Here is a 144,179-nt window from a genome sequence, read left to right on the forward strand (position 1 = left end):
TGTGAGCAGCCCAAGTGTGAAATCATTACAATAGCACTGCCACCAGACCGAGTGTGAACCCATTACAACAGCACTGTCACCAGAACGAGTGTGAACTCATAACAATAGCACTGTCAGCAGACCGAGTGTGAACTCATTACAATAGCACTGTCACCAAACCGAGTGTGAACCCATTACAATAGCACTGTCACCAGACCGGGAGTGAATTCATTACAACAGCACTGTCAGCAGACCGAGTGTGAACTCATTACAATAGCACTGTCACCAGACCGAGTGTGAACTCATTACAACAGCACACTCACCCGACCAAGTGTTAACCCATTAAAGTAACACTGACAGCAGACCGAGTGTGAACTCATTACAATAGCACTGTCAGCAGAACAAATTTGAACTCATTACAATAGAACAGTCAGCAGACCGAGTGTGAACCCATTACAATAGCACTGTCACCAGACCGAGTGTGAACCCATTACAACAGCACTGTCACCAGACCATGTGTGAACACATTACAATAGCACTGTCAGCAGACCGAGAGTGAACCTATTACAACAGCACTGTCACCAGACCGAGTGTGAAGCCATTACAATAGCACTGAAACCAGACCGAGTGTGACCCAATTACAATAGCACTGTCAGCAGACCGAGTGTGAACTCATTACAGTAGCGCTGTCACCAGACAGAGTGTGAACTCATTACAATAGCACTGTCACCAGACCGAGTGTGAACTCATTACAATAGCACTGTCAGCAGACCGAGTGTGAACCCATCACAACAGCACTGTCACCAGACCGAGTGTGAACTCATTACAGTAGCACTATCACCAGACTGAGTGACAACCCATTACAATAGCACTGTCACTAGACCGAGTGTGAACCCATTACAATAGCACTATCAGCAGACCGAGTGTGAACTCATTACAATAGCACTGTCACCAGACCGGGTGTGAACGCATAACAATAGCACGGTCAGCAGACAGAGTGTGAACCCATTACAATAGTACTGTCACCAGACCAAGTGTGAACTCATTGCAATCGCACTGTCACCAGACCATGTGTGAACTCATTACAATAGCACTGTCAGCAGACCGAGTGTGAACTCATTACAGTAGCACTGTCAAAAGACTAAGTGAGAACCTACTACAACAGCACTGTCACTAGACCGAGTGTGAACCCATTACAATAGCACTGTCACCAGACCGAGTGTGAACCCATTACAATAGCACTGTCACCAGACCTGGTGTGAACCCATTACAACAGCACTGTCAGCAGACCGAGTGTGAACTCATTACAATAGCACTGTCAGCAGACAGAGTGTGAACTCATTACAACAGCACTGTCACCAGACCTGGTGTGAACCCATTACAACAGCACTGTCAGCAGACCGAGTGTGAACTCATTACAATAGCACTGTCAGCAGACCGAGTGTGAACCCATTACAACAGCACTGACACCAGACTGAGTGAGAACCCATTACAACAGCACTGTCACTGCACCGAGTGTGAACCCATTACAATAGCACGATCAGCAGACCGAGTGTGAACTCATGACAATAGCACTGTCACCAGACCGAGTGTGAACTCATTACAATAGCACTGTCACCAGACCGGGTGTGAACTCATTACAACAGCACTGTCAGCAGACCGAGTGTGAACTCATTACAATAGCACTGTCACCAGTCCGAGTGTGAACCCATTACAATAGCACTGTCATCAGACAGAGTGTGAACTGATTACAATAGCACTGTCAGCAGACCGAGTGTGAACTCATTACAATAGCACTGTCAACAGACCGAGTGTGAACTCATTACAATAGCACTGTCAGCAGACCGAGTGTGAACCCATTACAACAGCACTGTCACCAGACCGAGTGTGAACTCATTACAATAGCACAGTCAGCAGACCGAGTGTGAACCCATTACAATAGCACTGAAACCAGAACGAGTGTCAACCCATTACAATAGCACTGTGAGCAGCCCAAGTGTGAAATCATTACAATAGCACTGCCACCAGACCGAGTGTGAACCCATTACAACAGCACTGTCACCAGACCGAGTGTGAACTCATTACAATAGCACTGTCAGCAGACCGAGTGTGAACCCACTACAACAGCACTGTCAGCAGACCGAGTGTGAACTCATTACAATAGCACTGTCACCAAACCGAGTGTGAACCCATTAGAACAGCACTGTCAGCAGACCGAGTGTGAACTGATTACAATAGCACTGTCACCAGACCGAGTGTAAACTCATTACAATAGCACTGTCAGCAGACCGAGTGTGAACCCACTACAACAGCACAGTCACCAGACCGGGTGTGAACGCATAACAATAGTACGATCACCAGACAGATTGTGAACCCATTACAATAGCACTGTCACCAGACCGAGTGTGAACCCATTAGAACAGCACTGTCAGCAGACCATGTGCGAACTCATTACAATAGCACTGTCAGCAGACCGAGTGTGAACTCATTACAGTAGCACTGTCACCAGACTAAGAGAGAACCCATTACAACAGCACTGTCACAAGACCGAGTGTGAACTCATTACAATAGCACTGTCACCAGACCGAGTGTGAACCCATTATAATAGCACTGTCACCAGACCGGGTGTGAACTCATTACAACAGCACTGTCACCAGACCGAGTGTGAACTCATTACAACAGCACTGTCACCAGACCGAGTGTGAACCCATTACAATAGCACTGTCAACAGACTGAGTGTGAACCCATTACAATAGCGCTGTCACCAGACCGAGTATGAACTCATTACAGTAGCACTGTCACCAGACTGAGTGAGAACCCATTACAACAGCACTGTCACTAGACCGAGTGTGAACCCATTACAATAGCAATATCAGCAGACCAAGTGTGAACTGATTGCATTAGCACCGTCACCAAACCGAGTGTGAACCCATTACAATAGCACTGTCACCAGACCGGGAGTGAATTCATTCCAACAGCACTGTCAGCAGACCGAGTGTGAACTCATTACAATAGCACTGTCACCAGACCGAGTGTGAACTCATTACAACAGCACACTCACCCGACCAAGTGTTAACCCATTACAGTAACACTGACAGCAGACCGAGTGTGAACTCATTACAATAGCACTGTCAGCAGAACAAGTTTGAACTCATTACAATAGAACAGGCAGCAGACCGAGTGTGAACCCATTACAATAGCACTGTCACCAGACCGAGTGTGAACCCATTACAACAGCACTGTCACCAGACCATGTGTGAACACATTACAATAGCACTGTCAGCAGACCGAGAGTGAACCTATGACAACAGCACTGTCACCAGACCGAGTGTGAAGCCATTACAATAGCACTGAAACCAGACCGAGTGTGACCCAATTACAATAGCACTGTCAGCAGACCGAGTGTGAACTCATTACAGTAGCGGTGTCACCAGACAGAGTGTGAACTCATTACAATAGCACTGTCACCAGACCGAGTGTGAACTCATTACAATAGCACTGTCAGCAGAACGAGTGTGAAGCCATCACAACAGCACTGTCACCAGACCGAGTGTGAACTCATTACAATAGCACTGTCACCAGACCGAGTGTGAACCCATTACAATAGCACTGTCATCAGACAGAGTGTGAACTGATTACAGTAGCACTGTCAGCAGACCGAGTGTGAACTCATTACAATAGCACTGTCAGCAGACCGAGTGTGAACTCATTACAATAGCACTGTCAACAGACCGAGTGTGAACTCATTACAATAGCACAGTCAGCAGACCGAGTGTGAACCCATTACAACAGCACTGTCACCAGACCGAGTGTGAACTCATTACAATAGCACAGTCAGCAGACCGAGTGTGAACCCATTACAATAGCACTGAAACCAGAACGAGTGTCAACCCATTACAATAGCACTGTGAGCAGCCCAAGTGTGAAATCATTACAATAGCACTGCCACCAGACCGAGTGTGAACCCATTAGAACAGCACTGTCACCAGACCGAGTGTGAACTCATTACAATAGCACTGTCAGCAGACCGAGTGTGAACTCATTACAATAGCGCTGTCACCAGACCGAGTATGAACTCATTACAGTAGCACTGTCACCAGACTGAGTGAGAACCCATTACAACAGCACTGTCACTAGACCGAGTGTGAACCCATTACAATAGCACTATCAGCAGACCAAGTGTGAACTGATTGCAATAGCACCATCACCAAACCGAGTGTGAACCCATTACAATAGCACTGTCACCAGACCGGGAGTGAATTCATTCCAACAGCACTGTCAGCAGACCGAGTGTGAACTCATTACAATAGCACTGTCACCAGACCGAGTGTGAACTCATTACAACAGCACACTCACCCGACCAACTGTTAACCCATTACAGTAACACTGACAGCAGACCGAGTGTGAACTCATTACAATAGCACTGTCAGCAGAACAAGTTTGAACTCATTACAATAGAACAGTCAGCAGACCGAGTGTGAACCCATTACAATAGCACTGTCACGAGACCGAGTGTGAACCCATTACAACAGTACTGTCACCAGACCATGTGTGAACACATTACAATAGCACTGAAACCAGACCGAGTGTGACCCAATTACAATAGCACTGTCAGCAGAACGAGTGTGAACTCATTACAGTAGCGGTGTCACCAGACAGAGTGTGAACTCATTACAATAGCACTGTCACCAGACCGAGTGTGAACTCATTACAATAGCACTGTCAGCAGAACGAGTGTGAAGCCATCACAACAGCACTGTCACCAGACCGAGTGTGAACTCATTACAATAGCACTGTCACCAGACCGAGTGTGAACCCATTACAATAGCACTGTCATCAGACAGAGTGTGAACTGATTACAGTAGCACTGTCAGCAGACCGAGTGTGAACTCATTACAATAGCACTGTCAGCAGACCGAGTGTGAACTCATTACAATAGCACTGTCAACAGACCGAGTGTGAACTCATTACAATAGCACAGTCAGCAGACCGAGTGTGAACCCATTACAACAGCACTGTCACCAGACCGAGTGTGAACTCATTACAATAGCACAGTCAGCAGACCGAGTGTGAACCCATTACAATAGCACTGAAACCAGAACGAGTGTCAACCCATTACAATAGCACTGTGAGCAGCCCAAGTGTGAAATCATTACAATAGCACTGCCACCAGACCGAGTGTGAACCCATTAGAACAGCACTGTCACCAGACCGAGTGTGAACTCATTACAATAGCACTGTCAGCAGACCGAGTGTGAACTCATTACAATAGCGCTGTCACCAGACCGAGTATGAACTCATTACAGTAGCACTGTCACCAGACTGAGTGAGAACCCATTACAACAGCACTGTCACTAGACCGAGTGTGAACCCATTACAATAGCACTATCAGCAGACCAAGTGTGAACTGATTGCAATAGCACCATCACCAAACCGAGTGTGAACCCATTACAATAGCACTGTCACCAGACCGGGAGTGAATTCATTCCAACAGCACTGTCAGCAGACCGAGTGTGAACTCATTACAATAGCACTGTCACCAGACCGAGTGTGAACTCATTACAACAGCACACTGACCCGACCAACTGTTAACGCATTACAGTAACACTGACAGCAGACCGAGTGTGAACTCATTACAATAGCACTGTCAGCAGAACAAGTTTGAACCCATTACAATAGAACAGTCAGCAGACCGAGTGTGAACCCATTACAATAGCACTGTCACGAGACCGAGTGTGAACCCATTACAACAGTACTGTCACCAGACCATGTGTGAACACATTACAATAGCACTGTCCGCAGACCGAGAGTGAACCTATTACAACAGCACTGTCACCAGACCGAGTGTGAAGCCATTACAATAGCACTGAAACCAGACCGAGTGTGACCCAATTACAATAGCACTGTCAGCAGAACGAGTGTGAACTCATTACAGTAGCGGTGTCACCAGACAGAGTGTGAACTCATTACAATAGCACTGTCACCAGACCGAGTGTGAACTCATTACAATAGCACTGTCAGCAGACCGAGTGTGAAACCATCACAACAGCACTGTCACCAGACCGAGTGTGAACTCATTACAGTAGCACTGTCACCAGACTGAGTGACAACCCATTACAACAGCACTGTCACTAGACCGAGTGTGAACTCATTACAATAGCACTATCAGCAGACCGAGTGTGAACTCATTACAATAGCACTGTCACCAGACCGGGTGTGAACGCATAACAATAGCACGGTCAGCAGACCGAGTGTGAACCCATTACAATAGTACTGTCACCAAGCCATGTGTGAACTCATTACAATAGCACTGTCAGCAGACCGAGTGTGAACTCATTACAGTAGCACTGTCAAAAGACTAAGTGAGAACACACGACAACAGCACTGTCACTAGACCGAGTGTGAACCCATTACAATAGCACTGTCACCAGACCGAGTGTGAACCCATCACAATAGCACTGTCACCAGACCGGGTGTGAACCCATTACAACAGCACTGTCAGCAGACCGAGTGTGAACTCATTACAATAGCACAGTCACCAGACCGAGTGTGAACTGATTACAGTGGCACTGTCAGCAGACCGAGTGTGAACTCATTACAATAGCACTGTCAGCAGACAGAGTGTGAACTCATTACAATAGCACGGTCAACAGACTGAGTGTGAACTCATTACAATAGCACTGTCAGCAGACCGAGTGTGAACCCATTACAACAGCACTGTCACCAGACCGAGTGTGAACTCATTACTATAGCACAGTCAGCAGACCGAGTGTGAACCCATTACAATAGCACTGAAACCAGAACGAGTGTCAGCGCATTACAATAGCACTGTGAGCAGCCCAAGTGTGAAATCATTACAATAGCACTGCCACCAGACCGAGTGTGAACCCATTACAACAGCACTGTCACCAGACCGAGTGTGAACTCATTACAATAGCACTGTCAGCAGACCGAGTGTGAACTCATTACAATAGCACTGTCACCAGACCGAGTATGAACTCATTACAATAGCACTGTCACCAGACCGTGTGTGAACTCATTACAATAGCACTGTCAGCAGACCGAGCGTGAACTCATTACAGTAGCACTGACACCAGAGTGAGTGAAAACCCATTACAACAGCACTGTCACTGCACCGAGTGTGAACCCATTACAATAGCACGATCAGCAGACCGAGAGTGAACCCATTACAATAGCACTGTCATCAGACCGGGTGTGAACTCATTACAACAGCACTGTCAGCAGACCGAGTGTGAACTCATTACAATAGCACTGTCACCAGTCCGAGTGTGAACCCATTACAGTAGCACTGTCATCAGACAGAGTGTGAACTAATTACAGTAGCACTGTCAGCAGACCGAGTGTGAACTCATTACAATAGCACTGTCAGCAGACCGAGTGTGAACTCATTACAACAGCACTGTCAACAGACCGAGTGTGAACTCATTACAATAGCACTGTCAGCAGACCGAGTGTGAACCCATTACAACAGCACTGTAACCAGACCGAGTGTGAACTCATTACAATAGCACAGTCAGCAGACCGAGTGTGAACCCATTACAATAGCACTGAAACCAGAACGAGTGTCAACCCATTACAATAGCACTGTGAGCAGCCCAAGTGTGAAATCATTACAATAGCACTGCCACCAGACCGAGTGTGAACACATTAGAACAGCTCTGTCACCAGACCGAGTGTGAACTCATTACAATAGCACTGTCAGCAGACCGAGTGCGAACTCATTACATTAGCGCTGTCACCAGACCGAGTGTGAACTCATTACAGTAGCACTGTCACCAGACTGAGTGACAACCCATTACAACAGCACTGTCACTAGACCGAGTGTGAACCCATTACAATAGCACTATCAGCAGACCGAGTGTGAACTCATTACAATAGCACTGTCACCAGACCGGGTGTGAACGCATAACAATAGCACGGTCAGCAGACCGAGTGTGAACCCATTACAATAGTACTGTCACCAGACCAAGTGTGAACTCATTGCAATCGCACTGTCACCAGACCATGTGTGAACTCATTACAATAGCACTGTCAGCAGACCGAGTGTGAACTCATTACAGTAGCAATGTCAAAAGACTAAGTGAGAACCCACGACAACAGCACTGTCACTAGACCGAGTGTGAACCCATTACAATAGCACTGTCACCAGACCGAGTGTGAACCCATCACAATAGCCCTGTCACCAGACCGGGTGTGAACCCATTACAACAGCACTGTCAGCAGACCGAGTGTGAACTCATTACAGTGGCACTGTCAGCAGACCGAGTGTGAACTCATTACAATAGCACTGTCAGCAGACAGAGTGTGAACTCATTACAATAGCACGGTCAACAGACCGAGTGTGAACTCATTACAATAGCACTGACAGCAGACCGAGTGTGAACCCATTACAACAGCACTGTCACCAGATCGAGTGTGAACTCATTACTATAGCACAGTCAGCAGACCGAGTGTGAACCCATTACAATAGCACTGAAACCAGAACGAGTGTCAACGCATTACAATAGCACTGTGAGCAGCCCAAGTGTGAAATCATTACAATAGCACTGCCACCAGACCGAGTGTGAACCCATTACAACAGCACTGTCACCAGACCGAGTGTGAACTCATTACAATAGCACTGTCAGCAGACCGAGTGTGAACTCATTACAATAGCACTGTCACCAGACCGAGTATGAACTCATTACAATAGCACTGTCACCAGACCGTGTGTGAACTCATTACAATAGCATTGTCAGCAGACCGAGCGTGAACTCATTACAGTAGCACTGACACCAGACTGAGTGAGAACCCATTACAACAGCACTGTCACTGCACCGAGTGTGAACCCATTACAATAGCACGATCAGCAGACCGAGTGTGAACCCATTACAATAGCACTGTCACCAGACCGGGTGTGAACTCATTACAACAGCACTGTCAGCAGACCGAGTGTGAACTCATTACAATAGCACTGTCACCAGTCCGAGTGTGAACCCATTATAATAGCACTGTCATCAGACAGAGTGTGAACTAATTACAGTAGCACTGTCAGCAGACCGAGTGTGAACTCATTACAATAGCACTGTCAGCAGACCGAGTGTGAACTCATTACAATAGCACTGTCAACAGACCGAGTGTGAACTCATTACAATAGCACTGTCAGCAGACCGAGTGTGAACCCATTACAGCAGCACTGTCACCAGACCGAGTGTGAACTCATTACAATAGCACAGTCAGCAGACCGAGTGTGAACCCATTACAATAGCACTGAAACCACAACGAGTGTCAACCCATTACAATAGCACTGTGAGCAGCCCAAGTGTGAAATCATTACAATAGCACTGCCACCAGACCGAGTGTGAACCCATTAGAACAGCACTGTCACCAGACCGAGTGTGAACTCATTACAATAGCACTGTCAGCAGACCGAGTGCGAACTCATTACAATAGCGCTGTCACCAGACCGAGTATGAACTCATTACAGTAGCACTGTCACCAGACTGAGTGAGAACCCATTACAACAGCACTGTCACTAGACCGAGTGTGAACCCATTACAATAGCACTATCAGCAGACCAAGTGTGAACTGATTGCAATAGCACCGTCACCAAACCGAGTGTGAACCCATTACAATAGCACTGTCACCAGACCGGGAGTGAATTCATTACAACAGCACTGTCAGCAGACCGAGTGTGAACTCATTACAATAGCACTGTCACCAGACCGAGTGTGAACTCATTACAACAGCACACTCACCCGACCAAGTGTTAACCCATTACAGTAACACTGACAGCAGACCGAGTGTGAACTCATTACAATAGCACTGTCAGCAGAACAAGTTTGAACTCATTACAATAGAACAGTCAGCAGACCGAGTGTGAACCCATTACAACAGCACTGTCACCAGACCGAGTGTGAACTCATTACAATAGCACTGTCAGCAGACCGAGTGTGAACTCATTACAATAGCACTGTCACCAGACCGAGTATGAACTCATTACAATAGCACTGTCACCAGACCGTGTGTGAACTCATTACAATAGCATTGTCAGCAGACCGAGCGTGAACTCATTACAGTAGCACTGACACCAGACTGAGTGAGAACCCATTACAACAGCACTGTCACTGCACCGAGTGTGAACCCATTACAATAGCACGATCAGCAGACCGAGTGTGAACCCATTACAATAGCACTGTCACCAGACCGGGTGTGAACTCATTACAACAGCACTGTCAGCAGACCGAGTGTGAACTCATTACAATAGCACTGTCACCAGTCCGAGTGTGAACCCATTATAATAGCACTGTCATCAGACAGAGTGTGAACTAATTACAGTAGCACTGTCAGCAGACCGAGTGTGAACTCATTACAATAGCACTGTCAGCAGACCGAGTGTGAACTCATTACAATAGCACTGTCAACAGACCGAGTGTGAACTCATTACAATAGCACTGTCAGCAGACCGAGTGTGAACCCATTACAGCAGCACTGTCACCAGACCGAGTGTGAACTCATTACAATAGCACAGTCAGCAGACCGAGTGTGAACCCATTACAATAGCACTGAAACCACAACGAGTGTCAACCCATTACAATAGCACTGTGAGCAGCCCAAGTGTGAAATCATTACAATAGCACTGCCACCAGACCGAGTGTGAACCCATTAGAACAGCACTGTCACCAGACCGAGTGTGAACTCATTACAATAGCACTGTCAGCAGACCGAGTGCGAACTCATTACAATAGCGCTGTCACCAGACCGAGTATGAACTCATTACAGTAGCACTGTCACCAGACTGAGTGAGAACCCATTACAACAGCACTGTCACTAGACCGAGTGTGAACCCATTACAATAGCACTATCAGCAGACCAAGTGTGAACTGATTGCAATAGCACCGTCACCAAACCGAGTGTGAACCCATTACAATAGCACTGTCACCAGACCGGGAGTGAATTCATTACAACAGCACTGTCAGCAGACCGAGTGTGAACTCATTACAATAGCACTGTCACCAGACCGAGTGTGAACTCATTACAACAGCACACTCACCCGACCAAGTGTTAACCCATTACAGTAACACTGACAGCAGACCGAGTGTGAACTCATTACAATAGCACTGTCAGCAGAACAAGTTTGAACTCATTACAATAGAACAGTCAGCAGACCGAGTGTGAACCCATTACAATAGCACTGTCACCAGACCGAGTGTGAACCCATTACAACAGCACTGTCACCAGACCATGTGTGAACACATTACAATAGCACTGTCAGCAGACCGAGAGTGAACCTATTACAACAGCACAGTCACCAGACCGAGTGTGAAGCCATTACAATAGCACTGAAACCAGACCGAGTGTGACCCAATTACAATAGCACTGTCAGCAGACCGAGTGTGAACCCATTACAATAGCACTGTCACCAGACCGAGTGTGAACCCATTACAACAGCACTGTCACCAGACCGAGTGTGAACTCATTACTATAGCACAGTCAGCAGACCGAGTGTGAACCCATTACAATAGCACTGAAACCAGAACGACTGTCAACGCATTACAATAGCACTGTGAGCAGCCCAAGTGTGAAATCATTACAATAGCACTGCCACCAGACCGAGTGTGAACCCATTACAACAGCACTGTCACCAGAACGAGTGTGAACTCATAACAATAGCACTGTCAGCAGACCGAGTGTGAACTCATTACAATAGCACTGTCACCAAACCGAGTGTGAACCCATTACAATAGCACTGTCACCAGACCGGGAGTGAATTCATTACAACAGCACTGTCAGCAGACCGAGTGTGAACTCATTACAATAGCACTGTCACCAGACCGAGTGTGAACTCATTACAACAGCACACTCACCCGACCAAGTGTTAACCCATTAAAGTAACACTGACAGCAGACCGAGTGTGAACTCATTACAATAGCACTGTCAGCAGAACAAATTTGAACTCATTACAATAGAACAGTCAGCAGACCGAGTGTGAACCCATTACAATAGCACTGTCACCAGACCGAGTGTGAACCCATTACAACAGCACTGTCACCAGACCATGTGTGAACACATTACAATAACACTGTCAGCAGACCGAGAGTGAACCTATTACAACAGCACTGTCACCAGACCGAGTGTGAAGCCATTACAATAGCACTGAAACCAGACCGAGTGTGACCCAATTACAATAGCACTGTCAGCAGACCGAGTGTGAACTCATTACAGTAGCGCTGTCACCAGACAGAGTGTGAACTCATTACAATAGCACTGTCACCAGACCGAGTGTGAACTCATTACAATAGCACTGTCAGCAGACCGAGTGTGAACCCATCACAACAGCACTGTCACCAGACCGAGTGTGAACTCATTACAGTAGCACTGTCACCAGACTGAGTGACAACCCATTACAACAGCACTGTCACTAGACCGAGTGTGAACCCATTACAATAGCACTATCAGCAGACCGAGTGTGAACTCATTACAATAGCACTGTCACCAGACCGGGTGTGAACGCATAACAATAGCACGGTCAGCAGACCGAGTGTGAACCCATTACAATAGTACTGTCACCAGACCAAGTGTGAACTCATTGCAATCGCACTGTCACCAGACCATGTGTGAACTCATTACAATAGCACTGTCAGCAGACCGAGTGTGAACTCATTACAGTAGCACTGTCAAAAGACTAAGTGAGAACCTACTACAACAGCACTGTCACTAGACCGAGTGTGAACCCATTACAATAGCACTGTCACCAGACCGAGTGTGAACCCATTACAATAGCACTGTCACCAGACCTGGTGTGAACCCATTACAACAGCACTGTCAGCAGACCGAGTGTGAACTCATTACAATAGCACTGTCAGCAGACAGAGTGTGAACTCATTACAACAGCACTGTCACCAGACCTGGTGTGAACCCATTACAACAGCACTGTCAGCAGACCGAGTGTGAACTCATTACAATAGCACTGTCAGAAGACCGAGTGTGAACCCATTACAACAGCACTGACACCAGACTGAGTGAGAACCCATTACAACAGCACTGTCACTGCACCGAGTGTGAACCCATTACAATAGCACGATCAGCAGACCGAGTGTGAACTCATGACAATAGCACTGTCACCAGACCGAGTGTGAACTCATTACAATAGCACTGTCACCAGACCGGGTGTGAACTCATTACAACAGCACTGTCAGCAGACCGAGTGTGAACTCATTACAATAGCACTGTCACCAGTCCGAGTGTGAACCCATTACAATAGCACTGTCATCAGACAGAGTGTGAACTGATTACAATAGCACTGTCAGCAGACCGAGTGTGAACTCATTACAATAGCACTGTCAACAGACCGAGTGTGAACTCATTACAATAGCACTGTCAGCAGACCGAGTGTGAACCCATTACAACAGCACTGTCACCAGACCGAGTGTGAACTCATTACAATAGCACAGTCAGCAGACCGAGTGTGAACCCATTACAATAGCACTGAAACCAGAACGAGTGTCAACCCATTACAATAGCACTGTGAGCAGCCCAAGTGTGAAATCATTACAATAGCACTGCCACCAGACCGAGTGTGAACCCATTACAACAGCACTGTCACCAGACCGAGTGTGAACTCATTACAATAGCACTGTCAGCAGACCGAGTGTGAACCCACTACAACAGCACTGTCAGCAGACCGAGTGTGAACTCATTACAATAGCACTGTCACCAAACCGAGTGTGAACACATTAGAACAGCACTGTCAGCAGACCGAGTGTGAACTGATTACAATAGCACTGTCACCTGACCGAGTGTAAACTCATTACAATAGCACTGTCAGCAGACCGAGTGTGAACCCACTACAACAGCACTGTCACCAGACCGGGTGTGAACGCATAACAATAGTACGATCACCAGACAGATTGTGAACCCATTACAATAGCACTGTCACCAGACCGAGTGTGAACCCATTAGAACAGCACTGTCAGCAGACCATGTGCGAACTCATTACAATAGCACTGTCAGCAGACCGAGTGTGAACTCATTACAGTAGCACTGTCACCAGACTATGAGAGAACCCATTACAACAGCACTGTCACAAGACCGAGTGTGAACTCATTACAATAGCACTGTCACCAGACCGAGTGTGAACCCATTACAATAGCACTGTCACCAGACCGGGTGTGAACTCATTACAACAGCACTGTCAGCAGACCGAGTGTGAACTCATTACAACAGCACTGTCACCAGACCGAGTGTGAACCCATTACAATAGCACTGTCAACAGACTGAGTGTGAACTCATTACGACAGCACTGTCAGCAGACAGAGTGTGAAACCATTACAATAGCACTGTCACCAGACCGAGTGTGAAGTCATTACAATAGCACTGTCACCAGACCGAGTGTGAACTCATTACAGTAGCACTGTCAGCAGACCGAGTGTGAACTCATTACAGTAGCACTGTCACCAGACTGAGTGAGAATCCATTACAACAGCACTGTCACTAGACCGATTGTGAACCCATTACAATAGCACTATCAGCAGACCGAGTGTGAACTCATTACAATAGCACAGTCACCAGACCGAGTTTGAACCCATTACAATAGCACTGTCACCAGACCGGGTGTGAACGCATTACAACAGCACTGTCAGCAGACCGAGTGTGAACTCATTACAATAGCACTGTCACCAGACCGAGTGTGAACCCATTACAATAGCACTGTCAGCAGACCGCGTGTGAACTCATTCCAACAGCACTGTCAGCAGACAGAGTGTGAACTCATTACAATAGCACTGTCACCAGACCGAGTGTGAACTCATTACAACAGCACTGTCACCAGACCGAGTGTGAACTCATTACAGTAGCACTGTCACCAGACTGAGTGAGAACCCATTACAACAGCACTGTCACTAGACCGAGTGTGAACCCATTACAATAGCACTATCAGCAGACCAAGTGTGAACCCATTACAACAGCACTATCACCAGACCGAGTGTGAACTCATTGCAACAGCAGTGTCACCAGACCGAGTATGAACTCATTACAATAGCACTGTGAGCAGACCGAGAGTGAACCAATTGCAACAGCACTGCCACCAGACCGAATGTGAACTCATTACAATCGCACTGTCTGCAGACCGAGTGTGAACCCATTACAATAGCACTGAAACCACAACGAGTGTCAACCCATTACAAAAGCACTGTCAGCAGCCCGAGTGTGAAATCATTACAATAGCACTGCCACCAGACCGAGTGTGAACCCATTACAACAGCACTGTCACCTGACCGAGTGTGAACTCATTACAATAGCACTGTCAGCAGACCGAATGTTAGCTCATTACAGTAGCACTGTCACCAGACCGAGTGTGAAACCATTACAACAGCACTGTCACTAGACCGAGTGTGAACTCATTACAATAGCACTGTCACCAGACCGCGTGTGAACCCATTACAATAGCACTGTCAGCAGACCGAGTGTGAACTCATTACAACAGCACTGTCAGCAGACAGAGTGTGCACCCATTACAATAGCACTGTCACCAGACCGAGTGTGAACTGATTACAGCAGCACTGTCAGCAGACCGAGTGTGAACTCATTACAATAGCACTGTCAACAGACCGAGTGTGAACTCATTACAGCAGCACTGTCACCAGACTGAGTGAGAACCCATTACAACAGCACTGTCACTCGACCGAGTGTGAACCCATGACAATAGCACTATCAGCAGACCGAGTGTGAACTCATTACAATAGCACTGTCACCAGACCGGGTGTGAACTCATAACAATAGCACGGTCAGCAGACAGAGTGTGAACTCATTACAATAGCACTATCAGCAGACCGAGTGTGAACTCATTACAATAGTACTGTCAGCAGACCAAGCGTGAACTTATTGCAATCGCACAGTCACCAGACCATGTGTGAACACATTACAATAGCACTGACTCCAGACCGAGTGTGAACCCATTACAACAGCACTATCACCAGACTGAGTGTGAACTGATTACAACAGCACTGTCACCAGACCGAGTATGAACTCATTACAATAGCATGTCAGCAGACCGAGTGTGAACTCATTACAATAGCACTGTCACCAGACCGAGTGTGAACTCATTACAATAGCACTGTCACCCGACCGAGTGTGAACTCATGACAATAGCAATGTCACCAGAACGAGTGTGAACCCATTATAATAGCACTGAAACCAGACTGACTGTGAACCCATTACAGCAGCACTGTCACCAGACCGAGTGTGAACCCATGGCAACAGCACAGTCACCAGACCGAGTGTGAACCCATTACAACAGCACTGTCACCCGACCAGCTGTGAACCAATTACAACTGCACTGTCACCCGACAGAGTATGAACTCATTAGAATAGCATGTCAGCAGACCAAGTGTGAACTCATTACAAGAGCACTGTCACAAGACAGAGTGTGAACTCATTACAATAGCACTGTCACCCGACCGAGTGTGATCTCATTACAATAGCAATGTCACCAGAACGAGTGTGAACCCATTACAATAGCACTGAAACCAGACTGACTGTGAACCCATTACAGCAGCACTGTCACCAGACCGAGTGTGAACCCATGGCAACAGCACAGTCACCAGACCGAGTGTGAACCCATTACAACAGCACTGTCACCCGACCAGCTGTGAACCAATTACAACTGCACTGTCACCAGACTGGGTGTGAACCCATTACAAAAGCACTGTCACCAGACCAAGTGTGAACTCATTGCAACAGAAATGTCACCAGACCGGGTTTGAACCCATTACAATAGCACTGTCACCAGCACGAGAGTGAACCCATTACAACAGCACTGTCACTAGAATGAGTGTGAACTCATTACAATAGCACTGTCACCAGACCGAGTGTGAACCCATTACAATAGCACTGTCAGCAAACCGAGTGTGAACTCATTACAGTAACACTGTCACCAGACCAAGTGTGAACTCATTACAATAGCACTGTCAGCAGACCGAGTGTGAACTCATTACAATAGCACTGTCACCAGACCGAGTGTGAACTCATTACAACAGCCCTGTCAGCAGACCGATTGTGAACCCATTACAATAGCACTGAAACCAGATCGAGTGTGAACCCATTACAACAGCACTGTCACCAGACCAAGTGTGAACCTATTACAATAGCACTGTGAGCAGACCAAGTGTGAACTCATTACAATAGCACACTCACCCGACCAAGTGTTAAACCATTACAGTAACACTGTCAGCAGACCGATTGTGAACACATTACAATAGCACGGTCAGCAGACCGAGTGTGAACCCATTACAATAGCACTGTCACCAGACCGAGTGTAAACCCATTACAACAGCACTGACACCAGACCATGTGTGAACACATTACAATAGCACTGTCAGCAGACCGACTGTTAACTCATTACAATAGCACTGTCAGCAGACCGAGTGTGAACCCATTACAACAGCACTGTCACCAGACCGAGTGTGAACTCATTACAATAGCACTGTCACCAGACCGAGTATGAACTCATTACAATAGCATGTCAGCAGACCAAGTGTGAACTCATTACAAGAGCACTGTCACCAGACCGAGTGTGAACCCATTACAACAGTACTGTCACCAGACCGAGTGTGAACTCATTACAATAGCATTGTCAGCAGGCCGGGTGTGAACTTATTACAATAGCACTGACACCTGATCGAGTGTGAACTCATTACAATACCACTGTCACCAGACCGAGTGTGAACTCATTACAATAGCACTGTCAGCAGACCGAGTGTAAACTCATTACAATAGCACTGTCAGCAGACCGAGTGTGAACCCACTACAACAGCACTGTCAGCAGACCGAGTGTGAACCCATTAGAACAGCACTGTCAGCAGACCGAGTGTGAACTGATTACAATAGCACTGTCACCAGACCGAGTGTAAACTCATTACAATAGCACTGTCAGCAGACCGAGTGTGAACTCCTCACAATAGCACTGTCAGCAGACCGAGTGTGAACCCATTGCAACAGCACTGTCACAAGACCGAGTGTGAACTCATTACAATAGCACTGTCACCCGACCGAGTGCGAACTCATTACAATAGCAATGTCACCAGAACGAGTGTGAACCCATTACAATAGCACTGAAACCAGACTGACTGTGAACCCATTACAGCAGCACTGTCACCAGACCGAGTGTGAACCCATGGCAACAGCACAGTCACCAGACCGAGTGTGAACCCATTACAACAGCACTGTCACCCGACCAGCTGTGAACCAATTACAACTGCACTGTCACCAGACTGGGTGTGAACCCATTACAAAAGCACTGTCACCAGACCAAGTGTGAACCCATTGCAACAGCACTGTCACAAGACCGGGTTTGAACCCATTACAATAGCACTGTCACCAGCACGAGAGTGAACCCATTACAACAGCACTGTCACTAGACTGAGTGTGAACTCATTACAATAGCACTGTCACCAGACCGAGTGTGAACCCATTACAATAGCACTGTCAGCAAACCGAGTGTGAACTCATTACAGTAGCACTGTCACCAGACCAAGTGTGAACTCATTACAATAGCACTGTCAGCAGACCGAGTGTGAACTCATTACAACAGCCCTGTCAGCAGACCGATTGTGAACCCATTACAATAGCACTGTCACCAGACCAAGTGTGAACCTATTACAATAGCACTGTGAGCAGACCAAGTGTGAACTCATTACAATAGCACACTCACCCGACCAAGTGTTAAACCATTACAGTAACACTGTCAGCAGACCGATTGTGAACACATTACAATAGCACGGTCAGCAGACCGAGTGTGAACCCATTACAATAGCACTGTCACCCGTCCGCGTGTGAACTCATTACAATAGCACTGTCAGCAGACTGAGTATGAACTCATTACAATAGCACTGCCACTAGACCAAGTGTGAACCCTTTACAATAGCACTGCCACCAGACCGAGTGTGAACTCATTACAGCAGCAATGTCACCAGACTGAGTGAGAACCAAGTACAACAGCACTGTCACTAGACCGAGTGTGAACCCATGACAATAGCACTATCAGCAGACCGAGTGTGAACTCATTACAATAGCACTATCAGCAGACCGAGTGTGAACTCATTACAATAGTACTGTCAGCAGACCAAGTGTGAACTCATTGCAATCGCACTGTCACCAGACCATGTGTGAACTCATTACAACAGCACTGTCACCAGACCGAGTATGAACTCATTACAATAGCATGTCAGCAGACCGAATGTGAACTCATTACAATAGCATTGTCACCAGACCGAGTGTGAACTCATTACAATAGCACTGTCACCTGACCGAGTGTGAACTCATTACAATAGAAATGTCACCAGACGGAATGTGAACCCATTACAATAGCACTGATTCCAGACCGACTGTGAACCCATTACAGCAGCACTGTCACCAGACCGAGTGTGAACCCATGGCAACAGCACAGTCACCAGACCGAGTGTGAACCCATTACAACAGCACTGTCACACGACCAGCTGTGAACCAATTACAACAGCACTGTCACCAGACTGGGTGTGAACCCATTGCAATAGCACTGTCACCAGACCAAGTGTGAACCCATTACAACAGCACTGTCACCAGACCAGGTGTGAACCCATTACAACAGCACTGTCACCAGACCGGGTTTGAACCCATTACAATAGCACTGTCACCAGCACGAGAGTGAACCCATTACAACAGCACTGTCACCAGACTGAGTGTGAACTCATTACAATAGCACTGTCACCAGACCGAGTGTGAACTCATTACAATAGCACTGTCAGCAGACCGAGTGTGAACTCATTACAATAGCACTGTCACCAGACCAAGTGTGAACTCATTACAATAGCACTGTCACCAGACCGAGGGTGAACCCATTACAACAGCCCTGTCAGCAGACCGATTGTGAACCCACTACAATAGCACTGTCACCAGACCGATTGTGAACCCATTAGAACTGCACTGTCACCAGACCGAGTGTAAACTCATTACAATAGCTCTGTCAGCAGAACGAGTGTGAACCCACTACAACAGCACTGTCAGCAGACCGAGTGTGAACCCATTAGAACAGCACTGTCAGCAGACCGAGTGTGAACTCATTACAATAGCACTGTCACTAGACCGAGTGTGAACTCATTGCAACAGCACTGTCACCAGACCGAGTGTGTACCCATTACAATAGCACTGTCAGCAGATCAAGCGTGAAATCATTACAATAGCACTGTCACCAGACCGAGTGTGAACCCATTACAACAGGACTGTCACCCGACCGAGTGTGAACTCATTACAGTAGCACTGTCAGCAGACCGAGTGTGAACTCATTACAGTAGCACTGTCACCAGACCGAGTGTGAACCCACTACAACAGCACTGTCAGTAGACCGAGTATGAACTCATTACAATAGCATTTCAGCAGACCGAGTGTGAACCATTACAATAGCACTGTCAGCAGACCGAGTGTGACCTCATTACAACAGCACTGTCAGCAGACAGAGTGTGAACCCATTACAATAGCACAGTCACCAGACCGAGTGTGAGCTCATTACAATAGTACTGTCAGCAGACCAAGTGTCAACTCATTGCAATCGCACTGTCACCAGACCATGTGTGAACACATTACAATAGCACTGAAACCAGACCGAGTGTGAACCCATTACAACAGCACTGTCACCAGACTGAGTGTGAACTCATTACAACAGCACTGTCACCAGACCGAGTATGAACTCATTACAATAGCATGTCAGCAGACCGAGTGTGAACTCATTACAATAGCACTGTGAGCAGACCGAGTGTGAACTCATTACAATAGCGCTGCCACAAGACTGAGTGTGAACCCATGGCAACAGCACTGTCACCAGACCGAGTGTGAACCCATTACAGCAGCACTGTCACCCGAACGGCTGTGAACCAATTACAACAGCACTGTCACCAGACTGGGTGTGAACCCATTACAATAGCACTGTCACCAGACCAAGTGTGAACCCATTACAACAGCACTGTCAGCAGACCGGGTGTGAACCCATTGCAACAGCACTGTCACCAGACCGGGTTTGAACCCATTACAATAGCACTGTCACCAGCACGAGAGTGAACCCATTACAACAGCACTGTCACCAGACTGAGTGTGAACGCATTACAATAGCACTGTCACCAGACCGAGTGTGAACTCATTACAATAGCACTGTCAGCAGACCGAGTGTGAACTCATTACAATAGCATTGTCACCAGACCGAGAGTGAACCCATTACAATAGCACTGCCACCAGACCGAGGGTGAACTCATTACAACAGCACTGTCACCAGACCAAGTGTGAACCTATTACAATAGCACTGTGAGCAGAACGAGTGTGAACTCATTGCAATAGCACCGCCACCAGACCGAGTTTGAACCCATTACAACAGCACTGTCAGCAGACCGAGTGTAAACTCATTACAATAGCACTGCCACCAGACCGAGTGTGAACTCATTACAATAGCACACTCACCCGAGCAAGTGTTAACCCATTACAGTAACACTGTCAGCAGACCGAGTGTGAACACATTACAATAGCACTGTCAGCAGACCGAGTGTGAACCCATTACAATAGCACCGTCACCAGACCGAGTGTAAACCCATTACAACAGCACTGACACCAGACCATGTGTGAACTCATTACAATAGCACTGTCAGCAGACCGAGTGTGAACTCATTACAATAGCACTGTCAGCAGACCGAGTGTGAACCCATTACAACAGCACTGTCACCAGACCGAGTGTGAACTCATTACAATAGCACTGTCACCAGACCGAGTATGAACTCATTACAATAGCATGTCAGCAGACCAAGTGTGAACTCATTACAAGAGCACTGTCACCAGACCGAGTGTGAACTCATTACAATAGCACTGACATCTGATCGAGTGTGAACTCATTACAATAGCACTGTCTCCAGACCGAGTGTGAACTCATTACAATAGCACTGTCAGCAGACCGAGTGTAAACTCATTACAATAGCACTGTCAGCAGACCGAGTGTGAACCCACTACAACAGCACTGTCAGCAGACCGAGTGTGAAATCATTACAATAGCACTGTCACCAGACCGAGTGTGAACCCATTAGAACAGCACTGTCAGCAGACCGAGTGTGAACTGATTACAATAGCACTCTCACCAGACCGAGTGTGAACCCGTTAGAACTGCACTGTCAGCAGACCGAGTGTGAACTCATTACAATAGCACTGTCACCAGACCGAGTGTGAACCCATTACAATAGCACTGTCACAAGACCGAGTGTGAACTCATAACAATAGCACTGTTAGCAGACCGAGTGTGAACTCAGCACAACAGCACTGTCACCAGAATGAGTGTGAACTCATTACAATAGCACTGTCACCAGACTGAGTGTGAACTCATTACAACTGCACTGTCAGCAGACCGACTCTGAACTCATTACAATAGCACTGTCAGCAGACCGAATGTGAACTCATTACAATAGCACTGTCACCAGACCGACTGTGAACGCATTACAATCGCACTGTCAGCAGAACGAGTGTGAACCTTTTACAACAGCACTGTCACCAGACCGAGTGTGAACCCATTACAATAGCACTGTGAGCAGACCGAATGTGAACTCATTACAATAGCACTGTCACCAGACCGAGTGTGAACTCATTACAATAGAACCATCACCAGACCGAGTGTGATCTCATTACAATACAACTGTCACCAGACCGAGTGTGAACCCATTACAATAGCACTGTCACTAGACCGAGAGTGAACTCATTACAATAGCACTGTCAGCAGACCGAGTGTGAACTCATCACAATAGCACTGTCACCAGATCAAGTGTGAACTCATTACAATAGCACTGTCACCAGACCGAGTGTGAACCCATTACAACAGCACTGTCACCAGACCGAGTGTGAACTCACTACAATAGCACTGTCAGCAGACTGAGTGTGAACTCATTACAATAGCACTGTCAGCAGACCGAGTGTGAACTCATTACAATAGCACTGTCAGCAGACCGAGTGTGAACTCATTACAATAGCACTGTCAGCAGACCGACTGTGAACTCATTACAATAGCACTGTGAGAAGACCGAATGTGAACTCATTACAATAGCACTGTCACCAGACCGACTGTCAACTCATTACAACAGAACTGTCAGCAGACCGAGTGTGAACCCATTACAACAGCACTGTCAGCAGACCGCGTGTGAACTCATTACAATAGCACTGTCACCAGACCGAGTGTGAACTCATTACAATAGCACTGTCACCAGACCGAGTATGAACCCATTACAACAGCACTGTCACCAGACTGAGTGTGAAATCATTACAATAGCACTGTCACCAGACTGAGTGTGAACTCATTACAACAGCACTGTCACCAGACCGAGTGTGAACTCATTACAACAGCACTGTCAGCAGACCGACTGTGAACGCATTACAATAGCACTGTCAGCAGAACGAGTGTGAACCTTTTACAACAGCACTGTCACCAGACCGAGTTTGAACCCATTACAATAGCACTGTGAGCAGACCGAATGTGAACTCATTACAACAGCACTGTCACCAGACTGAGTGTGAACTCATTACAATAGAACTGTCACCAGACCGAGTGTGAACTCATTACAATAGCACTGTCAGCAGACCGAGTGTGAACTCATTACAATAGAACTGTCACCAGACCGAGTGTGAACACATTACAATAGCACTGTCAGCAGACCGAGTGTGAACCCATTACAATAGCACCGTCACCAGACCGAGTGTAAACCCATTACAACAGCACTGACACCAGACCATGTGTGAACTCATTACAATAGCACTGTCAGCAGACCGAGTGTGAACTCATTACAATAGCACTGTCAGCAGACCGAGTGTGAACCCATTACAACAGCACTGTCACCAGACCGAGTGTGAACTCATTACAATAGCACTGTCACCAGACCGAGTATGAACTCATTACAATAGCATGTCAGCAGACCAAGTGTGAACTCATTACAAGAGCACTGTCACCAGACCGAGTGTGAACTCATTACAATAGCACTGACATCTGATCGAGTGTGAACTCATTACAATAGCACTGTCTCCAGACCGAGTGTGAACTCATTACAATAGCACTGTCAGCAGACCGAGTGTAAACTCATTACAATAGCACTGTCAGCAGACCGAGTGTGAACCCACTACAACAGCACTGTCAGCAGACCGAGTGTGAAATCATTACAATAGCACTGTCACCAGACCGAGTGTGAACCCATTAGAACAGCACTGTCAGCAGACCGAGTGTGAACTGATTACAATAGCACTCTCACCAGACCGAGTGTGAACCCGTTAGAACTGCACTGTCAGCAGACCGAGTGTGAACTCATTACAATAGCACTGTCACCAGACCGAGTGTGAACCCATTACAATAGCACTGTCACAAGACCGAGTGTGAACTCATAACAATAGCACTGTTAGCAGACCGAGTGTGAACTCAGCACAACAGCACTGTCACCAGAATGAGTGTGAACTCATTACAATAGCACTGTCACCAGACTGAGTGTGAACTCATTACAACTGCACTGTCAGCAGACCGACTCTGAACTCATTACAATAGCACTGTCAGCAGACCGAATGTGAACTCATTACAATAGCACTGTCACCAGACCGACTGTGAACGCATTACAATCGCACTGTCAGCAGAACGAGTGTGAACCTTTTACAACAGCACTGTCACCAGACCGAGTGTGAACCCATTACAATAGCACTGTGAGCAGACCGAATGTGAACTCATTACAATAGCACTGTCACCAGACCGAGTGTGAACTCATTACAATAGAACCATCACCAGACCGAGTGTGATCTCATTACAATACAACTGTCACCAGACCGAGTGTGAACCCATTACAATAGCACTGTCACTAGACCGAGAGTGAACTCATTACAATAGCACTGTCAGCAGACCGAGTGTGAACTCATCACAATAGCACTGTCACCAGATCAAGTGTGAACTCATTACAATAGCACTGTCACCAGACCGAGTGTGAACCCATTACAACAGCACTGTCACCAGACCGAGTGTGAACTCACTACAATAGCACTGTCAGCAGACTGAGTGTGAACTCATTACAATAGCACTGTCAGCAGACCGAGTGTGAACTCATTACAATAGCACTGTCAGCAGACCGAGTGTGAACTCATTACAATAGCACTGTCAGCAGACCGACTGTGAACTCATTACAATAGCACTGTGAGAAGACCGAATGTGAACTCATTACAATAGCACTGTCACCAGACCGACTGTCAACTCATTACAACAGAACTGTCAGCAGACCGAGTGTGAACCCATTACAACAGCACTGTCAGCAGACCGCGTGTGAACTCATTACAATAGCACTGTCACCAGACCGAGTGTGAACTCATTACAATAGCACTGTCACCAGACCGAGTATGAACCCATTACAACAGCACTGTCACCAGACTGAGTGTGAACTCATTACAATAGCACTGTCACCAGACTGAGTGTGAACTCATTACAACAGCACTGTCACCAGACCGAGTGTGAACTCATTACAACAGCACTGTCAGCAGACCGACTGTGAACGCATTACAATAGCACTGTCAGCAGAACGAGTGTGAACCTTTTACAACAGCACTGTCACCAGACCGAGTTTGAACCCATTACAATAGCACTGTGAGCAGACCGAATGTGAACTCATTACAACAGCACTGTCACCAGACTGAGTGTGAACTCATTACAATAGAACTGTCACCAGACCGAGTGTGAACTCATTACAATAGCACTGTCAGCAGACCGAGTGTGAACTCATTACAATAGCACTGTTATCAGACCGAGTGTGAACTCATTACAATAGCACTGCCACCAGACCAAGTGTGAACCCACTACAACAGCACTGTCAGCAGACCGAGTGTGAACCCATTACAATAGCACTGTCACCAGACCGAGTGTGAACCCGTTAGAACTGCACTGTCAGCAGACCGAGTGTGAACTCATTACAACAGCACTGTCACCAGACCGAGTTTGAACCCATTACAATAGCACTGTGAGCAGACCGAATGTGAACTCATTACAACAGCACTGTCACCAGACTGAGTGTGAACTCATTACAATAGAACTGTCACCAGACCGAGTGTGAACTCATTACAATAGCACTGTCAGCAGACCGAGTGTGAACTCATTACAATAGCACTGTTATCAGACCGAGTGTGAACTCATTACAATAGCACTGCCACCAGACCAAGTGTGAACCCACTACAACAGCACTGTCAGCAGACCGAGTGTGAACCCATTACAATAGCACTGTCACCAGACCGAGTGTGAACCCGTTAGAACTGCACTGTCAGCAGACCGAGTGTGAACTCATGGCAATGGCACTGTCACCAGACCGAGTGTGAACCCATTACAATAGCACTGTCACAAGACCGAGTGTGAACTCATAACTATAGCACTGTTAGCAGACCGAGTGTGAACTCAGCACAACAGCACTGTCACCAGAATGAGTATGAACTCATTACAATAGCACTGTCACCAGACTGAGTGTGAACTCATTACAACTGCACTGTCAGCAGACCGACTCTGAACTCATTACAATAGCACTGTCAGCAGACCGAATGTGAACTCATGACAATAGCACTGTCACCAGACCGACTGTGAACGCATTACAATAGCACTGTCACCAGACCGAGTGTGAACTCATTACAATAGCACTGTCACCAGACCGAGTATGAACCCATTGCAACAGCACTGTCACCAGACCGAGAGTGAACCCATTACAACAGCGCTGTCACCAGACTGAGTGTGAACTCATTACAATAGCACTGTCACCAGACCGAGTGTGAACTCATTACAACAGCACTGTCACCAGACCGACTGTGAACTCATTACAACAGCACTGTCAGCAGACCGACTGTGAACTCATTACAATAGCACTGTCAGCAGACCGAATGTGAACTCATTACAACAGCACTGTCACCAGACTGAGTGTGAACTCATTACAATAGCACTGTCACCAGACTGAGTGTGAACTCATTACAACAGCACTGTCACCAGAACGAGTGTGAACTCATTACAACAGCACTGTCAGCAGACCGACTGTGAACGCATTACAATAGCACTGTCAGCAGAACGAGTGTGAACCTTTTACAACAGCACTGTCACCAGACCGAGTGTGAACCCATTACAATAGCACTGTGAGCAGACCGAATGTGAACTCATTACAACAGCACTGTCACCAGACTGAGTGTGAACTCATTACAATAGAACTGTCACCAGACCGAGTGTGAACTCATTACAATAGCACTGTCAGCAGACCGAGTGTGAACTCATTACAATAGCACTGTTATCAGACCGAGGGTGAACCCATTACAACAGTACTGTCACCAGACCGAGTGTGAACTCATTCAAATCGCATTGTCAGCAGGCCGAGTGCGAACACATTACAACAGTCCTGTCACCAGACCGAGTGTGAACTCATTCAAATAGCATTGTCAGCAGGCCGAGTGTGAACTTATTACAATAGCACTGACACCTGATCGAGTGTGAACTCATTACAATAGCACTGTCACCAGACCGAGTGTGAACTCATTACAATACCACTGTCACCAGACCGAGTGTGAACCCATTACAATAGCACTGTCACTGGACCGAGTGTGAACTTATTACAATAGCACTGTCACCAGACCGAGTGTGAACCCATTACAACAGGACTGTCACCAGACCGAGTGTGTACCCATTACAATAGCACTGTCAGCAGATCGAGTGTGAACTCATTACAATAGCACTGTCACCAGACCGAGTGTGAACCCATTACAACAGGACTGTCACCAGACCGAGTGTGTACCCATTACAATAGCACTGTCAGCAGATCGAGTGTGAACTCATTACAATAGCACTGTCACCAGACCGAGTGTGAACCCATTACAACAGCACTGTCACCAGACCGAGTGTGAACTCATTACAATAGCACTGTCAGCAGAACGAGTGTGAACTCATTACAATAGCACTGTCAGCAGACTGAGTGTGAACTCATTACAATAGCACTGTCAGCAGACCGACTGTGAACTCATTACAGTGGCACTGTCAGCAGAACGAGTGTGAACCCATTACAACAGCACTGTCACCAGACCGTGTGTGAACCCCTTACAATAGCACTGTGAGCAGACCGAATGTGAACTCATTACCATGGAACTGTCAGCAGACTGAGTGTGAACCCATTACAATAGCACTGTCACCAGACTGAGAGTGAACCCATTACAACAGCACTGTCACCAGTCTGAGTGGGAACTCATTACAATAGCACTGTCACCAGACCGAGTGTGAACTCATTACAATAGCACTGTCAGCAGACCGAGTGTGAACTCATTACAATAGCACTGTCACCAGACCGAGGGTGAACTCATTACAACAGCACTGTCAACAGACCGAGTGTGAACCCAACACAATACCAAAGAAACCAGATCGTGTGTGAACCCATTACAACAACACTGTCACCAGACAAAGTGTGAACCGATTACAAAAGCACTGTGAGCAGACCGAGTGTGAACTCATTGCAATAGCACTGCCAAAAGACCGAGTTTGAACCCATTACAACAGCACTGTCAGCAGACCGAGTGTGAACTCATTACAATAGCACTGTCAGCAGACCGAGTGTGAACTCATTACAACAGCACTGTCACCAGACAGAGTATGAACTCATTACAATAGCATTGTCAGCAGACCGAGTGTGAACTCATTACAATAGCACTGTCAGCAGACCGAGTGTGAACTCATTACGACAGCACTGTCACCAGACAGAGTATGAACTCATTACAATAGCATTGTCATCAGACTGTGTGTGAACTCATTACAGTAGCACTGTCACCAGACCGAATGTGAACCCTTTACAACAGCACAGAAACCAGACCGAGTGTGAACCCATTGCAGCAGCACTGTCACCAGACCGAGTGTGAACCCATTACAATAGCACTGAAACCAGACCGAGTGTGAATTCATTACAGTAGCACTGTCACCAGACCGAGTGTGAACTCATTACAATAGCAATGCCAGCAGACCGAGTGTGAACTGATTACAACAGCACTGCCAGCAGACCGAGTGTGAACCCAACACAATGCCACTGAAACCAGATCGAGTGTGAACCCATTACAACAACACTGTCACCAGACAAAGTGTGAACCGATTACAATAGCACTGTCACCAGTCCGAGTGTGAACTCATTACAATAGCACTGTCAGCAGACCGAGTGTGAACTCATTACAATAGCACTGTCAGCAGACCGAGTGTGAACTCATTACAATAGCACTGCCACCAGACCGAGTGTTAACTCATTACAATAGCACACTCACCCGGCCAAGTGTTAACCCATTACAGTAACACTATCAGCAGACCGAGTGTGAACCGATTACAATAGCACTGTCACCAGACCAAGTGTGAACCCATTGCAACTGCACTGTCACCAGACCGATTGTGAACTCATTACAACAGCACTGTCACCAGACCGAGTATGAACTCATTACACTAGCATGTCATGCAGACCAAGTGTGAACTCATTACAAGAGCACTGTCACCAGACCGAGTGTTAACTCATTACAATAGCACTGCCACCAGACCGAGTGTGAACCCATTACAACAGCACTGTCACCTGATCGAGTGTGAACTCATTACAATAGCACGGTCAGCAGACCGAGTGTGAACCCAACATAGTAACACTGAAACCAGATCGAGTGTGAACCCATTACAACAGCACTGTCACCAGACAAAGTGTGAACCGATTACAATAGCACTGTGAGCAGACCGAGTGTGAACTTATTGCAATAGCACTGCCACCAGACCGGGTTTGAACCCATTACAACAGCACTGCCACCAGACCGAGTGTGAACTCATTACAACTGCACTGTCAGCAGACCGACTCTGAACTCATTACAATAGCACTGTCAGCAGACCGAATGTGAACTCATTACAATAGCACTGTCACCAGACCGACTGTGAACGCATTACAATAGCACTGTCAGCAGAACGAGTGTCAACCTTTTACAACAGCACTGTCACCAGACCGAGTGTGAACCCATTACAATAGCACTGTCAGCAGACCGAATGTGAACTCATTACAATAGCACTGTCAGCAGACCGAGTGTGAACTCATTACAATAGAACCATCACCAGACCGAGTGTGATCTCATTACAATACAACTGTCACCAGACCGAATGTGAACTCATTACAATAGCACTGTCACCAGACCGACTGTGAACTCATTACAATAGAACTGTCAGCAGACCGAGTGTGAACCCATTACAACAGCACTGTCACCAGACCAAATGTGAACTCATTACAATCGCACTGTCACCAGACCGAGTGTGAACTCATTACAATAGCACTGTCACCAGACCGAGTATGAACCCATTGCAACAGCACTGTCACCAGACCGAGAGTGAACCCATTACAACAGCACTGTCACCAGACTGAGTGTGAACTCATTACAATAGCACTGTCACCAGACCGAGTGTGAACTCATTACAACAGCACTGTCACCAGACCGACTGTGAACTCATTACAACAGCACTGTCCGCAGACCGACTGTGAACTCATTACAATAGCACTGTCAGCAGACCGAATGTTAACTCATTCCAACAGCACTGTCACCAGACCGAGTGTGAACGCATTACAACAGCACTGTCACCAGACCGAATGTGAACTCATGACAACAGCACTGTCACCAGACCGAGTGTGAACTCATTACAATAGCACTGTCAGCAGAACGGGTATGAACCCATTACCACAGCACTGTCACCAGACTGAGTGTGAACCCATTACAATAGCACTGTCACCAGACCGAGTGTGAACTCATTACAACAGCACTGTCACCAGACCGACTGTGAACTCATTACAACAGCACTGTCCGCAGACCGACTGTGAACTCATTACAATAGCACTGTCAGCAGACCGAATGTTAACTCATTCCAACAGCACTGTCACCAGACCGAGTGTGAACGCATTACAACAGCACTGTGAGCAGACCGAATGTGAACTGATGACAACAGCACTGTCACCAGACCGAGTGTGAACTCATTACAATAGCACTGTCAGCAGAACGGGTATGAACCCATTACCACAGCACTGTCACCAGACTGAGTGTGAACCCATTACAATAGCACTGTCACCAGACTGAGAGTGAACCCATTACAACAGCACTGTCACCAGACTGAGTGGGAACCCATTACAATAGCACTGTCACCAGACCGAGTGTGAACTCATTACAATAGCACTGTCAGCAGACCGAGTGTGAACTCATTACAATAGCACTGTCACCAGACCGAGGGTGAACTCATTACAACAGCACTGTCAACAGACCGAGTGTGAACCCATTACAACAACACTGTCACCAGACAAAGTGTGAACCCATTACAATAGCACTGTCACCAGACTGAGAGTGAACCCATTACAACAGCACTGTCACCAGACTGAGTGGGAACCCATTACAATAGCACTGTCACCAGACCGAGTGTGAACTCATTACAATAGCACTGTCAGCAGACCGAGTGTGAACTCATTACAATAGCACTGTCACCAGACCGAGGGTGAACTCATTACAACAGCACTGTCAACAGACCGAGTGTGAACCCATTACAACAACACTGTCACCAGACAAAGTGTGAACCGATTACAAAAGCACTGTGAGCAGACCGAGTGTGAACACATTGCAATAGCACTGCCAAAAGACCGAGTTTGAACCCATTACAACAGCACTGTCAGCAGACCGAGTGTGAACTCATTACAATAGTACTGTCAGCAGACCGAGTGTGAACTCATTACAACAGCACTGTCACCAGACAGAGTATGAACTCATTACAATAGCATTGTCAGCAGACCGAGTGTGAACTCATTACAATAGCACTGTCAGCAGACCGAGTGTGAACTCATTACGACAGCACTGTCACCAGACAGAGTATGAACTCATTACAATAGCATTGTCAGCAGACTGTGTGTCAACTCATTACAGTAGCACTGTCACCAGACCGAATGTGAACCCATTACAACAGCACAGAAACCAGACCGAGTGTGAACCCATTGCAGCAGCACTGTCACCAGACCGAGTGTGAACCCATTACAATAGCACTGAAACCAGACCGAGTGTGAATTCATTACAGTAGCACTGTCACCAGACCGAGTGTGAACTCATTACAATAGCAATGTCAGCAGACCGAGTGTGAACTGATTACAACAGCACTGCCAGCAGACCGAGTGTGAACCCAACACAATGCCACTGAAACCAGATCGAGTGTGAACCCATTACAACAACACTGTCACCAGACAAAGTGTGAACCGATTACAATAGCACTGTCACCAGTCCGAGTGTGAACACATTGCAATTGCACTGCCACCAGACCGAGTTTGAACCCATTACAACAGCACTGTCAGCAGACCGAGTGTGAACTCATTACAATAGCACTGTCAGCAGACCGAGTGTGATCTCATTACAATAGCACTGCCACCAGACCGAGTGTTAACTCATTACAATAGCACACTCACCCGACCAAGTGTTAACCCATTACAGTAACACTATCAGCAGACCGAGTGTGAACCGATTACAATAGCACTGTCACCAGACCAAGTGTGAACCCATTACAACAGCACTGTCACCAGACCATGTGTGAACACATTACAATAGCACTGTCAGCAGACCGAGTGTGAACTCATTACAATAGCACTGTCAGCAGACCGAGTGTGAACCCATTGCAACTGCACTGTCACCAGACCGAGTGTGAACTCATTACAACAGCACTGTCACCAGACCGAGTATGAACTCATTACACTAGCATGTCATGCAGACCAAGTGTGAACTCATTACAAGAGCACTGTCACCAGACCGAGTGTTAACTCATTACAATAGCACTGCCACCAGACCGAGTGTGAACCCATTACAACAGCAATGTCACCTGATCGAGTGTGAACTCATTACAATAGCACGGTCAGCAGACCGAGTGTGAACCCAACACAGTAAAACTGAAACCAGATCGAGTGTGAACCCATTACAACAGCACTGTCACCAGACAAAGTGTGAACCGGTAACAATAGCACTGTGAGCAGACCGAGTGTGAACTCATTGCAATAGCACTGCCACCAGACCGGGTTTGAACCCATTACAACAGCACTGCCACCAGACCGAGTGTGAACTCATTACAACTGCACTGTCAGCAGACCGACTCTGTACTCATTACAATAGCACTGTCAGCAGACCGAATGTGAACTCATTACAATAGCACTGTCACCAGACAGACTGTGAACGCATTACAATAGCACTGTCAGCAGAACGAGTGTCAACCTTTTACAACAGCTCTGTCACCAGACCGAGTGTGAACCCATTACAATAGCACTGTGAGCAGACCGAATGTGAACTCATTACAATAGCACTGTCACCAGACCGAGTGTGAACTCATTACAATAGAACCATCACCAGACCGAGTGTGATCTCATTACAATACAACTGTCACCTGACCGAGTGTGAACCCATTACAATAGCACTGTCAACAGACCGAGTGTGAACTCATCACAATAGCACTGTCAGCAGACCGAATGTGAACTCATTACAATAGCACTGTCACCAGACCGACTGTGAACTCATTACAATAGAACTGTCAGCAGACCGAGTGTGAACCCATTACAACAGCACTGTCACCAGACCAAATGTGAACTCATTACAATAGCAGTCACCAGACCGAGTGTGAACCCATTACAATAGCACTGTCACCAGACCGAGTATGCACCCATTGCAACAGCACTGTCACCAGACCGAGAGTGAACCCATTACAACAGCACTGTCACCAGACTGAGTGTGAACTCATTACAATAGCACTGTCACCAGACCGAGTGTGAACTCATTACAACAGCACTGTCACCAGACCGACTGTGAACTCATTACAACAGCACTGTCAGCAGACCGACTGTGAACTCATTACAATAGCACTGTCAGCAGACCGAATGTGAACTCATTACAACAGCACTGTCACCAGACTGAGTGTGAACTCATTACAATAGCACTGTCACCAGACTGAGTGTGAACTCATTACAACAGCACTGTCACCAGACCGAGTGTGAACTCATTACAACAGCACTGTCAGCAGACCGACTGTGAAGGCATTACAATAGCACTGTCAGCAGAACGAGTGTGAACCTTTTACAACAGCACTGTCACCAGACCGAGTGTGAACTCACTACAATAGCACTGTCAGCAGACTGAGTGTGAACTCATTACAATAGCACTGTCAGCAGCCCGAGTGTGAACTCATTACAATAGCACTGTCAGCAGACCGAGTGTGAACTCATTACAATAGCACTGTCAGCAGACCGACTGTGAACTCATTACAATACAACTGTCACCAGACCGAATGTGAACTCATTACAATAGCACTGTCACCAGACCGACTGTGAACTCATTACAATAGAACTGTCAGCAGACCGAGTGTGAACCCATTACAACAGCACTGTCACCAGACCAAATGTGAACTCATTACAATAGCACTGTCACCAGACCGAGTGTGAACTCATTACAACAGCACTGTCACCAGACCGACTGTGAACTCATTACAACAGCACTGTCAGCAGACCGACTGTGAACTCATTACAATAGCACTGTCAGCAGACCGAATGTGAACTCATTACAACAGCACTGTCACCAGACCGAGTGTGAACCCATTACAATAGCACTGTGAGCAGACCGAATGTGAACTCATTACAACAGCACTGTCACCAGACTGAGTGTGAACTCATTACAATAGCACTGTCACCAGACCGAGTGTGAACTCATTACAATAGCACTGTCAGCAGACCGAGTGTGAACTCATTACAATAGCACTGTTATCAGACCGAGGGTGAACCCATTACAACAGTACTGTCACCAGACCGAGTGTGAACTCATTCAAATCGCATTGTCAGCAGGCCGAGTGTGAACACATTACAACAGTCCTGTCACCAGACCGAGTGTGAACTCATTCAAATAGCATTGTCAGCAGGCCGAGTGTGAACTTATTACAATAGCACTGACACCTGTTCGAGTGTGAACTCATTACAATAGCACTGCCACCAGACCGAGTGTGAACTCATTACAATACCACTGTCACCAGACCGAGTGTGAACCCATTACAATAGCACTGTCACTAGACCGAGTGTGAACTCATTACAATAGCACTGTCAGCAGAACGAGTGTGAACTCATTACAATAGCACTGTCAGCAGACTGAGTGTGAACTCATTACAATAGCACTGTCAGCAGACCGACTGTGAACTCATTACAGTGGCACTGTCAGCAGAACGAGTGTGAACCCATTACAACAGCACTGTCACCAGACCGTGTGTGAACCCCTTACAATAGCACTGTGAGCAGACCGAATGTGAACTCATTACCATGGAACTGTCAGCAGACCGAGTGTAAACCCATTACAACAGCACTGTCACCAGACCGAATGTTAACTCATTCCAACAGCACTGTCACCAGACCGAGTGTGAACGCATTACAACAGCACTGTCACCAGACCGAGTGTGAACTCATTACAATAGCACTGTCAGCAGACCGAGTATGAACCCATTACCACAGCACTGTCACCAGACTGAGTGTGAACCCATTACAATAGCACTGTCACCAGACTGAGAGTGAACCCATTACAACAGCACTGTCACCAGACTGAGTGGGAACTCATTACAATAGCACTGTCACCAGACCGAGTGTGAACTCATTACAATAGCACTGTCAGCAGACCGAGTGTGAACTCATTACAATAGCACTGTCACCAGACCGAGGGTGAACTCATTACAACAGCACTGTCAACAGACCGAGTGTGAACCCAACACAATACCAAAGAAACCAGATCGAGTGTGAACCCACTACAACAACACTGTCACCAGACAAAGTGTGAACCGATTACAAAAGCACTGTGAGCAGACCGAGTGTGAACTCATTGCAATAGCACTGTCAGCAGACCGAGTGTGAACTCATTACAATAGCACTGCCACCAGACCGAGTGTTAACTCATTACAATAGCACACTCACCCGACCAAGTGTGAACCCATTACAACAGCACTGTCACCAGACCATGTGTGAACACATTACAATAGCACTGTCAGCAGACCGAGTGTGAACCCATTGCAACTGCACTGTCACCAGACCGAGTGTGAACTCATTACAACAGCACTGTCACCAGACCGAGTATGAACTCATTACACTAGCATGTCATGCAGACCAAGTGTGAACTCATTACAAGAGCACTGTCACCAGACCGAGTGTTAACTCATTACAATAGCACTGCCACCAGACCGAGTGTGAACCCATTACAACAGCACTGTCACCAGACAAAGTGTGAACCGATTACAATAGCACTGTGAGCAGACCGAGTGTGAACTCATTGCAATAGCACTGCCACCAGACCGGGTTTGAACCCATTACAACAGCACTGCCACCAGACCGAGTGTGAACTCATTACAACTGCACTGTCAGCAGACCGACTCTGAACTCATTACAATAGCACTGTCAGCAGACCGAATGTGAACTCATTACAATAGCACTGTCACCAGACCGACTGTGAACGTATTACAATAGCACTGTCAGCAGAACGAGTGTCAACCTTTTACAACAGCACTGTCACCAGACCGAGTGTGAACCCATTACAATAGCACTGTGAGCAGACCGAATGTGAACTCATTACAATAGCACTGTCACCAGACCGAGTGTGATCTCATTACAATACAACTGTCACCAGACCGAGTGTGAACCCATTACAATAGCACTGTCAGCAGACCGAGTGTGAACTCATCACAATAGCACTGTCACCAGATCAAGTGTGAACTCATTACAATAGCACTGTCACCAGACCGAGTGTGAACCCATTACAACAGCACTGTCACCAGACCGAGTGTGAACTCACTACTTTAGCACTGTCAGCAGACTGAGTGTGAACTCATTACAGTGGCACTGTCAGCAGACCGTGTGTGAACTCATTACAATAGCACTGTCAGCAGACCGAGTGTGAAATCATTACAATAGCACTGTCAGCAGACCGAGTGTGAACTCATTACAATAGCACTGTCAGCAGACCGAATGTGAACTCATTACAATAGCACTGTCACCAGACCGACTGTGAACCCATTACAACAGCACTGTCACCAGACCAAATGTGAACTCATTACAACAGCGCGGTCACCAGACCGAGTGTGAACTCATTGCAATAGCACTGTCACCAGACCGAGTATGAACCCATTGCAACAGCACTGTCACCAGACCGAGAGTGAACCCATTACAACAGCACTGTCACCAGACTGAGTGTGAACTCATTACAACAGCACTGTCACCAGACTGAGTGTGAACTCATTACAACAGCACTGTCACCAGACCGACTGTGAAATCATTACAACAGCACTGTCAGCAGACCGACTGTGAACTCATTACAATAGCACTGTCAGCAGACCGACTGTGAACGCATTACAGTAGCACTGTCAGCAGAACGAGTGTGAACCTTTTACAACAGCACTGTCACCAGACCGAGCTTGAACCCATTACAATAGCACTGTGAGCAGACCGAATGTGAACTCATTACAACAGCACTGTCACCAGACTGAGTCTGAACTCATTACAAAAGAACTGTCACCAGACCGAGTGTGAACTCATTACAATAGCACTGTCAGCAGACCGTGTGTGAACTCATTACAATAGCACTGTCAGCAGACCGAGTGTGAACTCATTACAATAGCATTGTCAGCAGACCGAGTGTGAACTCATTACAATAGCACTGTCAGCAGACCGAATGTGAACTCATTACAATAGCACTGTCAGCAGACCGAGTGTGAACTCATTCAAATAGCATTGTCAGCAGGCCGAGTGTGAACTTATTACAATAGCACTGACACCTGATCGAGTGTGAACTCATTACAATAGCACTGCCACCAGACCGAGTGTGAACTCATTACAATACCACTGTCACCAGACCGAGTGTGAACCCATTACAATAGCACTGTCACTAGACCGAGTGTGAACTCATTACAATAGCACTGTCACCAGACCGAGTGTGAACCCATTACAACAGGATTGTCACCAGACCGAGTGTGTACCCATTACAATAGCACTGTCAGCAGATCGAGTGTGAACTCATTACAACAGCACTGTCACCAGACCGAGTGTGAACTCATTACAATAGCACTGTCAGCAGAACGAGTGTGAACTCATTACAATAGCACTGTCAGCAGACTGAGTGTGAACTCATTACAATAGCACTGTCAGCAGACCGAGTGTGAACCCATTACAACAGGATTGTCACCAGACCGAGTGTGTACCCATTACAATAGCACTGTCACCAGACCGAGTGTGAACCCATTACAACAGCACTGTCACCTGACCGAGTGTGAACTCATTACAATAGCACTGTCAGCAGAACGAGTGTGAACTCATTACAATAGCACTGTCAGCAGACTGAGTGTGAACTCATTACAATAGCACTGTCAGCAGACCGACTGTGAACTCATTACAGTGGCACTGTCAGCAGAACGAGTGTGAACCCATTACAACAGCACTGTCACCAGACCGTGTGTGAACCCCTTACAATAGCACTGTGAGCAGACCGAATGTGAACTCATTACCATGGAACTGTCAGCAGGCCGAGTGTAAACCCATTACAACAGCACTGTCACCAGACCGAATGTTAACTCATTCCAACAGCACTGTCACCAGACCGAGTGTGAACGCATTACAACAGCACTGTCACCAGACCGAGTGTGAACTCATTACAATAGCACTGTCAGCAGACCGAGTATGAACCCATTACCACAGCACTGTCACCAGACTGAGTGTGAACCCATTACAATAGCACTGTCACCAGACTGAGAGTGAACCCATTACAACAGCACTGTCACCAGACTGAGTGGGAACTCATTACAATAGCACTGTCACCAGACCGAGTGTGAACTCATTACAATAGCACTGTCAGCAGACCGAGTGTGAACTCATTACAATAGCACTGTCACCAGACCGAGGGTGAACTCATTACAACAGCACTGTCAACAGACCGAGTGTGAACCCAACACAATACCAAAGAAACCAGATCGAGTGTGAACCCACTACAACAACACTGTCACCAGACAAAGTGTGAACCGATTACAAAAGCACTGTGAGCAGACCGAGTGTGAACTCATTGCAATAGCACTGTCAGCAGACCGAGTGTGAACTCATTACAATAGCACTGCCACCAGACCGAGTGTTAACTCATTACAATAGCACACTCACCCGACCAAGTGTGAACCCATTACAACAGCACTGTCACCAGACCATGTGTGAACACATTACAATAGCACTGTCAGCAGACCGAGTGTGAACCCATTGCAACTGCACTGTCACCAGACCGAGTGTGAACTCATTACAACAGCACTGTCACCAGACCGAGTATGAACTCATTACACTAGCATGTCATGCAGACCAAGTGTGAACTCATTACAAGAGCACTGTCACCAGACCGAGTGTTAACTCATTACAATAGCACTGCCACCAGACCGAGTGTGAACCCATTACAACAGCACTGTCACCAGACAAAGTGTGAACCGATTACAATAGCACTGTGAGCAGACCGAGTGTGAACTCATTGCAATAGCACTGCCACCAGACCGGGTTTGAACCCATTACAACAGCACTGCCACCAGACCGAGTGTGAACTCATTACAACTGCACTGTCAGCAGACCGACTCTGAACTCATTACAATAGCACTGTCAGCAGACCGAATGTGAACTCATTACAATAGCACTGTCACCAGACCGACTGTGAACGTATTACAATAGCACTGTCAGCAGAACGAGTGTCAACCTTTTACAACAGCACTGTCACCAGACCGAGTGTGAACCCATTACAATAGCACTGTGAGCAGACCGAATGTGAACTCATTACAATAGCACTGTCACCAGACCGAGTGTGATCTCATTACAATACAACTGTCACCAGACCGAGTGTGAACCCATTACAATAGCACTGTCAGCAGACCGAGTGTGAACTCATCACAATAGCACTGTCACCAGATCAAGTGTGAACTCATTACAATAGCACTGTCACCAGACCGAGTGTGAACCCATTACAACAGCACTGTCACCAGACCGAGTGTGAACTCACTACTTTAGCACTGTCAGCAGACTGAGTGTGAACTCATTACAGTGGCACTGTCAGCAGACCGTGTGTGAACTCATTACAATAGCACTGTCAGCAGACCGAGTGTGAAATCATTACAATAGCACTGTCAGCAGACCGAGTGTGAACTCATTACAATAGCACTGTCAGCAGACCGAATGTGAACTCATTACAATAGCACTGTCACCAGACCGACTGTGAACCCATTACAACAGCACTGTCACCAGACCAAATGTGAACTCATTACAACAGCGCGGTCACCAGACCGAGTGTGAACTCATTACAATAGCACTGTCACCAGACCGAGTATGAACCCATTGCAACAGCACTGTCACCAGACCGAGAGTGAACCCATTACAACAGCACTGTCACCAGACTGAGTGTGAACTCATTACAACAGCACTGTCACCAGACTGAGTGTGAACTCATTACAACAGCACTGTCACCAGACCGACTGTGAAATCATTACAACAGCACTGTCAGCAGACCGACTGTGAACTCATTACAATAGCACTGTCAGCAGACCGACTGTGAACGCATTACAGTAGCACTGTCAGCAGAACGAGTGTGAACCTTTTACAACAGCACTGTCACCAGACCGAGCTTGAACCCATTACAATAGCACTGTGAGCAGACCGAATGTGAACTCATTACAACAGCACTGTCACCAGACTGAGTCTGAACTCATTACAAAAGAACTGTCACCAGACCGAGTGTGAACTCATTACAATAGCACTGTCAGCAGACCGTGTGTGAACTCATTACAATAGCACTGTCAGCAGACCGAGTGTGAACTCATTACAATAGCATTGTCAGCAGACCGAGTGTGAACTCATTACAATAGCACTGTCAGAAGACCGAATGTGAACTCATTACAATAGCACTGTCACCAGACCGACTGTGAACTCATTACAATAGAACTGTCAGCAGACCGAGTGTGAACCCATTACAACAGCACTGTCACCAGACCAAATGTGAACTCATTACAATAGCGCTGTCACCAGACCGAGTGTGAACTCATTTCAATAGCACTGTCACCAGACCGAGTATGAACCCATTGCAACAGCACTGTCACCAGACCGAGAGTGAACCCATTACAACAGCACTGTCAGCAGAACGAGTGTGAACCTTTTACAACAGCACTGTCACCAGACCGAGTTTGAACCCATTACAATAGCACTGTGAGCAGACCGAATGTGAACTCATTACAACAGCACTGTCACCAGACTGAGTGTGAACTCATTACAAAAGAACTGTCACCAGACCGAGTGTGAACTCATTACAATAGCACTGTCAGCAGACCGAGTGTGAACTCATTACAATAGCACTGTTATAAGACCGAGGGTGAACTCATTACAATAGCACTGCCACCAGACCAAGTGTGAACCCATTACAACAGTACTGTCACCAGACCGAGTGTGAACTCATACAAATCGCATTGTCAGCAGGCCGAGTGTGAACCCATTACAACAGTCCTGTCACCAGACCGAGTGTGAACTCATTCAAATAGCATTGTCAGCAGGCCGAGTGTGAACTTATTACAACAGCACTGTCAGCAGATCGAGTGTGAACTCATTACAATAGCACTGTCACCAGACCGAGTGTGAACCCATTACAACAGCACTGTCACCAGACCGAGTGTGAACTCATTACAATAGCACTGTCAGCAGAACGAGTGTGAACTCATTACAATAGCACTGTCAGCAGACTGAGTGTGAACTCATTACAATAGCACTGTCAGCAGACGGACTGTGAACTCATTACAGTGGCACTGTCAGCGGAACGACTGTGAACCCATTACAACAGCACTGTCACCAGACCGTGTGTGAACCCCTTACAATAGCACTGTGAGCAGACCGAATGTGAACTCATTACCATGGAACTGTCAGCAGACCGAGTGTAAACCCATTACAATAGCACTGTCAGCAGACCGAGTATGAACCCATTACCACAGCACTGTCACCAGACTGAGTGTGAACCCATTACAATAGCACTGTCACCAGACTGAGAGTGAACCCATTACAACAGCACTGTCACCAGACTGAGTGGGAACTCATTACAATAGCACTGTCACCAGACCGAGAGTGAACTCATTACAATAGCACTGTCAACAGACCGAGTGTGAACTCATTACAATAGCACTGTCAGCAGACCGAGGGTGAACTCATTACAACAGCACTGTCAACAGACCAAGTGTGAACCTATTACAATGGCACTGTGAGCAGACCGAGTGTGAACTCATTGCAATAGCACCGCCACCAGACCGAGTTTGAACCCATTACAACAGCACTGTCAGCAGACCGAGTGTGAACTCATTACAATAGCACTGCCACCAGACCGAGTGTGAACTCATTACAATAGCACACTCACCCGACCAAGTGTTAACCCATTACAGTAACACTGTCAGCAGACCGAGTGTGAACACATTACAATAGCACTGTCAGCAGAACGAGTGTGAACCCATTACAATAGCACTGTCACCAGACCGAGTGTAAACCCATTACAACAGCACTGACACCAGACCATGTGTGAACACATTACAATAGCACTGTCAGCAGACCGAGTGTGAACTCATTACAATAGCACTGTCAGCAGACCGAGTGTGAACCCAATACAACACCACTGTCACCAGACCGAGTGTGAACTCATTACAATAGCACTGTCACCAGACCGAGTATGAACTCATTACAATAGCATGTCAGCAGACCAAGTGTGAACTCATTACAAGAGCACTGTCACCAGACCGAGTGTGAACTCATTACAATAGCACTGCCACCAGACCGAGTGTGAACCCATTACAACAGTACTGTCACCAGACCGAGTGTGAACTCATTACAATAGCACTGTCAGCAGACCGAGTGTGAACCCACTACAATAGCACTGTCAGCAGACCGAGTGTGAAATCATTACAATAGCACTGTCACCAGACCGAGTGTGAACCCATTAGAACAGCACTGTCAGCAGACCGAGTGTGAACTGATTACAATAGCACTCTCACCAGACCGAGTGTAAACTCATTACAATAGCACTGTCAGCAGACTAAGTGTGAACCCACTACAACAGCACTGTCAGCAGACCGAGTGTGAACCCATTACAATAGCACTGTCACCAGACCGAGTGTGAACCCGTTAGAACTGCACTGTCAGCAGACCGAGTGTGAACTCATTACAATAGCACTGTCACCAGACCGAGTGTGAACCCATTACAATAGCACTGTCACGAGACCGAGTGTGAACTCATAACAATAGCACTGTTAGCAGACCGAGTGTGAACTCAGCACAACAGCACTGTCACCAGAATGAGTGTGAACTCATTACAATAGCACTGTCACCAGACTGAGTGTGAACTAATTACAACTGCATTGTCAGCAGACCGACTCTGAACTCATTACAATAGCACTGTCAGCAGACCGAATGTGAACTCATTACAATAGCACTGTCACCAGACCGACTGTGAACACATTACAATAGCACTGTCAGCAGAACAAGTGTGAACCTTTTACAACAGCACTGTCACCAGACCGAGTGTGAACCCATTACAATAGCACTGTGAGCAGACCGAATGTGAACTCATTACAATAGCACTGTCACCAGACCGAGTGTGAACTCATTACAATAGAACCATCACCAGACCGAGTGTGATCTCATTACAATACAACTGTCACCAGACCGAGTGTGAACCCATTACAATAGCACTGTCACTAGACCGAGTGTGAACTCATTACAATAGCACTGTCAGCAGACCGAGTGTGAACTCATCACAATAGCACTGTCACCAGATCAAGTGTGAACTCATTACAATAGCACTGTCACCAGACCGAGTGTGAACCCATTACAACAGCACTGTCACCAGACCGAGTGTGAACTCACTACAATAGCACTGTCACCAGACTGAGTGTGAACTCATTACAGTGGCACTGTCAGCAGACCGTGTGTGAACTCATTACAATAGCACTGTCAGCAGACAGAGTGTGAACTCATTACAATAGCACTGTCAGCAGACCGAGTGTGAACTCATTACAATAACACTGTGAGCAGACCGAATGTGAACCCATTACAATAGCACTGTCACCAGACCGACTGTGAACTCATTACAATAGAACTGTCAGCAGACCGAGTGTGAACCCATTACAACAGCACTGTCACCAGACCAAATGTGAACTCATTGCAATAGCACTGTCACCAGACCGAGTGTGAACTCATTACAATAGCACTGTCACCAGACCGAGTATGAACCCATTGCAACAGCACTGTCACCAGACCGAGAGTGAACTCATTACAATAGCACTGTCACTAGACCGAGTGTGAACTCATTACAATAGCACTGTCAGCAGACCGAGTGTGAACTCATCACAATAGCACTGTCACCAGATCAAGTGTGAACTCATTACAATAGCACTGTCACCAGACCGAGTGTGAACCCATTACAACAGCACTGTCACCAGACCGAGTGTGAACTCACTACAATAGCACTGTCAGCAGACTGAGTGTGAACTCATTACAGTGGCACTGTCAGCAGACCGTGTGTGAACTCATTACAATAGCACTGTCAGCAGACAGAGTGTGAACTCATTACAATAGCACTGTCAGCAGACCGACTGTGAACTCATTACAATAACACTGTGAGCAGACCGAATGTGAACCCATTACAATAGCACTGTCACCAGACCGACTGTGAACTCATTACAATAGAACTGTCAGCAGACCGAGTGTGAACCCATTACAACAGCACTGTCACCAGACCAAATGTGAACTCATTGCAATAGCACTGTCACCAGACCGAGTGTGAACTCATTACAATAGCACTGTCACCAGACCGAGTATGAACCCATTGCAACAGCACTGTCACCAGACCGAGAGTGAACTCATTACAACAGCACTGCCACCAGACCGAGTGTGAACTCATTACAACAGCACTGTCAGCAGACCGACTGTGAACGCATTACAATAGCACTGTCAGCAGAACGAGTGTGAATCTTTTACAACAGCACTGTCACCAGACCGAGTGTGAACCCATTACAATAGCACTGTGAGCAGACCGAATGTGAACTCATTACAACAGCACTGTCACCAGACTGAGTGTGAACTGATTACAATAGAACTGTCAGCAGACCAAGTGTGAACCCACTACAACAGCACTGTCAGCAGACCGAGTGTGAACCCATTACAATAGCCCTGTCACCAGACCGAGTGTGAACCCGTTAGAACTGCACTGTCAGCAGACCAAGTGTGAACCCATTACAACAGCACTGTCACCAGACCGAGTGTGAACCCATTACAATAGCACTGTCACAAGACCGAGTGTGAACTCATTACAATAGCACTGCCACCAGACCAAGTGTGAACCCATTACAACAGCACTGTCACCAGACCGAGTGTGAACTCATTCAAATCGCATTGTCAGCAAGCCGAGTGTGAACCCATTACAACAGTCCTGTCACCAGACCGAGTGTGAACTCATTCAAATAGCATTGTCAGCAGGCCGAGTGTGAACTTATTACAATAGCACTGTCAGCAGATCGAGTGTGAACTCATAACAATAGCACTGTCACCAGACCGAGTGTGAACCCATTACAACAGCACTGTCACCAGACCGAGTGTGAACTCATTACAATAGCACTGTCAGCAGAACGAGTGTGAACTCATTACAATAGCACTGTCAGCAGACTGAGTGTGAACTCATTACAATAGCACTGTCAGCAGACCGACTGTGAACTCATTACAGTGGCACTGTCAGCAGAACGAGTGTGAACCCATTACAACAGCACTGTCACCAGACCGTGTGTGAACCCCTTACAATAGCACTGTGAGCATACCGAATGTGAACTCATTACCATGGAACTGTCAGCAGACCGAGTGTAAACCCATTACAACAGCACTGTCACCAGACCGAATGTTAACTCATTCCAACAGCACTGTCACCAGACCGAGTGTGAACTCATTACAACAGCACTGTCACCAGACCGAGTGTGAACTCATTACAATAGCACTGTCAGCAGACCGAGTATGAACCCATTACCACAGCACTGTCACCAGACTGAGTGTGAACCCATTACAATAGCACTGTCACCAGACTGAGAGTGAACCCATTACAACAGCACTGTCACCAGACTGAGTGGCAACTCATTACAATAGCACTGTCACCAGACCGAGTGTGAACTCATTACAATAGCACTGTCAGCAGACCGAGTGTGAACTCATTACAATAGCACTGTCAGCAGACCGAGGGTGAACTCATTACAACAGCACTGTCAACAGACCAAGTGTGAACCTATTACAATAGCACTGTGAGCAGACCGAGTGTGAACTCATTGCAATAGCACCGCCACCAGACCGAGTTTGAACCCATTACAACAGCACTGTCAGCAGACCGAGTGTGAACTCATTACAATAGCACTGCCACCAGACCGAGTGTGAACTCATTACAATAGCACACTCACCCGACCAAGTGTTAACCCATTACAGTAACACTGTCAGCAGACCGAGTGTGAACACATTACAATAGCACTGTCAGCAGACCGAGTGTGAACCCATTACAATAGCACTGTCACCAGACCGAGTGTAAACCCATTACAACAGCACTGACACCAGACCGTTTGTGAACACATTACAATAGCACTGTCAGCAGACCGAGTGTGAACTCATTACAATAGCACTGTCAGCAGACCGAGTGTGAACCCATTAGAACAGCACTGTCACCAGACCGAGTGTGAACTCATTACAATAGCACTGTCAGCAGACCGAGTGTAAACTCATTACAATAGCACTGTCAGCAGACCGAGTGTGAACCCACTACAACAGCACTGTCAGCAGACCGAGTGTGAAATCATTACAATAGCACTGTCACCAGACCGAGTGTGAACCCATTAGAACAGCACTGTCAGCAGACCGAGTGTGAACTGATTACAATAGCACTCTCACCAGACCGAGTGTAAACTCATTACAATAGCACTGTTAGCAGACCGAGTGTGAACTCAGCACAACAGCACTGTCACCAGAATGAGTGTGAACTCATTACAATAGCACTGTCACCAGACTGAGTGTGAACTCATTACAACTGCATTGTCAGCAGACCGACTCTGAACTCATTACAATAGCACTGTCAGCAGACCGAATGTGAACTCATTACAATAGCACTGTCACCAGACCGACTGTGAACGCATTACAATAGCACTGTCAGCAGAACGAGTGTGAACCTTCTACAACAGCACTGTCACCAGACCGAGTGTCAACCCATTACAATAGCACTGTGAGCAGACCGAATGTGAACTCATTGCAATAGCACTGTCACCAGACCGAGTGTGAACTCATTACAATAGAACCATCACCAGACCGAGTGTGATCTCATTACAATACAACTGTCACCAGACCGAGTGTGAACCCATTACAATAACACTTTCACTAGACCGAGTGTGAACTCATTACAATAGCACTGTCAGCAGACCGAGTGTGAACTCATCACAATAGCACTGTCACCAGATCAAGTGTGAACTCATTACAGTGGCACTGTCAGCAGACCGTGTGTGAACTCATTACAATAGCACTGTCAGCAGACCGAGTGTGAACTCATTACAATAGCACTGTCAGCAGACCGACTGTGAACTCATTACAATAGCAATGTGAGCAGACAGAATGTGAACTCATTACAATAGCACTGTCACCAGACCGACTGTGAACTCATTACAATAGAACTGTCAGCAGACCGAGTGTGAACCCATTACAACAGCACTGTCACCAGACCAAATGTGAACTCATTACAATCGCACTGTCACCAGACCGAGTGTGAACTCATTACAATAGCACTGTCACCAGACCGAGTATGAACCCATTGCAACAGCACTATCACCAGACCGAGAGTGAACTCATTACAACAGCACTGTCACCAGACCGAGTGTGAACTCATTACAACAGCTCTGTCAGCAGACCGACTGTGAACGCATTACAATAGCACTGTCACCAGACCGAGTGTGAACTCATTACAACAGCACTGTCAGCAGACCGACTGTGAACGCATTACAATAGCACTGTCAGCAGAACGAGTGTGAACCTTTTACAACAGCACTGTCACCAGACCTAGTGTGAACACATTACAATAGCACTGTGAGCAGACCGAATGTGAACTCATTACAACAGCACTGTCACCAGACTGAGTGTGAACTGATTACAATAGAACTGTCACCAGACCGAGTGTGAACTCATTACAATAGCACTGTCAGCAGACCGAGTGTGAACTCATTACAATAGCACTGTTATCAGACCGAGGGTGAACTCATTACAATAGCACTGCCACCAGACCAAGTGTGAACCCATTACAACAGTACTGTCACCAGACCGAGTGTGAACTCATTCAAATCGCATTGTCAGCAGGCCGAGTGTGAACCCATTACAACAGTCCTGTCACCAGACCGAGTGTGAACTCATTCAAATAGCATTGACAGCAGGCCGAGTGTGAACTTATTACAATAGCACTGACACCTGATCGAGTGTGAACTCATTACAATAGCACTGTCAACAGACCGAGTGTGAACTCATTACAATACCACTGTCAACAGACCAAGTCTGAACTCATTACAATAGCACTGTCAGCAGACCGAGTGTGAACCCATTACAACAGCATTGCCACCAGACCGAGTGTGAACCCATTACAATAGCACTGTCACCAGACCAAGTGTGAACCCATTACAACAGCACTGTCACCAGACCGAGTGTGAACCCAATAGAACAGCACTGTCAGCAGACCGAGTGCGAACTCATGACAATAGCACTGTCACCAGACCGAGTGTGAACCCATTAGAACAGCAATGTCACCAGACCGAGTGTGAACCCATTACAACAGCACTGTCACCGACTGAGTGTGTACCCATTACAATAGCACTGTCAGCAGATCGAGTGTGAACTCATTACAATAGCACTGTCACCAGACAAAGTGTGAACCCATTACAACAGCACTGTCACCAGACCGAGTGTGAACCCATTACAATAGCACTGTGAGCAGACCGAATGTGAACTCATTACAACAGCACTGTCACCAGACTGAGTGTGAACTGATTACAATAGAACTGTCAGCAGACCAAGTGTGAACCCACTACAACAGCACTGTCAGCAGACCGAGTGTGAACCCATTACAATAGCACTGTCACCAGACCGAGTGTGAACCCGTTAGAACTGCACTGTCAGCAGACCGAGTGTGAACTCATTACAATAGCACTGTCACCAGACCGAGTGTGAACCCATTACAATAGCACTGTCACAAGACCGAGTGTGAACTCATTACTATAGCACTGCCACCAGACCAAGTGTGAACCCATTACAACAGTACTGTCACCAGACCGAGTGTGAACTCATTCAAATCGCATTGTCAGCAGGCCGAGTGTGAACCCATTACAACAGCCCTGTCACCAGACCGAGTGTGAACTCATTCAAATAGCATTGTCAGCAGGCCGAGTGTGAACTTATTACAATAGCACTGTCAGCAGATCGAGTGTGAACTCATAACAATAGCACTGTCACCAGACCGAGTGTGAACCCATTACAACAGCACTGTCACCAGACCGAGTGTGAACTCATTACAATAGCACTGTCAGCAGAACGAGTGTGAACTCATTACAATAGCACTGTCAGCAGACTGAGTGTGAACTCATTACAATAGCACTGTCAGCAGACCGACTGTGAACTCATTACAGTGGCACTGTCAGCAGAACGAGTTTGAACCCATTACAACAGCACTGTCACCAGACCGTGTGTGAACCCCTTACAATAGCACTGTGAGCATACCGAATGTGAACTCATTACCATGGAACTGTCAGCAGACCGAGTGTAAACCCATTACAACAGCACTGTCACCAGACCGAATGTTAACTCATTCCAACAGCACTGTCACCAGACCGAGAGTGAACTCATTACAACAGCACTGTCACCAGACCGAGTGTGAACTCATTACAATAGCACTGTCAGCAGACCGAGTATGAACCCATTACCACAGCACTGTCACCAGACTGAGTGTGAACCCATTACAATAGCACTGTCACCAGACTGAGAGTGAACCCATTACAACAGCACTGTCACCAGACTGAGTGGCAACTCATTACAATAGCACTGTCACCAGACCGAGTGTGAACTCATTACAATAGCACTGTCAGCAGACCGAGTGTGAACTCATTACAATAGCACTGTCACCAGACCGAGGGTGAACTCATTACAACAGCACTGTCAACAGACCAAGTGTGAACCTATTACAATAGCACTGTGAGCAGACCGAGTGTGAACTCATTGCAATAGCACCGCCACCAGACCGAGTTTGAACCCATTACAACAGCACTGTCAGCAGACCGAGTGTGAACTCATTACAATAGCACTGCCACCAGACCGAGTGTGAACTCATTACAATAGCACACTCACCCGACCAAGTGTTAACCCATTACAGTAACACTGTCAGCAGACCGAGTGTGAACACATTACAATAGCACTGTCAGCAGACCGAGTGTGAACCCATTACAATAGCACTGTCAGCAGACCGAGTGTGAACTCATTACAATAGCACTGTCAGCAGACCGAGTGTGAACCCATTAGAACAGCACTGTCACCAGACCGAGTGTGAACTCATTACAATAGCACTGTCACCAGACCGAGTATGAACTCATTACAATAGCATGTCAGCAGACCAAGTGTGAACTCATTACAAGAGCACTGTCACCAGACCGAGTGTGAACTCATTACAAAAGCACTACCACCAGACCGAGTGTGAACCCATTACAACAGTACTGTCACCAGACCGAGTGTGAACTCATTACAATAGCACTGTCAGCAGACCGAGTGTAAACTCATTACAATAGCACTGTCAGCAGACCGAGTGTGAACCCACTACAACAGCACTGTCAGCAGACCGAGTGTGAAATCATTACAATAGCACTGTCACCAGACCGAGTGTGAACCCATTAGAACAGCACTGTCAGCAGACCGAGTGTGAACTGATTACAATAGCACTCTCACCAGACCGAGTGTAAACTCATTACAATAGCACTGTTAGCAGACCGAGTGTGAACTCAGCACAACAGCACTGTCACCAGAATGAGTGTGAACTCATTACAATAGCACTGTCACCAGACTGAGTGTGAACTCATTACAACTGCATTGTCAGCAGACCGACTCTGAACTCATTACAATAGCACTGTCAGCAGACCGAATGTGAACTCATTACAATAGCACTGTCACCAGACCGACTGTGAACGCATTACAATAGCACTGTCAGCAGAACGAGTGTGAACCTTCTACAACAGCACTGTCACCAGACCGAGTGTGAACCCATTACAATAGCACTGTGAGCAGACCGAATGTGAACTCATTGCAATAGCACTGTCACCAGACCGAGTGTGAACTCATTACAATAGAACCATCACCAGACCGAGTGTGATCTCATTACAATACAACTGTCACCAGACCGAGTGTGAACCCATTACAATAGCACTGTCACTAGACCGAGTGTGAACTCATTACAATAGCACTGTCAGCAGACCGAGTGTGAACTCATCACAATAGCACTGTCACCAGATCAAGTGTGAACTCATTACAGTGGCACTGTCAGCAGACCGTGTGTGAACTCATTACAATAGCACTGTCAGCAGACCGAGTGTGAACTCATTACAATAGCACTGTCAGCAGACCGAGTGTGAACTCATTACAATAGCACTGTCAGCAGACCAACTGTGAACTCATTACAATAGCAATGTGAGCAGACAGAATGTGAACTCATTACAATAGCACTGTCACCAGACCGACTGTGAACTCATTACAATAGAACTGTCAGCAGACCGAGTGTGAACCCATTACAACAGCACTGTCACCAGACCAAATGTGAACTCATTACAATAGCACTGTCACCAGACCGAGTGTGAACTCATTACAATAGCACTGTCACCAGACCGAGTATGAACCCATTGCAACAGCACTATCACCAGACCGAGAGTGAACTCATTACAACAGCACTGTCACCAGACCGAGTGTGAACTCATTACAACAGCTCTGTCAGCAGACCGACTGTGAACGCATTACAATAGCACTGTCAACAGACCGAGCGTGAACTCATTACAACAGCACTGTCAGCAGACCGACTGTGAACGCATTACAATAGCACTGTCAGCAGAACGAGTGTGAACCTTTTACAACAGCACTGTCACCAGACCGAGTGTGAACCCATTACAATAGCACTGTGAGCAGACCGAATGTGAACTCATTACAACAGCACTGTCACCAGACTGAGTGTGAACTGATTACAATAGAACTGTCACCAGACCCAGTGTGAACTCATTACAATAGCACTGTCAGCAGACCGAGTGTGAACTCATTACAATAGCACTGTTATCAGACCGAGGGTGAACTCATTACAATAGCACTGCCACCAGACCAAGTGTGAACCCATTACAACAGTACTGTCACCAGACCGAGTGTGAACTCATTCAAATCGCATTGTCAGCAGGCCGAGTGTGAACCCATTACAACAGTCCTGTCACCAGACCGAGTGTGAACTCATTCAAATAGCATTGACAGCAGGCCGAGTGTGAACTTATTACAATAGCACTGACACCTGATCGAGTGTGAACTCATTACAATAGCACTGTCACCAGACCGAGTGTGAACTCATTACAATACCACTGTCAACAGACCAAGTCTGAACTCATTACAATAGCACTGTCAGCAGACCGAGTGTGAACCCATTACAACAGCATTGCCACCAGACCGAGTGTGAACCCATTACAATAGCACTGTCACCAGACCAAGTGTGAACCCATTACAACAGCACTGTCACCAGACCGAGTGTGAACCCAATAGAACAGCACTGTCAGCAGACCGTGTGCGAACTCATGACAATAGCACTGTCACCAGACCGAGTGTGAACCCATTAGAACAGCAATGTCACCAGACCGAGTGTGAACTCATTACAACAGCACTGTCACCAGACTGAGTGTGTACCCATTACAATAGCACTGTCAGCAGATCGAGTGTGAACTCATTACAATAGCACTGTCACCAGACAAAGTGAGAACCCATTACAACAGCACTGTCACCAGACCGAGTGTGAACTCATTACAATAGCACAGTCACCAGACCGAGTGTGAACTCATTACAACAGCACTGTCACCAGACCGAGCGTGAACCCATTACAATAGCAGTGTAAGCAGACCGAGTGCGAACACATTACGATAGCACTGTCACCAGACCGCGTGTGAACCCATTACAATAGCACTGTCACCAGACCGAGCGTGAACTCATTACAACAGCAATGTCACCAGACCGGGCGTGGACCCATTACAATAGAAGTGTCAGCAGACCGAGTGTGAACTCATTACAGTAGCACTGTCACTAGACCGAGTGTGAACTCATTACAAAAGCACTGTCAGCAGACCGAGTGTGAACTCAATACAATAGAACTGACACCAGACCGAGTGTGAACTCATTACAATAGCACTGTCACCAGACCGAGTGTGAACTCATTACAACAGCACTGTCAGCAGACCGTGTGTGAACTCATTAAAATAGCACTGTCAGCAGACCGAGTGTGAACTCATTACAATAGCACTGTCACCAGACCGAGTGTGAACTCATTACAATAGCACTGTCAGCAGACCGCGTGTGAACTCATTACAATAGCACTGTCAGCAGACCGTGTGTGAACTCAAAACAATAACACTGTCACCAGACCGAGTGTGAACTCATTACAATAGCACTGTCACCAGACCGAGTGTGAACCCATTACAATAGCACCGTCAGCAGACCGACTGTGAACTCATTACAACAGCACTGTCACCAGACCGAGCGTCAACCCATTACAATAGCAGTGTAAGCAGACCGAGTGCGAACACATTACAATAGCAGTGTCAGCAGACCGAGTGTGAACTCATTACAGTAGCACTGTCACGAGACCGAGTGTGAACTCATTACAATAGCACTGTCAGCAGACCGAGTGTGAACCCATTACAATAGCACTGTCACCAGACCGAGCGTTAACTCATTACAACAGCAATGTCACCAGACCAAGCGTGAACCCATTACAATAGCAGTGTCAGCAGACCGAGTGTGAACTCATTACAGTAGCACTGTCACGAGACCGAGTGTGAACTCATTACAATAGCACTGTCAGCAGACCGAGTGTGAACCCATTACAATAGCACTGTCACCAGACCGAGTGTGAACCCATTACAACAGCACTGTCACCAGACCGAGTGTGAACCCATTACAATAGCACTGTCACCAGACTGAGTGTGAACTCATTACAATAGCACTGTCAGCAGACCGAGTGTGAACCCATTACAACAGCACTGTCACCAGACCGAGTGTGAACTCATTACATTCGCACTGACAGCAGGCAGAGTGTGAACTCATGACAATCGCACTGTCAGCAGACCGAGTGTGAATTCATTACAATAGCACTGCCACCAGACCGAGTATGAACTCATTACAATAGCACTGCCGCCAGACCGAGTGTGATCACATTACAGTAGCACTGTCAGCAGACCGAGTGTGAACTCATTACAATAGCACTGTCACTAGACCGAGTGTGAACTCATTACAATAGCACTGTCAGCAGACCGAGTGTGAACTCACTACAATAGCACTGTCACCAGACTGAGTGTGAACTCATTACAATAGCACTGTCAGCAGACCGAAAGTGAACTCATTACAACAGCACTGTCAGCAGACCGAGTGTGAAACCATTACAAAAGCACTGAAACCACACCTAGTGTGAACCCATTACAACAGCACTGTCACCAGACCGAGAGTGAACCCATTACAATAACACTGTCACCAGACCGAGTGTGAACCCATTACAATAGCACTGTCACCAGACCGAGTGTGAACTCATTACAATAGCACTGTCAACAGACCGAGTGTGAACTCATTACAATAGCACTGTCAGCAGACCGCGTGTGAACTCATTACAATAGCACTGTCAGCAGACCGAGTGTGAACCCATTATAATAGCACTGTGAGCACACCGTGCTTGAACTCATTACAACAGCAATGTCACCAGACCGGGCGTGAACCCATTACAATAGCAGTGTCAGCAGACCGAGTGTGAACTCATTACAGTAGCACTGTCACTAGACCGAGTGTGAACTCATTACAATAGCACTGTCAGCAGACCGAGTGTGAACCCATTACAATAGCACGGTCACCAGACCGAGTGTGAACTCATTAAACTACCACTGTCACCAGACCGAGTGTGAACTCATTACAATAGCACTGTGAGCAGACCGAGTGTGAACTCATTGCAATAGCTCTGCCACCAGACCGAGTGTGAACCCATTACAACAGCACTGTCACGAGACCAAGTGCGAACTCATTACAATAGCACTGTCTGCAGATCCAGTGTGAACTCATTACAATAGCACTGCCACCAGACCTGGTGTGAACTCATTACAATGGCACACTCACCCGACCAAGTGTTAACTCATTACAGTAGCACTGTCAGCAGACCGAGTGTGAACCCATTACAATAGCTCTGTCAGCAGACCGAGTGTGAACTCATTACAATAGCACTGTCACCAGACCGAGTGTGAACCCATTACAATAGCACTGTCAGCAGACCGATTGTGAGCTCATTACAATAGCACTGTCAGCAGACCGAGTGTGAACTCATTACAACAGCACTGTCACCAGACCGAGTGTGAACCCATGACAGTAGCACTGAAACGATAATGAGTGTGAACCCATTACAACAGCACTGTCACCGGACCGGGTGTGAACCCATTACAATAGCACTGTCAACAGACCAAGTGTGAACCCATTACAATAGCACTGTCGCCAGACCGACTGTGAACTCATTACAATAGCACTGTCAGCAGACCGAGTGTGAACTCATTACAATAGTACAGTCACCAGACCGAGGGTGAACTCATTACAACAGCACTGTTAGCAGACCGAGTGTGAACTCATTACAATAGCACTGTCACCAGAACGAGTGTGAACCTATTACAATAGCACTGTGAGCAGACCAAGTGTGAACTCATTGCAATAGCACTGCCACCAGACCGAGTGTGAACCCATTACAACAGCACTGTCACCAGACTGAGTGTGAATTCATTACAACCGCACTGTCAGCAGACCGAGTGTGAACTCAATACAATAGAACTGACACCAGACCGAGTGTGACCTCATTACAATAGCACTGTCACCAGACCGAGTGTGAACTCATTACAACAGCACTGTCAGCAGACCGAGTGTGAACTCATTAAAATAGCACTGTCAGCAGACCGAGTGTGAACTCATTACAATAGCACTGTCACCAGACCGAGTGTGAACTCATTACAATAGCACTGTCAGCAGACCGCGTGTGAACTCATTACAAAAGCACCGTCAGCAGACCGACAGTGAACTCATTACAACAGCACTGTCACCAGACCGAGCGTGAACCCATTACAATAGCAGTGTAAGCAGACCGAGTGCGAACACATTACGATAGCACTGTCACCAGACCGCGTGTGAACCCATTACAATAGCACTGTCACCAGACCGAGCGTGAACTCATTACAACAGCAATGTCACCAGACCGGGCGTGGACCCATTACAATAGCAGTGTCAGCAGACCGAGTGTGAACTCATTACAGTAGCACTGTCACTAGACCGAGTGTGAACTCATTACAATAGCATTGTCAGCAGACCGAGTGTGAACTCAATACAATAGAACTGACACCAGACCGAGTGTGAACTCATTACAATAGCACTGTCACCAGACCGAGTGTGAACTCATTACAACAGCACTGTCAGCAGACCGAGTGTGAACTCATTAAAATAGCACTGTCAGCAGACCGAGTGTGAACTCATTACAATAGCACTGTCACCAGACCGAGTGTGAACTCATTACAATAGCACTGTCAGCAGACCGCGTGTGAACTCATTACAATAGCACTGTCAGCAGACCGTGTGTGAACTCAAAACAATAACACTGTCACCAGACCGAGTGTGAACTCATTACAATAGCACTGTCACCAGACCGAGTGTGAACCCATTACAATAGCACCGTCAGCAGACCGACTGTGAACTCATTACAACAGCACTGTCACCAGACCGAGCGTCAACCCATTACAATAGCAGTGTAAGCAGACCGAGTGCGAACACATTACAATAGCAGTGTCAGCAGACCGAGTGTGAACTCATTACAGTAGCACTGTCACGAGACCGAGTGTGAACTCATTACAATAGCACTGTCAGCAGACCGAGTGTGAACCCATTACAATAGCACTGTCACCAGACCGAGCGTTAACTCATTACAACAGCAATGTCACCAGACCGAGCGTGAACCCATTACAATAGCAGTGTCAGCAGACCGAGTGTGAACTCATTACAGTAGCACTGTCACGAGACCGAGTGTGAACTCATTACAATAGCACTGTCAGCAGACCGAGTGTGAACCCATTACAGTAGCACTGTCACCAGACCGAGTGTGAACCCATTACAACAGCACTGTCACCAGACCGAGTGTGAACCCATTACAATAGCACTGTCACCAGACTGAGTGTGAACTCATTACAATAGCACTGTCAGCAGACCGAGTGTGAACCCATTACAACAGCACTGTCACCAGACCGAGTGTGAACTCATTACAATCGCACTGACAGCAGGCAGAGTGTGAACTCATGACAATCGCACTGTCAGCAGACCGAGTGTGAATTCATTACAATAGCACTGCCACCAGACCGAGTATGAACTCATTACAATAGCACTGCCGCCAGACCGAGTGTGATCACATTACAGTAGCACTGTCAGCAGACCGAGTGTGAACTCATTACAATAGCACTGTCACTAGACCGAGTGTGAACTCATTACAATAGCACTGTCAGCAGACCGAGTGTGAACTCACTACAATAGCCCTGTCACCAGACTGAGTGTGAACTCATTACAATAGCACTGTCAGCAGACCGAAAGTGAACTCATTACAACAGCACTGTCAGCAGACCGAGTGTGAAACCATTACAAAAGCACTGAAACCAGACCTAGTGTGAACCCATTACAACAGCACTGTCACCAGACCGAGAGTGAACCCATTACAATAACACTGTCACCAGACCGAGTGTGAACCCATTACAATAGCACTGTCACCAGACCGAGTGTGAACTCATTACAATAGCACTGTCAACAGACCGAGTGTGAACTCATTACAATAGCACTGTCAGCAGACCGAGTGTGAACTCATTACAACAGCACTGTCACCAGACCGAGCGTGAACCCATTACAATAGCAGTGTCAGCAGACCGAGTGTGAACTCATTACAATAGCACTGTCAGCAGACCGAGTGTGAACCCAACAGAATACCACTGTCAGCAGACCGAGTGTGAACCCATTACAATAGCACCGTCACCAGACCGAGTGTGAACTCATTACAATAGCACTGACAGCAGACCGAGTGTGAACCCAACACAATACCACTGTCAGCAGACCGAGTGTGAACCCATTACAACAGAACTGACACCAGACCGAGTGTGAACCCATTACATTAACACTGTCACCAGACCGAGTGTGAACCCATTACAATAGCACTGTCACCAGACCGAGTGTGAACTCATTAAAATAGCACTGTCACCAGACCGAGTGTGAACTCATTACAATAGCACTGTCAGCAGACCGCGTGTGAACTCATTACAAAAGCACTGTCAACAGACCGAGTGTGAACTCATTACAATAGCAATGTCAGCAGACCGAGTGTGAACTCATTGCAATAGCACTGTCACCAGACCGAGTGTGAACTCATTACAATAGCATTGTCACCAGACCGAGTGTGAACCCATTAAAATAGCACTGTCAGCAGACCGAGTGTGAACTCATTACAACAGCACTGTGACCAGACCGAGCGTGAACCCATTACAACAGCAGTGTCAGCAGACCGAGTGTGAACTCATTACAACAGCACTGTCAGCAGACCGAGTGTGACCTCATTGCAATAGCACTGCCACCAGACCGAGTGTGAACCCATTACAACAGCACTGTCACCAGACCGAGTGCGACCTCATTACAATAGCACTGTCAGCAGATCGAGTGTGAACTCATTACAATAGCACTGCCACCAGACCGAGTGTGAACTCATTACAATAGCACACTCACCCGACCAAGTGTTAACTCATTACAGTAGAACTGTCAGCAGACCGAGTGTGAACCCATTACAACAGCACTGTCAGCAGACCGAGTGTGAACGCATTACAATAGCACAGTCACCAGACCGAGTGTGAACCCATTACAATAGCACTGTCAATAGACCATGTGTGAACACATTACAATAGCACTGTCAGAAGACCGAGTGTGATCTCATTACAGTAGCACTGTCAGCAGACCGAGTGTGAGCTCATTACAATAGCACTGTCACCAGACCGAGTGTGAACTCATGACAATAGCACTGTCAGCAGACCGATTGTAAACCCATTACAACAGCACTGTCAGCAGACCGAGTGTGAACTCATTACAATAGCACTGTCACCAGACCGAGTGTGAACTCATTACAATAGCACTGTCAGCAGACCGTGTGTGAACTCACTGCAAGAGCACTGTCACCAGACTGAGTGTGAACTCATTACAATAGCACGATCAGCAGACCGAGTGTGAACCCATTACAACAGCACTGTCACCAGACCGAGAGTGAACCCATTACAATAACACTGTCACCAGACCGAGTGTGAACCCATTACAATAGCACTGTCACCAGACCGAGTGTGAACTCATTACAATAGCACTGTCACCAGACCGAGTGTGAACTCATTACAATAGCACTGTCAGCAGACCGAGTGTGAACCCATTATAATAGCACTGCGAGCACACCGAGTGTGAACTCATTACAATAGCACAGTCAACAGACCGAGTGTGAACCCGTTACAACAGCACTGTCAGAAGACCGAGTGCGAACTCATTACAATAGCACTGTCAGCAGACCGAGTGTGAACCCATTACAATAGCACTGTCACCAGACCGAGCTTGAATTCATTACAACAGCAATGTCACCAGACCGAGCGTGAACCCATTACAATAGCAGTGTCAGCAGACCGCGTGTGAACTCATTACAGTAGCAGTGTCACTAGACCGAGTGTGAACTCATTACAATAGCACTGTCAGCAGACCGAGTGTGAACCCAATACAACAGCACTGTCACCAGACCGAGTGTGAACCCATTACAATAGCACTGTCAGCAGACCGAGTGTGAACCCATTACAATAGCACCGTCACCAGACCGAGTGTGAACTCATTACAATAGCACTGACAGCAGACCGAGTGTGAACTCATTACAGTAGCACTGTCACCAGACCGAGCGTGAACTCATTACAATAGCACTGTCAGCAGACCGAGTGTGAACTCATTACAATAGCACTGTCACCAGACCGAGTGTGAACCCATTACAACAGCACTGTCAGAAGACCGAGTGCGAACTCATGACAATAGCACTGTCAGCAGACCGAGTGTGAACCCATTACAATAGCACTGTCACCAGACCGAGCGTGCACTCATTACAACAGCACTGTCACCAGACCGAGCGTGAACCCATTACAATAGCAGTGTCAGCAGACCGAGTGTGAACTCATTACAGTAGCACTGTCACTAGATCGAGTGTGAACTCATTACAATAGCACTGTCAGCAGACCGAGTGTGAACCCATTACAACAGCACTGTCACCAGACCGAGTGTGAACTCATTGCAATCGCACTGTCAGCAGACAGAGTGTGAACTCATTACAACAGCACTGTCACCAGACCGAGCGTGAACCCATTACAATAGCAGTGTCAGCAGACCGAGTGTGAACTCATTACAATAGCACTGTCAGCAGACCGAGTGTGAACCCTACACAATACCACTGTCAGCAGACCGAGTGTGAACCCATTACAATAGCATCGTCACCAGACCGAGTGTGAACTCATTACAATAGCACTGACAGCAGACCGAGTGCGAACTCATTACAGTAGCACTGTCACCAGACCGAGTGTGAACTCTTTACAATAGCACTGTCAGCAGACCGAGTGTGAACTCATTACAATAGCACTGTCACCAGACCGAGTGTGAACCCATTACAACAGCACTGTCCGAAGACCAAGTGCGAACTCATTACAATAGCACAGTCAGCAGACCGAGTGTGAACCCATTACAATAGCACTGTCACCAGACCGAACGTGCACTCATTACAACAGCACTGTCACCAGACCGAGCGTGAATCCATTACAATAGCAGTGTCAGCAGACCGAGTGTGAACTCATTACAGTAGCGCTGTCACTAGATCGAGTGTGAACTCATTACAATAGCACTGTCACCAGACCGAGTGTGAACTCATTGCAATCGCACTGTCAGCAGACAGAGTGTGAACTCATTACAATAGCACTGTCAGCAGACCGAGTGTGAATTCATTACAATAGCACTGGCACCTGACCGAGTATGAACTCATTACAATAGCACTGCCACCAGACCGAGTGTGATCACATTACAGTAGCACTGTCAGCAGACCGAGTGTGAAATCATTAGAATAGCACTGTCACCAGACCGAGTGTGAACTCATTACAATTGCACTGTCAGCAGACCGAGTGTGAACTCACTACAATAGCACTGTCACCAGACTGAGTGTGAACTCATTACAATAACAGTCAGCAGACCGAGTGTGAACCCATTACTATAGCACTGAAACCAGACCGAGTGTGAACCCATTACAATAGCACTGTTAGCAGACCGAGTGTGAACTCATTACAACAGCACTGTCACCAGACCGAGCGTGAACCCATTACAATAGCAGTGTCAGCAGACCGAGTGTGAACTCATTACAATAGCACTGTCAGCAGACCGAGTGTGAACCCTACACAATACCACTGTCAGCAGACCGAGTGTGAACCCATTACAATAGCATCGTCACCAGACCGAGTGTGAACTCATTACAATAGCACTGACAGCAGACCGAGTGCGAACTCATTACAGTAGCACTGTCACCAGACCGAGTGTGAACTCTTTACAATAGCACTGTCAGCAGACCGAGTGTGAACTCATTACAATAGCACTGTCACCAGACCGAGTGTGAACCCATTACAACAGCACTGTCCGAAGACCAAGTGCGAACTCATTACAATAGCACAGTCAGCAGACCGAGTGTGAACCCATTACAATAGCACTGTCACCAGACCGAACGTGCACTCATTACAACAGCACTGTCACCAGACCGAGCGTGAATCCATTACAATAGCAGTGTCAGCAGACCGAGTGTGAACTCATTACAGTAGCACTGTCACTAGATCGAGTGTGAACTCATTACAATAGCACTGTCAGCAGACCGAGTGTGAACCCATTACAACAGCTCTGTCACCAGACCGAGTGTGAACCCATTACAACAGCACTGTCACCAGATCGAGTGTGAACTCATTACAAAAGCACTTTCAGCAGACAGAGTGTGAACTCATTACAATAGCACTGCCACCAGACCGAGTATGAACTCATTACAATAGCACTGCCATCAGACCGAGTGTGATCAGATTACAGTAGCACTGTCAGCAGACCGAGTGTGAACTCATTACAATAGCACTGTCACCAGACCCGGTGTGAACTCATTATAACAGCACTGTCAGCAGACCGAGTGTGAACCCATTACAATAGCACTGAAACCAGACCGAGTGTGAACCCATTACATTAACACTGTCATCAGACCGAATGTGAACCCATTGCAATGGCAATGTCACCAGACCGAGTGTGAACTCATGACAATAGCACTGTCACCAGACCGAGTGTGAACTCATTACAATAGCACTGTCAGCAGCCCGCGTGTGAACTCATTACAATAGCACTGTCAGCAGACCGAGTGTGAACTCATTACAATAGCACTGTCAGCAGACCGAGTGTGAAGTCATTACAATAGCACTGTCACCAGACCGAGTGTGAACTCATTACAATAGCACTGTCACCAGACCGAGTGTGAACCCATTACAATAGCACTGACAGCAGACCGAGTGTGAACTCATTACAATAGCACTGTCAGCAGACCGAGTGTGAACCCAACACAATACCACTGTCAGCAGACCGAGTGTGAACCCATTACAATAGCACTGTCACCAGACCGAGTGTGAACTCATTACAATAGCACTGTCAGCAGACCGAGTGTGAACTCATTACAGTCGCACTGTCACCAGACCGAGTGTGAACTCATTACAATAGCACTGTCAGCAGACCGAGTGTGAACCTATTACAATAGCACTGTGAGCAGACGGAGTGTGAACTCATTGCAATAGCACTGCCACCAGACAGAGTGTGAACTCATTACAACAGCACTGTCACCAGACCGAGTGTGAACTCATTACAATCGCGCTGTCAGCAGACCGAGTGTGAACTCATTACAATAGCACTTTCAGCAGACCGAGTGTGAACTCATTACAACAGCACTGTCACCAGACCGAGTGTGAACTCATTACAATCGCACTGTCAGCAGACCGAGTGTGAACTCATTACAATAGCACTTTCAGCAGACCGAGTGTGAACTCATTACAATAGCACTGAAACCAGAACAAGTGTGAGCCCATTACAACAGCGCTGTCACCAGACCGAGTGTGAACCTATTACATTAGCACTGTGAGCAGACCGAGTGTGAACTCATTGCAATAGCACTGCCACCAGACCGAGTGTGAACCCATTACAATAGCACTGAAACCAGACCGAGTGTGAACCCATTACAACAGAACTGTCACCAGACCGAGTGTGAACCCATTACATTAACACTGTCACCAGACCGAGTGTGAACCCATTACAATAGCACTGTCACCAGACCAAGTGTGAACTCATTAAAATAGCACTGTCACCAGACCGAGTGTGAACTCATTACAATAGCACTGTCAGCAGACCGCGTGTGAACTCATTACAATAGCACTGTCAACAGACCGAGTGTGAAATCATTACAATAGCACTGTCAGCAGACCGAGTGTGAACTCATTACAATAGCACTGTCACCAGACCGAGTGTGAACTCATTACAATAGCACTGTCACCAGACCGAGTGTGAACCCATTACAATAGCACTGTCAGCAGACCGAGTGTGAACTCATTACAACAGCACTGTGACCAGACCGAGCGTGAACCCATTACAATAGCACTGCCACCAGACCGAGTGTGAACCCATTACAACAGCACTGTCACCAGACCGAGTGCGAACACATTACAATAGCACTGTCAGCAGATCGAGTGTGAACTCATTACAATAGCACTGCCACCAGACCGAGTGTGAACGCATTACAATAGCACACTCACCCGACCAAGTGTTAACTCATTACAGTAGCACTGTCACCAGACCGAGTGTGAACCCATTACAACAGCACTGTCAGCAGACCGAGTGTAAACTCATTACAACAGCACTGTCAGCAGACCGAGTGTGAACCCATTACAAAAGCACTGAAACCAGACCGAATGTGAACCCATTACAACAGCACTGTCACCAGACCGAGAGTGAACCCATTACAATAACACTGTCACGAGACCGAGTGTGAACCCATTACAATAGCACTGTCACTAGACCGAGTGTGAACTCATTACAATAGCACTGTCAGCAGACCGCGTGTGAACTCATTACAATAGCACTGTCAGCAGACCGAGTGTGAACTCATTACAATCGCACTGTCAGCAGACCGAGTGTGAACCCATTATAATAGCACTGTGAGCACACCGAGTGTGAACTCATTACAATAGCACAGTCAACAGACCGAGTGTGAACCCATTACAACAGCACTCTCAGAAGACCGAGTGCGAACTCATTACAATAGCACTGTCAGCAGACCGAGTGTGAACCCATTACAATAGCACTGTCACCAGACCGAGCTTGAACTCATTACAACAGCAATGTCACCAGACCGAGCGTGAACCCATTACAATAGCAGTGTCAGCAGACCGAGTGTGAACTCATTACAGTAGCACTGTCACTAGACCGAGTGTGAACTCATTACAACAGCACTGTCAGCAGACCGAGTGTGAACACATTACAATAGCACTGTCACCAGACCGAGAGTGAACCCAATACAACAGCAGTGTCACCAGACCGAGTGTGAACCCATTACAATAGCACTGTCAGCAGACCGAGTGTAAACTCATTACAATAGCACTGACAGCAGACCGAGTGTGAACTCATTACAGTAGCACTGTCACCAGACCGAGTGTGAACTCATTACAATAGCACTGTCAGCAGACCGAGTGTGAACTCATCACAATAGCACTGTCACCAGACCGAGTGTGAACCCATTACAACAGCACTGTCAGAAGACCGAGTGTGAACCCATTACAATAGCACTGTCACCAGACCGAGCGTGCACTCATTACAACAGCACTGTCACCAGACCAAGCGTGAACCCATTACAGTAGCACTGTCACAAGATCGAGTGTGAACTCATTACAATAGCACTGTCAGCAGACCGAGTGTGAACCGATTACAACAGCACTGTCACCAGACCGAGTGTGAATTCATTACAATAGCACTGCCACCAGACCGAGAGTGATCACATTACAGTAGCACTGTCAGCAGACCGAGTGTGAACTCACTAAAATAGCACTGTCACCAGACCGAGTGTGAACTCATTACAATAGCACTGTCAGCAGACCGAGTGTGAACTCACTACAATAGCACTGTCACCAGACTGAGTGTGAACACATTACAATTACAGTCAGCAGACCGAGTGTGAACTCATTACAATAGCACTGTCAGCAGACCGAGTGTGAACCCATCACAATAGCACTGAAACCAGACCGAGTGTGAACCCATTACAATAGCACTGTCAGCAGTCCGAGTGTGGACTCATTACAACAGCACTGTCACCAGACCGAGCGTGAACCCATTACAATAGCAGTGTCAGCAGACCGAGTGTGAACTCATTACAATAGCACTGTCAGCAGACCGAGTGTGAACCCAACACAATACCACTGTCAGCAGACCGAGTGTGAACCCATTACAATAGCACCGTCACCAGACCGAGTGTGAACTCATTACAGTAGCACTGACAGCAGACCGAGTGTGAACTCATTACAGTAGCACTGTCACCAGACCGAGTGTGAACTCATTACAATAGCACTGTCAGCAGACCGAGTGTGAACTCATCACAATAGCACTTTCAGCAGACCGAGTGTGAACCCATTACAACAGCACTGTCAGAAGACCAAGTGCGAACTCATTACAATAGCACTGTCAGCAGACCGAGTGTGAACCCATTACAATAGCACTGTCAGCAGACCGAGTGTGAACCCATTACAACAGCACTGTCACCAGACCGAGTGTGAACCCACTACAATAGCACTGTCAGCAGACTGAGTGTGAACCCATTACAACAGCACTGTCACCAGACCGAGTGTGAACTCATTACAAAAGCACTTTCAGCAGACAGTGTGTGAACTCATTACAATCGCACTGACAGCAGACCGAGTGTGAACTCATTACAATAGCACAGTCAGCAGACCGAGTGTGAACTCATTACAATAGCACTGCCACCAGACCGAGTATGAACTCATTACAATAGCACTGCCATCAGACCGAGTGTGATCAGATTACAGTCGCACTGTCAGCAGACCGAGTGTGAACTCATTACAATAGCACTGTCACCAGACCGAGTGTGAACTCATTACAACAGCACTGTCAGCAGACCGAGTGTGAACCCATTAGAATAGCACTGAAACCAGACCGAGTGTGAACCCATTACATTAACACTGTCACCAGACCGAATGTGAACCCATTGCAATAGCACTGTCACCAGACCGAGTGTGAACCCATTACAATAGCACTGTCAGCAGACCGAGTGTGAACCCATAACAAAAGCACCGTCACCAGACCGAGTGTGAACTCATTACAATAGCACTGACAGCAGATCGAGTGTGAACTCATTACAGTAGCACTGTCACCAGACCGAGTGTGAACTCATTACAATAGCACTGTCAGCAGACCGAGTGTGAACTCATTACAATAGCACTGTCACCAGACCGAGTGTGAACCCATTACAACAGCACTGTCAGAAGACCGAGTGCGAACTCATTACAACAGCACTGTCAGCAGACCAAGTGTGAACCCATTACAATAGCACTGTCACCAGACCGAGCGTGCACTCATTACGACAGCACTGTCAACAGACCAAGCGTGAACCCATTACAATCGCAGTGTCAGCAGACCGAGTGTGAACTCATTACAGTAGCACTGTCACTAGATCGAGTGTGAACTCATTACAATAGCACTGTCAGCAGACCGAGTGTGAACCCATTACAACAGCACTGTCACCAGACCGAGTGTGAACTCATTAAAATCGCACTGTCAGCAGACCGAGTATGAACTCATTACAATAGCACTGCCACCAGACCGAGTGTGATCACATGACAGAAGCACTGTCAGCAGACCGAGTGTGAACTCATTAGAATAGCACTGTCACCAGACCGAATGTGAACTCATTACAATAGCACTGTCAGCAGACCGAGTGTGAACTCACTACAATAGCACTGTCACCAGACAGTGTGAACTCATTACAACAGCACTGTCAGCAGACCGAGTGTGAACCCATTACAATAGCACTGAAACCAGACCGAGTGTGAACCCATTACAATAGCACTGTCAGCAGACCGAGTGTGAGCTCATTACAACAGCACTGTCACCAGACCGAGCATGAACCCATTACAATAGCAGTGTCAGCAGACCGAGTGTGAACTCATTACAATAGCACTGTCAGCAGACCGAGTGTGAACCCAACACAATACCACTGTCAGCAGACCGAGTGTGAACCCATTACAATAGCACCGTCACCAGACCGTGTGTGAACTCATTACAATAGCACTGACAGCAGACCGAGTGTGAACTCATTACAGTATCACTGTCACCAGACCGAGTGTGAACTCATTACAATAGCACTGTCAGCAGACCGAGTGTGAACTCATTACAATAGCACTGTCACCAGACCGAGTGTGAACCCATTACAACAGCACTGTCGGAAGACCAAGTGCGAACTCATTACAATAGCACATTCAGCAGACCGAGTGTGAACCCATTACAATAGCACTGTCACCAGACCGAGCGTGCACTCATTACAACAGCACTGTCACCAGACCGAGCGTAAACCCATTACAATAGCAGTGTCAGCAGACCGAGTGTGAACTCATTACAGTAGTACTGTCACTAGATCGAGTGTGAACTCATTACAATAGCACTGTCACCAGACCGAGTGTGAACCCATTACAACAGCACTGTCACCAGACCGAGTGTGAACCCATTACAATAGCACTGTCACCAGACTGAGTGTGAACCCATTACAACAGCACTGTCACATGACCGAGTGTGACCTCATTACAAAAGCACTTTCAGCAGACAGAGTGTGAACTCATTACAATCGCACTGTCAGCAGACCGAGTGTGAACTCATTACAATAGCAATGTCAGCAGACCGAGTATGAACTCATTACAATAGCACTGCCACCAGACAGAGTATGAACTCATTACAATAGCACTGCCATCAGACCGAGTGTGATCAGATTACAGTAGCACTGAAACCAGACCGAGTGTGAACCCATTACATTAACACTGTCACCAGACCGAATGTGAACCCATTGCAATGGCACTGTCACCAGACCGAGTGTGAACTCATTACAATAGAACTGTCACCAGACCGAGTGTGAACTCATTACAATAGCACTGTCAGCAGCCCACGTGTGAACTCATTACAATAGCACTGTCAGCAGACCGAGTGTGAACTCATTACAAAAGCACTGTCAGCAGACCGAGTGTGAAGTCATTACAATAGCACTGTCACCAGACCGAGTGTGAACTCATTACAATAGCACTGTCACCAGACCGAGTGTGAACCCATTACAATAGCACTGACAGCAGACCGAGTGTGAACTCATTACAACAGCACTGTGACCAGATCGAGCGTGAACCCATTACAATAACAGTGTCAGCAGACCGAGTGTGAACTCATTACAACAGCACTGTCAGCAGACCGAGTGTGAACCCAACACAATACCACTGTCACCAGACCGAGTGTGAACTCATTACAATAGCACTGTCAGCAGACCGAGTGTGAACTCATTACAGTCGCACTGTCACCAGACCGAGTGTGAACTCATTACAATAGCACTGTCAGCATACCGAGTGTGAACCTATTACAATAGCACTGTGAGCAGACCGAGTGTGAACCCATTACAATAGCACTGTCACCAGACCGAGCGTGCACTCATTTCAACAGCACTGTCACCAGACCGAGCGTGAACCCATTACAATAGCACTGTCAGCAGACCGAGTGTGAACTCATTACAGTAGCACTGTCACTAGATCGAGTGTGAACTCATTACAATAGCACTGTCAGCAGACCGAGTGTGAACCCATTACAACAGCACTGTCACCAGACCGAGTGTGAACCCATTACAATAGCACTGTCACCAGACTGAGTGTGAACCCATTACAACAGCACTGTCACCAGACCGAGTGTGAACTCATTACAAAAGCACTTTCAGCAGACAGTGTGTGAACTCATTACAATCGCACTGACAGCAGACCGAGTGTGAACTCATTACAATAGCACAGTCAGCAGACCGAGTGTGAACTCATTACAATAGCACTGCCACCAGACCGAGTATGAACTCATTCCAATAGCACTGCCATCAGACCGAGTGTGATCAGATTACAGTAGCACTGTCAGCAGACCGAGTGTGAACTCATTACAATAGCACTGTCACCAGACCGAGTGTGAACTCATTACAACAGCACTGTCAGCAGACCGAGTGTGAACCCATTAGAATAGCACTGAAACCAGACCGAGTGTGAACCCATTACATTAACACTGTCACCAGACCGAATGTGAACCCATTGCAATAGCACTGTCACCAGACCGAGTGTGAACCCATTACAATAGCACTGTCACCAGACCGAGCTTGAACTCATTACAACAGCAATGTCACCAGACCGAGCGTGAACCCATTACAATAGCAGTGTCAGCAGACCGAGTCTGAACTCATTACAGTAGCACTGTCACTAGACCTAGTGTGAACTCATTACAATAGCACTGTCACCAGACCTAGTGTGAACCCAATACAACAGCACTGTCACCAGACCGAGTGTGAACCCATTACAATAGCACTGTCAGCAGACCGAGTGTGAACCCATTACAATAGCACTGTCAGCAGACCGAGTGTGAACCCATAACAAAAGCACCGTCACCAGACCGAGTGTGAACTCATTACAATAGCACTGACAGCAGATCCAGTGTGAACTCATTACAGTAGCACTGTCACCAGACCGAGTGTGAACTCATTACAATAGCACTGTCAGCAGACCGAGTGTGAACTCATTACAATAGCACTGTCACCAGACCGAGTGTGAACCCATTACAACAGCACTGTCAGAAGACCGAGTGCGAACTCATTACAACAGCACTCTCAGCAGACCAAGTGTGAACCCATTACAATAGCACTGTCACCAGACCGAGCGTGCACTCATTACGACAGCACTGTCAACAGACCAAGCGTGAACCCATTACAATCGCAGTGTCAGCAGACCGAGTGTGAACTCATTACAGTAGCACTGTCACTAGATCGAGTGTGAACTCATTTCAATAGCACTGTCAGCAGACCGAGTGTGAACCCATTACAACAGCACTGTCACCAGACCGAGTGTGAACTCATTAAAATCGCACTGTCAGCAGAGCGAGTATGAACTCATTACAATAGCACTGCCACCAGACCGAGTGTGATCACATGACAGAAGCACTGTCAGCAGACCGAGTTTGAACTCATTAGAATAGCACTGTCACCAGACCGAATGTGAACTAATTACAATAGCACTGTCAGCAGACCGAGTGTGAACTCACTACAATAGCACTGTCACCAGACAGTGTGAACTCATTACAATAACAGTCAGCAGACCGAGTGTGAACTCATTACAACAGCACTGTCAGCAGACCGAGTGTGAACCCAATACAATAGCACTGAAACCAGACCGAGTGTGAACCCATTACAATAGCACTGTCAGCAGACCGAGTGTGAGCTCATTACAACACAACTGTCACCAGACCGAGCATGAACCCATTACAATAGCAGTGTCAGCAGACCGAGTGTGAACTCATTACAATAGCACTGTCAGCAGACCGAGTGTGAACCCAACACAATACCACTGTCAGCAGACCGAGTGTGAACCCATTACAATAGCACCGTCACCAGACCGTGTGTGAACTCATTACAATAGCACTGACAGCAGACCGAGTGTGAACTCATTACAGTAGCACTGTCACCAGACCGAGTGTGAACTCATTACAATAGCACTGTCAGCAGACCGAGTGTGAACTCATTACAATAGCACTGTCACCAGACAGAGTGTGAACCCATTACAACAGCACTGCCGGAAGACCAAGTGCGAACTCATTACAATAGCACTGTCAGCAGACCGAGTGTGAACCCATTACAATAGCACTGTCACCAGACCGAGCGTGCACTCATTACAACAGCACTGTCACCAGACCGAGCGTAAACCCATTACAATAGCAGTGTCAGCAGACCGAGTGTGAACTCATTACAGTAGTACTGTCACTAGATCGAGTGTGAACTCATTACAATAGCACTGTCACCAGACCGAGTGTGAACCCATTACAACAGCACTGTCACCAGACCGAGTGTGAACCCATTACAATAGCACTGTCACCAGACTGAGTGTGAACCCATTACAACAGCACTGTCACATGACCGAGTGTGAACTCATTACAAAAGCACTTTCAGCAGACAGAGTGTGAACTCATTACAATCGCACTGTCAGCAGACCGAGTGTGAACTCATTACAATAGCACTGCCACCAGACCGAGTATGAACTCATTACAATAGCACTGCCATCAGACCGAGTGTGATCAGATTACAGTAGCACTGTCAGCAGACCGAGTGTGAACTCATTACAATAGCACTGAAACCAGACCGAAAGTGAACCCATTACATTAACACTGTCACCAGACCGAATGTGAACCCATTGCAATGGCACTGTCACCAGACCGAGTGTGAACTCATTACAATAGCACTGTCACCAGACCGAGTGTGAACTCATTACAATAGCACTGTCAGCAGCCCACGTGTGAACTCATTACAATAGCACTGTCAGCAGACCGAGTGTGAACTCATTACAAAAGCACTGTCAGCAGACCGAGTGTGAAGTCATTACAATAGCACTGTCACCAGACCGAGTGTGAACTCATTACAATAGCACTGTCACCAGACCGAGTGTGAACCCATTACAATAGCACTGACAGCAGACCGAGTGTGAACTCATTACAACAGCACTGTGACCAGATCGAGCGTGAACCCATTACAATAACAGTGTCAGCAGACCGAGTGTGAACTCATTACAACAGCACAGTCAGCAGACCGAGTGTGAACCCAACACAATACCACTGTCACCAGACCGAGTGTGAACTCATTACAATAGCACTGTCAGCAGACCGAGTGTGAACTCATTACAGTCGCACTGTCACCAGACCGAGTGTGAAATCATTACAATAGCACTGTCAGCATACCGAGTGTGAACCTATTACAATAGCACTGTCAGCAGACCGAGTGTGAACTCATTGCAATAGCATTGCCACCAGACTGAGTGTGAACTCATTACAACAGCACTGTCACCAGACCGAGTGTGAACTCATTACAATCGCACTGTCAGCAGACCGAGTGTGAACTCATTACAATAGCACTTTCAGCAGACCGAGTGTGAACTCATGACAACAGCACTGTCACCAGACCGAGTGCGAACTCATTACAATCGCACTGTCAGCGGGCCGAGTGTGAACTCATTACAATAGCACTTTCAGCAGACCGAGTGTGAACTCATTGCAATAGCACTGAAACCAGACCAAGTGTGAACCCATTACAACAGCACTGTCACCAGACCGAGTGTGAACCTATTACATTAGCACTGTGAGCAGACCGAGTGTGAACTCATTGCAATAGCACTGCCACCAGACCGAGTGTGAACCCATTACAATAGCACTGAAACCAGACCGAGTGTGAACCCATTACAACAGAACTGTCACCAGACCGAGTGTGAACCCATTACAATAGCACTGTCACCAGACCGAGTGTGAACTCATGAAAATAGCACTGTCACCAGACCGAGGGTGAACTCATTACAATAGCACTGTCAGCAGACCGCGTGTGAACTCATTACAATAGCACTGTCAACAGACCGAGTGTGAACTCATTACAATAGCACTGTCAGCAGACCCAGTGTGAACTCATTACAATAGCACTGTCACCAGACCGAGTGTGAACTCATTACAATAGCACTGTCATCAGACCGAGTGTGAACCCATTACAATATCACTGTCAGCAGACCGAGTGTGAACTCATTACAACAGCACTGTGACCAGACCGAGCGTGAACCCATTACAATAGCAGTGTCAGCAGACCGAGTGTGAACTCATTACAATAGCACTGTCAGCAGACCGAGTGTGAACTCATTGCAATAGCACTGCCACCAGACCGAGTGTGAACCCATTACAACAGCACTGTCACCAGACCGAGTGCAAACTCATTACAATAGCACTGTCAGCAGATCGAGTGTGAACTCATTACAATAGCACTGCCACCAGACCGAGTGTGAACTCATTACAATAGCACACTCACCCGACCAATTGTTAACTCATTACAGTAGCACTGTCAGCAGACCGAGTGTGAACCCATTACAACAGCACTGTCAGCAGACCGAGTGTGAACGCATTACAATAGCACAGTCACCAGATCGACTGTGAACCCATTACAATAGCACTGTCACCAGACCATGTGTGAACACATTACAATAGCACTGTCAGCAGACCGAGTGTGAACTCATTACTATAGCACTGTCACCAGACCGAGTGTGAACTCATTACAACAGCACTGTCACCAGACCGAGTGTGAACCCATTACAATAACACTGACACCAGACCGAGTGTGAACTCATTACTACAGCACTGTGACCAGACCGAGCGTGAACCCATTACAATAGCACTGTCAGCAGATCGAGTTTGAACTCATTGCAATAGCACTGCCACCAGACCGAGTGTGAACTCATTACAACAGCACTGTCACCAGACCGAGTGTGAACTCATTACAACTGCACTGTCACCAGACCGAGTGTGAACTCATTACAATCGCACTGTCAGCAGACCGAGTGTGAACTCATTACAAGAGCACTTTCAGCAGACCGAGTCTGAACTCATTACAGTAGCACTGTCAGCAGACCGAGTGTGAACCCATTACAATAGCACTGTCAGCAGACCGAGTGTGAACTCATTACTACAGCACTGTGACCAGACCGAGCGTGAACCCATTACAATAGCAGTGTCAGCCGACCGAGTGTGAACTCATTACAATAGCACTGTCAGCAGACCGAGTGTGAACCCAACACAATACCCCTGTCAGCAGACCGAGTGTGAACCCATTACAATAGCACTGTCACCAGACCGAGTGTGAACTCATTACAATAGCACTGTCAGCAGACCGAGTGTGAACTCATTACAGTAGCACTGCCACCAGACCGAGTGTGAACTCATTACAATAGCACTGTCAGCAGACCGAGTGTGAACCTATTACAATAGCACTGTGAGCAGACCGAGTGTGAACTCATTGCAATAGTACTGCCACCAGACCGAGTATGAACTCATTACTACAGCACTGTGACCAGACCGAGCGTGAACCCATTACTATAGCAGTGTCAGCAGACCGAGTGTGAACTCATTACAATAGCACTGTCAGCAGACCGAGTGTGAACACAACACAGTACCACTGTCCGCAGACCGAGTGTGAACCCATTACAATAGCACTGTCACCAGACAGAGTGTGAACTCATTACAATAGCACTGTCAGCAGACCGAGTGTGAAATCATGACAATAGCACTGTCAGCGGACAGAGTGTGAACCTATTACAATAGCACTGTGGGCAGACCGAGTGTGAACTCATTGCAATAGCACTGCCACCAGACCAAGTGTGAACTCATTACAACAGCACTGTCGCCAGACCGAGTGTGAACTCATTACAATCGCACTGTCAGCAGACCGAGTGTGAACTCATTACAATAGCACTTTCAGCAGACCGAGTGTGAACTCATTACAACAGCACTGTCACCAGACCGATTGTGAACTCATTACAACAGCACTGTCACCAGACCGAGTGTGAACTCATTACAATCGCACTGTCAGCAGACCGAGTGTGAACTCATTACAAAAGCACTTTCAGCAGACCGAGTGTGAACTCATTACAATAGCACTGAAACCAGACCAAGTGTGAACCCATTACAACAGCACTGTCACCAGACCGAGTGTGAACCTATAACAATAGCACTGTGAGCAGACCGAGTGTGAACTCATTGCAATAGCACTGCCACCAGACCGAGTGTGAACCCATTACAATAGCACTGAAACCAGACCGAGTGTAAACCCATTACAATAGCACTGTCACCAGACCGAGTGTGAACTCATTACAATAGCACTGTCAGCAGACCGAGTGTGAACTCATTACAGTAGCACTGTCACCAGACCGAGTGTGAAATCATGACAATAGCTCTGTCAGCGGACCGAGTGTGAACCTGTTACAATAGCACTGTGAGCAGACCGAGTGTGAACTCATTGCAATAGCACTGCCACCAGACCAAGTGTGAACTCATTACAACAGCACTGTCACCAGACCGAGTGTGAACTCATTACAATCGCACTGTCAGCAGACCGAGTGTGAACTCATTACAATAGCACTTTCAGCAGACCGAGTGTGAACTCATTACAACAGCACTGTCACCAGACCGAGTGTGAACTCATTACAACAGCACTGTCACCAGACCGAGTGTGAACTCATTACAATAGCACTTTCAGCAGACCGAGTGTGAACTCATTACAATAGCACTGAAACCAGACCAAGTGTGAACCCATTACAACAGCACTGTCACCAGACCGAGTGTGAACCTATAACAATAGCACTGTGAGCAGACCGAGTGTGAACTCATTGCAATAGCACTGCCACCAGACCGAGTGTGAACCCATTACAATAGCACTGAAACCAGACCGAGTGTGAACCCATTACAACAGCACTGTCACCAGACCGAGTGAAAACCCATTACATTAACACTGTCACCAGACCGAGTGTGAACCCATTGCAATAGCACTGTCACCAGACCGAGTGTGAACTCATTACAATAGCACTGTCACCAGACCGAGTGTGAACTCATTACAATAGCACTGTCAGCAGACCGCGTGTGAACTCATTACAATAGCACTGTTCGCAGACCGAGTGTGAACTCATTACAATAGCACTGTCAGCAGACCGAGTGTGAACTCATTACAATAGCACTGTCACCAGACAGAGTGTGAACTCATTACAATAGCACTGTCACCAGACAGAGTGTGAACTCATTACAATAGCAGTCACCAGACCGAGTGTGAACCCATTACAATAGCACTGTCAGCAGACCGAGTGTGAACTCATTACAACAGCACTGTGACCAGACCGAGCGTGAACCCATTACAATAGCAGTGTCAGCAGACCGAGTGTGAACTCATTGCAATAGCACTGTCAGCAGACCGAGTGTGAACCCAACACAATACCACTGTCAGCAGACCGAGTGTGAACCCATTACAATAGCACTGTCACCAGACCGACTGTGAACTCATTACAATAGCACTGTCAGCAGACCGAGTGTGAACTCATTACAGTAGCACGGTCACCAGACCGAGTGTGAACTCATTACAATAGCACTGTCAGCAGACCGAGTGTGAACCTATTACAATAGCACTCTGAGCAGACCGAGTGTGAACTCATTGCAATAGCACTGCCAAAAGACCGAGTGTGAACTCATTACAACAGCACTGTCACCAGACAGAGCGTGAACTCATTACAATAGCACTGTCACCAGACCGAGTGTGAACTCATGACAATAGCACTGTCAGCAGACCGAGTGTGAACTCATTACAATACCACTGTCACCAGACCGAGTGTGAACTCAGTGCAATAGCACTGTCACCAGACCATGTGTGAACACTTTACAATAGCACTGTCAGCAGACCGAGGGTGAACTCATAACAACAGCACTGTCAGCAGACCGAGTGTGGACCCATTACAATAGCACTGAAACCAGACCGAGTGTGAACCCAATACAACAGCACTGTCACCAGACCGAGTGTGAACCTATTACAATAGCACTGTGAGCAGACCGAGTGTGCACGCATTGCAATAGCACTGCCACCAGACCGAGTGCGAACTCATTACATTGGCACTGTCAGCAGATCGAGTGTGAACTCATTACAATAGCACTGCCACCAGACCGAGTGTGAAATCATTACAATAGCACACACACCCGGCAAGTGTTAACTCATTACAGTAGCACTGTCAGCAGACCGAGTGTGAACCCATTACAATAGCACTGTCAGCAGACCGAGTGTGAACGCATTACAATAGCACAGTCACCAGACCGAGCGTGAACCCATTACAATAGCACTGTCACCAGACCATGTGTGAACACATTACAATAGCACTGTCAGCAGACCGAGTGTGATCTCATTACAGTAGCACTGTCAGCAGACCGAGTGTGAACTCATTACAATAGCACTGTCACCAGACCGAGTGTTAACTCATTACAATAGCACTGTCAGCAAACCGATTGTGAACTCATTACAATAGCACTGTCAGCAGACCGAGTGTGAACTCATTACAACAGCACTGTCACCAGACCGAGTGTCAACCCATTAAAATAGCACTGAAACCAGACCGAGTGTGAACTCATTACAATAGCACTGTCAACAGACCGAGTGTGAACTCATTACGACAGGACCGTCACCAGACTGAGTGCGATCTCATTACAATAGCACTGTCAGCAGACCGAGTGTGAACTCATTACAATAGCACTGTCACCAGACCGAGGGTGAACTCATTACAACAGCACTGTGAGCAGACCGAGTGTGAACTCATTGCAATAGCACTGACACCAGACCGAGTGTGAACCCATTACAACAGCACTCTCACCAGACTGAGTGTGAACTCATTACAATCGCACTGTCAGCAGACCGAGTGTGAACTCATTACAATCGAACTGCCATCAGACCGAGTGTGAACTCATTACAATAGCACTGTCACCAGACCGAGTGTGAACTCATTACAACAGCACTGTCAGCAGACCGAGTGTGAACTCATTACAATAGCACTGTCACCAGACCGTGTGTGAACTCATTACAATAGCACTGTCAGCAGACCGAGTGTGAACTCATTACAATAGCACTGTCAGCAGACCGCGTGTGAACTCAGTACAATAGCACAGTCAGCAGACCGAGTGAGAATTCATTGCAATAGCACTGTCAGCAGACCGAGTGTGAACTCATTACAATAGCACTGTCAGCAGACCGAGTGTGAACTCATTACAATAGCACTGTCACCAGACCGAGTGAGAACCCATTACAATAACACTGTCAAAAGACCGAGTGTGAACTCATTACAACAGCACTGTCACCAGACCGAGCGTGAACTTATTACAATAGCTCTGTCAGCAGACCGAGTGTGAACTGATTACAATAGCACTGTCACCAGACCGAGTGTGAACCCATTACAACAGCACTGTCACCAGACCGAGTGTGAACTCATTACAAAATCACTTTCAGCAGACAGAGTGTGAACTCATTACAATCGCACTGTCAGCAGACCAAGTGTGAACTCATTACAATAGCACTGTCAGCAGACCGAGTGTGAACTAATTACAATAGCACTGCCACCAGACCGAGTATGAACTCATTACAATAGCACTGCCACCAGACCGAGTGTGATCACATTAGAGTAGCACTGTCAGCAGACCGAGTGTGAACTCATTAAAATAGCACTGTCACCAGACCGAGTGTGAACTCATTACAATAGCACTGTCAGCAGACCAAGTGTGAACTCACTACAATAGCACTGTCACCAGACTGAGTGTGAACTCATTACAATAGCACTGTCAGCAGACCGAGTGTGAACTCATTACAATAGCACTGTCACCAGACCGAGTGTGAACGAATTACAATAGCACTGCCACCAGACCGAGTATGAACTCATTACAATAGCACTGTCAGCAGACCGAGTGTGAACTCATTACAATAGCACTGTCACCAGACCGAGTGTTAACTCATTACAATAGCACAGTCACCAGACCGAGTGTGAACCCATTACAATAGCACTGTCAGCAGACCGAGTGTGAACTCATTACAACAGCACTGTGACCAGACCGAGCGTGTACCCAATACAATAGCAGTGTCAGCAGACCGAGTGTGAACTCATTACAATAGCACTTTCAGCAGACCGAGTGTGAACTCATTACAATAGCACTGAAACCAGACCGAGTGTGAACTCATTACAAGAGCACTGTCAGCAGACCGAGTGTGAACTCATTACAATAGCACTGTCACCAGACCGAGTGTGAACTAATTACAATAGCACTGCCACCAGACCGAGTGTGATCACATTCGAGTAGCACTGTCAGCAGACCGAGTGTGAACTCATTACAATAGCACTGTCACCAGACCGAGTGTGAACTCATTACAATAGCACTTTCAGCAGACCAAGTGTGAACTCACTACAATAGCACTGTCACCAGACAGAGTGTGAACTCATTACAATAGCTCTGTCAGCAGACCGAGTGTGAACTCATTACAATAGCACTTTCAGCAGACCGAGTGTGAACTCATTACAATAGCACTGAAACCAGACCGAGTGTGAACTCATTACAATAGCACTTTCAGCAGACCGAGTGTGAACTCATTGCAATAGCACTGTAATCAGACCGAGTGTGAACTCATTACAATAGCACTGTCACCAGACCGAGTGTGAACTCATTACAATAGCACTGTCACCAGACCGAGTGCGAACCCATTCCAATAGCACTGTCAGCAGACCGAGTGTGAACTCATTGCAACAGCACTGTGACCAGACCGAGCGTGAACCCATTACAATAGCACTGTCACCAGACCGAGTGTGAACTCATTACAATAGCACTGTCACCAGGCCGAGTGTGAACTCATTACAATGGCACTGTCACCAGACCGCGTGTGAACTCATTACAATAGCACTCTCAGCAGACCGAGTGTGAACCTATTACAATAGCACTGTGAGCAGACCGAGTGTGAACTCATTGCAATAGCACTGCCACCAGACCGAGTGTGATCCCATTACAATAGCACTGAAACCAGACCTTGTGAACCCATTACAACAGCACTGTCAAAAGACCGAGTGTGAACCCATTACATTAACACTGTCACCAGACCGAGTGTGAACCCATTACAATAGCATTGTCAGCAGACCGAGTGTGAACCTACTAGAATAGCACTGTGAGCAGACCGAGTGTGAACTCATTGCAATAGCACTGCCAACAGACCGAGTGTGAACTCATTACAACAGCACTGTCACAAGACCGAGTGTGAACTCATTACAATCGCACTGTCAGCAGACCGAGTGTGAACTCATTACAATAGCACTTTCAGCAGACCGAGTGTGAACTCATGACAATAGCACTGTCAGCAGACCGAGTGTGAACTCATTACAATACCACTGTCACCAGACCAAGTGTGAACTCAGTACAATAGCACTGTCACCAGACCATGTGTGAACTCATTACAATGGCACTGTCAGCAGACCGCGTGTGAACTCATTACAATAGCACTCTCAGCAGACCGAGTGTGAACTCATTACAACAGCACTGTGACCAGACCGAGCGTATACCCATTACAATAGCAGTGTCAGCAGACCGAGTGTGAACTCATTACAATAGCACTGTCAGCAGACCGAGTGTGAACCCAACACAATACCACTGTCAGCAGACCGAGTGTGAATTCATTACAATAGCACTGTCAGCAGATCGAGTGTGAACTAATTACAATAGCACTGTCACCAGACCGAGTGTGAACTCATTACAATAGCACTGTCAGCAGACCAAGTGTGAACTCATTACAATAGCACTGTCAGCAGACCAAGTGTGAACTCACTACATCAGCACTGTCACCAGACTGAGTGTGATCACATTAGAGTAGCACTGTCAGCAGACCGAGTGTGAACTCATTACAATAGCACTGTCACCAGACCGAGTGTGAACTCATTACAATAGCACTGTCAGCAGACCAAGTGTGAACTCACTACAACAGCACTGTCACCAGACTGAGTGTGAACTCGTTACAATAGCACTGTCAGCAGACCGAGTGTGAACTCATTACAATAGCACTGTCACCAGACCGAGTGTGAACTCATTACAATAGCACTGTCAGCAGACCGAGTGTGAACTCATTACAATAACACTGTCAGCAGACCGAGTATGAACTCATTACAATAGCACTGTCACCAGACCGAGTGTGAACTCATTACAATAGCACTGTCAGCAGACCGAGTTTGAACTCATTACAATAGCACTGTCACCAGACCGAGTATGAACTCATTACAATAGCACTGTCAGCAGACCGAGTGTGAACTCATTACAATAACACTGTCACCAGACCGAGTTTGAACTCATTACAATAGCACTGTCACCAGACCGAGTGTGATCCCATTACAATAGCACTGTCAGCAGACCGAGTGTGAACTCATTACAACAGCACTGTGACCAGACCGAGCGTGTACCCATTACAATAGCAGTGTCAGCAGACCGAGTGTGAACTCATGACAATAGCACTGTCAGCAGACCGAGTATGAATCCAACACAATACCACTGTCAGCAGACCGAGTGTGAACTCATTACAATAGCACTTTCAGCAGACCGAGTGTGAACTCATTACAATAGCACTGAAACCAGACCGAGTGTGAACTCATTACAATAGCACTTTCAGCAGACCGAGTGTGAACTCATTACAATAGCACTGTCAGCAGACCGAGTGTGAACTCATTACAATAGCACTGTCACCAGACCGAGTGTGAACTCATTACAATAGCACTGTCACCAGACCGAGTGCGAACCCATTCCAATAGCACTGTCAGCAGACCGAGTGTGAACTCATTGCAACAGCACTGTGACCAGACCGAGTGTGAACTCATGACAATAGCACTGTCAGCAGACCGAGTATGAACCCAACACAATACCACTGTCAGCAGACCGAGTGTGAACTAATTACAATAGCACTGCCACCAGACCGAGTATGAACTCATTACAATAGCACTGTCAGCAGACCGAGTGTGAACTCATTACAATAGCACTGTCACCAGACCGAGTGTGAACTCATTACAATAGCACGGTCACCAGACCGAGTGTGAACCCATTACAATAGCACTGTCAGCAGACCGAGTGTGAACTCATTACAACAGCACTGTGACCAGACCGAGCGTGTACCCATTACAATAGCAGTGTCAGCAGACCGAGTGTGAACACATTACAATAGCACTGTCAGCAGACCGAGTATGAACCCAACACAATACCACTGTCAGCAGACCGAGTGTGAACTCATTGCAACAGCACTGTGACCAGACCGAGCGTGAACCCATTACAATAGCACTGTCACCAGACCGAGTGTGAACTCATTACAATAGCACTGTCACCAGACCGAGTGTGAACTCATTACAATGGCACTGTCACCAGACCGCGTGTGAACTCATTACAATAGCACTCTCAGCAGACCGAGTGTGAACCTATTACAATAGCACTGTGAGCAGACCGAGTGTGAACTCATTGCAATAGCACTGCCACCAGGCCGAGAGTGATCCCATTACAATAGCACTGAAACCAGACCGTGTGAACCCATTACAACAGCACTGTCAAAAGACCGAGTGTGAACCCATTACATTAACACTGTCACCAGACCGAGTGTGAACCCATTACAATAGCATTGTCAGCAGACCAAGTGTGAACCTATTAGAATAGCACTGTGAGCAGACCGAGTGTGAACTCATTGCAATAGCACTGCCAACAGACCGAGTGTGAACTCATTACAACAGCACTGTCACCAGACCGAGTGTGAACTCATTACAATCACACTGTCAGCAGACCGAGTGTGAACTCATTACAATAGCACTTTCAGCAGACCGAGTGTGAACTCATGACAACAGCACTGTCAGCAGACCGAGTGTGAACTCATTACAATACCACTGTCACCAGACCGAGTGTGAACTCAGTACAATAGCACTGTCACCAGACCATGTGTGAACTCATTACAATGGCACTGTCAGCAGACCGCGTGTGAACTCATTACAATAGCACTCTCAGCAGACCGAGTGTGAACTCATTACAACAGCACTGTGACCAGACCGAGCGTGTACCCATTACAATAGCAGTGTCAGCAGACCGAGTGTGAACTCATTACAATAGCACTGTCAGCAGACCGAGTGTGAACCCAACACAATACCACTGTCAGCAGACCGAGTGTGAATTCATTACAATAGCACTGTCAGCAGACCGAGTGTGAACTAATTACAATAGCACTGTCACCAGACCGAGTGTGAACTCATTACAATAGCACTGTCAGCAGACCAAGTGTGAACTCATTACAATAGCACTGTCAGCAGACCAAGTGTGAACTCACTACAACAGCACTGTCACCAGACTGAGTGTGATCACATTAGAGTAGCACTGTCAGCAGACCGAGTGTGAACTCATTACAATAGCACTGTCACCAGACCGAGTGTGAACTCATTACAACAGCACTGTGACCAGACCGAGCGTGTACCCATTACAATAGCAGTGTCAGCAGACCGAGTGTGAACTCATTACAATAGCACTGTCAGCAGACCGAGTGTGAACCCAACACAATACCACTGTCAGCAGACCGAGTGTGAATTCATTACAATAGCACTGTCAGCAGACCGAGTGTGAACTAATTACAATAGCACTGTCACCAGACCGAGTGTGAACTCATTACAATAGCACTGTCAGCAGACCAAGTGTGAACTCATTACAATAGCACTGTCAGCAGACCAAGTGTGAACTCACTACAACAGCACTGTCACCAGACTGAGTGTGATCACATTAGAGTAGCACTGTCAGCAGACCGAGTGTGAACTCATTACAATAGCACTGTCACCAGACTGAGTGTGAACTCATTACAATAGCACTGTCAGCAGACCAAGTGTGAACTCACTACAACAGCACTGTCACCAGACTGAGTGTGAACTCATTACAATAGCACTGTCAGCAGACCGAGTGTGAACTCATTACAATAGCACTGCCACCAGACCGAGTGTGAACTCATTACAATAACACTGTCACCAGACCGAGTATGAACTCATTACAATAGCACTGTCACCAGACCGAGTGTGAACTCATTACAATAGCACTGTGAGCAGACCGAGTGTGAACTCATTACAATAGCACTGTCAGCAGACCGAGTGTGAACTCATTACAATAGCACTGTCACCAGACTGAGTATGAGCTCATTACAATAGCACTGTCAGCAGACCGAGTGTGAACTCATGACAATAACACTGTCACCAGACCGAGTTTGAACTCATTACAATAGCACTGTCACCAGACCGAGTGTGATCCCATTACAATAGCACTGTCAGCAGACCGAGTGTGAACTCATTACAACAGCACTGTGACCAGACCGAGTGTGTACCCATTAAAATAGCACTGAAACCAGACCGAGTGTGAACCCATTACAACAGCACTGTCACCAGACCGGCAGTGAACCCATTACAATAGCACTGTCACCAGACCGAGTGTGGACCCATTACAATATCACTGAAACCAGACCGACTGTGAACCCATTACAATAGCACTGTCAGCAGATCGAGTGTGAACTCATTACAATAGCACTGTCAGCAGACCGAGTGTGAACTCATTACAATAGCACTGTCACCAGACCGAGGGTGAACTCATTACAACAGCACTGTGAGCAGACCGAGTGTGAACTCATTGCAATAGCACTGACACCAGACCGAGTGTGAACCCATTACAACAGCACTCTCACCAGACTGAGTGTGAACTCATTACAATCGCACTGTCAGCAGACCGAGTGTGAACTCATTACAATCGAACTGCCATCAGACCGAGTGTGAACTCATTACAATAGCACTGTCAGCAGACCGAGTGTGAACTCATTACAATAGCACTGTCACCAGACCGTGTGTGAACTCATTACAATAGCACTGTCAGCAGACCGAGTGTGAACTCATTACAATAGCACTGTCAGCAGACCGCGTGTGAACTCAGTACAATAGCACAGTCAGCAGACCGAGTGAGAATTCATTACAATAGCACTGTCAGCAGACCGAGTGTGAACTCATTACAATAGCACTGTCAGCAGACCGAGTGTGAACTCATTACAATAGCACTGTCACCAGACCGAGTGAGAACCCATTACAATAACACTGTCAAATGACCGAGTGTGAACTCATTACAACAGCACTGTCACCAGACCGAGCCTGAACTTATTACAATAGCACTGTCAGCAGACCGAGTGTGAACTCATTACAATAGCACTGTCACCAGACCGAGTGTGAACCCATTACAACAGAACTGTCACCAGACCGAGTGTGAACTCATTACAAAATCACTTTCAGCAGACAGAGTGTGAACTTATTACAATCGCACTGTCAGCAGACCAAGTGTGAACTCATTACAATACCACTGTCAGCAGACCGAGTGTGAACCCATGACAATAGCACTGCCACCAGACCGAGTATGAACTCATTACAATAGCACTGCCACCAGACCGAGTGTGATCACATTAGAGTAGCACTGTCAGCAGACCGAGTGTGAACTCATTACAATAGCACTGTCACCAGACCGAGTGTGAACTCATTACAATAGCACTGTCAGCAGACCAAGTGTGAACTCACTACAATAGCACTGTCACCAGACTGAGTGTGAACTCATTACAATAGCACTGTCAGCAGACCGAGTGTGAACTCATTACAATAGCACTGTCACCAGACCGAGTGTGAACTAATTACAATAGCACTGCCACCAGACCGAGTATGAACTCATTACAATAGCACTGTCAGCAGACCGAGTGTGAACTCATTACAACAGCACTGTCACCAGACCGAGTGTTAACTCATTACAATAGCACAGTCACCAGACCGAGAGTGAACCCATTACAATAGCACTGTCAGCAGACCGAGTGTGAACTCATTACAACAGCACTGTGACCAGACCGAACGTGTACCCATTACAATAGCAGTGTCAGCAGACCGAGTGTGAACTCATTACAATAGCACTGTCAGCAGACCGAGTATGAACCCAACACAATACCACTGTCAGCAGACCGAGTGTGAACCCATTACAATAGCACTGTCAGCAGACCGAGTGTGAACTCATTACAGTTGCACTGTCACCAGACCGAGTGTGAACTCATTACAATAGCACTTTCAGCAGACAGAGTGTGATCACATTAGAGTAGCACTGTCAGCAGACCGAGTGTGAACTCATTACAATAGCACTGTCTCCAGACCGAGTGTGAACTCATTACAATAGCACTGTCAGCAGACCAAGTGTGAACTCACTACAATAGCACTGTCACCAGACAGAGTGTGAACTCATTACAATAGCACTGTCAGCAGACCGAGTGTGAACTCATTACAATAGCACTTTCAGCAGACCGAGTGTGAACTCATTACAATAGCACTGAAACCAGACCGAGTGTGAACTCATTACAATAGCACTTTCAGCAGACCGAGTGTGAACTCATTACAATAGCACTGTCAGCAGACCGAGTGTGAACTCATTACAATAGCACTGTCACCAGACCGAGTGTGAACTCATTACAATAGCACTGTCACCAGACCGAGTGCGAACCCATTCCAATAGCACTGTCAGCAGACCGAGTGTGAATTCATTGCAACAGCACTGTGACCAGACCGAGCGTGAACCCATTACAATAGCACTGTCACCAGACCGAGTGTGAACTCATTACAATAGCACTGTCACCAGACCGAGTGTGAACTCATTACAATGGCACTGTCACCAGACCGCGTGTGAACTCATTACAATAGCACTCTCAGCAGACCGAGTGTGAACCTATTACAATAGCACTGTGAGAAGACCGAGTGTGAACTCATTGCAATAGCACTGCCACCAGACTGAGTGTGATCCCATTACAATAGCACTGAAACCAGACCGTGTGAACCCATTACAACAGCACTGTCAAAAGACCGAGTGTGAACTCATTACATTAACACTGTCACCAGACCGAGTGTGAACCCATTACAATAGCATTGTCAGCAGACCGAGTGTGAACCTATTAGAATAGCACTGTCAGCAGACCGAGTGTGAACTCATTGCAATAGCACTGCCAACAGACCGAGTGTGAACTCATTACAACAGCACTGTCACCAGACCGAGTGTGAACTCATTACAATCGCACTGTCAGCAGACCGAGTGTGAACTCATTACAATAGCACTTTCAGCAGACCGAGTGTGAACTCATTACAATAGCACTTTCAGCAGTCCGAGTGTGAACTCATTACAATACCACTGTCACCAGACAGAGTGTGAACTCAGTACAATAGCACTGTCACCAGACCATGTGTGAACTCATTACAATGGCACTGTCAGCAGACCGCGTGTGAACTCATTACAATAGTACTCTCAGCAGACCGAGTGTGAACTCATTACAACAGCACTGTGACCAGACCGAGCGTGTACCCATTACAATAGCAGTGTCAGCAGACCGAGTGTGAACTCATTACAATAGCACTGTCAGCAGACCGAGTGTGAACCCAACACAATACCACTGTCAGCAGACCGAGTGTGAATTCATTACAATAGCACTGTCAGCAGACCGAGTGTGAACTAATTACAATAGCACTGTCACCAGACCGAGTGTGAACTCATTACAATAGCACTGTCAGCAGACCAAGTGTGAACTCATTACAATAGCACTGTCAGCAGACCAAGTGTGAACTCACTACAACAGCACTGTCACCAGACTGAGTGTGATCACATTAGAGTAGCACTGTCAGCAGACCGAGTGTGAACTCATTACAATAGCACTGTCACCAGACCGAGTGTGAACTCATTACAATAGCACTGTCAGCAGACCGAGTGTGAACTCACTACAACAGCACTGTCACCAGACTGAGTGTGAACTCATTACAATAGCACTGTCAGCAGACCGTGTGAACTCATTACAATAGCACTGTCACCAGACCGAGTGTGAACTCATTACAATAGCACTGTCAGCAGACCGAGTGTGAACTCATTACAATAACACTGTCACCAGACCGAGTATGAACTCATTACAATAGCACTGTCACCAGACCGAGTGTGAATTCATTACAATAGCACTGTCAGCAGACCGAGTGTGAACTCATTACAATAGCACTGTCACCAGACCGAGTATGAACTCATTACAATAGCACTGTCAGCAGACCGAGTGTGAACTCATTACAATAACACTGTCACCAGACCGAGTGTGAACTCATTACAATAGCACTGTCACCAGACCGAGTGTGATCACATTACAATAGCACTGTCAGCAGACCGAGTGTGAACTCATTACAATAGCACTGTCAGCAGACCGAGTGTGAACTCATTACAACAGCACTGTGACCAGACCGAGCGTGTACCCATTACAATAGCAGTGTCAGCAGACCGAGTGTGAACTCATTACAGTTGCACTGTCACCAGACCGAGTGTGAACTCATTACAATAGCACTTTCAGCAGACAGAGTGTGATCACATTAGAGTAGCACTGTCTCCAGACCGAGTGTGAACTCATTACAATAGCACTGTCAGCAGACCAAGTGTGAACTCACTACAATAGCACTGTCACCAGACAGAGTGTGAACTCATTACAATAGCACTGTCAGCAGACCGAGTGTGAACTCATTACAATAGCACTTTCAGCAGACCGAGTGTGAACTCATTACAATAGCACTGAAACCAGACCGAGTGTGAACTCATTACAATAGCACTTTCAGCAGACCGAGTGTGAACTCATTACAATAGCACTGTCAGCAGACCGAGTGTGAACTCATTACAATAGCACTGTCACCAGACCGAGTGTGAACTCATTACAATAGCACTGTCACCAGACCGAGTGCGAACCCATTCCAATAGCACTGTCAGCAGACCGAGTGTGAATTCATTGCAACAGCACTGTGACCAGACCGAGCGTGAACCCATTACAATAGCACTGTCACCAGACCGAGTGTGAACTCATTACAATAGCACTGTCACCAGACCGAGTGTGAACTCATTACAATGGCACTGTCACCAGACCGCGTGTGAACTCATTACAATAGCACTCTCAGCAGACCGAGTGTGAACCTATTACAATAGCAGTGTGAGAAGACCGAGTGTGAACTCATTGCAATAGCACTGCCACCAGACCGAGTGTGATCCCATTACAATAGCACTGAAACCAGACCGTGAGAACCCATTACAACAGCACTGTCAAAAGACCGAGTGTGAACCCATTACATTAACACTGTCAACAGATCGAGTGTGAACCCATTACAATAGCATTGTCAGCAGACCGAGTGTGAACCTATTAGAATAGCACAGTGAGCAGACCGAGTGTGAACTCATTGCAATAGCACTGCCAACAGACCGAGTGTGAACTCATTACAACAGCACTGTCACCAGACCGAGTGTGAACTCATTACAATCGCACTGTCAGCAGACCGAGTGTGAACTCATTACAATAGCACTTTCAGCAGACCGAGTGTGAACTCATGACAATAGCACTGTCAGCAGACCGAGTGTGAACTCATTACAATACCACTGTCACCAGACAGAGTGTGAACTCAGTACAATAGCACTGTCACCAGACCATGTGTGAACTCATTACAATGGCACTGTCAGCAGACCGCGTGTGAACTCATTACAATAGCACTGTCAGCAGACCGAGTGTGAACTCATTACAACAGCACTGTGACCAGACCGAGCGTGTACCCATTACAATAGCAGTGTCAGCAGACCGAGTGTGAACTCATTACAATAGCACTGTCAGCAGACCGAGTGTGAACCCAACACAATACCACTGTCAGCAGACCGAGTGTGAATTCATTACAATAGCACTGTCAGCAGACCGAGTGTGAACTAATTACAATAGCACTGTCACCAGACCGAGTGTGAACTCATTACAATAGCACTGTCAGCAGACCAAGTGTGAACTCATTACAATAGCACTGTCAGCAGACCAAGTGTGAACTCACTACAACAGCACTGTCACCAGACTGAGTGTGATCACATTAGAGTAGCACTGTCAGCAGACCGAGTGTGAACTCATTACAATAGCACTGTCACCAGACCGAGTGTGAACTCATTACAATAGCACTGTCAGCAGACCAAGTGTGAACTCACTACAACAGCACTGTCACCAGACTGAGTGTGAACTCATTACAATAGCACTGTCAGCAGACCGTGTGAACTCATTACAATAGCACTGTCACCAGACCGAGTGTGAACTCATTACCATAGCACTGTCAGCAGACCGAGTGCGAACTCATTACAATAACACTGTCACCAGACCGAGTATGAACTCATTACAATAGCACTGTCACCAGACCGAGTGTGAATTCATTACAATAGCACTGTCAGCAGACCGAGTGTGAACTCATTACAATAGCACTGTCACCAGACCGAGTATGAACTCATTACAATAGCACTGTCAGCAGACCGAGTGTGAACTCATTACAATAACACTGTCACCAGACCGAGTGTGAACTCATTACAATAGCACTGTCACCAGACCGAGTGTGATCCCATTACAATAGCACTGTCAGCAGACCGAGTGTGAACTCATTACAATAGCACTGTCAGCAGACCGAGTGTGAACTCATTACAACTGCACTGTGACCAGACCGAGCGTGTACCCATTACAATAGCAGTGTCAGCAGACCGAGTGTGAACTCATGACAATAGCACTGTCAGCAGACCGAGTATGAACCCAACACAATACCACTGTCAGCAGACCGAGTGTGAACCCATTACAATAGCACTGTCAGCAGACCGAGTGTGAACTAATTACAATAGCACTGCCACCAGACCGAGTATGAACTCATTACAATAGCACTGTCAGCAGACCGAGTGTGAACTCATTACAATAGCACTGTCACCAGACCGAGTGTGAACTCATTACAATAGCACGGTCACCAGACCGAGTGTGAACCCATTACAATAGCACTGTCAGCAGACCGAGTGTGAACTCATTACAACAGCACTGTGACCAGACCGAGTGTGTACCCATTACAATAGCAGTGTCAGCAGACCGAGTGTGAACTCATTACAATAGCACTGTCAGCAGACCGAGTATGAACCCAACACAATAACACTGTCAGCAGACCGAGTGTGAACCCATTACAATAGCACTGTCAGCAGACCGAGTGTGAACTCATTACAATAGCACTGTCACCAGACCGAGTGTGAACTCATTACAATAGCACTGTCAGCAGACCAAGTGTGAACTCACTACAATAGCACTGTCACCAGACAGAGTGTGAACTCATTACAATAGCACTGTCAGCAGACCAAGTGTGAATTCATTACAATAGCACTGTCAGCAGACCGAGTGTGAACTCATTACAATAGCACTGTCACCAGACCGAGTATGAACTCATTACAATAGCACTGCCACCAGACCGAGTGTGAACTCATTACAATAACACTGTCACCAGACCGAGTTTGAACTCATTACAATAGCACTGTCACCAGACCGAGTGTGATCCCATTACAATAGCACTGTCAGCAGACCGAGTGTGAACTCATTACAATAGCACTGTCAGCAGACCGAGTGTGAACTCATTACAACAGCACTGTGACCAGACCGAGCGTGTACCCATTACAATAGCAGTGTCAGCAGACCGAGTGTGAACTCATGACAATAGCACTGTCAGCAGACCGAGTATGAACCCAACACAATACCACTGTCAGCAGACCGAGTGTGAACCCATTACAATAGCACTGTCAGCAGACCGAGTGTGAACTAATTACAATAGCACTGCCACCAGACCGAGTATGAACTCATTACAATAGCACTGTCAGCAGACCGAGTGTGAACTCATTACAATAGCACGGTCACCAGACCGAGTGTGAACTCATTACAATAGCACGGTCACCAGACCGAGTGTGAACCCATTACAATAGCACTGTCAGCAGACCGAGTGTGAACTCATTACAACAGCACTGTGACCAGACCGAGCGTGTACCCATTACAATAGCAGTGTCAGCAGACCGAGTGTGAACTCATTACAATAGCACTGTCAGCAGACCGAGTATGAACCCAACACAATAACACTGTCAGCAGACCGAGTGTGAACCCATTACAATAGCACTGTCAGCAGACCGAGTGTGAACTCATTACAATAGCACTGTCACCAGACCGAGTGTGAACTCATTACAATAGCACTGTCAGCAGACCAAGTGTGAACTCACTACAATAGCACTGTCACCAGACAGAGTGTGAACTCATTACAATAGCACTGTCAGCAGACCGAGTGTGAACTCATTACAATAGCACTTTCAGCAGACCGAGTGTGAACTCATTGCAATAGCAATGAAACCAGACCAAGTGTGAACCCATTACAACAGCACTGTCACCAGACCGAGTGTGAACCTATTACAATAGCGCTGTGAGCAGACCGAGTGTGAACTCATTTCAATAGCACTGGATCCAGATCGAGTGTGAACCCATTACAATAGCACTGAAACCAGACCGTGTGAACCCATTACAACAGCACTGTCAAAAGACCGAGTGTGAACCCATTACATTAACACTGTCACCAGACCGAGTGTGAACCCATTACAATAGCACTGTCACCAGACCGAGTGTGAACTCATTACAATAGCACTGTCACCAGACCGAGTGTGAACTCATTACAATAGCACTGTCAGCAGACCGCGTGTGAACTCATTACAATAGCACTCTCAGCAGACCGAGTGTGAACTCATTACAATAGCACTGTCAGCAGACCGAGTGTGAACTCATTACAATAGCACTGTCACCAGACCGAGTGTGAACTCATTACAATAGCACTGTCACCAGACCGAGTGCGAACCCATTCCAATAGCACTGTCAGCAGACCGAGTGTGAACTCATTGCAACAGCACTGTGACCAGACCGAGCGTGAACCCATTACAATAGCACTGTCACCAGACCGAGTGCGAACTCATTACAATAGCACTGTCACCAGACCGAGTGTGAACTCATTACAATGGCACTGTCAGCAGACCGTGTGTGAACTCATTACAATAGCACTCTCAGCAGACCGAGTGTGAACCTATTACAATAGCACTGTGAGCAGACCGAGTGTGAACTCATTGCAATAGCACTGCCACCAGACCGAGTGTGATCCCATTACAATAGCACTGAAACCAGACCGTGTGAACCCATTACAACAGCACTGTCAGCAGACCGAGTGTGAACTCATTACAATAGCACTGTCACCAGACCGTGTGTGAACTCATTACAATAGCACTGTCAGCAGACCGAGTTTGAACTCATTACAATAGCACTGTCACCAGACCGAGTGTGATCCCATTACAATAGCACTGTCAGCAGACCGAGTGTGAACTCATTACAATAGCACTGTGACCAGACCGAGCGTGTACCCATTACAATAGCAGTGTCAGCAGACCGAGTGTGAACTCATGACAATAGCACTGTCAGCAGACCGAGTATGAACCCAACACAATACCACTGTCAGCAGACCGAGTGTGAACTAATTACAATAGCACTGCCACCAGACCGAGTATGAACTCATTACAATAGCACTGTCAGCAGACCGAGTGTTAACTCATTACAATAGCACTGTCACCAGACCGAGTGTGAACTCATTACAATAGCACGGTCACCAGACCGAGTGTGAACCCATTACAATAGCACTGTCAGCAGACCGAGTGTGAACTCATTACAACAGCACTGTGACCAGACCGAGCGTGTACCCATTTCAATAGCAGTGTCAGCAGACCGAGTGTGAACTCATTACAATAGCACTGTCAGCAGACCGAGTATGAACCCAACACAATACCACTGTCAGCAGACCGAGTGTGAACTCATTGCAACAGCACTGTGACCAGACCGAGCGTGAACCCATTACAATAGCACTGTCACCAGACCGAGTGTGAACTCATTACAATAGCACTGTCACCAGACCGAGTGTGAACTCATTACAATGGCATTGTCACCAGACCGCGTGTGAACTCATTACAATAGCACTCTCAGCAGACCGAGTGTGAACCCATTACAGTAGCACTGCCACCAGACCGAGTGTGAACTCATTACAATACCACTGTCACCAGACAGAGTTTGAACTCATTACAATAGCACTGTCACCAGACCGAGTGTGATCCCATTACAATAGCACTGTCAGCAGACCGAGTGTGAACTCATTACAATAGCACTGTCAGCAGACCGAGTGTGAACTCATTACAACAGCACTGTGACCAGACCGAGCGTGTACCCATTACAATAGCAGTGTCAGCAGACCGAGTGTGAACTCATGACAATAGCACTGTCAGCAGACCGAGTATGCACCCAACACAATAGCACTGCCACCAGACCGAGTGTGAACTCATTACAATAACACTGTCACCAGACCGAGTTTGAACTCATTACAATAGCACTGTCACCAGACCGAGTGTGATCCCATTACAATAGCACTGTCAGCAGACCGAGTGTGAACTCATTACAATAGCACTGTCAGCAGACCGAGTGTGAACTCATTACAACAGCACTGTGACCAGACCGAGCGTGTACCCATTACAATAGCAGTGTCAGCAGACCGAGTGTGAACTCATGACAATAGCACTGTCAGCAGACCGAGTATGAACCCAACACAATACCACTGTCAGCAGACCGAGTGTGAACCCATTACAATAGCACTGTCAGCAGACCGAGTGTGAACTAATTACAATAGCACTGCCACCAGACCGAGTATGAACTCATTACAATAGCACTGTCAGCAGACCGAGTGTGAACTCATTACAACAGCACTGTGACCAGACCGAGCGTGTACCCATTACAATAGCAGTGTCAGCAGACCGAGTGTGAACTCATGACAATAGCACTGTCAGCAGACCGAGTATGAACCCAACACAATACCACTGTCAGCAGACCGAGTGTGAACCCATTACAATAGCACTGTCAGCAGACCGAGTGTGAACTAATTACAATAGCACTGCCACCAGACCGAGTATGAACTCATTACAATAGCACTGTCAGCAGACCGAGTGTGAACTCATTACAATAGCACTGTCACCAGACCGAGTGTGAACTCATTACAATAGCACGGTCACCAGACCGAGTGTGAACTCATTACAATAGCACGGTCACCAGACCGAGTGTGAACCCATTACAATAGCACTGTCAGCAGACCGAGTGTGAACTCATTACAACAGCACTGTGACCAGACCGAGCGTGTACCCATTACAATAGCAGTGTCAGCAGACCGAGTGTGAACTCATTACAATAGCACTGTCAGCAGACCGAGTATGAACCCAACACAATAACACTGTCAGCAGACCGAGTGTGAACCCATTACAATAGCACTGTCAGCAGACCGAGTGTGAACTCATTACAATAGCACTGTCACCAGACCGAGTGTGAACTCATTACAATAGCACTGTCAGCAGACCAAGTGTGAACTCACTACAATAGCACTGTCACCAGACAGAGTGTGAACTCATTACAATAGCACTGTCAGCAGACCGAGTGTGAACTCATTACAATAGCACTTTCAGCAGACCGAGTGTGAACTCATTACAATAGCAATGAAACCAGACCAAGTGTGAACCCATTACAACAGCACTGTCACCAGACCGAGTGTGAACCTATTACAATAGCACTGTGAGCAGACCGAGTGTGAACTCATTGCAATAGCACTGCATCCAGATCGAGTGTGAACCCATTACAATAGCACTGAAACCAGACCGTGTGAACCCATTACAACAGCACTGTCAAAAGACCGAGTGTGAACCCATTACATTAACACTGTCACCAGACCGAGTGTGAACCCATTACAATAGCACTGTCACCAGACCGAGTGTGAACTCATTACAATAGCACTGTCACCAGACCGAGTGTGAACTCATTACAATAGCACTGTCAGCAGACCGCGTGTGAACTCATTACAATAGCACTCTCAGCAGACCGAGTGTGAACTCATTACAATAGCACTGTCAGCAGACCGAGTGTGAACTCATTACAATAGCACTGTCACCAGACCGAGTGTGAACTCATTACAATAGCACTGTCACCAGACCGAGTGCGAACCCATTCCAATAGCACTGTCAGCAGACCGAGTGTGAACTCATTGCAACAGCACTGTGACCAGACCGAGCGTGAACCCATTACAATAGCACTGTCACCAGACCGAGTGCGAACTCATTACAATAGCACTGTCACCAGACCGAGTGTGAACTCATTACAATGGCACTGTCAGCAGACCGTGTGTGAACTCATTACAATAGCACTCTCAGCAGACCGAGTGTGAACCTATTACAATAGCACTGTGAGCAGACCGAGTGTGAACTCATTGCAATAGCACTGCCACCAGACCGAGTGTGATCCCATTACAATAGCACTGAAACCAGACCGTGTGAACCCATTACAACAGCACTGTCAGCAGACCGAGTGTGAACTCATTACAATAGCACTGTCACCAGACCGTGTGTGAACTCATTACAATAGCACTGTCAGCAGACCGAGTTTGAACTCATTACAATAGCACTGTCACCAGACCGAGTGTGATCCCATTACAATAGCACTGTCAGCAGACCGAGTGTGAACTCATTACAATAGCACTGTGACCAGACCGAGCGTGTACCCATTACAATAGCAGTGTCAGCAGACCGAGTGTGAACTCATGACAATAGCACTGTCAGCAGACCGAGTATGAACCCAACACAATACCACTGTCAGCAGACCGAGTGTGAACTAATTACAATAGCACTGCCACCAGACCGAGTATGAACTCATTACAATAGCACTGTCAGCAGACCGAGTGTGAACTCATTACAATAGCACTGTCACCAGACCGAGTGTGAACTCATTACAATAGCACGGTCACCAGACCGAGTGTGAACCCATTACAATAGCACTGTCAGCAGACCGAGTGTGAACTCATTACAACAGCACTGTGACCAGACCGAGCGTGTACCCATTACAATAGCAGTGTCAGCAGACCGAGTGTGAACTCATTACAATAGCACTGTCAGCAGACCGAGTATGAACCCAACACAATACCACTGTCAGCAGACCGAGTGTGAACTCATTGCAACAGCACTGTGACCAGACCGAGCGTGAACCCATTACAATAGCACTGTCACCAGACCGAGTGTGAACTCATTACAATAGCACTGTCACCAGACCGAGTGTGAACTCATTACAACGGCACTGTCACCAGACCGCGTGTGAACTCATTACAATAGCACTCTCAGCAGACCGAGTGTGAACCTATTACAATAGCACTGTGAGCAGACCGAGTGTGAACTCATTGCAATAGCACTGCCACCAGGCCGAGTGTGATCCCATTACAATAGCACTGAAACCAGACCGTGTGAACCCATTACAACAGCACTGTCAAAAGACCGAGTGTGAACCCATTACATTAACACTGTCACCAGACCGCGTGTGAACCCATTACAATAGCATTGTCAGCAGACCAAGTGTGAACCTATGAGAATAGCACTGTGAGCAGACCGAGTGTGAACTCATTGCAATAGCACTGCCAACAGACCGAGTGTGAACTCATTACAACAGCACTGTCACCAGACCGAGTGTGAACTCATTACAATCGCACTGTCAGCAGACCGAGTGTGAACTCATTACAATAGCACTTTCAGCAGACCGAGTGTGAACTCATGACAATAGCACTGTCAGCAGACCGAGTGTGAACGCATGACAATACCACTGTCACCAGACCGAGTGTGAACTCAGTACAATAGCACTGTCACCAGACCATGTGTGAACTCATTACAATGGCACTGTCAGCAGACCGCGTGTGAACTCATTACAATAGCACTCTCAGCAGACCGAGTGTGAACTCATTACAACAGCACTGTGACCAGACCGAGCGTGTACCCATTACAATAGCAGTGTCAGCAGACCGAGTGTGAACTCATTACAATAGCACTGTCAGCAGACCGAGTGTGAACCCAACACAATACCACTGTCAGCAGACCGAGTGTGAATTCATTACAATAGCACTGTCAGCAGACCGAGTGTGAACTAATTACAATAGCACTGTCACCAGACCGAGTGTGACCTCATTACAATAGCACTGTCAGCAGACCAAGTGTGAACTCATTACAATAGCACTGTCAGCAGACCAAGTGTGAACTCACTACAACAGCACTGTCACCAGACTGAGTGTGATCACATTAGAGTAGCACTGTCAGCAGACCGAGTGTGAACTCATTACAATAGCACTGTCACCAGACCGAGTGTGAACTCATTACAATAGCACTGTCAGCAGACCAAGTGTGAACTCACTACAACAGCACTGTCACCAGACTGAGTGTGAACTCATTACAATAGCACTGTCAGCAGACCGAGTGTGAACTCATTACAATAGCACTGTCACCAGACCGAGTGTGAACTCATTACAATAACACTGTCACCAGACCGAGTATGAACTCATTACAATAGCACTGTCACCAGACCGAGTGTGAACTCATTACAATAGCACTGTCAGCAGACCGAGTGTGAACTCATTACAATAGCACTGTCACCAGACCGAGTATGAGCTCATTACAATAGCACTGTCAGCAGACCGAGTGTGAACTCATTACAATAACACTGTCACCAGACCGAGTTTGAACTCATTACAATAGCACTGTCACCAGACCGAGTGTGATCCCATTACAATAGCACTGTCAGCAGACCGAGTGTGAACTCATTACAACAGCACTGTGACCAGACCGAGTGTGTACCCATTACAATAGCAGTGTCAGCAGACCGAGTGTGAACTCATGACAATAGCACTGTCAGCAGACCGAGTATGAACCCAACACAATACCACTGTCAGCAGACCGAGTGTGAACCCATTACAATAGCACTGTCAGCAGACCGAGTGTGAACTAATTACAATAGCACTGCCACCAGACCGAGTATGAACTCATTACAATAGCACTGTCAGCAGACCGAGTGTGAACTCATTACAATAGCACTGTCACCAGACCGAGTGTGAACTCATTACAATAGCACGGTCACCAGACCGAGTGTGAACCCATTACAATAGCACTGTCAGCAGACCGAGTGTGAACTCATTACAACAGCACTGTGACCAGACCGAGCGTGTACCCATTACAATAGCAGTGTCAGCAGACCGAGTGTGAACTCATTACAATAGCACTGTCAGCAGACCGAGTATGAACCCAACACAATACCACTGTCAGCAGACCGAGTGTGAACCCATTACAATAGCACTGTCAGCATACCGAGTGTGAACTCATTACAGTAGCACTGTCACCAGACCAAGTGTGAACTCATTACAATAGCACTTTCAGCAGACAGAGTGTGATCACATTAGAGTAGCACTGTCAGCAGACCGAGTGTGAACTCATTACAATAGCACTGTCACCAGACCGAGTGTGAACTCATTACAATAGCACTGTCAGCAGACAAAGTGTGAACTCACTACAATAGCACTGTCACCAGACAGAGTGTGAACTCATTACAATAGCACTGTCAGCAGACCGAGTGTGAACTCATTACAATAGCACTTTCAGCAGACCGAGTGTGAACTCATTACAATAGCACTGAAACCAGACCAAGTGTGAACCCATTACAACAGCACTGTCACCAGACCGAGTGTGAACGCATTACAATAGCACAGTCACCAGACCGAGCGTGAACCCATTACAATAGCACTGTCACCAGACCATGTGTGAACACATTACAATAGCACTGTCAGCAGACCGAGTGTGATCTCATTACAGTAGCACCGTCAGCAGACCGAGTGTGAACTCATTACAATAGCACTGTCACCAGACCGAGTGTTAACTCATTACAATAGCACTGTCAGCAAACCGATTGTGAACTCATTACAATAGCACTGTCAGCAGACCGAGTGTGAACTCATTACAACAGCACTGTCACCAGACCGAGTGTCAACCCATTAAAATAGCACTGAAACCAGACCGAGTGTGAACCCATTACAACAGCAATGTCACCAGACCGGCAGTGAACCCATTACAATAGCACTGTCACCAGACCGAGTGTGGACCCATTACAATATCACTGAAACCAGACCGACTGTGAACCCATTACAATAGCACTGTCAGCAGATCGAGTGTGAACTCATTACAATAGCACTGTCAGCAGACCGAGTGTGAACTCATTACAATAGCACTGTCACCAGACCGAGGGTGAACTCATTACAACAGCACTGTGAGCAGACCGAGTGTGAACTCATTGCAATAGCACTGACACCAGACCGAGTGTGAACCCATTACAACAGCACTCTCACCAGACTGAGTGTGAACTCATTACAATCGCACTGTCAGCAGACCGAGTGTGAACTCATTACAATCGAACTGCCATCAGACCGAGTGTGAACTCATTACAATAGCACTGTCACCAGACCGAGTGTGAACTCATTACAACAGCACTGTCAGCAGACCGAGTGTGAACTCATTACAATAGCACTGTCACCAGACCGTGTGTGAACTCATTACAATAGCACTGTCAGCAGACCGAGTGTGAACTCATTACAATAGCACTGTCAGCAGACCGCGTGTGAACTCAGTACAATAGCACAGTCAGCAGACCGAGTGAGAATTCATTACAATAGCACTGTCAGCAGACCGAGTGTGAACTCATTACAATAGCACTGTCACCAGACCGAGTGTGAACTCATTACAATAGCACTGTCAGCAGACCAAGTGTGAACTCACTACAACAGCACTGTCACCAGACTGAGTGTGAACTCATTACAATAGCACTGTCAGCAGACCGAGTGTGAACTCATTACAATAGCACTGTCACCAGACCGAGTGTGAACTCATTACAATAACACTGTCACCAGACCGAGTATGAACTCATTACAATAGCACTGTCACCAGACCGAGTGTGAACTCATTACAATAGCACTGTCAGCAGACCGAGTGTGAACTCATTACAATAGCACTGTCACCAGACCGAGTATGAGCTCATTACAATAGCACTGTCAGCAGACCGAGTGTGAACTCATTACAATAACACTGTCACCAGACCGAGTTTGAACTCATTACAATAGCACTGTCACCAGACCGAGTGTGATCCCATTACAATAGCACTGTCAGCAGACCGAGTGTGAACTCATTACAACAGCACTGTGACCAGACCGAGTGTGTACCCATTACAATAGCAGTGTCAGCAGACCGAGTGTGAACTCATGACAATAGCACTGTCAGCAGACCGAGTATGAACCCAACACAATACCACTGTCAGCAGACCGAGTGTGAACCCATTACAATAGCACTGTCAGCAGACCGAGTGTGAACTAATTACAATAGCACTGCCACCAGACCGAGTATGAACTCATTACAATAGCACTGTCAGCAGACCGAGTGTGAACTCATTACAATAGCACTGTCACCAGACCGAGTGTGAACTCATTACAATAGCACGGTCACCAGACCGAGTGTGAACCCATTACAATAGCACTGTCAGCAGACCGAGTGTGAACTCATTACAACAGCACTGTGACCAGACCGAGCGTGTACCCATTACAATAGCAGTGTCAGCAGACCGAGTGTGAACTCATTACAATAGCACTGTCAGCAGACCGAGTATGAACCCAACACAATACCACTGTCAGCAGACCGAGTGTGAACCCATTACAATAGCACTGTCAGCAGACCGAGTGTGAACTCATTACAGTAGCACTGTCACCAGACCAAGTGTGAACTCATTACAATAGCACTTTCAGCAGACAGAGTGTGATCACATTAGAGTAGCACTGTCAGCAGACCGAGTGTGAACTCATTACAATAGCACTGTCACCAGACCGAGTGTGAACTCATTACAATAGCACTTTCAGCAGACCGAGTGTGAACTCATTACAATAGCACTGAAACCAGACCAAGTGTGAACCCATTACAACAGCACTGTCACCAGACCGAGTGTGAACGCATTACAATAGCACAGTCACCAGACCGAGCGTGAACCCATTACAATAGCAATGTCACCAGACCATGTGTGAACACATTACAATAGCACTGTCAGCAGACCGAGTGTGATCTCATTACAGTAGCACTGTCAGCAGACCGAGTGTGAACTCATTACAATAGCACTGTCACCAGACCGAGTGTTAACTCATTACAATAGCACTGTCAGTAAACCGATTGTGAACTCATTACAATAGCACTGTCAGCAGACCGAGTGTGAACTCATTACAACAGCACTGTCACCAGACCGAGTGTCAACCCATTAAAATAGCACTGAAACCAGACCGAGTGTGAACCCATTACAACAGCACTGTCACCAGACCGGCAGTGAACCCATTACAATAGCACTGTCACCAGACCGAGTGTGGACCCATTACAATATCACTGAAACCAGACCGACTGTGAACCCATTACAATAGCACTGTCAGCAGATCGAGTGTGAACTCATTACAATAGCACTGTCAGCAGACCGAGTGTGAACTCATTACAATAGCACTGTCACCAGACCGAGGGTGAACTCATTACAACAGCACTGTGAGCAGACCGAGTGTGAACTCATTGCAATAGCACTGACACCAGACCGAGTGTGAACCCATTACAACAGCACTCTCACCAGACTGAGTGTGAACTCATTACAATCGCACTGTCAGCAGACCGAGTGTGAACTCATTACAACAGCACAGTCACCAGACCGAGTGTGAACTCATTACAACAGCACTGTCAGCAGACCGAGTGTGAACTCATTACAATAGCACTGTCACCAGACCGTGTGTGAACTCATTACAATAGCACTGTCAGCAGACCGAGTGTGAACTCATTACAATAGCACTGTCAGCAGACCGCGTGTGAACTCAGTACAATAGCACAGTCAGCAGACCGAGTGAGAATTCATTACAATAGCACTGTCAGCAGACCGAGTGTGAACTCATTACAATAGCACTGTCACCAGACCGAGTGTGAACTCATTACAATAGCACTGTCAGCAGACCAAGTGTGAACTCACTACAACAGCACTGTCACCAGACTGAGTGTGAACTCATTACAATAGCACTGTCAGCAGACCGAGTGTGAACTCATTACAATAGCACTGTCACCAGACCGAGTGTGAACTCATTACAATAACACTGTCACCAGACCGAGTATGAACTCATTACAATAGCACTGTCACCAGACCGAGTATGAGCTCATTACAATAGCACTGTCAGCAGACCGAGTGTGAACTCATTACAATAACACTGTCACCAGACCGAGTTTGAACTCATTACAATAGCACTGTCACCAGACCGAGTGTGATCCCATTACAATAGCACTGTCAGCAGACCGAGTGTGAACTCATTACAACAGCACTGTGACCAGACCGAGTGTGTACCCATTACAATAGCAGTGTCAGCAGACCGAGTGTGAACTCATGACAATAGCACTGTCAGCAGACCGAGTATGAACCCAACACAATACCACTGTCAGCAGACCGAGTGTGAACCCATTACAATAGCACTGTCAGCAGACCGAGTGTGAACTAATTACAATAGCACTGCCACCAGACCGAGTATGAACTCATTACAATAGCACTGTCAGCAGACCGAGTGTGAACTCATTACAATAGCACTGTCACCAGACCGAGTGTGAACTCATTACAATAGCACGGTCACCAGACCGAGTGTGAACCCATTACAATAGCACTGTCAGCAGACCGAGTGTGAACTCATTACAACAGCACTGTGACCAGACCGAGCGTGTACCCATTACAATAGCAGTGTCAGCAGTCCGAGTGTGAACTCATTACAATAGCACTGTCAGCAGACCGAGTATGAACCCAACACAATACCACTGTCAGCAGACCGAGTGTGAACCCATTACAATAGCACTGTCAGCAGACCGAGTGTGAACTCATTACAGTAGCACTGTCACCAGACCAAGTGTGAACTCATTACAATAGCACTTTCAGCAGACAGAGTGTGATCACATTAGAGTAGCACTGTCAGCAGACCGAGTGTGAACTCATTACAATAGCACTGTCAGCAGACAAAGTGTGAACTCACTACAATAGCACTGTCACCAGACAGAGTGTGAACTCATTACAATAGCACTGTCAGCAGACCGAGTGTGAACTCATTACAATAGCACTTTCAGCAGACCGAGTGTGAACTCATTACAATAGCACTGAAACCAGACCAAGTGTGAACCCATTACAACAGCACTGTCACCAGACCGAGTGTGAACGCATTACAATAGCACAGTCACCAGACCGAGCGTGAACCCATTACAATAGCACTGTCACCAGACCATGTGTGAACACATTACAATAGCACTGTCAGCAGACCGAGTGTGATCTCATTACAATAGCACTGTCAGCAGACCGAGTGTGAACTCATTACAATAGCACTGTCACCAGACCGAGTGTTAACTCATTACAATAGCACTGTCAGCAAACCGATTGTGAACTCATTACAATAGCACTGTCAGCAGACCGAGTGTGAACTCATTACAACAGCACTGTCACCAGACCGAGTGTCAACCCATTAAAATAGCACTGAAACCAGACCGAGTGTGAACCCATTACAACAGCACTGTCACCAGACCGGCAGTGAACCCATTACAATAGCACTGTCACCAGACCGAGTGTGGACCCATTACAATATCACTGAAACCAGACCGACTGTGAACCCATTACAATAGCACTGTCAGCAGATCGAGTGTGAACTCATTACAATAGCACTGTCAGCAGACCGAGTGTGAACTCATTACAATAGCACTGTCACCAGACCGAGGGTGAACTCATTACAACAGCACTGTGAGCAGACCGAGTGTGAACTCATTGCAATAGCACTGACACCAGACCGAGTGTGAACCCATTACAACAGCACTCTCACCAGACTGAGTGTGAACTCATTACAATCGCACTGTCAGCAGACCGAGTGTGAACTCATTACAATCGAACTGCCATCAGACCGAGTGTGAACTCATTACAATAGCACTGTCACCAGACCGAGTGTGAACTCATTACAACAGCACTGTCAGCAGACCGAGTGTGAACTCATTACAATAGCACTGTCACCAGACCGTGTGTGAACTCATTACAATAGCACTGTCAGCAGACCGAGTGTGAACTCATTACAATAGCACTGTCAGCAGACCGCGTGTGAACTCAGTACAATAGCACAGTCAGCAGACCGAGTGAGAATTCATTACAATAGCACTGTCAGCAGACCGAGTGTGAACTCATTACAATAGCACTGTCAGCAGACCGAGTGTGAACTCATTACAATAGCACTGTCACCAGACCGAGTGAGAACCCATTACAATAACACTGTCAAATGACCGAGTGTGAACTCATTACAACAGCACTGTCACCAGACCGAGCGTGAACTTATTACAATAGCACTGTCAGCAGACCGAGTGTGAACTCATTACAATAGCACTGTCACCAGACCGAGTGTGAACCCATTACAACATAACTGTCACCAGACCGAGTGTGAACTCATTACAAAATCACTTTCAGCAGATAGAGTGTGAACTTATTACAATCGCACTGTCAGCAGACCAAGTGTGAACTCATTACAATACCACTGTCAGCAGACCGAGTGTGAACCCATTACAATAGCACTGCCACCAGACCGAGTATGAACTCATTACAATAGCACTGCCACCAGACCGAGTGTGATCACATTAGAGTAGCACTGTCAGCAGACCGAGTGTGAACTCATTACAATATCACTGTCACCAGACCGAGTGTGAACTCATTACAATAGCACTGTCAGCAGACCAAGTGTGAACTCACTACAATAGCACTGTCACCAGACTGAGTGTGAACTCATTACAATAGCACTGTCAGCAGACCGAGTGTGAACTCATTACAATAGCACTGTCACCAGACCGAGTGTGAACTAATTACAATAGCACTGCCACCAGACCGAGTATGAACTCATTACAATAGCACTGTCAGCAGACCGAGTGTGAACTCATTACAACAGCACTGTCACCAGACCGAGTGTTAACTCATTACAATAGCACAGTCACCAGACCGAGTGTGAACCCATTACAATAGCACTGTCAGCAGACCGAGTGTGAACTCATTACAACAGCACTGTGACCAGACCGAACGTGTACCCATTACAATAGCAGTGTCAGCAGACCGAGTGTGAACTCATTACAATAGCACTGTCAGCAGACCGAGTATGAACCCAACACAATACCACTGTCAGCAGACCGAGTGTGAACCCATTACAATAGCACTGTCAGCAGACCGAGTGTGAACTCATTACAGTTGCACTGTCACCAGACCGAGTGTGAACTCATTACAATAGCACTTTCAGCAGACAGAGTGTGATCACATTAGAGTAGCACTGTCAGCAGACCGAGTGTGAACTCATTACAATAGCACTGTCACCAGACCGAGTGTGAACTCATTACAATAGCACTGTCAGCAGACCAAGTGTGAACTCACTACAATAGCACTGTCACCAGACAGAGTGTGAACTCATTACAATAGCACTGTCAGCAGACCGAGTGTGAACTCATTACAATAGCACTTTCAGCAGACCGAGTGTGAACTCATTACAATAGCACTGTCAGCAGACCGAGTGTGAACTCATTACAATAGCACTGTCACCAGACCGAGTGTGAACTCATTACAATAGCACTGTCACCAGACCGAGTGCGAACCCATTCCAATAGCACTGTCAGCAGACCGAGTGTGAATTCATTGCAACAGCACTGTGACCAGACCGAGCGTGAACCCATTACAATAGCACTGTCACCAGACCGAGTGTGAACTCATTACAATAGCACTGTCACCAGACCGAGTGTGAACTCATTACAATGGCACTGTCACCGGACCGCGTGTGAACTCATTACAATAGCACTCTCAGCAGACCGAGTGTGAACCTATTACAATAGCACTGTGAGAAGACCGAGTGTGAACTCATTGCAATAGCACTGCCACCAGACCGAGTGTGATCCCATTACAATAGCACTGAAACCAGACCGTGTGAACCCATTACAACAGCACTGTCAAAAGACCGAGTGTGAACCCATTACGTTAACACTGTCACCAGACCGAGTGTGAACCCATTACAATAGCATTGTCAGCAGACCGAGTGTGACCTATTAGAATAGCACTGTGAGCAGACCGAGTGTGAACTCATTGCAATAGCACTGCCAACAGACCGAGTGTGAACTCATTACAACAGCACTGTCACCAGACCGAGTGTGAACTCATTACAATCGCACTGTCAGCAGACCGAGTGTGAACTCATTACAAAAGCACTTTCAGCAGACCGAGTGTGAACTCATGACAATAGCACTGTCAGCAGACCGAGTGTGAACTCATTACAATACCACTGTCACCAGACAGAGTGTGAACTCAGTACAATAGCACTGTCACCAGACCATGTGTGAACTCATTACAATGGCACTGTCAGCAGACCGCGTGTGAACTCATTACAATAGCACTCTCAGCAGACCGAGTGTGAACTCATTACAATAGCACTCTCAGCAGACCGAGTGTGAACTCATTACAATAGCAGTGTCAGCAGACCGAGTGTGAACTCATTACAATAGTACTGTCAGCAGACCGAGTGTGAACCCAACACAATACCACTGTCAGCAGACCGAGTGTGAATTCATTACAATAGCACTGTCAGCAGACCGAGTGTGAACTAATTACAATAGCACTGTCACCAGACCGAGTGTGAACTCATTACAATAGCACTGTCAGCAGACCGAGTGTGAACTCATTACAATAGCACTGTCAGCAGACCAAGTGTGAACTCACTACAACAGCACTGTCACCAGACTGAGTGTGATCACATTAGAGTAGCACTGTCAGCAGACCGAGTGTGAACTCATTACAATAGCACTGTCACCAGACCGAGTGTGAACTCATTACAATAGCACTGTCAGCAGACCAAGTGTGAACTCACTACAACAGCACTGTCACCAGACTGAGTGTGAACTCATTACAATAGCACTGTCAGCAGACCGTGTGAACTCATTACAATAGCACTGTCACCAGACCGAGTGTGAACTCATTACAATAGCACTGTCAGCAGACCGAGTGTGAACTCATTACAATAACACTGTCACCAGACCGAGTATGAACTCATTACAATAGCACTGTCACCAGACCGAGTGTGAATTCATTACAATAGCACTGTCAGCAGACCGAGTGTGAACTCATTACAATAGCACTGTCACCAGACTGAGTATGAACTCATTACAATAGCACTGTCAGCAGACCGAGTGTGAACTCATTACAATAACACTGTCACCAGACCGAGTTTGATCTCATTACAATAGCACTGTCACCAGACCGAGTGTGATCCCATTACAATAGCACTGTCAGCAGACCGAGTGTGAACTCATTACAATAGCACTGTCAGCAGACCGAGTGTGAACTCATTACAACAGCACTGTGACCAGACCGAGCGTGTACCCATTACAATAGCAGTGTCAGCAGACCGAGTGTGAACTCATGACAATAGCACTGTCAGCAGACCGAGTATGAACCCAACACAATACCACTGTCAGCAGACCGAGTGTGAACCCATTACAATAGCACTGTCAGCAGACCGAGTGTGAACTAATTACAATAGCACTGCCACCAGACCGAGTATGAACTCATTACAATAGCACTGTCAGCAGACCGAGTGTGAACTCATTACAATAGCTCTGTCACCAGACCGAGTGTGAACTCATTACAATAGCACGGTCACCAGACCGAGTGTGAACCCATTACAATAGCACTGTCAGCAGACCGAGTGTGAACTCATTACAACAGCACTGTGACCAGACCGAGCGTGTACCCATTACAATAGCAGTGTCAGCAGACCGAGTGTGAACTCATTACAATAGCACTGTCAGCAGACCGAGTATGAACCCAACACAATAACACTGTCAGCAGACCGAGTGTGAACCCATTACAATAGCACTGTCAGCAGACCGAGTGTGAACTCATTACAATAGCACTGTCACCAGACCGAGTGTGAACTCAATACAATAGCACTGTCAGCAGACCAAGTGTGAACTCACTACAATAGCACTGTCACCAGACAGAGTGTGAACTCATTACAATAGCACTGTCAGCAGACCGAGTGTGAACTCATTACAATAGCACTTTCAGCAGACCGAGTGTGAACTCATTACAATAGCACTGAAACCAGACCAAGTGTGAACCCATTACAACAGCACTGTCACCAGACCGAGTGTGAACCTATTACAATAGCACTGTGAGCAGACCGAGTGTGAGCTCATTGCAATAGCACTGCATCCAGATCGCGTGTGAACCCATTACAATAGCACTGAAACCAGACCGTGTGAACCCATTACAACAGCACTGTCAAAAGACCGAGTGTGAACCCATTACATTAACACAGTCACCAGACCGAGTGTGAACCCATTACAATAGCACTGTCACCAGACCGAGTGTGAACTCATTGCAATAGCACTGTCACCAGACCGAGTGTGAACTCATTACAATAGCACTGTCAGCAGACCGCGTGTGAACTCATTACAATAGCACTCTAAGCAGACCGAGTGTGAACTCATTACAATAGCACTGTCAGCAGACCGAGTGTGAACTCATTACAATAGCACTGTCACCAGAGCGACTGTGAACTCATTACAATAGCACTGTCACCAGACCGAGTGCGAACCCATTCCAATAGCACTGTCAGCAGACCGAGTGTGAACTCATTGCAACAGCACTGTGACCAGACCGAGCGTGAACCCATTACAATAGCACTGTCACCAGACCGAGTGCGAACTCATTACAATAGCACTGTCACCAGACCGAGTGTGAACTCATTACAATGGCACTGTCAGCAGACCCTGTGTGAACTCATTACAATAGCACTCTCAGCAGACCGAGTATGAACCTATTACAATAGCACTGTGAGCAGACCGAGTGTGAACTCATTGCAATAGCACTGCCACCAGACCGAGTGTGATCCCATTACAATAGCACTGAAACCAGACCGTGTGAACCCATTACAACAGCACTGTCAAAAGACCGAGTGTGAACCCATTACATTAACACTGTCACCAGACCGAGTGTGAACCCATTACAATAGCATTGTCAGCAGACCGAGTGTGAACCTATTAGAATAGCACTGTGAGCAGACCGAGTGTGAACTCATTGCAATAGCACTGCCAACAGACCGAGTGTGAACTCATTACAACAGCACTGTCACCAGACCGAGTGTGAACTCATTACAATCGCACTGTCAGCAGACCGAGTGTGAACTCATTACAATAGCACTTTCAGCAGACCGAGTGTGAACTCATTACAATACCACTGTCACCAGACCGAGTGTGAACTCAGTACAATAGCACTGTCACCAGACCATGTGTGAACACATTACAATAGCACTGTCACCAGATCGAGTGTGAACTCATTACAATAGCACTGTCACCAGACCGAGTGTGAACTCATTACAATGGCACTGTCAGCAGACCGCGTGTGAACTCATTACAATAGCACTCTCAGCAGACCGAGTGTGAACTCATTACAACAGCACTGTGACCAGACCGAGCGTGTACCCATTACAATAGCAGTGTCAGCAGACCGAGTGTGAACTCATTACAATAGCACTGTCAGCAGACCGAGTGTGAACCCAACACAATACCTCTGTCAGCAGACCGAGTGTGAACTCATTACAATAGCACTGTCAGCAGATCGAGTGTGAACTAATTACAATAGCACTGCCACCAGACCGAGTATGAACTCATTACAATAGCACTGTCACCAGACCGAGTGTGAACTCACTACAATAGCACTGTCACCAGACCGAGTGTGAACTAATTACAATAGCACTGCCACCAGACCGAGTATGAACTCATTACAATAGCACTGTCAGCAGACCGAGTGTGAACCTATTACAATAGCACTGTGAGCAGACCGAGTGTGAACTCATTGCAATAGCACTGCCACCAGACCGAGTGTGATCCCATTACAATAGCACTGAAACCAGACCGTGTGAACCCATTACAACAGCACTGTCAAAAGACCGAGTGTGAACCCATTACATTAACACTGTCACCAGACCGAGTGTGAACCCATTACAATAGCATTGTCAGCAGACCGAGTGTGAACCTATTAGAATAGCACTGTGAGCAGACCGAGTGTGAACTCATTGCAATAGCACTGCCAACAGACCGAGTGTGAACTCATTACAACAGCACTGTCACCAGACCGAGTGTGAACTCATTACAATCGCACTGTCAGCAGACCGAGTGTGAACTCATTACAATAGCACTTTCAGCAGACCGAGTGTGAACTCATTACAATACCACTGTCACCAGACCGAGTGTGAACTCAGTACAATAGCACTGTCACCAGACCATGTGTGAACACATTACAATAGCACTGTCACCAGATCGAGTGTGAACTCATTACAATAGCACTGTCACCAGACCGAGTGTGAACTCATTACAATGGCACTGTCAGCAGACCGCGTGTGAACTCATTACAATAGCACTCTCAGCAGACCGAGTGTGAACTCATTACAACAGCACTGTGACCAGACCGAGCGTGTACCCATTACAATAGCAGTGTCAGCAGACCGAGTGTGAACTCATTACAATAGCACTGTCAGCAGACCGAGTGTGAACCCAACACAATACCTCTGTCAGCAGACCGAGTGTGAACTCATTGCAATAGCACTGTCACCAGACCGAGTGTGAACTCATTACAATAGCACTGTCAGCAGACCGCGTGTGAACTCATTACAATAGCACTCTAAGCAGACCGAGTGTGAACTCATTACAATAGCACTGTCAGCAGACCGAGTGTGAACTCATTACAATAGCACTGTCACCAGAGCGACTGTGAACTCATTACAATAGCACTGTCACCAGACCGAGTGCGAACCCATTCCAATAGCACTGTCAGCAGACCGAGTGTGAACTCATTGCAACAGCACTGTGACCAGACCGAGCGTGAACCCATTACAATAGCACTGTCACCAGACCGAGTGCGAACTCATTACAATAGCACTGTCACCAGACCGAGTGTGAACTCATTACAATGGCACTGTCAGCAGACCGTGTGTGAACTCATTACAATAGCACTCTCAGCAGACCGAGTATGAACCTATTACAATAGCACTGTGAGCAGACCGAGTGTGAACTCATTGCAATAGCACTGCCACCAGACCGAGTGTGATCCCATTACAATAGCACTGAAACCAGACCGTGTGAACCCATTACAACAGCACTGTCAAAAGACCGAGTGTGAACCCATTACATTAACACTGTCACCAGACCGAGTGTGAACCCATTACAATAGCATTGTCAGCAGACCGAGTGTGAACCTATTAGAATAGCACTGTGAGCAGACCGAGTGTGAACTCATTGCAATAGCACTGCCAACAGACCGAGTGTGAACTCATTACAACAGCACTGTCACCAGACCGAGTGTGAACTCATTACAATCGCACTGTCAGCAGACCGAGTGTGAACTCATGACAATAGCACTTTCAGCAGACCGAGTGTGAACTCATTACAATACCACTGTCACCAGACCGAGTGTGAACTCAGTACAATAGCACTGTCACCAGACCATGTGTGAACACATTACAATAGCACTGTCACCAGATCGAGTGTGAACTCATTACAATAGCACTGTCACCAGACCGAGTGTGAACTCATTACAATGGCACTGTCAGCAGACCGCGTGTGAACTCATTACAATAGCACTCTCAGCAGACCGAGTGTGAACTCATTACAACAGCACTGTGACCAGACCGAGCGTGTACCCATTACAATAGCAGTGTCAGCAGACCGAGTGTGAACTCATTACAATAGCACTGTCAGCAGACCGAGTGTGAACCCAACACAATACCTCTGTCAGCAGACCGAGTGTGAACTCATTACAATAGCACTGTCAGCAGATCGAGTGTGAACTAATTACAATAGCACTGCCACCAGACCGAGTATGAACTCATTACAATAGCACTGTCACCAGACCGAGTGTGAACTCACTACAATAGCACTGTCACCAGACCGAGTGTGAACTAATTACAATAGCACTGCCACCAGACCGAGTATGAACTCATTACAATAGCACTGTCAGCAGACCGAGTGTGAACCTATTACAATAGCACTGTGAGCAGACCGAGTGTGAACTCATTGCAATAGCACTGCCACCAGACCGAGTGTGATCCCATTACAATAGCACTGAAACCAGACCGTGTGAACCCATTACAACAGCACTGTCAAAAGACCGAGTGTGAACCCATTACATTAACACTGTCACCAGACCGAGTGTGAACCCATTACAATAGCATTGTCAGCAGACCGAGTGTGAACCTATTAGAATAGCACTGTGAGCAGACCGAGTGTGAACTCATTGCAATAGCACTGCCAACAGACCGAGTGTGAACTCATTACAACAGCACTGTCACCAGACCGAGTGTGAACTCATTACAATCGCACTGTCAGCAGACCGAGTGTGAACTCATTACAATAGCACTTTCAGCAGACCGAGTGTGAACTCATTACAATACCACTGTCACCAGACCGAGTGTGAACTCAGTACAATAGCACTGTCACCAGACCATGTGTGAACACATTACAATAGCACTGTCACCAGATCGAGTGTGAACTCATTACAATAGCACTGTCACCAGACCGAGTGTGAACTCATTACAATGGCACTGTCAGCAGACCGCGTGTGAACTCATTACAATAGCACTCTCAGCAGACCGAGTGTGAACTCATTACAACAGCACTGTGACCAGACCGAGCGTGTACCCATTACAATAGCAGTGTCAGCAGACCGAGTGTGAACTCATTACAATAGCACTGTCAGCAGACCGAGTGTGAACCCAACACAATACCTCTGTCAGCAGACCGAGTGTGAACTCATTACAATAGCACTGTCAGCAGATCGAGTGTGAACTAATTACAATAGCACGGCCACCAGACCGAGTATGAACTCATTACAATAGCACTGTCACCAGACCGAGCGTGAACCCATTACAATAGCACTGTCAGCAGACCGAGTGTGAACTCATTACAACAGCACTGTCAGCAGACCGAGTATGAACCCAACACAATACCACTGTCAGCAGACCGAGTGTGAACCCATTACAATAGCACTGTCAGCAGACCGAGTGTGATCACATTAGAGTAGCACTGTCAGCAGACCGAGTGTGAACTCATAACAATAGCACTGTCACCAGACCGAGTGTGAACTCATTACAATAGCACTGTCAGCAGACCAAGTGTGAACTCACTACAATAGCTCTGTCACCAGACAGAGTGTGAACTCATTACAATAGCACTGTCAGCAGACCGAGTGTGAACTCATTACAATAGCACTTTCAGCAGACCGAGTGTGAACTCATTACAATAGCACTGAAACCAGACCAAGTGTGAACCCATTACAACAGCACTGCCACCAGACCGAGTGTGAACCCATTACAATAGCACTGAAACCAGACCGTGTGAACCCATTACAACAGCACTGTCAAAAGACCGAGTGTGAACCCATTACATTAACACTGTCACCAGACCGAGTGTGAACCCTTTACAATAGCACTGTCACCACACCGAGTGTGAACTCATTACAATAGCACTGTCACCAGACCGAGTGTGAACTCATTACAATAGCACTGTCAGCAGACCGCGTGTGAACTCATTACAATAGCACTCTCAGCAGACCGAGTGTGAACTCATTACAATAGCACGGTCAGCAGACCGAGTGTGAACTCATTACAATAGCACTGTCACCAGACCGAGTGTGAACTCATTACAATAGCACTGTCACCAGACCGAGTGCGAACCCATTCCAATAGCACTGTCAGCAGACCGTGTGTGAACTCATTGCAACAGCACTGTGACCAGACCGAGCGCGAACCCATTACAATAGCACTGTCACCAGACCGAGTGTGAACTCATTGCAATAGCACTGCCAACAGACCGAGTGTGAACTCATTACAACAGCACTGTCACCAGACCGAGTGTGAACTCATTACAATCGCACTGTCAGCAGACCGAGTGTGAACTCATGACAATAGCACTTTCAGCAGACCGAGTGTGAACTCATTACAATACCACTGTCACCAGACCGAGTGTGAACTCAGTACAATAGCACTGTCACCAGACCATGTGTGAACACATTACAATAGCACTGTCACCAGATCGAGTGTGAACTCATTACAATAGCACTGTCACCAGACCGAGTGTGAACTCATTACAATGGCACTGTCAGCAGACCGCGTGTGAACTCATTACAATAGCACTCTCAGCAGACCGAGTGTGAACTCATTACAACAGCACTGTGACCAGACCGAGCGTGTACCCATTACAATAGCAGTGTCAGCAGACCGAGTGTGAACTCATTACAATAGCACTGTCAGCAGACCGAGTGTGAACCCAACACAATACCTCTGTCAGCAGACCGAGTGTGAACTCATTACAATAGCACTGTCAGCAGATCGAGTGTGAACTAATTACAATAGCACTGCCACCAGACCGAGTATGAACTCATTACAATAGCACTGTCACCAGACCGAGTGTGAACTCACTACAATAGCACTGTCACCAGACCGAGTGTGAACTAATTACAATAGCACTGCCACCAGACCGAGTATGAACTCATTACAATAGCACTGTCAGCAGACCGAGTGTGAACCTATTACAATAGCACTGTGAGCAGACCGAGTGTGAACTCATTGCAATAGCACTGCCACCAGACCGAGTGTGATCCCATTACAATAGCACTGAAACCAGACCGTGTGAACCCATTACAACAGCACTGTCAAAAGACCGAGTGTGAACCCATTACATTAACACTGTCACCAGACCGAGTGTGAACCCATTACAATAGCATTGTCAGCAGACCGAGTGTGAACCTATTAGAATAGCACTGTGAGCAGACCGAGTGTGAACTCATTGCAATAGCACTGCCAACAGACCGAGTGTGAACTCATTACAACAGCACTGTCACCAGACCGAGTGTGAACTCATTACAATCGCACTGTCAGCAGACCGAGTGTGAACTCATTACAATAGCACTTTCAGCAGACCGAGTGTGAACTCATTACAATACCACTGTCACCAGACCGAGTGTGAACTCAGTACAATAGCACTGTCACCAGACCATGTGTGAACACATTACAATAGCACTGTCACCAGATCGAGTGTGAACTCATTACAATAGCACTGTCACCAGACCGAGTGTGAACTCATTACAATGGCACTGTCAGCAGACCGCGTGTGAACTCATTACAATAGCACTCTCAGCAGACCGAGTGTGAACTCATTACAACAGCACTGTGACCAGACCGAGCGTGTACCCATTACAATAGCAGTGTCAGCAGACCGAGTGTGAACTCATTACAATAGCACTGTCAGCAGACCGAGTGTGAACCCAACACAATACCTCTGTCAGCAGACCGAGTGTGAACTCATTACAATAGCACTGTCAGCAGATCGAGTGTGAACTAATTACAATAGCACGGCCACCAGACCGAGTATGAACTCATTACAATAGCACTGTCACCAGACCGAGTGTGAACCCATTACAATAGCACTGTCAGCAGACCGAGTGTGAACTCATTACAACAGCACTGTGACCAGACCGAGCGTGTACCCATTACAATAGCAGTGTCAGCAGACCGAGTGTGAACTCATTACAACAGCACTGTCAGCAGACCGAGTATGAACCCAACACAATACCACTGTCAGCAGACCGAGTGTGAACCCATTACAATAGCACTGTCAGCAGACCGAGTGTGATCACATTAGAGTAGCACTGTCAGCAGACCGAGTGTGAACTCATAACAATAGCACTGTCACCAGACCGAGTGTGAACTCATTACAATAGCACTGTCAGCAGACCAAGTGTGAACTCACTACAATAGCTCTGTCACCAGACAGAGTGTGAACTCATTACAATAGCACTGTCAGCAGACCGAGTGTGAACTCATTACAATAGCACTTTCAGCAGACCGAGTGTGAACTCATTACAATAGCACTGAAACCAGACCAAGTGTGAACCCATTACAACAGCACTGCCACCAGACCGAGTGTGAACCCATTACAATAGCACTGAAACCAGACCGTGTGAACCCATTACAACAGCACTGTCAAAAGACCGAGTGTGAACCCATTACATTAACACTGTCACCAGACCGAGTGTGAACCCTTTACAATAGCACTGTCACCACACCGAGTGTGAACTCATTACAATAGCACTGTCACCAGACCGAGTGTGAACTCATTACAATAGCACTGTCAGCAGACCGCGTGTGAACTCATTACAATAGCACTCTCAGCAGACCGAGTGTGAACTCATTACAATAGCACGGTCAGCAGACCGAGTGTGAACTCATTACAATAGCACTGTCACCAGACCGAGTGTGAACTCATTACAATAGCACTGTCACCAGACCGAGTGCGAACCCATTCCAATAGCACTGTCAGCAGACCGTGTGTGAACTCATTGCAACAGCACTGTGACCAGACCGAGCGCGAACCCATTACAATAGCACTGTCACCAGACCGAGTGTGAACTCATTACAATAGCACTGTCACCAGACAGAGTGTGAACTCATTACAATGGCACTGTCAGCAGTCCGCGTGTGAACTCATTACAATAGCACTCTCAGCAGACCGAGTGTGAACCTATTACAAAAGCACTGTGAGCAGACCGAGTGTGAACTCATTGCAATAGCACTGCCACCAGACCGAGTGTGATCCCATTACAATAGCACTGAAACCAGACCGTGTGAACCCATTACAACAGCACTGTCAAAAGACCGAGTGTGAACCCATTACATTAACACTGTCACCAGACCGAGTGTGAACCCATTACAATAGCATTGTCAGCAGACCGAGTGTGAACCTATTAGAATAGCACTGTGAGCAGACCGAGTGTGAACTCATTGCAATAGCACTGCCAACAGACCGAGTGTGAACTCATTACAACAGCACTGTCACCAGACCGAGCGTGAACTTATTACAATAGCACTGCCACCAGACCGAGTGTGATCACATTAGAGTAGCACTGTCAGCAGACCGAGTGCGAACTCATTACAATAGCACTGTCACCAGACCGAGTGTGATCTCATTACAATAGCACTGTCAGCAGACCAAGTGTGAACTCACTACAATAGCACTGTCACCAGACTGAGTGTGAACTCATTACAATAGCACTGTCAGCAGACCGAGTGTGAATTCATTACAATAGCACTGTCAGCAGACCGAGTGTGAACTAATTACAATAGCACTGCCACCAGACCGAGTATGAACTCATTACAATAGCACTGTCAGCAGACCGAGTGTGAACTCATTACAATAGCACTGTCACCAGACCGAGTGTGAACTCATTACAATAGCACTGTCACCAGACCGAGTGTGAACCCATTACAATAGCACTGTCAGCAGACCGAGTGTGAACTCATTACAACAGCACTGTGACCAGACCGAGCGTGTACCCATTACAATAGCAGTGTCAGCAGACCGAGTGTGAACTCATTACAATAGCACTGTCAGCAGACCGAGTATGAACCCAACACAATAGCACTGCCACCAGACCGAGTGTGATCCCATTACAATAGCACTGAAACCAGACCGTGTGAACCCATTACAACAGCACTGTCAAAAGACCGAGTGTGAACCCATTACATTAACACTGTCACCAGACCGAGTGTGAACCCATTACAATAGCATTGTCAGCAGACCGAGTGTGAACCTATTAGAATAGCACTGTGAGCAGACCGAGTGTGAACTCATTGCAATAGCACTGCCAACAGACCGAGTGTGAACTCATTACAACAGCACTGTCACCAGACCGAGTGTGAACTCATTACAATCGCACTGTCAGCAGACCGAGTGTGAACTCATTACAATAGCACTTTCAGCAGACCGAGTGTTAACTCATTACAATACCACTGTCACCAGACCGAGTGTGAACTCAGTACAATAGCACTGTCACCAGACCATGTGTGAACACATTACAATAGCACTGTCACCAGATCGAGTGTGAACTCATTACAATAGCACTGTCACCAGACCGAGTGTGAACTCATTACAATGGCACTGTCAGCAGACCGCGTGTGAACTCATTACAATAGCACTCTCAGCAGACCGAGTGTGAACTCATTACAACAGCACTGTGACCAGACCGAGCGTGTACCCATTACAATAGCAGTGTCAGCAGACCGAGTGTGAACTCATTACAATAGCACTGTCAGCAGACCGAGTGTGAACCCAACACAATACCTCTGTCAGCAGACCGAGTGTGAACTCATTACAATAGCACTGTCAGCAGATCGAGTGTGAACTAATTACAATAGCACGGCCACCAGACCGAGTATGAACTCATTACAATAGCACTGTCACCAGACCGAGTGTGAACCCATTACAATAGCACTGTCAGCAGACCGAGTGTGAACTCATTACAACAGCACTGTGACCAGACCGAGCGTGTACCCATTACAATAGCAGTGTCAGCAGACCGAGTGTGAACTCATTACAACAGCACTGTCAGCAGACCGAGTATGAACCCAACACAATACCACTGTCAGCAGACCGAGTGTGAACCCATTACAATAGCACTGTCAGCAGACCGAGTGTGATCACATTAGAGTAGCACTGTCAGCAGACCGCGTGTGAACTCATAACAATAGCACTGTCACCAGACCGAGTGTGAACTCATTACAATAGCACTGTCAGCAGACCAAGTGTGAACTCACTACAATAGCTCTGTCACCAGACAGAGTGTGAACTCATTACAATAGCACTGTCAGCAGACCGAGTGTGAACTCATTACAATAGCACTTTCAGCAGACCGAGTGTGAACTCATTACAATAGCACTGAAACCAGACCAAGTGTGAACCCATTACAACAGCACTGCCACCAGACCGAGTGTGAACCCATTACAATAGCACTGAAACCAGACCGTGTGAACCCATTACAACAGCACTGTCAAAAGACCGAGTGTGAACCCATTACATTAACACTGTCACCAGACCGAGTGTGAACCCATTACAATAGCACTGTCACCACACCGAGTGTGAACTCATTACAATAGCACTGTCACCAGCCCGAGTGTGAACTCATTACAATAGCACTGTCAGCAGACCGCGTGTGAACTCATTACAATAGCACTCTCAGCAGACCGAGTGTGAACTCATTACAATAGCACGGTCAGCAGACCGAGTGTGAACTCATTACAATAGCACTGTCACCAGACCGAGTGTGAACTCATTACAATAGCACTGTCACCAGACCGAGTGCGAACCCATTCCAATAGCACTGTCAGCAGACCGTGTGTGAACTCATTGCAACAGCACTGTGACCAGACCGAGCGCGAACCCATTACAATAGCACTGTCACCAGACCGAGTGTGAACTCATTACAATAGCACTGTCACCAGACCGAGTGTGAACTCATTACAATGGCACTGTCAGCAGTCCGCGTGTGAACTCATTACAATAGCACTCTCAGCAGACCGAGTGTGAACCTATTACAAAAGCACTGTGAGCAGACCGAGTGTGAACTCATTGCAATAGCACTGCCACCAGACCGAGTGTGATCCCATTACAATAGCACTGAAACCAGACCGTGTGAACCCATTACAACAGCACTGTCAAAAGACCGAGTGTGAACCCATTACATTAACACTGTCACCAGACCGAGTGTGAACCCATTACAATAGCATTGTCAGCAGACCGAGTGTGAACCTATTAGAATAGCACTGTGAGCAGACCGAGTGTGAACTCATTGCAATAGCACTGCCAACAGACCGAGTGTGAACTCATTACAACAGCACTGTCACCAGACCGAGCGTGAACTTATTACAATAGCACTGCCACCAGACCGAGTGTGATCACATTAGAGTAGCACTGTCAGCAGACCGAGTGCGAACTCATTACAATAGCACTGTCACCAGACCGAGTGTGATCTCATTACAATAGCACTGTCAGCAGACCAAGTGTGAACTCACTACAATAGCACTGTCACCAGACTGAGTGTGAACTCATTACAATAGCACTGTCAGCAGACCGAGTGTGAATTCATTACAATAGCACTGTCAGCAGACCGAGTGTGAACTAATTACAATAGCACTGCCACCAGACCGAGTATGAACTCATTACAATAGCACTGTCAGCAGACCGAGTGTGAACTCATTACAATAGCACTGTCACCAGACCGAGTGTGAACTCATTACAATAGCACTGTCACCAGACCGAGTGTGAACCCATTACAATAGCACTGTCAGCAGACCGAGTGTGAACTCATTACAACAGCAATGTGACCAGACCGGGTGTGTACCCATTACAATAGCAGTGTCAGCAGACCGAGTGTGAACTCATTACAATAGCACTGTCAGCAGACCGAGTATGAACCCAACACAATACCACTGTCAGCAGACCGAGTGTGAACCCATTACAATAGCACTGTCAGCAGACCGAGTGTGAACTCATTACAGTAGCACTGTCACCAGACCGAGTGTGAACTCATTACAATAGCAATTTAAGCAGACAGAGTGTGATCACATTAGAGTAGCACTGTCAGCAGACCGAGTGTGAACTCATAACAATAGCACTGTCACCAGACCGAGTGTGAACTCATTACAATAGCACTGTCAGCAGACCAAGTGTGAACTCACTACAATAGCTCTGTCACCAGACAGAGTGTGAACTCATTACAATAGCACTGTCAGCAGACCGAGTGTGAACTCATTACAATAGCACTTTCAGCAGACCGAGTGTGAACTTATTACAATAGCACTGAAACCAGACCAAGTGTGAACCCATTACAACAGCACTGCCACCAGACCGAGTGTGAACCCATTACAATAGCACTGAAACCAGACCGTGTGAACCCATTACAACAGCACTGTCAAAAGACCGAGTGTGAACCCATTACATTAACACTGTCACCAGACCGAGTGTGAACCCTTTACAATAGCACTGTCACCACACCGAGTGTGAACTCATTACAATAGCACTGTCACCAGACCGAGTGTGAACTCATTACAATAGCACTGTCAGCAGACCGCGTGTGAACTCATTACAATAGCACTCTCAGCAGACCGAGTGTGAACTCATTACAATAGCACGGTCAGCAGACCGAGTGTGAACTCATTACAATAGCACTGTCACCAGACCGAGTGTGAACTCATTACAATAGCACTGTCACCAGACCGAGTGCGAACCCATTCCAATAGCACTGTCAGCAGACCGTGTGTGAACTCATTGCAACAGCACTGTGACCAGACCGAGCGCGAACCCATTACAATAGCACTGTCACCAGACCGAGTGTGAACTCATTACAATAGCACTGTCACCAGACAGAGTGTGAACTCATTACAATGGCACTGTCAGCAGTCCGCGTGTGAACTTATTACAATAGCACTCTCAGCAGACCGAGTGTGAACCTATTACAAAAGCACTGTGAGCAGACCGAGTGTGAACTCATTGCAATAGCACTGCCACCAGACCGAGTGTGATCCCATTACAATAGCACTGAAACCAGACCGTGTGAACCCATTACAACAGCACTGTCAAAAGACCGAGTGTGAACCCATTACATTAACACTGTCACCAGACCGAGTGTGAACCCATTACAATAGCATTGTCAGCAGACCGAGTGTGAACCTATTAGAATAGCACTGTGAGCAGACCGAGTGTGAACTCATTGCAATAGCACTGCCAACAGACCGAGTGTGAACTCATTACAACAGCACTGTCACCAGACCGAGCGTGAACTTATTACAATAGCACTGCCACCAGACCGAGTGTGATCACATTAGAGTAGCACTGTCAGCAGACCGAGTGCGAACTCATTACAATAGCACTGTCACCAGACCGAGTGTGATCTCATTACAATAGCACTGTCAGCAGACCAAGTGTGAACTCACTACAATAGCACTGTCACCAGACTGAGTGTGAACTCATTACAATAGCACTGTCAGCAGACCGAGTGTGAATTCATTACAATAGCACTGTCAGCAGACCGAGTGTGAACTAATTACAATAGCACTGCCACCAGACCGAGTATGAACTCATTACAATAGCACTGTCAGCAGACCGAGTGTGAACTCATTACAATAGCACTGTCACCAGACCGAGTGTGAACTCATTACAATAGCACTGTCACCAGACCGAGTGTGAACCCATTACAATAGCACTGTCAGCAGACCGAGTGTGAACTCATTACAACAGCACTGTGACCAGACCGAGCGTGTACCCATTACAATAGCAGTGTCAGCAGACCGAGTGTGAACTCATTACAATAGCACTGTCAGCAGACCGAGTATGAACCCAACACAATAGCACTGCCACCAGACCGAGTGTGATCCCATTACAATAGCACTGAAACCAGACCGTGTGAACCCATTACAACAGCACTGTCAAAAGACCGAGTGTGAACCCATTACATTAACACTGTCACCAGACCGAGTGTGAACCCATTACAATAGCATTGTCAGCAGACCGAGTGTGAACCTATTAGAATAGCACTGTGAGCAGACCGAGTGTGAACTCATTGCAATAGCACTGCCAACAGACCGAGTGTGAACTCATTACAACAGCACTGTCACCAGACCGAGTGTGAACTCATTACAATCGCACTGTCAGCAGACCGAGTGTGAACTCATTACAATAGCACTTTCAGCAGACCGAGTGTTAACTCATTACAATACCACTGTCACCAGACCGAGTGTGAACTCAGTACAATAGCACTGTCACCAGACCATGTGTGAACACATTACAATAGCACTGTCACCAGATCGAGTGTGAACTCATTACAATAGCACTGTCACCAGACCGAGTGTGAACTCATTACAATGGCACTGTCAGCAGACCGCGTGTGAACTCATTACAATAGCACTCTCAGCAGACCGAGTGTGAACTCATTACAACAGCACTGTGACCAGACCGAGCGTGTACCCATTACAATAGCAGTGTCAGCAGACCGAGTGTGAACTCATTACAATAGCACTGTCAGCAGACCGAGTGTGAACCCAACACAATACCTCTGTCAGCAGACCGAGTGTGAACTCATTACAATAGCACTGTCAGCAGATCGAGTGTGAACTAATTACAATAGCACGGCCACCAGACCGAGTATGAACTCATTACAATAGCACTGTCACCAGACCGAGTGTGAACCCATTACAATAGCACTGTCAGCAGACCGAGTATGAACCCAACACAATACCACTGTCAGCAGACCGAGTGTGAACCCATTACAATAGCACTGTCAGCAGACCGAGTGTGATCACATTAGAGTAGCACTGTCAGCAGACCGCGTGTGAACTCATAACAATAGCACTGTCACCAGACCGAGTGTGAACTCATTACAATAGCACTGTCAGCAGACCAAGTGTGAACTCACTACAATAGCTCTGTCACCAGACAGAGTGTGAACTCATTACAATAGCACTGTCAGCAGACCGAGTGTGAACTCATTACAATAGCACTTTCAGCAGACCGAGTGTGAACTCATTACAATAGCACTGAAACCAGACCAAGTGTGAACCCATTACAACAGCACTGCCACCAGACCGAGTGTGAACCCATTACAATAGCACTGAAACCAGACCGTGTGAACCCATTACAACAGCACTGTCAAAAGACCGAGTGTGAACCCATTACATTAACACTGTCACCAGACCGAGTGTGAACCCATTACAATAGCACTGTCACCACACCGAGTGTGAACTCATTACAATAGCACTGTCACCAGACCGAGTGTGAACTCATTACAATAGCACTGTCAGCAGACCGCGTGTGAACTCATTACAATAGCACTCTCAGCAGACCGAGTGTGAACTCATTACAATAGCACGGTCAGCAGACCGAGTGTGAACTCATTACAATAGCACTGTCACCAGACCGAGTGTGAACTCATTACAATAGCACTGTCACCAGACCGAGTGCGAACCCATTCCAATAGCACTGTCAGCAGACCGTGTGTGAACTCATTGCAACAGCACTGTGACCAGACCGAGCGCGAACCCATTACAATAGCACTGTCACCAGACCGAGTGTGAACTCATTACAATAGCACTGTCACCAGACCGAGTGTGAACTCATTACAATGGCACTGTCAGCAGTCCGCGTGTGAACTCATTACAATAGCACTCTCAGCAGACCGAGTGTGAACCTATTACAAAAGCACTGTGAGCAGACCGAGTGTGAACTCATTGCAATAGCACTGCCACCAGACCGAGTGTGATCCCATTACAATAGCACTGAAACCAGACCGTGTGAACCCATTACAACAGCACTGTCAAAAGACCGAGTGTGAACCCATTACATTAACACTGTCACCAGACCGAGTGTGAACCCATTACAATAGCATTGTCAGCAGACCGAGTGTGAACCTATTAGAATAGCACTGTGAGCAGACCGAGTGTGAACTCATTGCAATAGCACTGCCAACAGACCGAGTGTGAACTCATTACAACAGCACTGTCACCAGACCGAGCGTGAACTTATTACAATAGCACTGCCACCAGACCGAGTGTGATCACATTAGAGTAGCACTGTCAGCAGACCGAGTGCGAACTCATTACAATAGCACTGTCACCAGACCGAGTGTGATCTCATTACAATAGCACTGTCAGCAGACCAAGTGTGAACTCACTACAATAGCACTGTCACCAGACTGAGTGTGAACTCATTACAATAGCACTGTCAGCAGACCGAGTGTGAATTCATTACAATAGCACTGTCAGCAGACCGAGTGTGAACTAATTACAATAGCACTGCCACCAGACCGAGTATGAACTCATTACAATAGCACTGTCAGCAGACCGAGTGTGAACTCATTACAATAGCACTGTCACCAGACCGAGTGTGAACTCATTACAATAGCACTGTCACCAGACCGAGTGTGAACCCATTACAATAGCACTGTCAGCAGACCGAGTGTGAACTCATTACAACAGCAATGTGACCAGACCGAGTGTGTACCCATTACAATAGCAGTGTCAGCAGACCGAGTGTGAACTCATTACAATAGCACTGTCAGCAGACCGAGTATGAACCCAACACAATACCACTGTCAGCAGACCGAGTGTGAACCCATTACAATAGCACTGTCAGCAGACCGAGTGTGAACTCATTACAGTAGCACTGTCACCAGACCGAGTGTGAACTCATTACAATAGCAATTTAAGCAGACAGAGTGTGATCACATTAGAGTAGCACTGTCAGCAGACCGAGTGTGAACTCATAACAATAGCACTGTCACCAGACCGAGTGTGAACTCATTACAATAGCACTGTCAGCAGACCAAGTGTGAACTCACTACAATAGCTCTGTCACCAGACAGAGTGTGAACTCATTACAATAGCACTGTCAGCAGACCGAGTGTGAACTCATTACAATAGCACTTTCAGCAGACCGAGTGTGAACTTATTACAATAGCACTGAAACCAGACCAAGTGTGAACCCATTACAACAGCACTGCCACCAGACCGAGTGTGAACCCATTACAATAGCACTGAAACCAGACCGTGTGAACCCATTACAACAGCACTGTCAAATGACCGATTGTGAACCCATTACATTAACACTGTCACCAGACCGCGTGTGAACCCATTACAATAGCACTGTCACCAGACCGAGTGTGAACTCATTACAATAGCACTGTCACCAGACCGAGTGTGAACCCATTACAATAGCACTGTCACCAGACCGAGTGTGAACTCATTACAATAGCACTGTCACCAGACCGAGTGTGAACTCATTACAATAGCACTGTCAGCAGACCGCGTGTGAACTCATTACAATAGCACTGTCAGCAGAGCGAGTGTGAACCCAACACAATACCACTGTCAGCAGACCGAGTGTGAACCCATTACAATAGCACTGTCAGCAGACCGAGTGTGAACTCATTACAGTAGCACTGTCACCAGACCGAGTGTGAACTCATTACAATAGCACTGTCAGCAGACCGAGTGTGAACCTATTACAATAGCACTGTGAGCAGACCGAGTGTGAACACATTACAATAGAACTGCCAACAGACCGAGTGTGAACTCATTACAACAGCACTGTCACCAGACCGAGCGTGAACTTATTACAATAGCACTGCCACCAGACCGAGTGTGATCACATTAGAGTAGCACTGTCAGCAGACCGAGTGCGAACTCATTACAATAGCACTGTCACCAGACCGAGTGTGATCTCATTACAATAGCACTGTCAGCAGACCAAGTGTGAACTCACTACAATAGCACTGTCACCAGACTGAGTGTGAACTCATTACAATAGCACTGTCAGCAGACCGAGTGTGAATTCATTACAATAGCACTGTCAGCAGACCGAGTGTGAACTAATTACAATAGCACTGCCACCAGACCGAGTATGAACTCATTACAATAGCACTGTCAGCAGACCGAGTGTGAACTCATTACAATAGCACTGTCACCAGACCGAGTGTGAACTCATTACAATAGCACTGTCACCAGACCGAGTGTGAACCCATTACAATAGCACTGTCAGCAGACCGAGTGTGAACTCATTACAACAGCACTGTGACCAGACCGAGCGTGTACCCATTACAATAGCAGTGTCAGCAGACCGAGTGTGAACTCATTACAATAGCACTGTCAGCAGACCGAGTATGAACCCAACACAATAGCACTGCCACCAGACCGAGTGTGATCCCATTACAATAGCACTGAAACCAGACCGTGTGAACCCATTACAACAGCACTGTCAAAAGACCGAGTGTGAACCCATTACATTAACACTGTCACCAGACCGAGTGTGAACCCATTACAATAGCATTGTCAGCAGACCGAGTGTGAACCTATTAGAATAGCACTGTGAGCAGACCGAGTGTGAACTCATTGCAATAGCACTGCCAACAGACCGAGTGTGAACTCATTACAACAGCACTGTCACCAGACCGAGTGTGAACTCATTACAATCGCACTGTCAGCAGACCGAGTGTGAACTCATTACAATAGCACTTTCAGCAGACCGAGTGTTAACTCATTACAATACCACTGTCACCAGACCGAGTGTGAACTCAGTACAATAGCACTGTCACCAGACCATGTGTGAACACATTACAATAGCACTGTCACCAGATCGAGTGTGAACTCATTACAATAGCACTGTCACCAGACCGAGTGTGAACTCATTACAATGGCACTGTCAGCAGACCGCGTGTGAACTCATTACAATAGCACTCTCAGCAGACCGAGTGTGAACTCATTACAACAGCACTGTGACCAGACCGAGCGTGTACCCATTACAATAGCAGTGTCAGCAGACCGAGTGTGAACTCATTACAATAGCACTGTCAGCAGACCGAGTGTGAACCCAACACAATACCTCTGTCAGCAGACCGAGTGTGAACTCATTACAATAGCACTGTCAGCAGATCGAGTGTGAACTAATTACAATAGCACGGCCACCAGACCGAGTATGAACTCATTACAATAGCACTGTCACCAGACCGAGTGTGAACCCATTACAATAGCACTGTCAGCAGACCGAGTATGAACCCAACACAATACCACTGTCAGCAGACCGAGTGTGAACCCATTACAATAGCACTGTCAGCAGACCGAGTGTGATCACATTAGAGTAGCACTGTCAGCAGACCGCGTGTGAACTCATAACAATAGCACTGTCACCAGACCGAGTGTGAACTCATTACAATAGCACTGTCAGCAGACCAAGTGTGAACTCACTACAATAGCTCTGTCACCAGACAGAGTGTGAACTCATTACAATAGCACTGTCAGCAGACCGAGTGTGAACTCATTACAATAGCACTTTCAGCAGACCGAGTGTGAACTCATTACAATAGCACTGAAACCAGACCAAGTGTGAACCCATTACAACAGCACTGCCACCAGACCGAGTGTGAACCCATTACAATAGCACTGAAACCAGACCGTGTGAACCCATTACAACAGCACTGTCAAAAGACCGAGTGTGAACCCATTACATTAACACTGTCACCAGACCGAGTGTGAACCCATTACAATAGCACTGTCACCACACCGAGTGTGAACTCATTACAATAGCACTGTCACCAGACCGAGTGTGAACTCATTACAATAGCACTGTCAGCAGACCGCGTGTGAACTCATTACAATAGCACTCTCAGCAGACCGAGTGTGAACTCATTACAATAGCACGGTCAGCAGACCGAGTGTGAACTCATTACAATAGCACTGTCACCAGACCGAGTGTGAACTCATTACAATAGCACTGTCACCAGACCGAGTGCGAACCCATTCCAATAGCACTGTCAGCAGACCGTGTGTGAACTCATTGCAACAGCACTGTGACCAGACCGAGCGCGAACCCATTACAATAGCACTGTCACCAGACCGAGTGTGAACTCATTACAATAGCACTGTCACCAGACCGAGTGTGAACTCATTACAATGGCACTGTCAGCAGTCCGCGTGTGAACTCATTACAATAGCACTCTCAGCAGACCGAGTGTGAACCTATTACAAAAGCACTGTGAGCAGACCGAGTGTGAACTCATTGCAATAGCACTGCCACCAGACCGAGTGTGATCCCATTACAATAGCACTGAAACCAGACCGTGTGAACCCATTACAACAGCACTGTCAAAAGACCGAGTGTGAACCCATTACATTAACACTGTCACCAGACCGAGTGTGAACCCATTACAATAGCATTGTCAGCAGACCGAGTGTGAACCTATTAGAATAGCACTGTGAGCAGACCGAGTGTGAACTCATTGCAATAGCACTGCCAACAGACCGAGTGTGAACTCATTACAACAGCACTGTCACCAGACCGAGCGTGAACTTATTACAATAGCACTGCCACCAGACCGAGTGTGATCACATTAGAGTAGCACTGTCAGCAGACCGAGTGCGAACTCATTACAATAGCACTGTCACCAGACCGAGTGTGATCTCATTACAATAGCACTGTCAGCAGACCAAGTGTGAACTCACTACAATAGCACTGTCACCAGACTGAGTGTGAACTCATTACAATAGCACTGTCAGCAGACCGAGTGTGAATTCATTACAATAGCACTGTCAGCAGACCGAGTGTGAACTAATTACAATAGCACTGCCACCAGACCGAGTATGAACTCATTACAATAGCACTGTCAGCAGACCGAGTGTGAACTCATTACAATAGCACTGTCACCAGACCGAGTGTGAACTCATTACAATAGCACTGTCACCAGACCGAGTGTGAACCCATTACAATAGCACTGTCAGCAGACCGAGTGTGAACTCATTACAACAGCAATGTGACCAGACCGAGTGTGTACCCATTACAATAGCAGTGTCAGCAGACCGAGTGTGAACTCATTACAATAGCACTGTCAGCAGACCGAGTATGAACCCAACACAATACCACTGTCAGCAGACCGAGTGTGAACCCATTACAATAGCACTGTCAGCAGACCGAGTGTGAACTCATTACAGTAGCACTGTCACCAGACCGAGTGTGAACTCATTACAATAGCAATTTAAGCAGACAGAGTGTGATCACATTAGAGTAGCACTGTCAGCAGACCGAGTGTGAACTCATAACAATAGCACTGTCACCAGACCGAGTGTGAACTCATTACAATAGCACTGTCAGCAGACCAAGTGTGAACTCACTACAATAGCTCTGTCACCAGACAGAGTGTGAACTCATTACAATAGCACTGTCAGCAGACCGAGTGTGAACTCATTACAATAGCACTTTCAGCAGACCGAGTGTGAACTTATTACAATAGCACTGAAACCAGACCAAGTGTGAACCCATTACAACAGCACTGCCACCAGACCGAGTGTGAACCCATTACAATAGCACTGAAACCAGACCGTGTGAACCCATTACAACAGCACTGTCAAATGACCGATTGTGAACCCATTACATTAACACTGTCACCAGACCGCGTGTGAACCCATTACAATAGCACTGTCACCAGACCGAGTGTGAACTCATTACAATAGCACTGTCACCAGACCGAGTGTGAACCCATTACAATAGCACTGTCACCAGACCGAGTGTGAACTCATTACAATAGCACTGTCACCAGACCGAGTGTGAACTCATTACAATAGCACTGTCAGCAGACCGCGTGTGAACTCATTACAATAGCACTGTCAGCAGAGCGAGTGTGAACCCAACACAATACCACTGTCAGCAGACCGAGTGTGAACCCATTACAATAGCACTGTCAGCAGACCGAGTGTGAACTCATTACAGTAGCACTGTCACCAGACCGAGTGTGAACTCATTACAATAGCACTGTCAGCAGACCGAGTGTGAACCTATTACAATAGCACTGTGAGCAGACCGAGTGTGAACACATTACAATAGAACTGCCATCAGACCGAGTGTGAACTCATTACAATAGCACTGTCACCAGACCGAGTGTGAACTCATTACAATAGCACTGTCACCAGACCGAGTGTGAACTCATGACAATAGCACTGTCAGCAGACCGAGTGTGAACTCATTACAATAGCACTGTCAGCAGACCGCGTGTGAACTCATTACAGTAGCACTGTCACCAGACCGAGTGTGAACTCATTACAATAGCACTTTCAGCAGACAGAGTGTGATCACATTAGAGTAGCACTGTCAGCAGACCGAGTGTGAACTCATTACAATAGCACTGTCACCAGACCGAGTGTGAACTCATGACAATAGCACTGTCAGCAGACCAAGTGTGAACTCACTACAATAGCTCTGTCACCAGACAGAGTGTGAACTCATTACAATAGCACTGTCAGCAGACCGAGTGTGAACTCATTACAATAGCACTTTCAGCAGACCGAGTGTGAACTCATTACAATAGCACTGAAACCAGACCAAGTGTGAACCCATTACAACAGCACTGTCACCAGACCGAGTGTGAACCTATTGCAATAGCACTGTGAGCAGACCGAGTGTGAACACATTACAATAGAACTGCCATCAGACCGAGTGTGAACTCATTACAATAGCACTGTCACCAGACCGAGTGTGAACTCATTACAACAGCACTGTCAGCAGACCGAGTGTGAACTCATTACAATAGCACTGTCACCAGACCGAGTGTGAACTCATGACAATAGCACTGTCAGCAGACCGAGTGTGAACTCATTACAATAGCTCTGTCAGCAGACCGCGTGTGAACTCATTACAGTAGCACTGTCACCAGACCGAGTGTGAACTCATTACAATAGCACTTTCAGCAGACAGAGTGTGATCACATTAGAGTAGCACTGTCAGCAGACCGAGTGTGAACTCATTACAATAGCACTGTCACCAGACCGATTGTGAACTCATTACAATAGCACTGTCAGCAGACCAAGTGTGAACTCACTACAATAGCTCTGTCACCAGACAGAGTGTGAACTCATTACAATAGCACTGTCAGCAGACCGAGTGTGAACTCATTACAATAGCACTTTCAGCAGACCGAGTGTGAACTCATTACAATAGCCCTGAAACCAGACCAAGTGTGAACCCATTACAACAGCACTGTCACCAGACCGAGTGTGAACCAATTACAATAGCACTGTCAAAAGACCGAGTGTGAACCCATTACATTAACACTGTCACCAGACCGAGTGTGAACCCATTACAATAGCACTGTCACCAGACCGAGTGTGAACTCATTACAATAGCACTTTCAGCAGACAGAGTGTGATCACATTAGAGTAGCACTGTCAGCAGACCGAGTGTGAACTCATTACAATAGCACTGTCACCAGACCGAGTGTGAACTCATGACAATAGCACTGTCAGCAGACCAAGTGTGAACTCACTACAATAGCTCTGTCACCAGACAGAGTGTGAACTCATTACAATAGCACTGTCAGCAGACCGAGTGTGAACTCATTACAATAGCACTTTCAGCAGACCGAGTGTGAACTCATTACAATAGCACTGAAACCAGACCAAGTGTGAACCCATTACAACAGCACTGTCACCAGACCGAGTGTGAACCTATTGCAATAGCACTGTGAGCAGACCGAGTGTGAACACATTACAATAGAACTGCCATCAGACCGAGTGTGAACTCATTACAATAGCACTGTCACCAGACCGAGTGTGAACTCATTACAACAGCACTGTCAGCAGACCGAGTGTGAACTCATTACAATAGCACTGTCACCAGACCGAGTGTGAACTCATGACAATAGCACTGTCAGCAGACCGAGTGTGAACTCATTACAATAGCTCTGTCAGCAGACCGCGTGTGAACTCATTACAGTAGCACTGTCACCAGACCAAGTGTGAACCCATTACAACAGCACTGTCACCAGACCGAGTGTGAACCTATTGCAATAGCACTGTGAGCAGACCGAGTGTGAACACATTACAATAGAACTGCCATCAGACCGAGTGTGAACTCATTACAGTAGCACTGTCACCAGACCGAGTGTGAACTCATTACAATAGCACTGTCAGCAGACCGAGTGTGAACCTATTACAATAGCACTGTGAGCAGACCGAGTGTGAACACATTACAATAGAACTGCCATCAGACCGAGTGTGAACTCATTACAATAGCACTGTCACCAGACCGAGTGTGAACTCATTACAATAGCACTGTCACCAGACCGAGTGTGAACTCATGACAATAGCACTGTCAGCAGACCGAGTGTGAACTCATTACAATAGCACTGTCAGCAGACCGCGTGTGAACTCATTACAGTAGCACTGTCACCAGACCGAGTGTGAACTCATTACAATAGCACTTTCAGCAGACAGAGTGTGATCACATTAGAGTAGCACTGTCAGCAGACCGAGTGTGAACTCATTACAATAGCACTGTCACCAGACCGAGTGTGAACTCATGACAATAGCACTGTCAGCAGACCAAGTGTGAACTCACTACAATAGCTCTGTCACCAGACAGAGTGTGAACTCATTACAATAGCACTGTCAGCAGACCGAGTGTGAACTCATTACAATAGCACTTTCAGCAGACCGAGTGTGAACTCATTACAATAGCACTGAAACCAGACCAAGTGTGAACCCATTACAACAGCACTGTCACCAGACCGAGTGTGAACCTATTGCAATAGCACTGTGAGCAGACCGAGTGTGAACACATTACAATAGAACTGCCATCAGAACGAGTGTGAACTCATTACAATAGCACTGTCACCAGACCGAGTGTGAACTCATTACAACAGCACTGTCAGCAGACCGAGTGTGAACTCATTACAATAGCACTGTCACCAGACCGAGTGTGAACTCATGACAATAGCACTGTCAGCAGACCGAGTGTGAACTCATTACAATAGCTCTGTCAGCAGACCGCGTGTGAACTCATTACAGTAGCACTGTCACCAGACCGAGTGTGAACTCATTACAATAGCACTTTCAGCAGACAGAGTGTGATCACATTAGAGTAGCACTGTCAGCAGACCGAGTGTGAACTCATTACAATAGCACTGTCACCAGACCGATTGTGAACTCATTACAATAGCACTGTCAGCAGACCAAGTGTGAACTCACTACAATAGCTCTGTCACCAGACAGAGTGTGAACTCATTACAATAGCACTGTCAGCAGACCGAGTGTGAACTCATTACAATAGCACTTTCAGCAGACCGAGTGTGAACTCATTACAATAGCCCTGAAACCAGACCAAGTGTGAACCCATTACAACAGCACTGTCACCAGACCGAGTGTGAACCTATTACAATAGCACTGTCAAAAGACCGAGTGTGAACCCATTACATTAACACTGTCACCAGACCGAGTGTGAACCCATTACAATAGCACTGTCACCAGACCGAGTGTGAACTCATTACAATAGCACTTTCAGCAGACAGAGTGTGATCACATTAGAGTAGCACTGTCAGCAGACCGAGTGTGAACTCATTACAATAGCACTGTCACCAGACCGAGTGTGAACTCATGACAATAGCACTGTCAGCAGACCAAGTGTGAACTCACTACAATAGCTCTGTCACCAGACAGAGTGTGAACTCATTACAATAGCACTGTCAGCAGACCGAGTGTGAACTCATTACAATAGCACTTTCAGCAGACCGAGTGTGAACTCATTACAATAGCACTGAAACCAGACCAAGTGTGAACCCATTACAACAGCACTGTCACCAGACCGAGTGTGAACCTATTGCAATAGCACTGTGAGCAGACCGAGTGTGAACACATTACAATAGAACTGCCATCAGACCGAGTGTGAACTCATTACAATAGCACTGTCACCAGACCGAGTGTGAACTCATTACAACAGCACTGTCAGCAGACCGAGTGTGAACTCATTACAATAGCACTGTCACCAGACCGAGTGTGAACTCATGACAATAGCACTGTCAGCAGACCGAGTGTGAACTCATTACAATAGCTCTGTCAGCAGACCGCGTGTGAACTCATTACAGTAGCACTGTCACCAGACCGAGTGTGAACTCATTACAATAGCACTTTCAGCAGACAGAGTGTGATCACATTAGAGTAGCACTGTCAGCAGACCGAGTGTGAACTCATTACAATAGCACTGTCACCAGACCGAGTGTGAACTCATTACAATAGCACTGTCAGCAGACCAAGTGTGAACTCACTACAATAGCTCTGTCACCAGACAGAGTGTGAACTCATTACAATAGCACTGTCAGCAGACCGAGTGTGAACTCATTACAATAGCACTTTCAGCAGACCGAGTGTGAACTCATTACAATAGCCCTGAAACCAGACCAAGTGTGAACCCATTACAACAGCACTGTCACCAGACCGAGTGTGAACCTATTACAATAGCACTGTCAAAAGACCGAGTGTGAACCCATTACATTAACACTGTCACCAGACCGAGTGTGAACCCATTACAATAGCACTGTCACCAGACCGAGTGTGAACGCATTACAATAGCACTGTCACCAGACCGAGTGTGAACTCATTACAATAGCACTGTCAGCAGACCGCGTGTGAACTCATTACAATAGCACTCTCAGCAGACCGAGTGTGAACTCATTACAATAGCACTGTCAGCAGACCGAGTGTGAACTCATTACAATAGCACTGTCACCAGACCGAGTGTGAACTCATTACAATAGCACTGTCACCAGACCGTGTGCGAACCCATTCCAATAGCACTGTCAGCAGACCGAGTGTGAACTCATTGCAACAGCACTGTGACCAGACCGAGCGCGAACCCATTACAATAGCACTGTCACCAGACCGAGTGTGAACTCATTACAATAGCACTGTCACCAGACCGAGTGTGAACTCATTACAATGGCACTGTCAGCAGACCGCGTGTGAACTCATTACAATAGCACTCTCAGCAGACCGAGTGTGAACCTATTACAATAGCACTGTGAGCAGACCGAGTGTGAACTCATTGCAATAGCACTGCCACCAGACCGAGTGTGATCCCATTACAATAGCACTGAAACCAGACCGTGTGAACCCATTACAACAGCACTGTCAAAAGACCGAGTGTGAACCCATTACATTAACACTGTCACCAGACCGAGTGTGAACCCATTACAATAGCATTGTCAGCAGACCGAGTGTGAACCTATTAGAATAGCACTGTGAGCAGACCGAGTGTGAACTCATTGCAATAGCACTGCCAACAGACCGAGTGTGAACTCATTACAACAGCACTGTCACCAGACCGAGTGTGAACTCATTACAATCGCACTGTCAGCAGACCGAGTGTGAACTCATTACAATAGCACTTTCAGCAGTCCGAGTGTGAACTCATGACAATAGCACTGTCAGCAGACCGAGTGTGAACTCATTACAATACCACTGTCACCAGACCGAGTGTGAACTCAGTACAATAGCACTGTCACCAGACCATGTGTGAACACATTACAATAGCACTGTCACCAGACCGAGTGTGAACTCATTACAATAGCACTGTCACCAGACCGAGTGTGAACTCATTACAATGGCACTGTCAGCAGACCGCGTGTGAACTCATTACAATCGCACTCTCAGCAGACCGAGTGTGAACTCATTACAACAGCACTGTCACCAGACCGAGTGTGAACTCATTACAATCGCACTGTCAGCAGACCGAGTGTGAACTCATTACAATAGCACTTTCAGCAGTCCGAGTGTGAACTCATGACAATAGCACTGTCAGCAGACCGAGAGTGAACTCATTACAATACCACTGTCACCAGACCGAGTGTGAACTCAGAACAATAGCACTGTCACCAGACCATGTGTGAACACATTACAATAGCACTGTCACCAGACCGAGTGTGAACTCATTACAATAGCACTGTCACCAGACCGAGTGTGAAGTCATTACAATGGCACTGTCAGCAGACCGCGTGTGAACTCATTACAATAGCACTCTCAGCAGACCGAGTGTGAACTCATTACAACAGCACTGTGACCAGACCGAGCGTGTACCCATTACAATAGCAGTGTCAGCAGACCGAGTGTGAACTCATTACAATAGCACTGTCAGCAGACCGAGTGTGAACCCAACACAATACCACTGTCAGCAGACCGAGTGTGAACCCATTACAATAGCACTGTCAGCAGACCGAGTGTGAACTCATTACAGTAGCACTGTCACCAGACCGAGTGTGAACTCATTACAATAGCACTGTCAGCAGACCGAGTGTGAACCTATTACAATAGCACTGTGAGCAGACCGAGTGTGAACACATTACAATAGAACTGCCATCAGACCGAGTGTGAACTCATTACAATAGCACTGTCAGCAGACCGAGTGTGAACCCATTACAATAGCACTGTCAGCAGACCGAGTGTGAACTCATTACAACAGCACTGTGACCAGACCGAGCGTGTACCCATTACAATAGCAGTGTCAGCAGACCGAGTGTGAACTCATTACAATAGCACTGTCAGCAGACCGAGTATGAACCCAACACAATACCACTGTCAGCAGACCGAGTGTGAACCCATTACAATAGCACTGTCAGCAGACCGAGTGTGAACTCATTACAGTTGCACTGTCACCAGACCGAGTGTGAACTCATTACAATAGCACTTTAAGCAGACAGAGTGTGATCACATTAGAGTAGCACTGTCAGCAGACCGAGTGTGAACTCATAACAATAGCACTGTCACCAGACCGAGTGTGAACTCATTACAATAGCACTGTCAGCAGACCAAGTGTGAACTCACTACAATAGCTCTGTCACCAGACAGAGTGTGAACTCATTACAATAGCACTGTCAGCAGACCGAGTGTGAACTCATTACAATAGCACTTTCAGCAGACCGAGTGTGAACTCATTACAATAGCACTGAAACCAGACCAAGTGTGAACCCATTACAACAGCACTGCCACCAGACCGAGTGTGAACCCATTACAATAGCACTGAAACCAGACCGTGTGAACCCATTACAACAGCACTGTCAAAGGACCGAGTGTGAACCCATTACATTAACACTGTCACCAGACCGAGTGTGAACCCATTACAATAGCACTGTCACCAGACCGAGTGTGAACTCATTACAATAGCACTGTCACCAGACCGAGTGTGAACCCATTACAATAGCACTGTCACCAGACCGAGTGTGAACTCATTACAATAGCACTGTCACCAGACCGAGTGTGAACTCATTACAATAGCACTCTCAGCAGACCGAGTGTGAACTCATTACAATAGCACTGTCAGCAGACCGAGTGTGAACTCATTACAATAGCACTGTCACCAGACCGAGTGTGAACCCAACACAATACCACTGTCAGCAGACCGAGTGTGAACCCATTACAATAGCACTGTCACCAGACCGAGTGTGAACTCATTACAATAGCACTGTCAGCAGACCGAGTGTGAACCTATTACAATAGCACTGTGAGCAGACCGAGTGTGAACACATTACAATAGAACTGCCATCAGACCGAGTGTGAACTCATTACAATAGCACTGTCACCAGACCGAGTGTGAACTCATTACAATAGCACTGTCACCAGACCGAGTGTGAACTCATGACAATAGCACTGTCAGCAGACCGAGTGTGAACTCATTACAATAGCACTGTCAGCAGACCGCGTGTGAACTCATTACAGTAGCACTGTCACCAGACCGAGTGTGAACTCATTACAATAGCACTGTCAGCAGACCAAGTGTGAACTCACTACAATAGCTCTGTCACCAGACAGAGTGTGAACTCATTACAATAGCACTGTCAGCAGACCGAGTGTGAACTCATTACAATAGCACTTTCAGCAGACCGAGTGTGAACTCATTACAATAGCACTGAAACCAGACCAAGTGTGAACCCATTACAACAGCACTGTCACCAGACCGAGTGTGAACCTATTACAATAGCACTGTGAGCAGACCGAGTGTGAACACATTACAATAGAACTGCCATCAGACCGAGTGTGAACTCATTACAATAGCACTGTCACCAGACCGAGTGTGAACTCATTACAATAGCACTGTCACCAGACCGAGTGTGAACTCATGACAATAGCACTGTCAGCAGACCGAGTGTGAACTCATTACAATAGCTCTGTCAGCAGACCGCGTGTGAACTCATTACAGTAGCACTGTCACCAGACCGAGTGTGAACTCATTACAATAGCACTTTCAGCAGACAGAGCGTGATCACATTAGAGTAGCACTGTCAGCAGACCGAGTGTGAACTCATTACAATAGCACTGTCACCAGACCGAGTGTGAACTCATTACAATAGCACTGTCAGCAGACCAAGTGTGAACGCACTACAACAGCTCTGTCACCAAACAGAGTGTGAACTCATTACAATAGCACTGTCAGCAGACCGAGTGTGAACTCATTACAATAGCACTTTCAGCAGACCGAGTGTGAACTCATTACAATAGCCCTGAAACCAGACCAAGTGTGAACCCATTACAACAGCACTGTCACCAGACCGAGTGTGAACCTATTACAATAGCACTGTGAGCAGACCGAGTGTGAACTCATTGCAATAGCACTGCCACCAGACCGAGTGTGAACCCATTACAACAGCACTGAAACCAGACCGTGTGAACCCATTACAACAGCACTGTCAAAAGACCGAGTGTGAACCCATTACATTAACACTGTCACCAGACCGAGTGTGAACCCATTACAATAGCACTGTCACCAGACCGAGTGTGAACTCATTACAATAGCACTGTCACCAGACCGAGTGTGAACTCATTACAATAGCACTGTCAGCAGACCGCGTGTGAACTCATTACAATAGCACTCTCAGCAGACCGAGTGTGAACTCATTACAATAGCACTGTCAGCAGACCGAGTGTGAACTCATTACAATAGCACTGTCACCAGACCGAGTGTGAACTCATTACAATAGCACTGTCACCAGACCGAGTGCGAACCCATTCCAATAGCACTGTCAGCAGACCGAGTGTGAACTCATTGCAACAGCACTGTGACCAGACCGAGCGCGAACCCATTACAATAGCACTGTCACCAGACCGAGTGTGAACTCATTACAATAGCACTGTCACCAGACAGAGTGTGAACTCATTACAATGGCACTGTCAGCAGACCGCGTGTGAACTCATTACAATAGCACTCTCAGCAGACCGAGTGTGAACCTATTACAACAGCACTGTGAGCAGACCGAGTGTGAACTCATTGCAATAGCACTGCCACCAGACCGAGTGTGATCCCATTACAATAGCACTGAAACCAGACTGTGTGAACCCATTACAACAGCACTGTCAAAAGACCGAGTGTGAACCCATTACATTAACACTGTCACCAGACCGAGTGTGAACCCATTACAATAGCATTGTCAGCAGACCGAGTGTGAACCTATTAGAATAGCACTGTGAGCAGACCGAGTGTGAACTCATTGCAATAGCACTGCCAAAAGACCGAGTGTGAACTCATTACAACAGCACTGTCACCAGACCGAGTGTGAACTCATTACAATCGCACTGTCAGCAGACCGAGTGTGAACTCATTGCAATAGCACTTTCAGCAGTCCGAGTGTGTACTCATGACAATAGCACTGTCAGCAGACCGAGTGTGAACTCATTACAATACCACTGTCACCAGACCGAGTGTGAACTCAGTACAATAGCACTGTCACCAGACCATGTGTGAACACATTACAACAGCACTGTCAAAAGACCGAGTGTGAACCCATTACATTTACACTGTCACCAGACCGAGTGTGAACCCATTACAATAGCACTGTCACCAGACCGAGTGTGAACTCATTACAATAGCACTGTCACCAGACCGAGTGTGAACTCATTACAATAGCACTGTCAGCAGACCGCGTGTGAACTCATTACAATAGCACTCTCAGCAGACCGAGTGTGAACTCATTACAATAGCACTGTCAGCAGACCGAGTGTGAACTCATTACAATAGCACTGTCACCAGACCGAGTGTGAACTCATTACAATAGCACTGTCACCAGACCGAGTGCGAACCCATTCCAATAGCACTGTCAGCAGACCAAGTGTGAACTCATTGCAACAGCACTGTGACCAGACCGAGCGCGAACCCATTACAATAGCACTGTCACCAGACCGAGTGTGAACTCATTACAATAGCACTGTCACCAGACCGAGTGTGAACTCATTACAATGGCACTGTCAGCAGACCGCGTGTCAACTCATTACAATAGCACTCTCAGCAGACCGAGTGTGAACCTATTACAATAGCACTGTGAGCAGACCGAGTGTGAACTCATTGCAATAGCACTGCCACCAGACCGAGTGTGATCCCATTACAATAGCACTGAAACCAGACCGTGTGAACCCATTACAACAGCACTGTCAAAAGACCGAGTGTGAACCCATTACATTAACACTGTCACCAGACCGAGTGTGAACCCATTACAATAGCATTGTCAGCAGACCGAGTGTGAACCTATTAGAATAGCACTGTGAGCAGACCGAGTGTGAACTCATTACAATAGCACTGTCACCAGACCGAGTGTGAACTCATTACAATGGCACTGTCAGCAGACCGCGTGTGAACTCATTACAATAGCACTCTCAGCAGACCGAGTGTGAACTCATTACAACAGCACTGTGACCAGACCGAGCATGTACCCATTACAATAGCAGTGTCAGCAGACCGAGTGTGAACTCATTACAATAGCACTGTCAGCAGACCGAGTGTGAACCCAACACAATACCACTGTCAGCAGACCGAGTGTGAACCCATTACAATAGTACTGTCAGCAGACCGAGTGTGAACCCATTACAATAGCACTGTCACCAGACCGAGTGTGAACTCATTACAATAGCACTGTCACCAGACCGAGTGTGAACTCATTACAATGGCACTGTCAGCAGACCGCGTGTGAACTCATTACAATAGCACTCTCAGCAGACCGAGTGTGAACCTATTACAATAGCACTGTGAGCAGACCGAGTGTGAACTCATTGCAATAGCACTGCCACCAGACCGAGTGTGATCCCATTACAATAGCACTGAAACCAGACCGTGTGAACCCATTACAACAGCACTGTCAAAAGACCGAGTGTGAACCCATTACATTAACACTGTCACCAGACCGAGTGTGAACCCATTACAATAGCATTGTCAGCAGACCGAGTGTGAACCTATTAGAATAGCACTGTGAGCAGACCGAGTGTGAACTCATTGCAATAGCACTGCCAACAGACCGAGTGTGAACTCATTACAACAGCACTGTCACCAGACCGAGTGTGAACTCATTACAATCGCACTGTCAGCAGACCGAGTGTGAACTCATTACAATAGCACTTTCAGCAGTCCGAGTGTGAACTCATGACAATAGCACTGTCAGCAGACCGAGTGTGAACTCATTACAATACCACTGTCACCAGACCGAGTGTGAACTCAGTACAATAGCACTGTCACCAGACCATGTGTGAACACATTACAATAGCACTGTCACCAGACCGAGTGTGAACTCATTACAATAGCACTGTCACCAGACCGAGTGTGAACTCATTACAATGGCACTGTCAGCAGACCGCGTGTGAACTCATTACAATCGCACTCTCAGCAGACCGAGTGTGAACTCATTACAACAGCACTGTCACCAGACCGAGTGTGAACTCATTACAATCGCACTGTCAGCAGACCGAGTGTGAACTCATTACAATAGCACTTTCAGCAGTCCGAGTGTGAACTCATGACAATAGCACTGTCAGCAGACCGAGAGTGAACTCATTACAATACCACTGTCACCAGACCGAGTGTGAACTCAGAACAATAGCACTGTCACCAGACCATGTGTGAACACATTACAATAGCACTGTCACCAGACCGAGTGTGAACTCATTACAATAGCACTGTCACCAGACCGAGTGTGAAGTCATTACAATGGCACTGTCAGCAGACCGCGTGTGAACTCATTACAATAGCACTCTCAGCAGACCGAGTGTGAACTCATTACAACAGCACTGTGACCAGACCGAGCGTGTACCCATTACAATAGCAGTGTCAGCAGACCGAGTGTGAACTCATTACAATAGCACTGTCAGCAGACCGAGTGTGAACCCAACACAATACCACTGTCAGCAGACCGAGTGTGAACCCATTACAATAGCACTGTCAGCAGACCGAGTGTGAACTCATTACAGTAGCACTGTCACCAGACCGAGTGTGAACTCATTACAATAGCACTGTCAGCAGACAGAGTGTGAACCTATTACAATAGCACTGTGAGCAGACCGAGTGTGAACACATTACAATAGAACTGCCATCAGACCGAGTGTGAACTCATTACAATAGCACTGTCAGCAGACCGAGTGTGAACCCATTACAATAGCACTGTCAGCAGACCGAGTGTGAACTCATTACAACAGCACTGTGACCAGACCGAGCGTGTACCCATTACAATAGCAGTGTCAGCAGACCGAGTGTGAACTCATTACAATAGCACTGTCAGCAGACCGAGTATGAACCCAACACAATACCACTGTCAGCAGACCGAGTGTGAACCCATTACAATAGCACTGTCAGCAGACCGAGTGTGAACTCATTACAGTTGCACTGTCACCAGACCGAGTGTGAACTCATTACAATAGCACTTTAAGCAGACAGAGTGTGATCACATTAGAGTAGCACTGTCAGCAGACCGAGTGTGAACTCATAACAATAGCACTGTCACCAGACCGAGTGTGAACTCATTACAATAGCACTGTCAGCAGACCAAGTGTGAACTCACTACAATAGCTCTGTCACCAGACAGAGTGTGAACTCATTACAATAGCACTGTCAGCAGACCGAGTGTGAACTCAT

Source organism: Heterodontus francisci, chromosome 39, assembly GCF_036365525.1.
Source record: "Heterodontus francisci isolate sHetFra1 chromosome 39, sHetFra1.hap1, whole genome shotgun sequence".
In the NCBI taxonomy this organism is placed as follows: domain Eukaryota; kingdom Metazoa; phylum Chordata; class Chondrichthyes; order Heterodontiformes; family Heterodontidae; genus Heterodontus; species Heterodontus francisci.